At 39.9% G+C, this 133353-nt stretch overlaps 5 protein-coding genes across 8 annotated transcripts; 3 read left to right on the top strand and 2 right to left on the bottom strand.

Annotated features, from left to right (window-relative positions):
• Window positions 1-25403: 25403 nt before the first annotated feature.
• On the bottom strand, window positions 25404-45277 carry copz2 (COPI coat complex subunit zeta 2). Of its 3 annotated transcripts, none has more exons than XR_008830107.1 (10): window positions 45132-45277; window positions 38636-38704; window positions 36901-36985; window positions 35760-35851; window positions 34412-34467; window positions 32761-32838; window positions 31913-31964; window positions 31564-31668; window positions 30928-30966; window positions 25404-26607 (listed from the first exon to the last, which is right to left on the bottom strand). XR_008830107.1 is itself a non-coding variant. In XM_056401477.1 (10 exons), the coding sequence occupies exons 1-10, from the start codon at window positions 45147-45149 to the stop codon at window positions 26560-26562; spliced, it is 570 nt and encodes a 189-aa protein (XP_056257452.1). In that variant the 5' UTR covers window positions 45150-45275; the 3' UTR covers window positions 25404-26559. The 3 variants fall into 3 exon arrangements, 2 of the variants coding, with proteins under 2 accessions (XP_056257452.1, XP_056257453.1); XM_056401477.1 differs by lacking the exon at window positions 31564-31668 and adding an exon at window positions 29567-29599 and having other exon boundaries at window positions 45132-45275; XM_056401478.1 differs by lacking the exon at window positions 31564-31668 and having other exon boundaries at window positions 45132-45275.
• Window positions 45278-49073: 3796 nt separating this feature from the next.
• On the top strand, window positions 49074-57847 carry praf2 (PRA1 domain family, member 2). The gene is made up of 3 exons (XM_056401900.1): window positions 49074-49393; window positions 51215-51432; window positions 54069-57847. The coding sequence occupies exons 1-3, from the start codon at window positions 49089-49091 to the stop codon at window positions 54206-54208; spliced, it is 663 nt and encodes a 220-aa protein (XP_056257875.1). The 5' UTR covers window positions 49074-49088; the 3' UTR covers window positions 54209-57847.
• An 829-nt stretch (window positions 57848-58676) lies between these two features.
• On the top strand, window positions 58677-80755 carry nfe2l1a (nfe2 like bZIP transcription factor 1a). Of its 2 annotated transcripts, XM_056400798.1 has the most exons (9): window positions 58677-58765; window positions 61325-61988; window positions 65069-65230; window positions 72936-73106; window positions 76048-76116; window positions 76200-76346; window positions 76462-76639; window positions 77182-77862; window positions 78017-80755. In XM_056400798.1, exons 2-9 carry the CDS (start codon window positions 61683-61685, stop codon window positions 79021-79023), a joined length of 2721 nt encoding a protein of 906 aa, XP_056256773.1. In that variant the 5' UTR covers window positions 58677-58765; window positions 61325-61682; the 3' UTR covers window positions 79024-80755. The 2 variants fall into 2 exon arrangements, with proteins under 2 accessions (XP_056256773.1, XP_056256774.1); XM_056400799.1 differs by lacking the exon at window positions 76048-76116.
• On the top strand, window positions 62792-65001 carry LOC130184776 (piggyBac transposable element-derived protein 4-like). The gene is made up of 2 exons (XM_056400800.1): window positions 62792-63496; window positions 63605-65001. Exon 2 carries the CDS (start codon window positions 63757-63759, stop codon window positions 64390-64392), a length of 636 nt encoding a protein of 211 aa, XP_056256775.1. The 5' UTR covers window positions 62792-63496; window positions 63605-63756; the 3' UTR covers window positions 64393-65001.
• A 388-nt stretch (window positions 80756-81143) lies between the features above and the next one.
• cbx1a (chromobox homolog 1a (HP1 beta homolog Drosophila)) lies at window positions 81144-88540 on the bottom strand. The gene is made up of 4 exons (XM_056400744.1): window positions 88170-88540; window positions 87892-88063; window positions 87612-87706; window positions 81144-85069 (listed from the first exon to the last, which is right to left on the bottom strand). Exons 1-4 carry the CDS (start codon window positions 88538-88540, stop codon window positions 84919-84921), a joined length of 789 nt encoding a protein of 262 aa, XP_056256719.1. The 3' UTR covers window positions 81144-84918.
• Window positions 88541-133353: the final 44813 nt, after the last annotated feature.

Genomic DNA, 133353 nt, shown 5'->3' with positions numbered 1-133353 from the left:
ATACAGAAAGACACACAAACATTACATGCTCTGATACATATGCTACATACATATGCGTTCACAATATAGACAAGTATAAACACACACCATATACACACACACACACACACACACACAAACACTAATATGAACAGTATGTGCAGACACACGCAGACTCAGCATGGAGTGTGTGTTTGTGTGTGTGTGCGTGTGTGCAAAGCTGGCACAGCTGTAGCTCTGGGTGGGGGTGCTGATGGGTGCAGAATCTGACCCTGTACTGCCTCAGGGTAAAGACTCTGGTGCTGTGTGCGTGTGCGTGTGTGTGTGTGTGTGTGTGTGCATGTGTGTGTATTGTATTGTCTCTGTGTATGTTTTAAATGCTTAACACAGTATTGTGAGTGCACAACTGTGTGTGTGTGTGTGTGTGTGTGTCAGAGTTTGTGTATATGTGGGTCTTGACCCCCATCAGTCTCACTCAGGACTCACTTAACAGCACATAGGGGGCCTCCAGCAGCACCAGCTTCAGGGGTGATGTGTGTGTGTGTGTGTGTGTGTGTGTGTGCGTGTGTGTGTGTCTGTGTGTGTGTGCGTGTGATGGGGCGTTGCTGAGCAACAGATGAAGTGACTACCTTTTGCATCACAAAAGGACTGTGTCGAGCAATCAACGGACACAAACAAAACAAAACACACAACTCACTACTGCTGCTGCTGCTTTAGACCTTATATTAAAAATCAAAAATGATCTATACTCAGTTTCAGTGAGTGAACACACACACACATGGTCATCATGATGACCATCATGGCCAGATACTGCAGCTTGCAAGCCAATAGTCTCAGGCTACATCAACACTACTACGTTTAGATTTAAAGTGTATCTCTTTTGCTATGTTTTTGCCTGGCATCCACACTACTCCAGTTTTTGAGTGTCTAAAACAGATTTTTGGAAAAGTTTTTTTCTTCTTTTTTTTATTGTGATAGAGGAACAGTTAGGGAAGAGAGAGAGGGGATGAGATGCAGCAAAGGGCCTGAGTTGGATTCTAGGCTGAGGCTGCTGTGGTAAGGACTGAGCCTAAACGTATACAGTCTACCAGGAGAGCCACCTTGGCGCCCCAACTGAACCTGTTTTAGTTTGAAAACTCTAGGGGTGTGTTGTAGTCTGGACAAGCTATCACTGCATTGGTTGTTCGTGGTTCTTAGTATTTTCTGCAACTAATCAACTGCAGAGAAGACAATCTACTTCCTGTTTACACCGGCTCGCACATGCTCATTGGACGTGAATGGTTACGTATGTATGCGTTTTCAGGTGTGTTAGTACGAACAGATATTGTTTTCATGTTAAAACACCATTCATAAAATTAAAATGTATTAGTGTGGATGTAGCCTCACACACATATTAAACAGTTTGTGCACAATGCACAAGCAAATTCATTAAAAAGGGTCTGTACTCCCATGATGTGCTGCTGACCCTCTCTCTCACAGAGGTGCCGTTGAAGGCCAGTGGTGTGTGGTCAACAGAACCTTCTTTGTTTTCCCTATCTTTTAGGGAAAGATTGTTGGTTTTAAAACAGCGTTTTAAAATGAAAATGATCTCTGTCCAGGCGACCATCTTAGCTCCGTATCAGAAATAATCTCCGTCCTTACTAACACACCTGATAACACATACCACATAACCATTTATTTACACTGGGCATGTGCGGATTGTCTCCACTGCAGTTGATTAGCTGCAGAAAATGCTACAAACGAGGAACAGCAAAGACAGTTAAATTAAATTAGAATGCAGAATTTAACAGAACAACAGCTGCTAGCAAAGACAACAAGGTCAGTAACACTTGTTTTTCATTATCATGTCGTATTCACCACTGCTAGTCGAAGCAGATAAGACCCAATCTGGGGGCGACTGTGGGCGTCTACATCATTGTTTCCAAAAGTCTCTGTTTTTGTCTATCCAGATTACAAGGCAAGGTTTTCAAAATAAAACAGCAGTCTCAATTTAAGGTGCTCAAAAACTCCAGAGCAGTGTGGACGCCAGGCAAAAATGTAGCAAGAGACAGGTTTTAAAACTAAAACATTAGTAGTAGTGTGGATGAAGTCTTAATGATACAGTTGGAGTTGAATAATGCAGCAGCGTGAACAGGGGTGGGCCCAGTACACAGCCCTGTGGAGTGTCGGTGCTGGAGGCATAGTTTCCAATCTGAAGAAGTCCATGACCCATGTGCAGAGGCGGATGTTCAGGCCGAGCTGGCTCAACTTCATAATCAGGGGTTGTGGGAGGATTGTGTTGAAGGCTGAGCTAAACATTGAACAGCATCCTGACATAAGTGTTCTCTCTATGCAGTTGGGACAGGGCTGGGTGGAGGGCAGATGTTACAGCATCTTCAGTGGAGTGGTAAGCAAACTGCAGGGGGTCAAGTATGACAGGGAGGCTCAAAGCACTTCATGATGATCGGTGTCAGAGCTGTGGGGTGGTTCGTTCAGGCAGCACTCTGGAGACTTCTTTGTCACTGGGATGATGGTGGTTAACTTGAAGCATGTGGGCATAACATCTCTCTGTTGAAGATGTCTGTTAGGACATTCGCCAGCTGTCCAGTGCAGGCTTTTGATGGCAGAACCTGGGATTTTGTCTGGTCCTGCTGCTTTGTGAGGTTGAACCCCGGAGAGGCTCTTCTTCACACTGTCTGCAGTCAAATGCAGAATCTGGTCATCTGGAGGAGAGATGTTCTTCGTCACCTGCATATTAATTAACCTGTTAAATTGTGCATAGAAGTTCTACTACGACAGGATGTGCTCAGAAATTCCACGCTATATCGCAACTTTTTTTGGCTTATGTAGGAATGATGGACACTACTCATGTTGCAGTTCTGTTGGACTGACCCCGTAGTGTGTATTGTTGTTTATTTATAATTTCTTTAGCTTATTTTTATTCATTTAAAAATGAATACTTTTTTCTATGGACTGTGTTGTTTATTGAGTTTAATTGAGTTTTTTTTTTTTTTTTTTGCATTTGTTTGAGGTTTGTCCGTTTTGTTTCGTCTCACCTACATTTGTTGTCACTGACATTATTTATCTCAATATATATGTGATTAGTTAGGAGACTGACTGATGCAACCATCATGCAGTGGATCTATAGAGGGACGGGACTCTGTCAGAGCAGTACAAAGGGGGGAAGGGATACATTGTCTTTATTTGACTCCAAATGCCAACAAAAAAAAAAAAAATTGTGCCGAAAAGTTGTTTAGCACATCTTGCTGAACAACTTCTGCAGCTTGCATGCCCTCCCATGAATGCTGTGTGTCTCTGCTGTCAGCAAAGTGGCTGCTGATTCTCTGATGCCACATGACTGGTTGACTCTTTTCCCTCCAGCTCTGCAGGATCATGGATTCTCAGCAACGTCCAAACCTCTGCTGTCAGCCGTGGCTTCTTGTTTGCCCTTGAGGTAATTGTTTTGGTGACTGTGACATCATCAATACACTTACTAATGTAAGCTGTCGCAGTCTCTGTGTATTTCCCCCCTGTCAACGTGGTTCCCATAGGAAGCTGCCTCTTTGAACATGTTCCAATCAGTATCTGAAGCAGTCCTGCAGGGACGGCCCCCAATCTAGCAAGACCTTAATCTGTCTCTGGATTGGTCTGGAGAGTTTCAGGATCAACGTTGTTGAGTTGTGTTCTGACATTATCCCAAATGTTTTCAGCAGTTTTCAAAACTAGAGATATCTGTGGTTTTAATCATGGTAACAGTCCATGTCATTTGGTCTGACACTTGGTTGTTGGACCAGGACGCCCCCTCCTCACCCAAATCACATTAAGTGAAAAATATCAAGTATATTTTCCTCTGTTTGAGTGTGTCCCCCAGTTTGTAACATGCTGTCTCTGTGTTGGAGGGAACAGGTCTGTGTTACATTTGTGTGTTACTGTTTCTGCGTGTTTGTTTGTGTGTTTGAACATCTTCATATAAGCAAGAAAGAGCATTGTGTGTGTGTGTGTGTGTGTGTGTGTGTGTGTGTGTGTGTGTGTGAGAGAGTGTGTGAGAGAGAGAGGCAGAGATGAATACAGATTCTGTGCGGAGAGAAACCTGCACTAATCTTAGCTGCAAAATATGTACTATATAATACTCTTGACATAGCCTAGTTTGCATATATGGAATATATATACACGCACACAAACACACACACAGGCACACAAAATATGTGTTACACTGGGCATGTACTTTTTTTTCTAAAAAAACATTTTATTGTCCCTTTTATCTAATTATCTAATTGATTTTATTTAAAGAAATATATAGTTTTTTTATTGAATTGTATTATCCTTTCATTCATGCTAATAAAGAAAGCATACAGAATTGGAATTTTAAAATTGAGAGAGAGAGAGAGAATTGATCAGGGAAGCATCACCTCTGTAAATGTGTGTACAGGGTTGTAATATGTCACCATTTGTGTCCATAAGGACAGACATACGTTATGTTTTACAATTCTGAAATATACAATTATTAAAAAAAAATAATTATTATAATTAAATAATCAAATAAAGCAACTGTTATTTTACTATGTTATTTAGAGTTTACATATTATTTGCCTTAGGATAACCTTAGTTACACATATCCCATATTTTACTGTAAATTGTAAAGTCCATTCAGTTTTAGTCAAACAAGGGTGTATTTTTTTACTTTTATATACTTCTATAAATTATATATTTAATTTGATAATAAAAAAATAATTAAACAAAGAAAGTAAATCTGCCACTTACATTCTTTTTTATAGAACTTTCAGCTGCCTTATTGTTTAATAAAATAAGCTCCATGAGTTAATATATATATATGTGTGTGTGTGTGTATATGTGTGTGTATATATGTGTATATATATATATATATATATATACATATATTTTTTTTTATGTATGTATTTTTTTACTGTTTCTAAAACCTACATTTTCACATACACATACACAATTAATTAATGTAAACACTAAACTCATTTTACTTAATTCTTGGATCATAAAAAAAAAATCTACATATGATCAAGTTACCTTAATAAGTAATAATGATACCACATACTGAAATGATGCTATATTACAATATTCTTTTTTTTTTTTTTATAATTGTTTTGTAATTCACTGTCTGTTCTTGTAGTTAATTAACCATTTACTGTTTGTAAGTCAGTATAATCAGCATTGATTGCTTTTGCTTCCATATTTATGAATCACTATCAATTTACTCAGCGCTATATCAGTATTTACTTTCATACATATTTTAAATATTAATAATTCAAATTTTATTTATAATGAGTGGTATTAATTTAAGTGTTCCAATTAATTCTGTTTATTGCATCATAATGATTTAATAAGTAACACTGTTACTATCAATTATAATTCACTTTAAATTTCAAAGTAATTAACTATTCATTTCTTGGGGGGAATCAAACCTGTGGTATTTTCTGTTACAGGACAGCTTTGTAACTACAACAGAAGTATGTGCGCACACACACACACGGACACACAAAGACACAAAATCACAATACAGTCAGAGATTTACTGATGCCGGACTGACAAGCTCACTAACAAAAAACGAAAACTCCACCTCTCTCTCTCTCCCTCACTCGGTTTCTCTCTCTCTCCCTCTCTCTCATTGTGCATTGGGCATGATCAAACTCTGCCTGCCTTCTTGCTCGACCATTCTCCTCCCTGCCATTGGTGAATTGACCCCTTTTCTCAAACTTGATTGGCTCTCTCTCTCTCTCTCTCCCCTTTTCTCTTCCTTTTTGTCTCCACCCACTTCTCCTCTCTCTCTCTCTCTCTCTCTCTCTCTCTCTCTCGCTCTCTCTCTGTCCACCCCTTTCCTATATTTCTGTCCAATCATTGTCTTGGCCATCAATCAGCTCTTACTGAATGTGGGGTGCCCACGTGAAAAGAAGAGAGAGAGAGAGGGAGAGAAGGGGGTGGTCTCTCTCTTGCTCGTTCTCTGTCAGTCTGTGTTTTGTTTTGTTTTGTTTTTTTGTTCTGGCGAGAGAGAAAGTGGAGTGACGATGGGATGGGCATTAATCAAACTAACCCCCTTAGAACACACACACACACACACACACGCACACACGCACACACACACATGTGTGTGTAAGTGTGTGTGTGGTTACCTTTATGTGGAGGAGTGTACTTGTGTACTCCTTTGTGCATGTGCCTGTGTGTGTGTGTTTGTTGTGTACGGAACCATTGCTGTGTGTACATATTGAGGGTTAAGACTTTGTTTTTGGGTTGGAATTTGTGTTCCCACAACTATCGAAAGACCATCTGTGTGTGAGTGTGTGTAAATGTGCACATATAACAGACAGTGAGTTCGCCTGTTCAAGGACAGATGCGCTCTCTCTCTCTGTCTCCTCTCTCTCTCTCTCTCTCTCTCTCTCTCTCTGAGCTCAGCTGGTGGTAGAAGTGTATTCAATTCCCCATAGAAGAGGAGAGCAGCTGGCAGAGCTCAGTGTTTGAGTGTGTGTGTGTGTCAGGGGACATGGACCCATTGGAGTCTGGTCTGACTAGGTAACACCTGACACACACACGCAGATAAATGTGACAATAAAATGACGCGTGGAGCCATGAAAGTGACGCACCGCGGGTGTTGTGCTTTCCTGCTATGCCCAGTATTGTGGGAAGCAGACGACATGAGGGGGGGGGGGATGTTTGAAAGAAAGAAGGAGAGAATAAAGGAAGCTGAGGAAAGAGAGAAGTGAAATAAAGCAATCTGACTGACTGGACACAGTGAAGGACATTATAACAGGACTAAGACAAAACCAAGTATATGGCTGGACTGCATATGGTCAGTGTGTGAAATTGAGGATGTAGTTGAAAACTGTTGTGGAATCACTGTAAACAACTGACATCATCATGTGCTTATTAGTGTGCTGCAGTAAGAGTATTGTCTCACTTCCGGTGCCGGTGTTTCTGTTGTTTACATGTTATTCAGATCTGCTAGTTTCTTTAGCAGTTACCGAAGACTACTCTCTCTCCCTCCCTCTCTCCTGCTCTCTCTGCTCAGTGTGTCTTATGTTTAGTTATTCCTCTGCCTCCTTTAGTAATAATGATAAATGTAATGAAAGTAGTTTATTTGCAGGAAACTTCCCTGCAGTTTCCAAGCAGCTGGGTGACTGCCTGTAACCAGAGGTGTAGCCCTAAGCTCCTGGTTGGCACCCATACAATAGGGAAACTCCAACTCACTCAGGAGGCATTCGGCTGACCAATGGTGGAAATATGATCAGTCAGTCAGTCAGTCAGTCAGTCAGTCAGTCAGGGACATTCGGCCAGCCATAAATGTCTTCTTCTGACTGTAGCAGGCTTTAAGGTGACATTACACCCTCTGGCTGCCATTTTGGAAGTCTGATTGTTGCTAATCACTTGACAACAAAAATATTCTCTGTAAAGATGTGATCAGACTTAGTGCTTAATGCAGGTTCTCCAGCTTGAACGACCATGTAAGCCATTTGTCCCGACCCTCTGATATGACCCTTGAATTATTTCCTGAATTAGAGCCAAGAGTTAAAAATCCATGCTGAGAAATAATCAATGATGTGACAATGCTATGGGGAAGGTTTGGTTAGGTTTAGGCACAAAGAAACCATAGTCGGGTTTAGGGAAAGGTTAAGGTTAGAGGACCTTTGTCGTCATGGTTACAGTGATAAATAATCATGGTCACGTTTGACTGTTGGTTGGAAACAGGAAATCAACAGCTCCCATGTTTAAGTCCAAAGCTTTGTTGATCCATGCTGATCTCCTCTCTATGTGGCCTGAAGCATCACCTGACTTCTTCCTTTGCTCACATCATAATAACTATGACCACTACACAGCTATGTCACCTCAATGTAAACAGTCATCATTTTTGTGAATCTGCTGAAAAGGCCGACGCTGTCTCACACGACCGCTACATGATGCTTTCAGACCTATGGAGGCCGATTTTTATGGCACAGACAGTCCTCAGATTTGACCACCAGAGGGTTAATGTTGAGTCTTTTTATGTGCCAACTGTACAGACGCAGACTGTAGCTAGTTAGCAACATACTGACAGACTGCGTGCGTAGAGAATAGCTGCAGCCCTGAGGATGTGGTTTTCGGCCGAACTGAAATGAGACGGTGTCGCCCACGGAGAATTTTTGCGTCACCAGCTGTGCCATCCCTAACCGTTGCATCGCGAAGCGCGGCTCCTGTCACCTAGCAACCTTCACAACACGTAGCTTTTTTTCACAAACATTTGAGGTTTAAGGGCCCTTGGTTTTAATAGTTGTACCGTTAGCTGTTGAACTCAGCTGAAACCCAATACTTACATTTAAAAGGGTAATCCTCTGACTCTCTGTCTGTGATGTTCGTTGCCATAGTATTTTCATTACTAGTGGGGCAATGAATCTTGGGATAGGTTAGGATAGGAAAAGGATGGATTTGAAATGGTACGGTCTAGTCACGCCACGTCTTCAAACACAGACTCTGAAGGATGCGGCCTTTGAATTGAGACACAGCCAATGTGTGTGTGTGTGTGTGTGTGTGTTTAGACTTAATACTATGATCTCAAAACTCAGCAGGAAGTCAAGTTATTTGCTCCAGATCCTATTCTTTTTCTTGTTGTTGTATATTTGGACGATGTGGACTGGACAGATTGTCACTTACCTCTGGGTTGTATTTGGGTTCAGGCTATTCTGTGTTTATTTCTCTGATCACTGATCCGTGTTATTAATACATCACTCTTCACACAGTACAACCAGAATCTCTAAACACTCTCAATCAACTAAACACTCTCCAAAGAAGAAGAGAAAGGAAATAAACAGGAGCCCCATCAGGTCGCAGGATGTGAGGAGATATTGCCAATCTGGACGTCTGACACACACACACACACACACACACACACACAGTACACAAACTTATCAGCCCTGATAGTGGCATGCTAATGGATTAGCCTCATGTAACAGCGGCAGTTCTCGGGTGGCGTGGGTGTGTGTTTATGTGTGATAAGCAGATTCAAAGGATGTATTGATTCTGTAACACTATGCAACTACCACAACATCCATTTGAGCCTTGTGTTCCTATGTGTGTGTTCTTCAAATTAATAAATGGATCTGTTATATAAAGGAGCATGTTCATCTTTTTAATTTAACAATTCTTTTTAAGCTTCTGCATAACAATAATTTATTTATATAACACATTTTGAAACAATGTTACACAGTGTTTTACAGAGGAAAGCAAATAAAGGAATTAACACCACCTTAAAAAAGAATCATGAAAATAAAATAAAATTAAAAAAAAACAGTATGAAAGTTGGTATAAGGCCCCGAATATGATTAGAACAACAACAAAATAAACAAATGAAAAAAATATGAGAAAGCACAGTTAATGGCATAAAATAAAGTGCAGCAAGGAAACTGAAACTATAAGACAAAAAGTAGGAGCCAAACAATGAAACACTTTAAAAGTGATGTGAAAATCTGAAATCAACTCTAAAACTGACAGGTAACCAGTAACTAGAGTTATGTGATCTTTTGTTGTGGTTTTGTGGTGTCACATCATATATAGTGGGACACAGTTCCTCATCTAGTTTTTGGGAACTTCAGGGTCTCTGATATTAAAAGGAGGAGTCAGGACAATTTCTCTCTGTCACTATTGTTTTTTTATTCTATTGTTATTTGTAATTCATTCACAATACGAACAGACGGAGAAGATGAATGTGATGAATAATCAAATTAGGATATTGACAATGGCCAATAGTAGGACAATAGTCTAATAATAACAGATGAAATAAATGACCTAATGATACTGGTTTCTGAAGTCAAGACACTCAAAGACCAATCACCACTAATCAAAGATGGCAGGATCAATGACTGAAGTTACTATGAATATGAGAGTTTTATTCACATAAAATAATACATTTGAATAATCAGAACGCATGATAAAGCAATAGGGTACAAATGGTTTAGGGGCGCTTTACTTGAAGGGCTGAGTTAGATTAATTCTGGTGCTTTGGAACGCCCAATGACATAATATAATGCACGGACAGTACCTATGGCAGCATGTGGGGAAGGATGACAGCATGATGACTGTGGTCCATAGACAGTCCCTCGTACCACAGGCTGTTTGAAGCTCGGAAGACATCTGAGCTTTAGTCAGACACAGCACGTGCAGTGGTGAGCTAAAGTTGATCTCAGAGAGAGAGTTTTTCTAAAACCATGGCTTATGCTGTTAAAGGTCCATATAGTCTAAAGGTAGATGTCCATGTGTTGTTTGATTATAAAGCAGGTCTAGGTTCTATATTAATACTGTGAAAGTATCAAAGTCCACAGAGAAATGCACACAGCCTGTATTCAGAAACTGAGCCTTAAAACCAGCCGTCAGGACTTCTGGAACTTTGTGATGTCACAACAAAGCTGTCACTGCTCTCAGCCAGGCCCTAAGCCCCGCCCACCTGGAGTGTTTTATCTGAAATCTGCTATATATGTTAACAGTCAGCCAATCAAAAGAGACGCTCAGAGCTTCCTCTCTTCTAATTGGCTTACTGATCTGTTGTTACTAAAGCTCCACAGAGAAGCCTGAGAGAGAAGATGTAAAACTACACTGAGATGTTTTTTGATTCATAAACTACAAAGATATCTTCGTATGGATCAACTTCAAATAAAATACTGGAGAAGAGGAAAATATGGAGCTTTAAATTACACAATATATGACAGCTCTAGCACAGTGAGAATTCAGTTTATTCTAACATTAATTACTACAGCTATTATAAATGAGATATAATTCAAACACAAAACCATACTAATAGTAACATGAACAAAACATTCCCAAAATTATACATAAAAACTGAACAAGAATGAACACCACCACTGTAAAAGTACAACAAATAGGAGAGTTAAATGTGGAGTCTTATTCATTTACTTTGTCTTACTGAAACCTGGCTGTGTCATGAAGAATATGTCAGCCTAAATGAATCCACTGCCCTGCAGTAATCTTCAACTAATCAAAACTAAACCTAAACTTAATTATAACTCATTTAAAAGCCTTAGTGTCAGTGTTTCACACCCAAGCTGAAAAATCTTACAACCAATTTTGTGTTAGTGTACCATGCTGCTGGCCCATAATATATTATAGCAATTATAGTAGTGATGTTCATATGGATGTTGACAATGATTTTATCTCATTACTGGCTTTTTGTAAATCAAATCACTCACTGTTTTAACTCCACCTTGTTTTGGTAAATGGCATCAAAATTGAACATTTAATAGTCTTTCCACAAAATCCTCTTTTATCGGATCATTGTTTTTCAATTACTATTAGTGGACTACACACCATTAGGCAAAAGTCCCCACACTAAATGTGTATGTGATGGCGCTGTAGCTAAATCTGTGGAAGTGATTACATAAGCATTTAATTCAATGCCATGTCTCAATATAGCAGAGGACTCCTATACGAACTTTAGTCCCTCCCAAATTGACCATCTGGTTGATAGAGCTGCAGGCTCAATACAAATGACACTCAACTCTATTGCCCCTGTAAAAAAAAGAAGATAATTAAAACAAAGCATGTTAGCTCCATGGTATAATTCCCAAGTAAAAAAAACCATTGCAAACACTTTAAAGGATATGACTAATCTGGGCAGCTCGGTGGCTCACCTGGTAGAGCGCGTATGGACTCGATCAGTGCTTGGGTTCAAATCTGACCCACAGCCCTTTGCTGCATGTCATCCCCTCTCTCCCAACCTAACTCTCTCTCACTGCTACTATAATAAAGGCACACCCCCCCCCCCCAAAAAAAAAGGATAAGGATAATTTTAAAACATGTAGGATTACACTCTGTAATCACAGCTGCATATTACTCATCATTAACAGAGGAAAATTAAAAAAAAAAACTTTCTTTTCAGCAGTGTAGCCAGGCTTACAGAGAGTCATAGCTCTACTGATCCATGTATTCCTATCAAGCATCAACCTCTGGGGCTGAAACATTAAGCCAAAAGTGAAGGACCAAAAAATTGCGTTTGTCTAATGACCATTAGAGTCTGGCTCCAACAGTGAGTCAATCCCCAAAGACTCCCATGTTAATATGTCTAACTTTACAGCAGAAATAAACATGTTTACAGCCTGGTACAGGAAACAGTTTTGGTCTCTATAGCTAATTTCTTCCTTCATGACAACTGTTTATATAACTCACCGGTTTACATTTTATTAAGGCTTAAAGTTATGTGTAATTGAGGGCGTGGCCACTTTGAGTGACCAACCAATATAACTCCTCAGAATGAAAAAGTGTGACTGCTTCCTGAGTCATGGAGTTGTGAAGAGACAGTTACAAAAGAAAGTGTGTGGGTAGTCTAGGTTCGTATTTTGGGTCTATTTTTTTGTTATTGGCAGTTTTACAAACAGAAAGTAGTATAGAAGCATTTAGACAAGACTCATGCTTGTTTCTCCCTGCATTAAACAAGCCAAGGCATATTCACACAGGCATTAAGAAACACACACACAAACACACACACACACACACACACACACACACACACATGCACACACAGAGTGACTTTTAATAATGGTGTCCACAGAAGCCTCCGTGACAGTGATGGATGGGGTTGGGACCTTCGGAGGCCAAAGGAATGACCTTTCCACCAATGAGAAGCCAGCTGTATGACCTTTGGACCAATCACAGCACTTCCAGGTCAAATGTGACCAGAGGGCGAGTACCAGGACAATCTGTCCATCTGGGAATGAATGGATGGAGGAGAAAATAGAGAGAGACCACCAGAGAGAGTAGGGACAGGGAGAGAGAGAGAGAGAGAGAGAGAGAGAGAGAGAGATCTCCTCCTCCTTCACTTCTTAATCAGTAATGTAGTACTTAAGCATCTTTATCATTATTTATATCTTTATTCATAAACCATCTCCAAAGTTTAACTTTCCACTACATCAGTAGTAACTGGTACCAAACATCTACTTCAATTACACCAAGCTTATATATATACTTTAAATTTAGGTGTTCAGGATTAAAAAATGGTCAAATTAACATAACTGTAACAGACCAAATTTAACCTGTGTCAGTAATTGCTCTTAAAAAAAAAGTACCATTAATTCTACTACTGCTGAAACTTTGATTCTGTCAAAAGACCATTCTTAGCTAACTGTCCTCAACAAACAGTAGTACTGGGACTTTAAAGAAGAATATCCTCTTTAGAAACTATTTAAAAAATTAAGCCTTTAAAACATGAACAGTGATAAGTGCCTTATTAAACCCGGGAACTAAAGAGTTCTTGCATTAGTGTTTCTGTTTCCATCACATCTAGAACCTCAGAGATTAGGAGGAAGTAGGCCAATAAATAGACCAGATACAACACTTGTGGTTTTGTTTAAGACAAAGGTTGTTTAATGAAATAGTAGCTATTTGGCTAAACTGTTAGCAATTTTGCTATCCTTGATGATCTCAACTACTATGCCATTATAAAAACAATACAACAACAACATTAGCAACAGATATAAAACCAAAATTGTGATAAGTCATTGCTTTCAAGTTCAAGCTCAGCTTTATTGTCACTTCCACACGTCATACCAGTGCTAGAAGTATTCCAGCAGTATCTACTCCATGACATAAAAATGCTCCTTTGCATGGAACTCCATTACATAGAAAGTCCTGCATGAAGTACATTAGTGAAGGCACCAAAATGTTGTGAAAGTATCAAAGTTAAAGTTTGTACATATGAAATTCACTGCCAGTAAATGTTGCACTAGATCTCAAACCAAAACAAATGCTTCGGTGGCCACACCTCCATTCATGTTCACAGCAAAGTACTACAAATCACAATAACAAGCACAACTGAATGAAGTTACCCTGTGTACACAAGAGCCAACAAAAAACAATCTAGACACAACCATTAGCTAAAGCTAGAATTACTGTGATATGCTCCATGGATTAGCCAGATAGCAATAGCAACATTTACTCAACACATTCATAATATCAGTAACAGCAGGTTAGCTAACATTATCATGTCTTTTGTCACTAATGAAAATAGACATGTAACATTATGTAGCCATCAACTTACTGAAACATGGAGGAGAAGAAAAGCCAGTTCTGAGTCAAGCTGGACCCTTTAGCAGATCAAAAGTCTCTCCATCTCTGTAAAGCCAGACCAGTATTAGCTCTGGTCCACAGTTGGACTGGGAAAGAAATTCAACCTTGGACTGATCCACTGGGATTGGCCGCACGAATGACACTGATGGAGCAGATACAAACTTTATCTCTTTCTTTGTCAGAGGCCTTTTTAGGCTCAGGTGTAAATTAAGTGCAACAAGATGTTTGTTGCAAATATTACTGTCAACAAATGACTGGTATAAAATTAATGAGATTATCGCTCGATATGTCCTTGATATGTTAAAGATCTTTTGGTAAATGTTGCCATACCAACTTTAAAGAGGAATAATGTTGTCTCGCAGCTGTGTTGCGTGATTTAGATATTCGGCGTCCCACCTAGTTTCCTAGTTTTCACCTGTGATGCACATGTCCCGCAGCAAAAATGGACAGGGAAAAGACCATAGTCATATAGACATCATACCAGTAACATTACATGAAACTGACACCTTCCACTATAGCTTCTATGTCTAGGCTGAATTTGAGTACAGACATGAAAAAATATATTTTATATATATATTATTTTATATATTTTTTTTAACCATTTTAGCAGCTGCATTTGCAGATGGTGAAATTTTAGTGACATTTTCTGTCAAAAATAAATACAAAATTACTTTATAATATAAAGAAATCCAACATTGCACTAACCTGCAGACTCTATGTCATTGCGTTGCTGCAGAGACGCAGCCGGTTTGAACACACACACTTGCTTCTCCACAGCAGATCAGCGACAGTGTAAGACTTGTGTTTCACCATTCGGCTACAGACTGTAGCTTCTAGGCCATCAGAGGTTCTTATCTCAGGAGTCGGGACTGGTGGGCTAGGACCAATTTGTCAGGTATTATAACACATAATAGCGTTGATGGTCAAAACGCAGGTATCTTCATCAAAAAAAAGTGTCTGGCATCAAAAACAACTTTACACAACTTTAACAATTTTACATAATTTCAAATGGAATTCTGTATGTGTAAGAAAGATAGTGATTTAGCATTTTGTGCTATAAAGCTATAAAGTGATTTACTGTAAAATAGTATGTTAAAATCCTCACTCCACTTTTGACAGTCAGTGGGTCTTGCTAACTGTCATGATTCCCCCTGAGGAGGCAGCTCAGCTCTGGACTGCTCAACAGTGACCAGCTGTGGTTATACCAAGACATGTTGTAATGTGAGTCTGAGCAGAGCTTAACAAAGTGAGCTCCACCACGACAGACATGTGTTAAACATTACAACACACACACACACACACACACACACACACACACACACACACTCAAACACACAAACACACATCCAGATTGAGTAGGCAAATCACAGCACATGGATTGTAGCATGGTCAAAGTGATGGATAGATGCCGGGATTGCTTTCCTGCTTCTCATTCCACACCAGCCATATGGAAATCACACACACACACACACACACACACACACACACACACACACACACACATGCACAGGTCTGTTTATTTACAGCCAGTGTCAAGCATCTGAGATTGATTATAAATGAACACTGGCTCATGATTAGCTTGAACATGATGGTGTGCGTGTGTTTATGTGTGGGTGTGTGTGTGATATATGAGTCTCAAAGAGTTGTAGGTTAATGACTGGCTCTACGTTTATCCTACGAATAATGACTTTCTGTGGAGAGACAGTGTGTGTGTGTGTGTGTGTGTGTGTGTGTGTGTGTGTAATATGACATAAGAAGAGATACAGACCTCAGACCTTAACAAGTGGTTGCAATTAGCTGTATTTTATTCAGAAATTACACACACACACACACACACACACACACACACCCACACACACATATAAGAAGTCAGAGAGTTAATCTCACACACATGTACAGTGAGAGCTACCATCATCACTACCATCATCATCATGATCATCATCGTCATCATGATGATCATCATCATCATCATCATGATCATCATCATCAGGATTTGGACCTGTTCAAGTTACTGTTATATTTCTGTGTAGTTACTTAATACATAGCTTCATACAATTAATACTCTACATAAATAAAGTAAAAATTATTATCTTTATTGCTCATCATCATCATCATCATCATAAACCGTTCACTGTGACAAGATTACATGCAGAGTGCTGAATATAGATTGATGCTGATTGATGCAACTGAACTGTTGTTGACATTGTGTAAAGTCAGAGTGTATAGCATGTAGCTTAGCAACACTGTCTCCTAACGCTGAAATGTAATGCTGACTGATCTACTTTTTCTGTTAATCAAGACATGTTGTTAATTCATGTATTTGGAAAGTTGTAAAATGTTGATTCTAAACATCTCAGTTAAATTTTATTTACTCTGTATTTACTCAGGCAGTCTCATTGAGATGAAAATCTCTTTTTTCAGAGAGACCTGAGAACAAGAGACAATCGACAACAAAGACAACAGAACTATACAATACAAGAAGCTGAGAAACAAGGAATTAACAAAAACATTACAATACATCAAATAATAAACGCTTTAAAGTCTCCTCTGGGAATGTAAGACTCCAGTTTGAGGGCAGTTTGTAGTTCATTTTATTTAAATGGTGCAAAGTACCTGAAAGCAGTTCTGCTAATATTAGTGTGAACATGAGGGATGTCGAGGGTTAAATAGTTACTGGATGGTGTTCTGTGGATTTAAATGAGAAAGATGTGAAGAGGTTTGGAAGCTTTAACAGCAGAGATTTATAAATATAACGTGAGATGTCTGTTTCTTATTGACTGTAAGGATGTGTGTGTGAGACAAAGAAGGAAGAAGACAAATATCTTTTAATTTTATATGATTTTTAATTTCTGAATCAAGTCTTGAATATGAACCTTGAATGATAGTCTTTATGATAGTCTCTTTTCTGTATAAAACAATAAGAGTAATATGAGTGCTGTTCAAGATTTTAATGGTCAGAGTCACTGCTGGAGGTGGAGAAACCCACATACTTGTTTGTTTCTGCATTTAAGATAATAATTAGTGATTAAGGAGAGACCATTGGAAGTAAAAAAAAAAAGCAGACTGAAGACGAGTCAGGGCTTGGGCTGGGGTGGATCTGGCGTTATATAAAATTGTGTAATCAGCAAAAAAGTGAACATTGAAGTATTGATTAGGAACAATTATGTTATTTATGTGTAATGTAAACAACAATGGACCAAGTATCCCTGTGGCAACCAATTTCTGATGGTAAGATGGCTCGCTTGAAAACCATCAGCAACATGTTCACTAACAACATATTTCATTTGTTTTCCACCAAAATATAAAATGTTGAAATACTAAATCCACTTGTACTGAGTCCAGCATTATTTCACTTTTTATTGTTATATTTATGCACTGGCAGCACTTAGTTAAGGATAGAGAAATATTGTGATCTGATTTAATATAGAAAAAGTTCACAGTGACGAGCGACACAATATGTTTATTAATATTTAACCAAAACCAAAATCTTCCAAACCTTAACCAAAGTGATAAACCAAGCCGCAGAAGGGAGTCAGGATGTGAACCCTGCACTCCAACCCCCTACCAGTGACCCTGGTGCAGTTCAGAAATTCAGAAAATCGTTGTCTCTGAACATGACCCATTGATTATGTTTGGGAAAACCCCTAAGTAGTTTTGGGCTGGGAGGATTTACAGAAGGATTAGTAACAAATGAGATTTATGATCATGCATAATAATGAGAAACAGTGAAAACCTGTGTTAATTAGCTGCTATTATTGTAAAAGGAGTAATTAAAAATTTTTGGGAACATAATTATTTGCTTTCTTTCCTAGAGCGGGATGAGAAGGTTGATATTAAGCTCGTATCGGTAAATTAAAGGTTCACCTCACTGTATTGACGAGACTCTGGGAAGCTACACACAGTCACTGAGCCTGCACTTTAGGCCACATTCAGACCCACACAAACACAACACAGCCCTCTCATTCATTTGAATAGAGTCAGTCCACTGATGCCATGGGGGTGTCAGTGCAGTGGGCTCTGAGAAAACGTACTGAAAGTTCAGCCTGGTACAGCTTTAGCTACAGGATAACACATTGTCAGCTTGCAAGTCGCTGCATTGGCCAATCAGATGCAAGCACACATTCCTGGTAGATGACTTTGAAAACTGAATAGATTTAGATGGAAGAGTCAGTTGAGAAAGAAATCATAGCCAGTGGAAGTGCATAAACTTAAGGATGCTATCAGTTAAAAAAAAACAGTGTAAACAATGAAAGCAGTTGATGTAAATTGTGTTTAAAGGGATCTGAAAGAGCTAAATGTGTTTTTGTTGCCTGTAGCTCTGAGATCTGAATGCGTGAGAAGTTTCATGAGCACTGAAAGGAGTTGAAAAGTAATTTGAAGTGGCGTTGATGTGTCAGCAGTCGAAGTGTCAGGTGACATTTAAGAACTTAATATAGTCGAACTGTCAGTTAAAGAATTAAAACTTACTTTATTCACATCATCTTAAAGCACCTTAAGTTTAAATAACATCAGTCTGCAGTTGTTGTACGTTGAAGCTTCTGTCTGACTGTGGTAGAAAGTCTTCACAGTTTCTTTGTTACACTGTCTAGTCTGTGCTGGTCAGCAACAACAGCTCAACACACAAACACAAACACACAGCTGTGAGGCAGCGCGGCTCCCACACACACACCCCACCCAGCTGCCATCACATGTCACTCAAAGTCTGCCATGACCAATCAGAAAGGCCTGTCACTCCCCCTTTGTCCTGAACACCCTTTGGCCATTTTAGACAAGCGGAACAGACAGCCATTCAGACCACTGTGTGTGTGTCTGTGTGTGTGTGTGTGTGTGTGTGTGTGTGTGTGTATGCCTATGACGGTCAGTGAGAAACATTTGAAAGCCTGTGTGTCTGTGTGCGTGTGAAAATAAAAATGTGTGTGAATGACACTGTGACAGTTATTGACAACAAGCCTGTGCGTGTGTGTGTGTGTGTGTGTGTGTGTGTGTGTGTGTGTGTGTGTGTGTGTGTTACAGAGTGGTCACAATTTGATCAAAGCAGATCAAGGCGCCATGGTTGTCTCAACAACACATAACCATAAAGAGCATAGCATAGCCATGGTAACAACGATGCAATGATGAATTTTACCAATTTTCCATAAACCACTCGTTAACCCGTTAACACATGCACTTACCCACGTTATTATATTATTATTATTATTATTATTATTATTATTATTATTGTTATCATACACCATAATAACTGAAACTGACCAAGATGAATGTAACAATGTCAGCATCTCTCATTTCTCATTTGACTGGACAGTCACAGGCCTCTGTTTAGAGAGCCTACTCACACACACACACACACACACACACACACACACACACACTAGGAATAGTGACTCCTCTGTAAACTTGTGTTTGCACCACCTAGTGACCCAAAGGCAAAAGTGCATAAATTGCAAAATAGACGTTTCTGAAGTCCCTTATTAATAGTTCAAAACATTAAAAAATTAAACTAATTAATTTGTTCCCAACAAGTTAATTAGGAGATCTGCAGAAAACTCAACTATTAACACTGAATCTGTAGCTACACCAGGTGAAGTGGCCTAGCAGAAATAACTGAAAATAACAGAAATATGATTTTAATGAAACATTACTTTAATTGAATAATCAACAAACAAAAATATTAAAATATAATTAATTATTAATTGTGTTGCCTTTTATCTCTGGAGAAAAGAACCTCACAGCACAGCAAAAGAAACTGTGGGACGAATAAAGGACTATCATATCTTCTTTACTTTTTTGTTAATGTTGAAGCTAGTTATTGAACAAAACCTTTGAATTTACAGTCATTTGGTTTTGTACAGCGTTACTGTAGGTAGATTTAAAAAGTCACAGAGTTAGTCCAAAGCACTCTCCTGCTTTCTGGCTTTATCAGCCCCACCCCACCATCCCTCCCTCCCCTCTAATTTCATTAACTTGTCTCTACATGTTTACCTTTGTACTGGGATAAATGGTTTTTCTGTTGCTAATTGTGGCTGCGTGTTTTTTCTGTTGGCTGGTTTTGTGTTTCTCCAATCAGAGCTCTAAGATTCAGCGACGAGCTCGTTTGTTTTTTCAAGCACAGCAGCATCATTTATAACCTGTGTGTGTTTGTATGTGTGTGTGTGTGACCCATTTTTACTGTCTCATGGGTCTGAAATGTCCCACAAAGTACAGCAGATCAAATTATAAATTACCTCATAGGTACATTTTAAAGTTAGAATTATATTTAAGGTAGAGGTTGAAGTTTAAGGGATGAGATGTTTAAACTTAAACTTAACCCTGATTTTACCCCAAACTTCATCATAAAGTTAAGGTAAAAAAAAACAACTTTACACTGTATTCTTACGTACCATATGGTGTAGCTGTATAAGGCTGAGGAGGGATGTGTGTGTGTTTCATGGGAAGGTGAGATGGCTTTTTAATATTGAGTGATTCATCTTGTAGCACGCTGATGATCTTTGGCCAGATGGTGACATGAGGCCCCTCAGTTTGCTCCAGCCAAGACCTGGGTTATATTTATTTAGTTTCTATTTAGCTGAAAAGGAGCCATGCGGCTGAGCAGTGTAAAGGCCATGTGTTGTGTTTCTCTTTTCACTGCTGAATGAGGAATGATTGAGTTCGGCAATGGGCCCCAATTTTAGGCCGCTTGGGCACACTGACGGAGCTGGACTGAGTCTGTGCAGACCATGTTTTTAGTCCTTTGTGGTGCTGATAGAACCTCAGCATGTAGGGCTGTAAGGGTGAACACACCAGCTAGAGATGGCTTTAACTAGACGAACCAGACAGATCTGATCTGATACCACTAACCCATCTATGGAGTCATCATACAGTTGGACCCAGAGATCTCGAGAGCTCTGTGGAGGCGTACTGAGGTTTCTAAAGGTTTCAAGATCTGTCAGACCTTTGTGAAAGTCATTGGAGTTGAAAGTTAAGGTTTCTTAAGGTTTAAAAGGTTTCTGGACTGAAGTTTCTGATCTTTATGGTAGCCATTGGGGTTCAAAATTTTGCTGGATTCTGGGTTTTCAATAAGGTCTCTAGATTTACAGAGGTTTTAAGACATTTCTGAAGGTCTCTAATGTATGTCAGAGCTTTAATTGAAGGAAAGGTTAGATATTTTGGGAGACACAGTTTCAGTTTAAGGAGGTTTTTTTATTGGGTCCTTCTGGTGGTCTCTAGGGGTTTTCAGATTTTTCTGGGGTCCCTCGGTCTCTCTGGAGATCTCTGGAGGTTTCTGGAGGCCGCAGTGTCTGGCTGCTGCTGTCGGCTCCTTATGGTGTCAGAAGCTTGGCGTTTTGAAGGTGCTAATTAGTTTTTACAGCACGGCTTCCAGCTGGAGCCTGCTGCAGAAAAATAACATAATTACATTTCCACACCAGATTAAAGGTGATGGTTTGCAGGCAGAACATTTGGCAGTGCTGAGACAAGCCCAATAGAAAGCTGAAACATTACCCAAACTTAGAGAGAGGCCAAATGGAAAGTTTAAATGTTACCTCAGTGTAGGGACAGAGTGGAACTATATGAACACTTATGTTTTTATGCAGGTTTTCAAGTCTCATAAATTAGGACCGATAGACCAAACTCTCTCTCTCTCTCTCTCTCTCTCTCACACACACACAATGCCCCTCCCATGGTTTTTATCCCTCCTACTGTCTCTCTCTTTCACACTCATTGTATGTCTCTCTCCCTTTCATATTCCGTCCCCCTCGCTCTCTCTCTCTCTCTCCTCTTGGTCTCTCTCTGTCTCTCTCCCCTTCTCTTTCCCAACCCACATTCTCTGACATCACATCATAATTACCCAATCAGAGGCAGGCCAATCCGTCACTGTCAAAATGCTGGCCAATGGCCACTGTGTGGTAATTGTCTGCAGCCAGTGGCAGTGTGAGAGGCTCTGTGAGTGTGGTATATATACCAGGAGCAGCAGTGCGTCAGGCACATACACACATCAGGACAGTGAAGAGGAATTTCTGATAGGAGAAGTTACTGTCAACAGAAACTCTGGATGGATGATGTCAGAGTCCCACCTGAGATGACTGACATGGGGAAGGCAAGGTGAGACGAAGATGATGTAGAGGAACAAAAAGAGAGAAAGTTCATCAAACCAGTTCCCTCTCTGTGCTGTGGTAATGACTCCTTAATGAGACATCTTCACCACATGATCCCCCAATCCCCCAAACTCTGTCTCTGACTCTCTCTCACACACACACACACACACACACACACACACGTCCGTAATCAACTGCCAAATCAAACAGGGTGAGTCATTTCAAACATGACACATCAGCTGACCTAAAAATAAAAAGCAGAGTCTGTAACAGGCACCTGCTCTGCTGAAGACCAAACCATCTGATGATGATGATGATTTCTGTTGAATTCAGCACCAACTCAAAAGCCAATCATTACTTACTTAATTACATATTTTCCAACTTTCTGTGTTTCTGCAGGACTCTGTCGTTCATCTCAGTCTTAGACTGTAACAAAACCTGCTCTGTAGAAGAGGACAGCTTAATTAGACCTGACAAAACCACATGGAGAAACATCATATTTCCAGACCACTGTACAGTCTGCCATAATATTTTATCACTTGACAATATTGAATCGCAGTTAATGTGGCTTCTCTGACAAAGATCAACAGAAAGAGACTTCAGTGTCGTCATCACAGGTGCTGCTAATTGGTTTTAGAAGACACACAATTAGTTAAATGGAAATCACCTGTGTGTAGCCGAGACATTTCAGGTGACTGTAGAATAAATACAACGGTATCTGGAGTATAAATGCAGCTGTTTCTGTAGTATCAGTACACCTGTTTCTGGAGTGTAAGTACACCTGTACCTGGAGTATAAATACACCTGTGTCTGTAGTATCAGTACACCCTTTATCTGTAGAATAAATCCAGCTGAAACCGTTTGTGAGAACACTGTGAGACTTGTGACCTGAGTTGGAGTTCAGAACTTCAGGCTCAGATTCAAGAGACAACAGCAGCCCGCCAGATGTTTCAGCAGCCACAGCTTTATGGGAGGGTGACAAAGAATGAGAGACTTTAAAAAATCTCACATGACATTTCAGCTGCAGTTTACCAGAAGACATGTGGAACTCATGTCTGAAGTCAGCTGGAAGAAGCTTCTGGTCTGCATCAGACACTAAACATCTTGTGATGCTGCACATCACAAACAAAAGCAGCAAGCCACCAGCATGATGCCTGAAGGCTGATGAGGGTAGAGAGTTAAAAAACATTTCCTGAGCGAACTGGTGAACACTTCAAAGCCACCCAGTCCAGAAGACATATTATCTTAACTATTTTATACAGTATAAATGTCAAATAGACTTCAAAGGTACATTTTGATTGTGCTGTGGTACAGCCTGCTGTGACCAGCGATCAGTATTCACACAATAAGCTGACTATTGCTCATTTCCTGTTTGAAACCAATAGTTATCCTTGTCACTTTTAAGCATGACCCTAACCAGCTGTGTGTTTATCATTGTAACCGTGACGACAAAGGTCATAACCTTAAGGACGTACTTATTCTAAATCAATATTACAATAGTGTCCCAACCTGACCAAACAGTGACCATTCCAGGAGCTTAACTGCATGTTTATTATTGTAACCATGACGACAAATTATGCCTGCTGCTGTAAGGGCACTTCAGGAGATACTCGTATGGGTCGTATCAGAGGACAGGGACAAACAACCCGTATTTCCTACTTACTGCTGAATACAACTGTTGCTACAATTACTAGGTGCCTTTATAAATATGAATATACATGTAAAGACTCACCCTCACCCCACAGGACACATACATGGCCAGTGTCCAGTATATTTTTGTTTTGTCACAACAGCTGTCGACAAATATGACTGTGTTTTATCTATTAAAATGTTTTAATATTAAATCATTGGGGTCAAAAGATTATAGACTAAGCTTTTCATGCTGTTCAGCATCAGAGGCCCGGAGTGTAGTTTCTACTCTCAAAGTATCCTTCTGCCCTTCACTGGAACTCTGATTAGTCCGAAGGTGTAATTATTTGACATTTTGTAAATTATTATTGAACCATCCAAAACTAACACAAATGCTAAAGAGCCACAACAGGATGGGCACACACAGCCAGGAGGAGAAGTGTGGAGTGAAACTAAAGTTTATGCATTAATAACTGCTATATTTCATTACAATAATTAGTAGCCATCAGTGATATTATTAGTTCCATGTGTGCTTTTCACAATGTTTGTTTTGTAAAAAAGGACCAAGAAGAATGTATAGACAGCAGTGATATAAAACATTAGTCAAAACAAAAGTCAAAATGGTTATTTTTAAATTGAGGTTTAACAAAAACTGTAAGCTTTAATTGGCTTGTAAAAAAAAGTTATTATGGGTTTTTAGTTTGACTGGAACATGTTAGTCATATAATTATTATTATTTTATAATCCAAAAATTAAAATATGAAACTGCTAAAGATTCCTTTTTACAACAAAGATTGAAGTCACAGCAGGGAGATAAGAGGTGAAATTCATGTGTCCATTAGCTCATTGTTGATGTTAATAATAATAATAAAAACAGTTAATAATAAATAAACAATAATAATTAGATTAGTCCACTTCCTTTGGCTGAGGTGTTGTATAGCCTGATGGCAGTGGTAACAAAGGATCTCCTGAACCTCTCTGTTCTGCAGCGCAGTGAGATGAGACGTTTGCTGCAGCTGTAGCTGCTTCTCTGTCCTGCCAGAATGTTGTGGAGAGGATGGTTGGTGTTTTCCAAGATGGCCTCCATCTTACATTGCATGCGTCTCTCCACAACAGTCCTGAGTGTGTTCATGTCTGACATGAAACTGCCCCAGCAGACTGCAGCATGAAAGAGTGCACCGGCCACCACTGACTCCTAAAACATGTGCAGCATTTCACTGCAGACGTCAAAGGACCTGAGCTAATAACAATAGTATGTATTACTATGATTTGAATTTTATGATAATAAATAAACAAACCTTGCGTGTAGCCTGTTTTCTCTGTTCTCTGATGTTAAAAAAAAAAACACTTAAACACTTAAAAACACTCTTCATGTTTAATCTGATTTCATGTTGAATTGTTCAGGGATCAGTTGTAGAAGAATGAAGCAGCAATGACTGGGAAATAAAACCAGAATGACATGAAAACATGTTTTCTGATAGTCCGTCTTGACCACACCCACAGGTCTGAGTTTTCTTTTATCTTTTATCTTTAGAGTTGAGAATTTTCCAACAAACAAATTATACTTTTGAGATTGTGACTCAGTTTTTTCACATTTTTCCAGTACACTTCGCGTTTTGCGTAATATTTAATTAAAAACAAACAAACATAAAAATAAATAAAAGAGTCTTTGATACAAGGACAAATATACAGTTTTATTTTCAGTCTCACCAATGGTGGACAGACAAAATGACAGCTTGTCTCAATACCATCCAATGTAAACAAAATAATTAGTTTGTCTTTGGCTTCTCTTCTTTTTTCTTTACAAGTAAAATATTTAATATTTATTAACTCACAAAATACCAATAAAATAGACATTATTCTTTGTAATTCTGGCCACAAAATCCTGCAGAACATTTAATATTCTTTAAGGTCCCTTTCATTATAAAATCAATTGTATGTACAAATATTAATTTACTTTCGTGAGGGCATTTTTAATAAAAGTCCTGACAGTGCAACAGTAACATATTGCCTCTTCCACACACTGCTAATATTTGTTTTTTGTCATAAAGTATCATTACATTCATTTACAGTCTTTAAATAAGCTTTACAAAACACATTAATGTCATTAAAGGAGCCTACAAACGGAACAACACCAACTTTATTAAACTGAGCAGTTCAGTGCACAAATGAGTTTCTTATTTCCCAGATTATCCTTGTTGATTTAAATGTTTAAGTAAAATATATACTCACAAATTGTAACAATTTACAGGACACAGCCGTGTATATTTTTTGTAAATGTTGGCAACTTTGTTGTTGTTCCAAAATAATTTGGAAATGTAACGTTTGTGGAAAAATAAAACTTCAGGTAATGTGTATAAAACTGTAATTTCCAAATTTCCGAATACAAAACAGCTAAAATAAATCCCGTTTTGAGTGAATAAGCCTGGTAGATCCTGCTCCACCAAAATATAAAGCAATAAAACACTGGTCACTACTATTTTAGTGTTTGACAACCGTCCAGTTTCATAGAGAAGTACAGGCGGACTCTAGAGTCTTTACTTTTCATTTCTGAGACACTTTTGAATAAAGCGCCTGGTGTCATTTGGCCTGGTGACATCTCTAGTATGGACTAAAATCACTCTCGAACCAGCTAAATTAATCACGTCACACACAATGTAACAAAATGCCATTGCACAGAGAAACGAAACCCTATTTCTGACTGATTCATTGCTATACAAAAGCAGGTTACTGTCCGCCTCACTCGTAATAATCTTCCCTTTAGTCTGTTACTATAAAAATAGCTTTGGGACTAGAAATATTCTTTCTTGAGAATCCTAAATTTGTCTGGTCTGCGTCATTTCAGTATGGACCATTTGATCTGCTCCTTGGCCGACTGCAGAACCTGGAAACACAAAGAGAGAAAAAATATAAACTTTGAAATATGATATAGCAAAACAGTAAAATACATAAGAACATTATAGAAATGCATAAAACCCAATAAAACGTATATATAATATAGTAAAATATAAACTGTTGAAGCACTTCCTGAAGAAAATGTGTGTGATTATGTGTGTTTATGCTGATTGGCAACATTTGTAGATGAATTATCAGATAAAAACTCAGTGATCTTAATGTATTAGCTTAGATGCAATAGGCGTGAATGGTGCTTTAAATCACTTCACCATTATGCATAAACTGTACATGTAAATGTCTTTTATATCATTATATTATAATGAGTTTATTCATAGGTGACCAATATTTGAATTTTGTCCTGCAGGTGCTGTATTATAATTATGTGTAATACAATGGGACTGTCAGGTTTTAATGCAATATATAATTTATAATAACTCATTAAATGTACTTATTTCCATAATGAACTCATGTACAATTAATTACAGTGATAAAACCTAATTTGTGGTTTTAAATTATTTAATGCTCAAATCAAGTGAAAGAAAAAATGATATACTGCTACATGTTTGTTTACTTGCTGTTGGTTTTCCTGCCATATTCATGCAGAAGATAAAACATATGTTTGGAGTCAGTGCAGGGATTTCTGTGAGGTAAACCCAGAGTAGCACAGACTTGTAAAGTATTGCAGTACCACGGTTCAACCACTAGATGTCAGAGCAAGACTATGCTCAATGCCATCATGTTGGAGGAGCTCAACATAGATGTGAAGTGTAACATTTTCCACCTGTTGTTACATTACAAACAAAGAAAATGTTTTGATTCCATCACACAATAAAATTGATAAAATTATAGAATATATCAATTACCTAAAACACAGGCTTAAATATGCTGTAATGAATTATTATTTAAATGCAGCCAGTTTACAACAGCAGAGTGTTATTATTATTACTTTATTATTATTACTGCAATACTGGAATCAATGAACTTTACTATTAAGGGTGAATTCTCTGTCAGCAGTCAACTTAGTGTATTTGTATTTATATGAAATGTATATGAAACTGACAGTTACAGTAAACATGGACCATACTGAGATGTAATGTACCGAAATTTACATTTCTTAGACAATTTTCAGTACTGTCCAGTGACATCTTTGTGCATTGACCAACATTATAATAATATAATGATTACATTTAATTATATTTCATGTACATTTGCAGGAAGGAATACATTTTGTTTGTAAGAGTGTATTAGGGTTAGGGTAAACTTTTAACAGAGAGACAGATAGATAGATAGATGGATAGATGGTTAGATGGATAGATAGATAGATAGATAGATAGATAGATAGATAGATAGATAGATAGATAGATAGATAGATAGATAGATAGATAGGTACTTTATTTATCCGCTAGGGTAAATTCAGTTTAACAGCTAGCTAGTCTTAAATTCTTCACAGGTTTCAATAAAGTTTGATCTCATTTTTGGGTAGTTCTCAATCCTTCAATTTAAACCCAGACTTCATTTCAGCTGTAAGGTTGTTGTTCCTCAGTCTGACAGCAGGGGGCACTTGGAGCTCAGGTAATATTCACTGCAGGATGGAATCCTGGGAAATGCAGTCACATAAGGCCTACACTTAATGTGCTGCTCTTGGCTGATTAGTGCCTTTAATTTTTATAACAGAGTTATACAGAGTTGTAGTTTTCAGTATTGCTCGTTAGTTTTGGGGACTAGTTTGTTAATCTGATTTTTACAGTACACACTGTCCAGCATGCAGAACCCTCCCTTTAACTCTGTGATCTTCATATGTAATTTGAAAGTAAATTATTGCTGTTTTCACATATGAGAACACAGAGAAGGATAGTTCTACTCCACAACACTTCAACCTGAAATATTGTTCTATCTGCACTATCTGACAGCTTTAAAGTTACATTACTTTAGATTTAGATTACATACAAAGATACAAAACATATGAAATATGATGCACTGGTAAAATTAGCACTAAAATGAACTCCAACTACAACAGTACAATGATACATTAATGTTAAAATTCAATATTATATTCAAATAATATTCAAAATCCAATATATATATATATATAAAGTATCATAGGGGCCATTCTTCTGCATTATGAGTACTTTTACTTTTGATACTTTAGGTACATTTTCCCAATATATACTTGGGATAAAATGATATTTTCAGTGGAGGACTTGTAATAGAATATTAAAGGTAAATATTAACTAAAATATGTGAATACTTTCTCCACCACTAATTAAAACAACATCACTGTAGTGCTGCAGTTGCCAATCATTAACACCTGCCTCTGCACCCTGTTGTGTTCACTTCATATTTGCAGTTGTGTGTGTTGAACAATTTGTTCCTCTGTACTGTCTGTGGCCGAGAGCAGGCACCACCTTAAAGACTAAAGAAGGCAAGAAAAAAATTCACCATGAAAGACTGCAACCTTGCTCTGCTAAATGTTTGCTGATACATATCTGTGGCTATCTTTAGGTGGTTATAAGGTCAACCCTCTGCCTATAGGTGAGTATACAGCAGAAAAGTGTATATACAAAACACTTCGCATCTGAGACTCTAGCATAATATGATACAATAGAATTGATAGACTGCATTGGCCATGTGTGATGTTTATTCTATAGGTTTAGTTTCTCAAACTTTCACAACCTCCTCTCAAGCTTGGGGTCCTGACCTGCTAACCCATTGTAAATACCATAAACCCTGTACAGTACAGTACAGAAAGGGTTGCTGCATATAGGCGAACACTTTCTATGATTTTTAGCTCTTATTTGTAGTTTTATGTCATTAGATACAGATACATATTAGATATGGAAGAAATGCAGTTCTGAAAAAATTACCCCCACCCCCAAAAACAGTCCAGCTACAGCAGACTGAGATTTGTTGTACAGTGTAGGGTTGCAGTGAAGTTAGTACAGACTTACGTTAGTGGTGAGGGCCAGTTTCTCTGTTATGTGCTGTGAGGGTTAAAGCAACAGATAGAGAAGCTTAGAGCATGAGTACACACACACACACACACACACACACACACACACACACGCACAAACACGCACACACGCAGGCCCATGCACATGTTCATTCCTGCACACAAGCAGGAAGACATCAGCAGCAGCTAAGAAAGACATCAGAAAAACATTCAGGTAAATAAATGTACAAGGCAGAAGAGGTCAGAGTGGTCAGTGAAGCAGGTCTGTATCTGTCCAGTACTTAAGAAAGCTTCTGTGCTTTAGAGGATGTTAATCCAACAGCAATCTGTTTGTTGACCCGTCAATCCCATTCATTCACAGTTGAGCCTCTTAGTGCTGTACGATGCTTTGGAAATGAAGCCAGGCTAGCTGCTACCTGAACATGCATGGTCAGCTAAAGCGTTAGCATGCAGCCTTGTGAATTAGCAAACAGGTGTTAAACTGCTACTAATTATTCTGCTATACAGTTAGTGTGTTTCTGTAACTCATTAGGATGTGTGAGAGATAAAAATTAAGTATTAATGTTAATAACAGTATAGAAATGAGGTAAACATGCAGCTACAGTGTGAGTATAGGTGTGTATCTGCTACAGGATTTATGTGTAGGTGTTGTCATACAACCCGCCCATTTTAATCATTCCATTTCTGCTTTTGTCTCTGAACTTCTGGTCTACTTTACCAGCGACAGCAAACGCAGGTCTTGATTCTTGATTCTGAGCTCCTCATGAATGCTGAGGTCATTTTGCCTGACACTCGCACATTGTATTAAAAGACGATCTGTTCAAATAGCCCCAAGTTAGCAGTCTTGGTGCTTATGAGACAAGTGATAATCAGACCTTTATAGTGGTGGTGTGGATACAAAGTAGCCAACTCAACAGTTCACTAATTGGTGACTTGTGTAGCTGAGTCTTGATTTCCAAATCCAAATGTAATTTTTCAAGTTGGTACCTTTAACTGACCGTCTCATTTGTGGTGTGCCACAAGGCTAGGTTTCGGTCCTTTACTTATTTCTGTTAAAATACTTCCTCTTGGGGGCATTATTTTCAAATGTGATATTTATTTAATAATGGCAGTCTTCTCATTAATGTTTTAAGAGCTGGATGTCATGCATGTGGTATCCAAAGGTTCTCAAGCTGCTTGGACCACTTGCAGCAATATTAATTCTTAGCCTATTTAATGACTGTATATAATGCATGCATTATATAAATATTATATAACTGCAATCAATAAACAATAAGGTGTGCCAAAAGTGAAGGGGTCTGAATACTATCTGAAGCTACTGTAAATGTATGTATGTGTGTGTGTGTGTGTGTTTGTTACCTGGGCCACACTTTGTTCAGATAATGGGTTCTCATCCGCCTGTAAGACAAAATAACATCATTGAGTATACAAGACAAAAATGCTAAAGCGATGCAAAACACACACACACACACACACACACACACACACACACACACACACACACACACACACGCAGAGCAGTGCAAACACCATCAGATTTGTAGCAAAACACCAGTACATACTGTGAATTATAAGCGTGTTTGTTAACAGCTCAACCAATCACAACTCGTATTAGAATTGAAACCATGCTAGTGGTTCTAGGGTCGACACTGTCAGTTTGTTTGTTCACGGATTCAAATATCTCAACAACTGTTACATATATTTCCTTTAAATTTCATCATTCGTGGTCCCCAGAGGATAAAACCCAATGACTCTGTTGTCCCCCTGACTTTCCCTCTAGCACCACCAGGTGGTTAACGTTTTAGCAGCAGCCAGCCCAGTTCTTTACACTCTGTTAGTTACGTTCTCTCACCATGCATTTACCTCATCTGTCTCACCCGTCCCTCCTTGGTCCCTCCACTTTCTCTACCACACTCTCATTCATTCATTCACTCTTTCGCTCTACCTCGTCTCTGACTCTCTCTCTCTCTCTCTCTCTCTCGCTCTCTCTCTCACCCTCTGTCTGTCTGTCTACAGCAGCTGGCTCTTGTCTGTCTGTCCCTCTAGGTTACCAGTGATGTAATCAAACAGGACGAAGCCATAGGCTGGCTCTGACATTAGCTGACACCGATCAGATGAAGAGACACAAGGAGAAGGAGAGAGAGAAAGGTAAAGCAGGTAAGAGGAGGCAGGAAGCCATTGAGAAAAGCTGTGGGAAGCTACAATATGAGTCTTAATGTAAATGTAGACAGTTTGAACAGGCCACACAGCTGATCTGATGCTTTAGAACATAATACAGTTTTTTGTTTTTGTTTTTTTATTTGATTTTGCAATGACTGAAGTAAATAAATGACAGTCGTCTTACCCTGTAGCTGACCTTCTGTAGGACCTGCTGTGGGTCACTCTCCAGAATCACCCTGGCAACAGGATTAGGCAACCAATCAGAGTACAGCACAAGCAGGACAAGGGTTATTTTATAGACCATCATGATCACGGTCCACTTGAAAATGTTGGTGGCCCACATCTCATCCCGTGACAATACAGAGGCCAAATAATACATTCTTTCTTTTTATTTCAATAATAACGACTGAACATTCAGAACTGAACTGGAAGCAGTTGAAAGTTGTTTGATGATGATTCACCGGTTGTCTCCTGACTCATGATTCTTCCTGTTACTAACCAGCTACCAAATTTGGAACTCCAGTTGTTGCCAGGGATGTAATCTTTTAGCGCACAATCAGACTGAGATAGCTAACAAGTATAAGAAGTGGAAAGTTTCTTCACAGTAACAGGCCTTAATACAAGAAAAAAAACAATGAAAGAAGTTTTTCAACATTTTTAATGTTTTCAGACATGTTTAATCATTTCATTTTAAAACATTTAAAACATTATTATAAGTCGTTTTTTTTTCTTTTCTTTTCTTACATAATTACATCTTTTCACCAAAATTGTACTGTTTTGCAAATGATTTGTCGGCCCACTTGTAATACCTTCACGGTCCACAGGTTGGGAACAACTGGACTAAGCAATTCATAAAATAATTATTAACACATGCCCGATGCTGGAAATACTTCCAAGTTGCAGCCGTAGCTTACATGTTGGCTCGTTTGAACACAGTAAATTGTGTTTGTGTTGCAGTTGATATTATAAATAAAAATTGCACATATTGTTCTATACATCTAATCAGCTGTAAACATTATTTTTTTCTCTTACCCTCCATCAATGATTTCATCCACTACCAGGAACACTCCTTCCATATTATCCAGTAAACACCTCCGCTCCACATTTTTCCTGCAAAAAAACCCCAAACAAAGCACAACACAACAATTAATCACCTCCGGCCCATAATCCTCTCAGTCCTATCGTTACATTTTCACAGTTAGTTTATTATTCTTCAAAAAATTGCAGTTTCACATGTGTTTATCTTTACTTAAAGGAGCAGTTTTGAGATTTTGGGCAATGTGGATATTCACTCTGCTGAGTTAAGAAGATCGACGATCTCATCATGTCTGAGCTATAGTATAGACCTGGAGTTAGGAGTTAGCCTAGCTTAGCATAAAGACTATGAGTCTGTGGATGGTTGTCTAGTTCTCAGAGGACAATAGTTTATCCTGCCACTTCTGTGCAATGTCTCTGCTGGCAACCTCACCATGATGACAAGCAGTGACTAGAGGTCACCAAGAAACCCCTCCAGCACGGAGCTTCCCATAAAACCACAAATCATCGTTCCTAAATTTCTTTGCATATGTTACTCTAAATAAATGCTAATGGTGAACGTCCCCTATGTGAACTAATTCATTTTAATCAGTATGAACTTTGCGCTAGCTCTTGTGAAGTGTGAACTTACACAGCACACACCGATCGTCCAACTGAAGGTACTCATATCTGTAACATTTGCCGAGGAGACACAAAATCTAAATAAGACAACAACAAAATTACCTGGAGTCACATTTCTCCTGTGTTGGTAGAAGCTACTGCCTGTCCAGACCGATCTGCCCACTGTCGTCAGTGGTCACAAACCAATATCAATCCTCCAATCAAACGCCAATCAAACGCCCCACATGTCAAAGTAATGGAGCATTACTGGGATGAGTAACTGTGATGTAATTACTGAATTTCAAATTGTAATCCCTCAAACAACTAGTTACTGAGAAAAAAAATCAGAGATTAGATTAGATTCGATTGAAATTTCAGGTCTATTTTGCAGGACACGACATGATGTGTTTCCTAAGGGTTTTTAAAGAATACTTTGTGGTTACTCAGGGGCAAACGTTTACTATTCCAGATTAAGATAAAACGAGGAGACTGTTCAGCAGCTTCCCTGAATTTATTCTGTCACACTAACATCTGGACATTTCCATACCGCACATGGCAACTTAGAACAGTCTGTAATCTTTCATACTGAATAATAATATAATCTCTCAGTGTCTCTATCGCTCACACTCTGCATTACTGCTGCATCGGTTTCCATGGCAACCACATCAGCCGCTGTTTGGCCGTTAATGTTGCAGTCAACAGCGAGGGATCCTGGTGTTGAATTTTACATCAGTTTCAACATGGAGACTCATTATCTCTCTGAGAGGCTCCGGAAGAGGAGCGTTAGTGTGGAGGAGTGTGTGGATTACCATTAGCACTGATGGTGCTGAGGCTGAACGACAAAGGCTCTAACATCACAATGACGTGCGTGCATGGAGGGGTACTGTTTCTGTTTCAGTGCTATTTATTCAAAAGCATTGTTCCTGTCTGTCCTGTTTTTTTGTTTTTTTTCCCTGTATTTTTAGATGCATCATATCATTAATGTATCATTTAATTCATTCATGCTTTCACCCATGTAACGTTTTTAAGGTTTGGTGAGTGAACGTACCTGAGGATCTGACTGAGGGAGTCAAATAGGCAATTCAGTACCGACATCAGCATCAGCTGGAGAGAGAAAAAAATAAAACAAAAAAAAACACATATAAAATACCTACAGTAAAAATTCTACATGTACATATATTTAAAATATTTTATTAAAAGTTTATTGTAGTTTGTAAAGAATGTCCATATTACTCTATAACTACATGTTAGTACAGATAGAGAGATTAAACTCCGGGGCAGTTCTCCTGGGGGAAGGACCAGCAGCTCTTCTGGCAGCTAAATATGTCTCTGTTGTTCATTAAACTGTATAATTGTTTTCTATTTGATTGAATTATATGGAAATCAAACAATGGACTGCATCAGTATAAGGCACATATTTAATAATGAATGTGTTTTAATCATCTGTAAACTGCTTTGGCAGCAACAATGTTTTTGCTCATGCCAGTAAACCTATTTCACTGCATCTTTGTATAATAGATTTCTGTGGATCTGTGCTCATTAGCATATTTGAATTTCTGATGAAACCAGAGCAGAAAATGAAGCTATACAACATTATCCTGCTGAATAAACTCAGACGAGCTTCCTGTTGTCTTCTGCCTGCTGCTTACTGGGCTTACTGGGAGCTGTACTGGAAATCCTGCTGCTCTGCGCCTCCTCTCTGAGGTCTGCAGAGTTACTGCTGCTAGATGCACAACTATTTGAGGCAATTTGGATTTGCTATATTTTCACTACTTTTCTCTGAGCTTTTCAGCCAGAACATTTTTGTTTTTTACCGAGTGATTCATATAAAACGAGTCATCAACAGTCGACTGCTGCTTCAGTCTTTAAACCGTGATAAAGATACAAACACATCGACAGTAAGCGTGTGGGCGGAGCTGTGCAACCAAACAGAACGTAGTTAGCTGGAGAGGAGGAGGAGGCAGACATGAGGGAGATGGTGGACACATAGAACCAGAGTGGGCCGCACAGTCTGCACCTCCCTACACTGTGATCAGTGATCTGTGATCATAACTGCACATAAAGAACAATCACACTTAATGGATGGTGAAAAGGCAACAGGATGAACAGATGAAAGACGCACAAGGCCTAACATCTGCCATCACCATATTTTCATGTGTATATTATTAACAGGATATCAATATTTAACTTTTTAATATCATGGTTGTCATTAATACCAGTGTACACCTGGACACCCCTAATCTCCTCCTTGCCAAAGGTTTACTGAACAAACCTCTGACAGCTCTAGAGGGCGCTACTCTGTAGATGAATATGAAATACAACCTCCCTGCAAGATGTGAGAGAGTGGATGGAAAAAAAAACACATTGTTCTGTCAGGGGAGATAAATTCAACTTACCTCGTTCTCCTGAGCGCTTCCCACCACATAGAAGAAGAGGTCTATACTGCCCTTATAGACGATAGTCATCCCCTCCAGGAAAGCTATCTCATCTGGAGAGAGAGGGGGAGAGGGCCAGGTTAGGGATGAAAGGTAAAGTCAGTGTCATACATTCAACATTCCGCGTCATGGGAGGGTGTGTGCGAGGCTCCATGTACATCCGTGTACCAACCATTGTTATGTTAGCTCACTAAATTACAAGGGTACCAACTGGGCATGAGCTGGAAGAACACAAAGACAACCGAGTGTGTTGTGATTCATGGAGGGGAATTTCACAGATTTTGGGAAAAGAGTATACATGAAGTATCTATGCATGTGCAGACTACGTAAACGATGATCTGCTGCACATGTATGTAACGCATCCTCCAAGTGGAGTATAGTAGTGGGTACGACCGAGGACGAAGACAGACAAACTTCTGTTTTATTAAAGATATAAGCGAGAAGAAAGAAAAGTGAAAATGAGATGAAAGAAAATAAGTTTTAGAGTAATGAAGGAGAGGGAGGGACACAGGGAAGGGTGCTAGAAACAGGGAGTGAAGAAATGCATTAAGTCACAGAAAAGCAGGACAAAGGGAGAATGAGGTGGGAGGAGGGGGGGGGTCTAGCATGACAAGTGCAGAAGAAAGAGGAGAAAAGGAGGAATGAAGGAGGAGTTTTGGACAAAGGGAGGAATACACTGAGTGGGTGATAAAGAGGCCGGGGGTAGGGGCTCAGGTGACAGCTGTGTGACTCTCCCACTTCCCCTGAAAATGAAACTTATTCTGCAGCACCACAAAAAAACATCAGAGGGTGTTCGGTTTCTCTGAGCAGCCCAATCAATGTACTTTTGGTTTAAAAGATACATTAATAAAAGTTGTAAAGTTATGAATCCAAAAGTCACTATTTCTATGGATTTTAAAGAGTCACACTAACAATCCCCATCATGAACATTAAGGGTTCGGCTCTTTAGTGGAAAACAGGCTCATGTGAAAACTGCTTCAGGCTAGTATCATGTACAAGATAGTTGAATGTGTAACAGACGACATTGGAGATGTGTGTGAGTGCAAGTGTTAAGTACAATACACAGGGAAAGAATAAGAGAGCCACATGGAGTGGAGCTTACTGTCTGCTTTGTGTGTCTTGTTGAAAACGTTCCTCTCAAAATTCTTCTGCTCCTTCATGGAGGGGTAAAGCTCAGGGTCGTAGTACTGAAACGGAAACATTCATGAAAGAGTGACTTAACTGCTCGTTTCATTCCCTTTGGGGCTGTTTCTGTTAAACATGTCAGAACAGATGACCCTGTGAGGAGGTGTGAATAAGTATCGTCTAAATGTGCTAGGAGACCATACCAGTGGTTTTTATAGTTTTAGCCCATTAAAGTTTAAGATTTTCATAAAATGAAACCCTGCTTTTATACTATTCATGGTCATTTTATCAGTAATACCCACTCAGTGTATTCACATTCAGTAATTACCTCTCTATTGTATTTATCAGATTTCATTGTTAGTTGAGGAGTCTAGCATTCCCACACTGGATTCAACTTGCCTTCACATGCACAAGGGATTCACATGAGCCGATGCAGTGTGTAATCCAATGTTACTGTTTGTAATTTGATCTAACTGATATCAGCCTCACTGTTTACTGTTCACTCTCCCGCAGCCAGATCAGAGCTGTGTTAAAAGAGAGAAGTTGTACGAGGTCTTGTGTGCCTCCAGAAGGAACTAGGTGCAGTCTGACGTCAAGTGACATAGCTTGAGTCAGCATCGGTTGAAGCACCTCCAAGCACACTAGCCTGCAGTTCCTCTAATGACCACTAGATTCTGTCTTCAACAGTGAGTCAATCCCCATAGACTGGATTAGCTTGGATTTAGGGGCGGAGTCTGGCACTGCCAAGATGGCGACGGTAGGACAGCTTGCTCTGAGCTTCAAAACCGCTCTTCAGAAACCTGATGGTGAGGTCATGGAGGCTACATCCATCTTTATTTACGTCTATGGTTAAGATTGAAGAAAAACTGCGGGGTGGGGTTACCAGGCCTCTGTGGCCTGCTCCTCTTCTCTGCTTGCGGTTACAGGCTCCAGACTAAATTAGCCACTACTAGCACAGTACACCCTTGTCACATTGCACTGGGGTAATGTGCTGTAAGTGCCAGGTTTTGACAAGGGGAAAAAAAGCATGGAATAAAGACAATATTTTTGTTTCTGCTGCTTTTTTTAGACTGTCCATCATGAATGACAGCGCGACAGGAGTCCACTCTTTTAGGTTACTGCTAATACTAACCCCACATTTCGTACTGCTGCTGCTTCATATTAAAAGAATTCAACTGTTGAAACACAGGGTGGCTTTTATTGTGAAGGAGTCACAGACAACTCATATTTTGTTACCTTTGGTTGCTGTTTTGTTTTGTCTCCCCTGTTGATAGAGATTTTACATTACACATTTGAAATCCCTGTGGGAAAAAACCTTCGAAGTCTGACAAGGGAATCCACATATTGAGCATTTTGGGGTTTTAGGTAGATAAACAAATGCAAATAAATTCAACAATGTGTTCACTGTGATGGACTACATAACACAGACGTCAGTACTTTAATTTTAACTATGAAAAGAAACTTGGGTTTTGTATCTAAATATGGAAAAATACCCAACAGGTTTTACATTAGAGCTGAGAACCATTACTGAATGTAATCAGTCTAAATGTTGTTAATACTGGCACATTAATTTACAATGGCAAAGAAACACCAATGTCATAGATGCTAAAAGTAAATAAACTCCAGAATTTTTATTGGCCATGGTATAAGAGGTAATTAACAGTTAATGAGCTATAGCATGTTAGATCACCTTTATAGTGCTTGAACCTTACCTTTGACAGAAGTCTGTTGCCATCATTATCAAGGATGAAAACAGCTTTCACTGTGTAGAGGGAAGGTTCCTGCAACAATAAGCAGAAAGAACATCTTAAATATTTCAGCTTTGCTGAGTCACCTCAGAGAGACATCTAGGACATACTGCTACAGCTCCAGTCAGCCATTCCTCCCTCACCTGACCACTGTGTTGTATCAACCTTTATTATCCAGATAAATCCTGATTTTCCAGCAACACCCTGTTTGCATTCACATTAAAACACACAAGGTGCCCAGCCCAACCAGTTGCTACACTAAACACCAGGCTGCACACACCGTTTCTTCCATATTCACATGCTTCAGTTCTGGTTTTTCATTTATCATTTCCAGATGTGGAAATGACCGAAGATATTTTCCATTCTCCTGCACACACTTCACTTATCCTTCCTTCCATTCATCTGTCCGATCTGTGAAGAGTTTTCAGACCCGGGACAAAGTTCTGTTATGCACTGACTAGCATAGATTCACAGTCAGAGTGTATCACAGAACTTAGACCAGGAGCTTACAGCATCCACTGTCCAATATTACCTTGGTATACAGTAAAATGCTACCTGCTGCCAGAGGAAATGGATCAACACAAGCATTAGGATTCATCCTATGGAAAACTTTCATTGCAATCCATCCAATATTTTTCAAGACATTTTGTCGTGGACCGCTTGATGACTATGAAGTCTCTCGGGAGCATTTGTTCAACAGTCAGAATCCACTATTGATGAAACTCGTGTTACTGACTAGTCTGTCAGTTGTCTTCAGACTGGAGCGTTGCTGATGTATCAGGAGTCTGATACACCTATAATTACTCTAGTCAAAGCTGTCATGTATAATAAATGCACAGATCTTGTTGGTTGTCATTCCTGCTGGCAGACCAGCTGTGCACAGTGATGAAGACCTACATTTGGCTGCATAGTTGTAAATCCATCACAAACAAGTTCTACAAACACTAACTAGTAGTAACTTACTTCCATGACAACAGGGCAAACTGGATCTGGTGATGAAGCTCATGATATTGAAATCACCAGAAAAGCTGCTAAATGGACCATTTGGTGAGATCATTTTGTTAACAACTAGTTAGTTTTAGTCATTTTCTGAATCAGGTTGTACCATAAAAACTTGTGTTGTTAGGAAACATATGTAGCACTGTCCAATTAAAAGCCACCAACAATGTGAACAGAAAGTTTTAGCAGGTCAAGTTTCGGAGTTAGTAGCATAAATGTAGTTTAGAATATGAGGGAAAATATCCAACCAAGCTACCAACCTTTTTTTTTTTGGCAATTTGGTTAAGATAATAGCATAACATTTTGTAATTTGAGATATTTTGTGTTATTATGTGAAATATACTGTATGTTAATGGTACCAAAACTAACATTTCAGGCAGATATGTGTTTTCTGTTGGTTAATTAAAGGTGCCCTGGAGTTCTTGAGCACTAGTGGTGCTGTGTGTTTTTACATAAGTCCCTGTTTTGTTTGTATTGTGGAAGCACATGAATGCTAACATTTAATATAAGTGACGTAATACACACTGCTTCACACTTTTTCTGCTGATCCACAGTTGATAGTGGCAATGCCATGCGCAAACATGGACGTGAACAATGAATTTAAAATTGGCTTTTGCAGAAGTTTGATGAGGAAATCAGGCCTTATCGATGTACACAAGGGATTTTGGTGAGACAGACTGAATGCACATTTGTTTGCTTACAAGAAAACGCTACAAAGCACCTTTACTATTTACACTTGTCCTAGTTAGAGGTGGAGCCTGCATACCGTAACTTTTCAACTACAACATCATTACAGATATTTTACATTCTACTTTAAATGGCATCGTAATGTAAATGTAAGAGGAAATGGCTTATTTGACTCTGGATCAACATGACAGCTTAAAATCTAACAATTGTCTGGTTTAAACATAATGACAGATTTTCTGTAATATGTGTGTTTAGAAGTAGGTCATAGATTCAGACGAAACCGGAGACCAATTTAAATGTCTGGAGACTGTTCCACTAACTAAAAAAGTAACATAAAAGATTGCAGCCTCCTGCAGCTTAGACTTGGCTGTTTTTCTAAACTGCTATTTGCATTTATTTTTACATTTTTACCACATTATGGACATGATATACAAACAGGACATTCTAGGCTTTAAGCAGATGCTATAATACAATTTTCTCTAACAGTGACCTGACCTCTATAAGGTATATTACATGATGCAAAAAAAGAGACCTTTGTTTTGCTTCCATCATGCTTTGCTACACAGAACCAGATCACTAACAGCTGTATTTAATGGAACCTACTTTAATGGATTTACTAGAGAAAACCCTTAATTTTCAAAATTAGCAGGTTTTCAGAGCTCTTCAAAACAAATGAAAGTCTATATTTGACATTTTGGCACAAAGGCACTGGTGAATTTAGTAACACTGAGATAGAGCCAAGCTAACTGCTTCCTCCTTTGTTCAGTCTTTCTGCTAAGCTAAGCTAAGCTAACTAGCTGCTAGGCAAATATGAGAGTTGTGTTATTCTCCTAAGTCCATGCATGAAAGTGAATAAGTGTATTTTCCAAAATGTCACACTAATGCTTTAAATTTGGTAAACACTAACTAATACTAAACTACACTAACCTAACCTAACCTAATACATAATACATATACAGTACATAATACAATGTTTTATTTGTGAGTTTAACAATAGTGCTGCCTCTGTGGCTTTTATATGTACAACGATGTCACTACATTTCAATAAAAATAAGCATGAACAATGAACAGAGACAGTGTGGGCTATATTAAATTTCACTTTATTTTTTTTAACATATATTATAGATTGGATAACAAGTGTATCCTTTATTACACACACAGTCAATTAGATTTTTCTCCCTAAAAAGGTATATGGACATTTTGAATAAAGATTATTTTGTCAAAGTGTGTAAACTCCAGTGTTGAAGCTGAGCTGAGCTGTGGAGTCCAAACTCTTAAGGATGAGACGACTATTCTTACGGACATCTACAGCTATTAAACACACTTTTTTGGTGGGAAAAAAGTTGACAGTGAGTGTAGTAAAGGATGCAATTGTTATCCAATCTGTGATACATCTTAGAAAATAAAACACAAATGGTAATTGAGAACCAGACATGGAGTAAATTTTCTGATGCACATTATTTCAAAATCTAGGTTAGGTTAGGTTAGGTTAGGTTAGGTTAGGTAAGGTAAGACGCCTGATGGACAAGTAAAAGTATCTGTAATGCCCATCACTCCCCTCAGCGTCCCAGAGCACTTAATGTTAACGTTTGTGTTTTTCTCTCTTGAATGTATGTATTCATATTTGGAGCCGTTTTGTGTTTGAAGCCTGTTTCCTGTGAAAAACGAGCAGACAGGTCGTTAGCTTACTATGACATATAGTTACTTTTTTTTTTTGTTGTTCGGCAACATCTAGTGGTCGTAGTAATTATGACAGGAGCAAAGGGAAAAGTGTGTTGACGACAAAGTGAGGACGAGGTTGTGGTGGCTGGATGAATATGAAACAGGAGATTGGTGTTCGACTCCCATGTGAAACCAGTAGTTTATATTGTTTCTATTATCCATGACCGTTCGTTGTTATTATTGTAACCATGACAACAAAGATCGTCTGATTTTGAGGAAGTACTTATTTTTACCCAAATCATGATCTTTTCTTAACCCTAACCAAGTAGTTTTTGTGGCTAAACCTAACCAAGCCATTACAGTTATTATAGTATCCACGGAAACATTCGGTACACCGCTCGTGGTACAGTCATGCGTTTATTATGGTAACCATGCCACCGAAGGCGCGCTATTTCAGGAGACACTTCCATGGGTCGTATCAGAGGGTTGCTCCTGCCGCCAGTAGGGGCGCTATAATAGGAAACACTCCTCTGGGTTGTAAAGGAGGGTAGGAACAAACGACCGACATGCTGGTATGGATTGGAGGACTTGTTGGGTTGTGCCAGACGATCTATGAACACACTGATCTGCTTCCCTTTCTTTCAATTTCACTGAGTTTTTATTTATGACCACCATTAGTAACATCACAGTTTTATCTTGGACTGGGAAGCTACAAATACAAAACATAAAGCTTCTTACAAACTGGGAGTGGAGTTTGTCTTTTCCTTATGAATTCTCCTTCACGTTTCAACGACCTCATAATGGTTGCCATTCAGGTCAAGAAAAAGTGGTCAGGAAAGTACCTGCCTGGGCATTTGCCGGGTAGGTAGGGTCTAACAAAAGGTGCTCCAGAGTTGCACTATGGGAAATGTATGATCATGTGTTTTTTGAGGTTTTCTCATAGGAGCTCAGGATATCTCAGTCTCTGCTGCTTTAAACATTTGACTATTCTTTGTCAAATCGGTTCCTTGAGTGCGAGTGGAGAACCAGGTGTTTTACTTGTAATGGAGAAGCGCCACACTGCAGTATCACTATAAGGAAAAGATCCAAATACCTGAAACACAGAACTGAGTGCCAACACAAAGTGATCAAACACTATCGCTACATATACACATACTTATGCTAAATTATACCTGTAGACAGAGACGCAGACACAGAAAGGGAAAGACGGTGGGGGTGAGAGAGGGAGGGAGGACAAAGACAGAGGCAGGCAGAGAGAGAGAGAGAGAGAGAGAGAGAGAGAGAGTAGTAAAGGAAGAAGAGAAAAAGGAAGAAGGAATCTAAGAAGATACATGTGACAGAACAAGCAAAATACTGAATATTCAAATTAATTAACCTACTTCAGTAAAAGTAAAATTCAAACACTCAAAATTACACTTTAGTAAATGAAACATTTATGTATAAGTAGCCCAATGAAATTAAAGAATCAAAAGTAAAAGTACTCATTATGCAGACTGGCTCCTTTAAAGGTGATGATGACTAGATCCTTATTTTTCATATACATAACATGTAACCAGCATTTTAATCAATTGTAACAACTTTGTAGTTTTAGGTTGATCATATGTTTCATATGTAAAGTGTTGGAAGAGGAGGAGGTACATTTACTCAAGTACCATACTGAAATACAATTTGAAGGTACTGGTACTTTAATTTATTTTTATATTGGAATTTGTATTTCATTTAATTCTACTTTATACTTCCACTCTACTACATTCCTGAGGGAAATGAACTTTTTACTTAACTAAATGTATTTTTCAGCTTATTATCATGCAGAATTTTCATTCAAACCAGTATGAAGCACTGTTAACAGAATAATCCTGCAACAGAAAATAAAGTATGTAAAATCAATGCCTCTCAACCACCTATTAATGCTGCTCACATGTTGATGCATCAGTGTTGATGACCTAACTTTTACCTTTGACAGATTAAGTTCATTTTCTGATAATACTGTGCTTTTTAATGCAGAGCAATTACTTGTAATAAAGTATTTTTATACCGAGGTAGTGTAACTTTTACTTAAGTAAATGAATAGTTCCTGCACCACTGATTGCACTGAAGTAAAAGAGTTTCCCACTAAAATGTTGTGAAGTACAAGTAAAGTAGCCTACATCAAAAACGTATTTAAGTGCAGTATTAGAGAAAATATACTTTTACAGTTACTTTACAACACTGAGAAACTGTGAAAAAGAAAGAATGAAACAGAAACATTTGAACAGGAAACTGACAGATATGAGAAAAGAAAGAGGTTAAAGAGTGAGGGGGTGAGAGACAGACTGGATAAATGGTGCGCGAGGCAAATGAAAAGGAGAGAGAGAGAGAGAGAGAGAGAGAGAGAGAGAACAGTGGACGTGGCACGTACTCTGCTCTACACGTCAACCGATCTGTGCACATATGGTCCACACAAGCAGACATTTAAACACCCAGAGCTGCTTTAATTACAACCACACACTCCCACACTGCTTCTCTTCATGTGTCATATCAACAGGATCGCGTCTCTACAAGTGATCCCTGCAGGAACTGAAGCTTTGCTTTACCTACTGTCCTGTTGAGCTCTGCACTGGACTGTGTGAGGATAAGTGGATAACAGCTGTGGCTCAACCAGCTCCATTGTAATGGAGTTAACTTAACACCCTAATAAGTTGTCGCATTGTAACCAGCACTGACCATCTGCACTATTTTTACACTGACAGACAGAGAAAAGTGTTGGCATTTAAACGCTCTGGCTGCTGCTGCATGTGAGACAGTGATCAGATCGGGCCTGGGCGTCTACAGTCAAATAATATGACGGCCACAGTCAGGATCACACTCACATGAACGCATCAGAGGAGAAATAAAACCTGTTTATGTTTAATGAACAGGCTGCAGCCGAACCCCCCTCCCTCCCTCCCCTCCCCTCCCTTCATTTTCTCCAGTATTGCCCACCACCGAAACTGCCATAATGCAACAAATGTCCCGCACGTTTAGAAAAACACACACACAAAAAAATACTACATTAACTGTCGACATTACAACCCTCTACCTAGCAACCAAAGGTGTCGCTTCCCGTGCTGGGTGAAACGGTGGAGAGGCTCACCAGAGACGTGGAGTCCATCGCTGCCGCCGTGCTCGCTCGGTGTGTTGACGTGGACAGCTCTGAGCTGTCACACCGAGATCACTGCTTTTTTTTTTTTTTAACAGAGCCGCGCTCCCGCGCCAACAGCAGCCAACCGGAGAGAACCACAGGAGTCGGTAGCCGAGCGCGCCCCCGATAGTCTTCGAGCTCTTTGGCCTTTCATAATAAAAGTCACTGCTCCGTCAGAGCCTATGTTTGTGTTGAATTGTACATTTAGATTGTATTTACTGTTGGATATGTTTATGATGTTAAAGTGATATTCAGCATTTTTCATATATTCAATTCATATATTAATCCCGTAATTTTTTTTATTAGCCCATTATCAGACAGATCAGTGAGCCATCACTGCATTGAGTGAAATTTCTTTTCATTACAATGAACATGGAATGAACATTGAATTCAATCTATCTGTTCAAACCTGCTGTAGGCTACAGAGACCGTCCATAGTCCTCTGTATGAGCAGCTTATTACGACCCAAAGCTCCGTTTTATTGTTACACGCCCTCTAGCGGCCATTGTGATTATGAGAGGAGCAAAGGAGGAAGTCAGGTGACGAACTATACAGATGAGAACCACAAAGTCTGCATCAGGAAGAGGTTGGGATGGATGGATGGATGGGTTGACAAAAAACCGGTTGATTTCTTGTCTGAAATTGTTCCACAACTTTGTCATTGTAACCATGACAACAAAGGTCCTATAACCTTAAGAGAGGATGCACTCAAACCCAAACCACAATCTTTTTCACAAACTAACGTGCCAGGTTGTTGGCTGTAAATGTTCACTGGAAATAGTCCCCAACAAATGCACTCATTTTTCATGTTTGCTGAAAACTACAGTGTCCAGCTTTTTAGGAAATTACTGAACATTTGTTTTCTAAATGAGACTATTGAAAGACTCACATCCTCAGAAGGAACCAGTTGGCTTGGGGCTGACTGTCAAAATAGGATCATGGGAGAGATCGACTGACACATTGTCGGTTGCTGTCTTTTCATGGAATTAGTTGACAGTGAGCCAGCTAATCTTAAATGAAATAAAATAAGATAATAAATAAAAGAGAGGCATATCGGTGTTGATGTGCTTAGACTCCAAGGACTTGGGGCATGTATAGTATTCAGCTTGGGTTTTGTTAAGGTTTACCCAAGTGCTTGAACTTCAGCAGCCTGCAGTGCATGCATTCGCACCTTTTGGTGGCATCAGCCATATGCAAAAAATATTCATTTGAGGGCACAAATGACAAAGATTCCTAGTACATAACACTCATGTGAACCCATGAACTCATGTTTGTGCAGGAAACAAAGTCACCCAGTCAGTGCATTCATTAGAACATGGATGTTCAGGCAAGAGAAACACAGAGCTGTTTTATTTATTTGCTATTATTATTATTATTATTATTATTATTATTATTGTTTTTATCTATATTTTGTATTTTTATCAGCAGCTTTCTGTACTTTTATAGCTTGTACCTGAATCTTTGCTCCTTGGAGTTTGCCTCTTCTGTTCCTTCTCTTACTTTCATCCAACAGATTTTAGCATCACTGTTTACACACCCCTCCAAAGGAAACTAAACTCACCAAGCATTTTTTTAGGAGCACATGAACATCTGCTTATTCATGCAATTATCCAATCAGCCAATCATGCGGCAGGAGTGCAATTCATAAAACAAGCAGATGCAGGTCAGGAGCTTCAGTTAATGTTCACATCAAACATCAGTCTTAGTAACTTTGACTGTGACATGGATGTTGGTGCCAGATGGGCTGGTTTGAGCATTTCTGAAACCGGCTGGGATTTTCTTTCTGAGTTACTCAGAATGGTGCCAACAACAAAAGTTCTGCAGCTCTGTGGACAGATCTCATCCAGCACAACATTGAAATGGGAGCAACCTGTTAGGATGAGACCCCAATGCTTTTCCCTGGCCAGGCAGGTGGCAGCAGACAAAGCCCTGTGAAAGATGCAACAGGTTGGACTCGTAGAACCCTGCAACAGATCCTCGGCCTCACCAGTTGTCATTGTTCCCAAAAAGGTGAAGGATGATTGGAGGTTCTGTGTGGATTTCAGACCCCTCAACAAAGTGACCAAAAAGGATCCTTATCCCCTCCCACACATTGATGAGGCCCTGGACACAGTTGTGGGGTCGTCTTGGTTCTCCTCTCTGGACCTGCGCAGTGGATACTGGCAGATCCCCCTCGCTCCAGAGGCCAGACCCAAGAGTGCCTTTATCACGAGAAGGGGCCTGTGGCAGTTTAAGGTCCTCCTGTTTGGTCCCTGCAACACCCCTGCCACATTTGAGAGACTGATGGACAAGGTGCTGGCAGACATTCTCCGGCAAGAGTGTGTTGTTTACCTGGATGATATCCTCGTTCATGGTGAGTCCTTAGAGTCAGCTCTCAGGGCCCTCAGGGTGGCGGCAGCAGGACTAAAACTACACCCTCAGAAGTGCTGCTTTTTGAGGCATGAAGTAACATTCCTAGGCCACCGATGATGATGTCAGCATCATGGGTGAGAAGGTGCAAACAGTGAGGGAATGGCCAACCCCCAGCTCTGTGCAGGACCTGAAAAGTTTTCTGGGCCTTGCCTCCTAGTACAGAAAGTTTGTGAGGGGGTTCTCCTGCAACCCATCTGCCATCCACCATTTCAAATGTTACCTGGGGGGCCTCCACTTCATAGTTAGGACCAACCACGCTGCCTTACAGTGGGTCATGTCGTTCAGAGTGCCAGAAGGTCAGCTGGCAAGCTGGATCAGAGAGCGACAGGCATATGACTGTGGTCCACACCGCTCACCATGGAAATGCTGACACACTCTCCGGTTGCCCCTGCAACGATGGTGGCTTACACAACTGTGAGAGGAAAGAGGCACAGGAGTGAGAGCGGGTGCAACTAGATGTGAAATGTGCAGTTGTGGGCCCAGATGGGCTTCCAACCAGCCATGGACTGGCAGTGGTGGATGCTGCAGAGTGGGGGCACAAACAGGACGAGGACGTTGACATCAGACGAGTGCTCACGTGGGTGGTGACACAGCAACCTACTCCACGGGAGGGGATTGCCATGTTTTCTCGAGCCACAAAGGGACTCTGGTCGGGGAGGCATGGTGGCAGGTAGTGGTGCCCAGGACCTTGCGTAAAACGGTGCTCCAGGCAGTACATGGAGCTCCAGGGGCTCGTCATTTTGGGGTTTCCAAGACACTGCGCCGTCTCCGACAGGGGTTCTACTGTGGCCAACATAGGTGTGATGTGGAAAACTATTGCTGCTGCTGTAACAGTGGCACAGCACACAAGGGTCCCAGAGACAGATCTCATGCCCAGCTCCAACAGTTCCCAGCAGGGTGCCCCCTGGAGAGAATGGGGATTGACGTTCTCGGGCTGTTTCCCTGCATGGAGAGGGGAAACCGCTACATCCTCATCGCCATTGACTATTTCACTAAGTGGACCGAGGCATACAGTCTGCCAGACCAGGAAGCAGAGACCATAGTGAATGCATTGGAGGGGATGTTTAGTAGATGTGGGGTACCCAAAGTCACCCACACTGACCAGGGCAGGAACTTTGAGTCCTGTGTGTCCGCAGCTATGTGTGAAAAACTGGGGTCCCATGAGACTATGGGCTTGCCGAGAGATTTAACCCCAGACTGACGCTACATTATGTTATAACAAAATTCTAAAAATGTTTGATTCAAAAATACAAAAATTTAGTATTTATTTATATTATATATAATATTATTTATTAATATTGCAACTAGAGCTTAAGACTAAAATGTGACTGTATAAAATAACATTTGAGTCAGGGTAAGATAAACTTCTTCATATTGTGAGTTAAATCTAAGTCAGAATATAAAATATCTATATTGATTTAAATTGATGCGACCTAAACCCGCTATAAATGAGTGATAATGAGACACTGGTATTATTCCCCTCGTTACTGCGGGACCATGCTGGATCACTCGGGCACGCGCATCGGCAGACATCGCTCGCACGACTTGCCCACCGTTTTGCGTCCTCCCCCCTTTTCCCCGCGTTGCATTCTGGGAAGCCAAGTTCACGATCGTTCAGGAAAAATGGCAGACGTAAGGCCGCCACCCCTCCGGAGCCTGGATGATTTTCTCCTGAGCTCGGCCCGGTTCGCCGTGCCCGATGTCCGCGACCTGGACCGCTGGAACAACCGCATCATCAATAACCTGCTGTACTACCAGAGCAACTATTTCCTGTCTGCGCTAGGCTTCCTCTTCATAGTGGGGTAAGTTTCATTCTGCTGACGTGACACCCCCTCATCCATAACGAACATACTGGAAGTATCTGCAGGAAACACTGTGGAGTTACCGTATGTGAATTTTACTGCGACACTTTACATGATGTCTGCATCAAACTCCTGCAGCCTGCACACACAGATGAGAGAGGAGAAGAAGAAGATCATCTGTTTTCATTTGCCCCTCCTGCTGATCCCCATCAGCCGTTGACATGTGAGGAAAGGGACAGACTGTCAGTCAGTTAAAGAGATTGTCACCCGTTTAATTATTCCTATTTCTGCTGTATGCTTCAACTCAAACATGAGGTTGTGTAGCCGTAACTTCCATCATCCAACATCTAAATCAGACTCTCCAGATGTAAGGGAACATGCTTGTTTGGCACAGACCCAACAAAAATCACACCATCATCATTTTCATATTTTTTTTTCAGTGAAAGTGAACTATTCCACTATTCACCCTTATTTAATTGTACTTTTAATTTTTTTTTATTGTAAAGCACTTTGCTACATTCTCTTGTATGAAAAGTGCTCTATAAATAACGTTGATTATTGTGGACAGTGAACTTATGATGCATGTACACAGGAAATGAGCAGCGCCCCTTGAAGATAAGGTTAGCTTTATTATGTATTACATAGAAAGACCAGACCTGTGTCTGAAATCACTCCTTATTTACTACATTGTGTACTATCTTTACTGCCATTTTATTTCAGTGTCTGAATTCTGACGTTTATGTACTTTGTGCTCTCAAAGATTTCTGCAATGCCATGAAAACAGTATTGTCCACAACATATACTTTCTACCAACAATCCAACGGTGCAATGTGTCACATTTTATAGATGCAAAACTTAAAGTGGTGTGACATTAACACCTGACAGTTATGTAACTACATGATGATTCTTAATAGTCATATACAGAATGGGAATGATTTTAAATGTGACCAAAACCAGCAATGTGTTAGTCTGGCTCTCAGTACTTTATGACTTCTCTGTTATGTGACACATTGGTTCCTGCGGAACATACATCTTATAAAAAAACTCTCAAATGTATAGTTTCACTGTTAATGGCTCAGTAACTGTAGTTTTTATTAAACATTATTCAGACAGAAGCAGTGGATTAATCCATACTTGATGATGTGGTGACAGGCAGCAGGACAGTGTGTGTGAGACTGAGTCAATATAAAGCTACAGTGCGTTTGTGTTCATGGTAATGATGGAACACGTGCAACAGTGTGGCCCATTGATGTCTTTTAATAGCTTTTGGCCAACAATGAGCTCTATGGTACAGAGGAATAAGATGTCAGGCTTTGATATACACACACAATACTTGTCAGTAGTATACATTCAGTGTTTGTTGCAGTATTTCAACAATAAGAAAAACATAGAATAATTAAAGCCTTTGGGTTTAGTTCCCACATATGCAGTCTTTTTTATCAGATAGAAACCATCAAAATAATATACTGTTATGTCTCTTTTATGTACAGTAGACCTTTGTGCTTCTACATAACTCCATCTAATTTTTTACTGTCGTCTGGTTGTAACTGTAAAACTGTTCCAACAAATCATCTGAGCTCAGTTGCACCAACTACAGTATTTGTATTTGCAGGAGTGACAGAACGTCTTTTTTAAACATGAGTGATCATCAGTGAGCTCTGATAAATGCTGGCATTCTTAATAATTAATCACTAAGGCACTAATCAGGAAATACCTTTTACTGGTATCCACTTGTCAACCTGCTCATGTTGTTAGTGTGGGTATGGGGGCGACCATCACTTCACTTCCTGTGTGTTGGTGAATCTCTCTCTCTGCTCTCAGGTATTTCCAGCCGTTCCAGCTGTTTGTTGGGGCAGTGGTGGTCACCTTGTTGTTCCTGGGCTTCGTCTGGACGGCCGAGAACCAAGCCCCCGTTCGCCGTTTCCGTAGAAACCACCCATCTATCTGTGTGTTGGTCATTCTTCTGGCGAGTTACCTCTTCATATCGGTGCTGGGAGGCGTTTGTGTGTTCCTGTTTGGAATAGCCTTCCCTGTACTGAGTAAGACACACACACACACACGCACACACACACACACACACACACACACACGCACAAATATCAGCATGTTCCATCGGAGCATGAAATTAGCTCACACTCTTGCCTGGGGACACTGGTTTTGGGAACCAGCCCAGTTAGCAGAATAAGACTGAGCTTCATATTGTCGTTTCCAAACATGACCTGTAAGAGCAGTTAACAAAACATCGTAAGGAGAGCTGACAAACCCATGTTTTAATCATTTAAAAGCACAAAAATGTAAAGATGTGGTTGACTGAGGAACTGCTCGAATCATGTTCAGAGCAAAAAATCAGCAAGTATCTTCAACAGTGTCCAAAGGTTGTTTCCAATGAGAGAATATATATATATATATATATGTTCAAAAAACAATTAGTAAGAACGAATGCAAAATGCCATTGTGTTGCAATCAAATGAGTTAAATTATGGAACACCTGGAGTGAAGAAATGAAAACATGTGGAGCACGAATCAAATTTAAAAGGCTGTATTGAACAGATAAACACTGGACGTGTGACTTGTGATGTTTTGATTGTCTCCTTGTGTCTGAATGTGTGGATTGAAGTATGATGGAGACTGGTGGAGGATAGCTGAGTTCTCATATTAATCACAAAGCTTATTGTTAAAGCAATAACAACTTCTTCCTACTCCCTGTCGAGCATGGATGACCTGATCAGAATTATTTACTGGGATTCTGATGTCTGCTGATATTTTTGTTGGTACACTCTGTATTTGTTGCTTTTAAACAATATATTGTATATTTTTACACTCTGTAGTCAGTTGACCAGTTGACCTGTATTTTCACTTCCCTCTAGTGGTTTTTAGTCCTGCAGATAGTTTTAGTTTTATTTGCTTATCTCAAAAAATTTCTTCTTACCCTCCAACACCATGGAGGTGAATGAAAAGTGAAAAGTGCTGTATTGATCTTGTGAAATAAACTGACCCAAATGGCAGCTGAAAAGCTGAGAGCACTGACCAATAGGACTTTAACTGGTGGCTCAGGCGACCTCTGTCAGTGCCAGCCATGGACCTCAATAACAATGACAGTTTTGTTGTGTGTGTGAATCACTTTTCATCCTGAGTTATAAAGTGTCAAAGTTTAGGAAACTTTTCCAGCTGGTTTGTCAGTGCAGCTGAAGGTTAATGTGTCATGACACACGTTACAATCTGAATGTGAATATGAAATGTTTTTCAAATGGTGGAAAAGGTTTGTTGTCTTTCCCGTCCTTGTACAAAATAAGTTCATGATAAAAACCTACTTAGCATCCAGCGTAGATAATGTAATCATTTAGCAGCTATTAACACACAGTATTGTAACTGACTTTGCCTGGGTGTCAGCATGACTTGATGATCGTGCTTGCAAGCGACCAGATGTGTGTTTGATTTGACTGCTCAGATCCAGCAGCAGCAGGTGGAGGTGTGTTCCAGCGTTTCCCTGCTCGTCAGCTGGGTCAGGCCTTCGTCTCTGTCTGGGTCTAACGTGTGCGTGAAGTGATGGAATTGACCACCTTCTATTTCTTTCTTGAAATGGCTTGCAGTAAAAAATAGTCAATTACAATACCTAATTAGCAGATGAACAAAACTGGGTTATCTTGCAATAAAAGTGGGGCCAGCGGTGATGTAAGAAAGGTTGGTCCTTTTTTCTTTGTTCTTTGTTCTGCAGAAAAGGCCTTTCTCTTTTACCACTGTGCACAACAGACAGAGTGTGACAACAGCTTTTATTGATAAGATTACATCTTGAATCACGAGGTTACCAGTGGCATAGTGTACATGCTGAGTGGGTGGAGTTCAGGCTGGAAGTGGAGGCGTGTGAAGCCCCTACAGTGGGCTATGAACCAAAATGCTTTCACCTTGCTTACTATAGCACTCCCTTAAGGTTGACATAGGTCATTGTTTTTCTGGAAAACACTTGCACGCTCTACTATCTTCCCTTTAAAGTTCACCTTTGCACCTTTTACATTTGAATCTGCACAACTGCTTTTACATACAGAGGCGGAATAAGAATAATACAAATCGCAACAATGGTTGTGGCTTGGACCCCTAATAATGAATCATTGAATCACTTGTAGTATAATGGACTTACATGTTAAATTCATCATTATGTACATTTCCACAGATGCTAATTCACACAACCACAACAGTACAGTTTTCATTCACAAATTATTTCCATCCATCACTTTTAAGTTAATATCAATGAAGCAACAACAGCCCAGAGAAATTTCACATTAAAAGCCTACCAGGTATGGGAGGGATTATGCCTATTGAGTTGAAAGACTTTTATTATGAAACATCTATTAAATTTAATTTATCAATTCAACACAAGTCAACAGAGTAAACATGGAGGAATTGTTGTGTTTGTAGCAACAGCAAATTAATATTGGAGGAAATTTCTGATCAGACTTTGCATTAAAGGCCTGTGTGCAAAACAGACATGTTGCCAATACAGACCTAGTTCACTCTGCAGCTGCTAAATAAAAGAGGCCACAGACAGTATTTGAGAATGTTTGGTAATTTGAGTTAACTATGTTATCACAACTCAGAAGGGCCAGCTCAGTTAACCTTAACTAGCTAACTAGAGAGCATTTCCTCCCTTCATCCCTCTGTCTGTGTCTCACCTTCACAGTGGTTCTGGTCCATGCGTCGGTGAGACTACGCAGCCTGAAGAACAAGCTGGAGAACAAGCTGGAGAGCATCGGTTTGAAGAGGACACCCATGGGACTCCTGTTAGAGGCCTTGGGACAGGAACAGGAAGCTGGATCCTAGAGAGGAAGAGGAGGAGGAGGAGAGGTTGTGCAGGGGTGGAGGAGAGGTTGGGTCCAATCACAGAAAATGAAGGTGAAGCAGTGGATGGGAAATAGGAAGAGGAGAGGAGAAACATAGAGAACAAAGGGTGGTTTGGTTTGTTAAAAACAAGTCATGACATGTCAGTGAAGGAAGAGACTGTCGTCCAAATTACAGAACAGAAATCATCATGAATAGTTTAAATCATCCCTGCTTGTATCTTGCCAAACGTTGCACTTTAATCAAACATTGTTTGGTTTCTCTTGCTCTTTAATTTTTGACATGACACCTTTTTGTGTGTTTGCACTTCATGTGTAGTATTGTAGGCTAGTCTGGAGTGTGCTCTGCTTTCTGTTGAGCATTTTCATATGACAGATTAGTAGTTTCCAGCGTTTTTGACTGGTGACACTTTAAAATGAAGGAATGTTTTCTTGTGGCTGCTCGTCACACGCTGTATTTGCTGACCAGTGTTTCATCTGGATAATGTTTAGAGAAGAGGTAAAATGATCAAGTCATTCATAAAAAAAAAGTTACAAGAAAAAGTCTTAAAAACATTCACAATTATATTAAGCAGATATATTTTCTTTCTGATAATAAAAACGTCTTCACCTTGGATTTCTAACATGAGAGAGAAAAGTGCGACATTTCAAAAATAGTCATTTAAATGTTACAAGAATAAAGCCATAAGTCGACTAGTAACGCGCCAGCAGCTCATTACTGCAGCACTCTGGCTCAGACAGTCATGGAGTCCTGGTCTCTGGTCTCTGGTCTCTGGTCTCTGGTCTCCTCGGCTCAGCTCCGGCAGGAAAACAAACTCCGCTTTAGAACATGTTTGGTTATAAACGTATGTTACGCAACTGGTTTTATTTCAAAATCTATAAGAATAACACACTTATTGGTAAAACAAAACTACACAAGTTAAGGCCATAAACATCAGAGTGATGGTTAAAAGTGACTGGATTGTTTATAGCAATGGATCAAGATCCTGTTCTTTTACAACTTCATTCTTCAAACGTTACAACTTTATTGAAATATTCTGACTCTAAAATTACAACTTTTTTTTTAAGTTACAGCTGTATTTTAAATATTATTCCTCTCTAGCTTTAGTCTTGAGATATTATGACTTTTTCTTTTAAAATTATGACTCTTCTTGATTTCACAAAAATTCTGACTCTTCTCAAACCATTTGGACTTCCCTCTTGAAATCTCAGATTTGTTCCTCCCAGTGGCCACAATACTTCCACACTTCATATGCACAACAATGGAAAACCAAAGTGCTGTAATACCAACAGACTTTATATTATACAAAAGGAACAGAGCGACATGCAAGTAAATATGTCCATAGTGGAAATACAGAATACAAGGACAGCAAAGTATCCAACAGGTCCGTTACAGCTACAGAAATGTATAACACACATACTGTAAGATTTAAGCTTGTGTGTGTTACTACTTACCTGCAGTGTCTTCATTTGAAAAGGATCAGATGGAGATTACACATTTTATTGGTAAAACTACACCTGCATTAACTGACCTCAAATGAATTTCTCTTTCATTTAGTGTTTCCATTAGTTTGTGACTTAAATGCTTACACGAGCTTAAGGTTGAGGTTTTATATGAAGAGCAAGTTCAGAACAGATGTCTGAGTCTCAGGCGCTTTGAGCTTCACAGAGTCGATTCAGGACTTGTGGGAGAAGAAGGGAAAAACGAACCCTTTTAGTTTAGTAAGTGTGTATTCATCCAGGAGAAAAGGCTTCACTCAGACAGCTGCCTCTTCCACTCCCTCACTGCTGGTCAGTGGGATCTGCCCAGTGCTAACAACTGGGAGAAGCTTTAACTCTAGCTATTGAATCACTTTGAATTTGCCCTTAATTCCTTTATAACATAAATCCTTGTTACAACAAACCAATAGAATTTGTTGGTAGTTGTGCCAACACTTGTGGTAACTGCAGTTTGTAATTCTCCCCTTGTAATTTAGCTGTTTTTAGCCGCATTCCTTATAATTTACTCTTGTTTTTAGCCACACCGGCGGCGTGGCTGTTGGACTGGCAGCTTCGGTAGATCAGTCCATTATTCTGGTCCGGCAGATGAATCCTGCTGACTGTTTATCCCCTGACTTTTCATCTAGCTCCACCAACAGGTCACAGTTTTTATTTACAGAGAAAATATCTCTGAAAGTCCGAGTAGAGAGCCGATCACGTCATCACGTCTGGCCCTGTGCTCCACTAGCTTCTGTAGCCAAATGAATCCTGTTCTAGAGACTTTACTGGGGTTCATATTCCAAGATAAACTGGTATCTACTACAGAACTCACCAGTCAGGATTCATTCACAATTAATTGTTAAGCATATAAAAACACTACAGCTTCCATAGTATCCACCAGTGCTCTCTTCTAATGTAGTTTTTCATTACACATTGTCTAAACTAACTGAGACTCGATTCACCACGGATGGTGTCGTGTCAGGCTGGTGATGTTTAACCTGTGATGGCCTAAGCATTATGGGAAATGGTGTTCTTTAAAGCTGAGTGAAACAGAAATATTACTGTTATGTCATTAAAATCGCCATCCTTATGTAGATGGACTGAACCACGTGACATTACTGCTGTTGTAGGGCTTTTTATCATAAATGTTAGTATGATTTTTTCATAGTTTTCTTATTTCCAGAACTACAACTGAACCCTGAAGTTCTGGTTTCAATGACATTCCTATGATCCGATTGAAACCCTCCCTAAACTTTAACACATTGGACCGCTTCAGCGTTTGCAGACTGTCGTTCAGTGTAATGTATAGATGGTTCCCGCTTTGTGGAACCTGATGACGGATGTTTTTTGAAGAAAGATAAATAAAAGCCACTCCTGTGTTGTTCTTATGAAAGAAGGAAAATGTTGAAAACACTTTTTATGCTCATGTCAGCAGTGATACAGGAAACAGTTTTGTACTACAGACTGACTGCTCTCATTGAAGGTGTTTGACTGAATGAGAGCTGTTGTATTGAATGTCAGCTGCCTCTAAACATCTGTAAGTGTTAAATCTATTGCCTCTGCAGTAATACATGTTTGTAAGAGGGGCTCCTACTCTAAAACAGTTTAAGATGGTGACAAGCTGTTGTTTTTATGTATGTGGTTTTGATTATTAATCATGTTTACTATGAAAGAGTCTGTTAGCATCAGCGCCCTGAAGAAACAAATGACGCTCTAAGAAGATTATTTATATTGTGCACTTTTGATATTTGCCTTGTATAGTTATGTTTTAGACATTTAGTTGACATGCCTGTCTGTGTTTAATGCTCTGCAGGCAGGGGACATGGCTGTTAGGGGCCCTGAACATGTGACCCCTCAGTCTGTCCTCTTAGTGGTTTGTCTTACATTACAACACAAAGTCAGGAAAAATACAGATCAGAGAGAAATGTCTTTGGTCTGAATACCAGAATGTAAAGTGAGAGGAAACTTTTCTGCATGACTGTGCACATTTAACTTATTTTACAGTTTTACAGTGTCGCCTTCCATTCAGCACAGTGTTTGAGTTTCCATTTACCAACATGTGTCTTTGACCATTCGCCAAGAGCTGGTAATTAAATTTGTTTAAAACATTTTTCTAAATAAAATAAAAGATTACTGGACTGCAGTGCGTCTGTCTGTCTGTCTATCTATCTATCTATCTATCTATCTATCTATCTATCTATCTATCTATCTATCTATCTATCTATCTATCTATACATGATTTCCATTTAACTGCATGAAGCTGAACTTCTATTTGTAATAATATCTTTACACTGTTGTATTGGTTCTTTAAGTAACACATTAAGTATAGGCTTTATATGATATAAGTATGTGCTGTATATACACTGTTTAGTGTTGAGTAGGAAGAAAATGAAAAGGACCATGGGGTTTTGTTCTGGAAAACACGGAGAGGAAACGGCCATGACACATCAACCTCTGACAAAGGTTTATTCTCAAGTCTCATAAAACTATTTTTAAACAAGGGGAAGAACACATGGGCTGCTGCTTCTGAAATAAACAAATAGAGATTAGAGAGAGAAAGATTGAACTAAGACAATAAATCATGTAGACTCAGATGTCCTTAAGGAAATGAGGATAAATAAAGTTCTCAGAGACTGACACGGACAAAGTATAAGAAATAAAGAGGCACATGAAGAGCTGCCACCTCATGCAGAAGGTGAAAAGGGATGAATGGATGAGAGTGAAGTCTTTAAACAACCTTGTAATGCTCAGGTGAACTCAATCAGGTAAATGAGGGGTAGTAAGGGCGAAAACGAGCCAATCAGTGATGAGGAAAGGGAAGGAAGTGAGGTGGGCGACGAAGGAAAAGGAAAGTTAATTTATATTTTGTTATATAGCCCGCCTTCCCTTCACACTTCCCTTTTTTTGCTGCCTTGGGGGAGGAGTCTACGTCAAGCTTCTATAAAAGCGTCCCACCCTCCCGTCCAGCTCAGCCCAGAAGACAAACTGACGTCGGGACGCGTCGCTGTGTTAAATCCACTGCAACTCTGACCCACCGCTGCACACTGAACAGTCACGCCTGGTAAGACTCACACCTATATTCTTATAATATTCTTCTAAACTCAAGGGGTGAATTAATAATGAACCTAAAAGCGCTTTGTTATTTATCATAACATAAAATCAGTTCCTGTGACCCTGTTGTTTTCAGGAGCGGTTGCTCAACAGTGATTTTGGAGTCTGTTATCGTCACTGGAGTCTCTATAATGTCCTGTAATGTTCCTGTTATTGTCTGTCTTGGTTTTTCTTTAGAGTTTACACTGATCATTTTCTTTGAGTATTTTTTGTAAGTGTCGTACAGCGGTATTTTCTCTGCTTCCAGTCGTTGTGTAATATATTTTTTGTCGCTTCCCTGTAGAAGTGTGTTACAGCTCAACTATCTGTTCAGTATCAGATGATGTAAACATTGTGTAACTTATTGCTCCAGCTGATGCAGATTTCCTGTAAAGTCACACACACACAGAGCGCGAGGGCAACAACAGGAAACATGACAACTATAAGAGAAGATCCACACAGAGCGATAGTTATATAGACAGGTTAGGTGGACTGGACAAATATACTAGTAATTGCATAAACTTCAGACATAGAGCATTATACAGTGCTGGACCACGTGTGGTGGATTGTACAGAATATGGGAATATACATTTGAAGTATGTTACTTGTACTTGTACTATTCAGTGGATAACCATTTTACATTTTGAAATACATACATTTGCTTACATAATATATGATAAGCTTGTATATGATGCATTGTTATAGACTGACCAGATGATATATAAATAGTTCAATGAGCTCCTCTTCCACCTACAACAGGAAGATGCTATCAGTTATAATAATCTATAAAAGTACAGTTAATTTTCTGCACTATCATTACTACTACTTAGTACTTTTCATACTTTTTACTTTTATACATTTTGTTACTTCAGTACTTTGAATAACATTTTCAAAATAAGACTTTTACTTGCATTGACCCACTGTGGTGGTGCTCCTACTTAAAGTAAAGGATCTGAACACATCATGCGCCACTGTTGACCACATATAGTACACATTTGCCCATCTGAGAGATAATTAAAACATACACTACAAACAGTACACAACAATTTACATGAATAAAGCCAGTTTTCTTTGGGATAAATGACTCATATGTTCTCTGTAGCATCCACCTGCACTGATGTTACCATTTAGCAGTGCTCATTTCCTCACTACCACACAGTATAAGATAACACTTGACCAGATCAGATGAACTGTAGAAATATGAATATTCTGTACAGTTTGTCTTATGTAATGTGTGGTGTTGAAAAGTTTCAAACTTCCACCGTTTTTGCAGTTTCTTTTACCACAGTAAACCCAGTGACTGTTAGGAGGGAGGAGACAGGGAGAGGTTTTTATTTCCAGGCAAACACTGGCAATTACATCATGTGGCTGCAGTGAGTAATGCAGGCAGAGCGGGGCAGGCAGGTGGTTACCAAACCCTTTCTAGAAGTAGGTCGAAGTTTCTGAGAGTGGTGCCCTGTGTGTGTGTGTGTGTGTGTGTGTGTGTATGTGTGTATATCTGCCTTATCTCCTCACACAAACTGTCAAACCTCTTAACTGCTGCCTTTCTGCAGGTCAGGCCACTCTGACAATAGAAGATTAGAGCTGATAACTGAAATGCTGTTATTATTATCATTAGCACAGTGGTGGCAGTGTCATTATACTGTCATATTAGCGATAACTGTGGGCTAACAGCTGTAGTTACACAGCTGCAGGAAAGTAGTATAGTTGTAGTAGCAGCAGCAGTAGCTGAAGAAATAGCAGGAGCAATGGGAGCAAGGATGCACATCCTTAAATAAAAGTAGCAGAGCCACAGTGTAAAAATACAAGTTTGCTTATTCATGTTCTTGTGATCTTTCTAAACTTCAATTTAAACTTCTCAAACAAGAAGAGTTGTTGCTTTCCTGTTTTCTGTGATAGACACTGAATATCTTTAGACTGCTGGTCAAACATGTGAAACTAATGATCAGATTAAGAGAAAACCATACTTAGTGCAAAACATTAAAGATGCTATTTGTAAGTTTTGCTTTTGCTACATAGCTAACATTAGTGTTAGCAGCTGTTTACTTACCAGTCTAGCAGACACGCGAGTTCAGCAAACTTCATTCCTTTACTTACGAACAGCTGTCTCCCTATCATGTCTTTTCTTTTTCTAAAGTTAGAAATCTAACCAACAAGCTCACTTTCCGATAGAGACTCACTCTGGCCTCCAGTCTGCCCTGAAGATGTAGCACTGCTCAGAGGACATATTATAACCTCCTGTCCTCTTTCCTGTGAACGCAACCATGACCAAAGCTCATGTCAGACGACAATCACCTCCACATGGCAAGAAACCATGTTTGGCAGCAGAGAAAACTTACAAATAGCTTGTTTAAACCATGTTAACATTCTGAGTTAGATGTTTTATTCTATAGATATTTATTTTCTGCTGTGGTAAATGAATTTCCCAGTTGTGGGATAAATAAAGTTAATCTAATCTAATCTAATAACCCTTTTGTGTAATATTTGGCCTGTGTAGTCAGTTCTCTGCTCTGAATGTCTTTATCCACAGGAAGAAACGTTTGTGGAGTCTCCATGAAGACCGACGTGTTTTGGATGAGCCTGTGAGAACGGGAAACCTTCACATCCAGACATTGTTTCACATTTTTTCCATCACAATCAGCTCCAATAAGAAAAGAGCGCCTTCAAAACTACCATTGAACACTAAGCGACTTTAACAGAGTGGAGCCGTGTAGTGCCTTGTTCAGGGGTACATTATTAATTCTTCCCTAACTGAGCAATTTTACAGTAGAATTTAATATAAAAAATTAAAATTAAGAATTTCCCAACTGGGACCACTCATCGCGGTGGTAACCGAACTGAACCCTAGACCCTTTGGGTTTCAGGGATCCACCTCGTGACCTCTTTGTATGTCTTCTGACATACTTAAGACCATGCTGTACCTAAAGAAATACTTCACAGAGGGCCTCATCCAGATGGCCATCCTGCTGAGCCTCTGTGGAGTGAAGGTCGACGTGGGACTGGAGCCCTACCTGCCTCCCTCTTGGCATGAGATGATCCTGGGTCCGGCCTCGGCTGTGACCCAGACACAATTTCACAACCTCCGCAACCGCCTGGAGGACGGCCATGGCCTGCACCCCAAGAATGTGGACCCGGATGGGTATTTCACGGCACGAAGGCTGCTAGGCTGGGTCCGCTCTCTGGACAGAGTACAGGTAGGAGAACATGCAAATCTTTATCTCAACACTCCCAATCAAAGGTAATTTTAGGTGTTTCACTGTTGCTATGTAAAGCTTTTATTTAACGTAGGCTTCACAAGTCTCTCACAAATTTAGAAATGCGGTGTTTTCTGTCTTTCCTCCTCCAGAGTCTCAGGATGAAAGGAATAATTTGATATTTTGGATACTCGTCTTCTTGAGAACATTTTCATATCTGTCTGTTTAATATGAAGCTACAGCCAGCACCTGGTTAGCTTGGCTTAGCATTCCGCCTGGAAACAAGGAAACAAAATCTGCCTACCAGCACCTCTAAAGCTAATTTTTACCCTGCAGCTTTTGTATGAATTAAACAAATAAGATATGACATATTAGTTTGTGATCGTTAGACAAACTTGAACGGGAATTTTGTTACCTTTGGACAGAACCATGCTAGCTGTTTCTAGTCTTTGTGCTAAGCTAAACTAACAGGCTACTGGCTGTGGCTTCATAAGTAACATACAGACAGCAAAAAAGAGTTGAAATCAAGGTCACAGAGTTATTTACACACCACAGAATGTTACAATGTTTTAGATGTGTCTCAGATCAATCAGTAGCAGAATTTAACAAGACAAATCAGGTGGTCTTCTCGCGGACTGCTGTGCCTATGAACAGTCTCAGATCAATTAGTAGTAAACGTGAACAAGACAGTAGCAGACGTAAACAACACAAAGGCGTTCTCACAGACTGCAGAGCTCTTTTTCTGTGGATTTCCAGAGGTTATAAAGGTGCTGCAGATGACAGGACCCCGAATTCTGTCTAGAGCAGATTCTTTCAGATGTCCAGCAAGACAACTCTGATTCAGAAGAGGAAGTGGAGGATGTATCAGAAGAAGAAGATGGGGAGGAATACAACCCAGAGCATGATAAATCATCTTCAGAAGAAGAAGAAAACCCTGAAGCTGAAAGAGAGACTTTCCTTTCAAAAAATGACAAAATAACATGGTCCTCAGCAGCATATGACCAACACGGCAGGCATGCAGAACAAAACGTCATAAAGATGACCCCAGGACCCACAAGGTATGCCGTTTCTCATGCCCATGACATTGTCTCTACATTCTTCCTGTTTATCACACCAGCAATAGAAAAAATAATCCTGGAGATGACAAATCTGGAGGGTTTTCGCAAATATGGAGACAGCTGGAAAAAGATGGATGAGACTGACCTGCAGGCCTACTTAGGGCTGCTAATCTTAGCCGGTGTGTACAGGTCCCGAGGTGTGGCTGCAGCTAGTCTATGGGATGCAGAGAGTGGAAAGCCAATTTTTCCGAGCCACAATGCCACTCAAACTCTTTCACACCTACTCAAGACTGCTACGATTTGATGACCGTGAGTCAAGACCAGCAAGACGTGTGACAGACAAACTTGCAGCCATAAGAGAGGTCTGGGACAAGTGGGTGGAGCGGCTGCCCTACCTCTACAATCCAGGGCCTGACGTAACAGTGGATGAGCAACTGGTTCCATTTAGAGGTAATCTATTTTCATATTTGTAATAAAAGTGATTTTCACTATTGATTTGTTTGACTGTTTTCTGTGACACTGATACTAATCACTGATGCTAATGTCTTCTGTCCAAAGGTCGTTGTCCTTTCCGGCAGTATATGCCCAGCAAGCCAGCAAAATATGGGATCAAGTCATGGGTGGCTTGCGATGCCAAATCAAGCTATGCTTGGAAAATGTAAGTCTATACCGGGAAGCCGACCAGTGGATGCCCAGAGAAGAACAAGGGGATGCGAGTTGTGCTTGATGTGACAGAGGGACCGAGGGGTCACAATGTGACATGTGACAATTTCTTCACCTCTTATGAACTCGGACAGCAGCTCCTGAAGAGGAAGATCACCATGGTTGGTACAGTTCGAAAGAACAAGCCTGAGCTCCCACCTGCACTGCTTGCATCAAAGGAGAGAGAGGTCTTCTCATCAAAGTTTGCCTTCATGCCCACCACCACTCTAGTTTCTTACCTCCCAAAGAAAAACAAGAATGTAGTTCTTCTGAGCACACTGCACACAGACGGTGACATTAGCGATCGTGAGGACAGGAAGCCAGTCATCATCCTAGACTACAACCGCAACAAAGGAGGTGTGGAGAACCTAGATAAGGTGATTGGAACATACAGCTGCAGAAGGATGACTGCCCGCTGGCCCCTGGTCATCTTCCACAACATCATTGATGTTTCCTCCTACCATGCCTTTGTGATTTGGAGAGAGATCAACCCGACCTGGATGTCTCGTAAGCAGAACAAGAGGAGGGTGTTCCTGGAGCAGCTAGGAAAGGCACTTGTAATTCCACTCATTGAAAGAAGGAAGGCCCCGCACAGAAGCCTCAGCAGCAGTTGTGAAAGCTATTCAGAGTGCAGGAGCTCCTGATCAACCTGAGGATCCAGCTACCACAGCCACTTCCCCAGCTAGGGCAAGTAAGAGGAAGAGATGTCAGTTCTGCCCTCAAAAGAAGGACTGTAAAACACATACTGTGTGCTGCAGGTGTAAGAAATATATCTGCAAAGGCTGTGCACTTGCATACTGCCCTACATGTGCTAATTAGTTGAATGGGTTATGTTATTTTTCATATATTTGTATTGTACATTGTCTTAAATTGTTCACTGGAGAAAGAAAAGAAAGAAACTGAGTCATTGGGATTAATAAAAATGCATTCAACACTCCTTTTTGCACATTTTTTTTTTCTTTTCTTAAGCTATATAAATACAAGTGAAGAGGGAAAACTCAGGTATTCACACATTTTGTGGTGAATGACAAGTTGTTTCTTCAAGCAAGATGAAATTTGGTGTTTAAATTCAATTAAGCTGCTTATATTGGGGGTTTAGTGAAGACGGGTCATTTTGACCCGGAGGACACAGGGTGTATACAGAAAATGAGGACAACAGGAGGGTTAAGCTACCTGTCTGTGTTTCTAAATAGTTTTCCCTCCTAGCCTTAAAGAAATGAAGCATGTGAGCTATTATAGGGACAATGAATGTAATAAGCATTTTTTTCTCAATGAGAATAACGTGCCAAATTTGAAAATGCTTCATACCTTTCTCCACAGGTTCCTCACGCAGAGCTGGAGACTTGGCTGGTCCAGAGAGAGCCAGATCCTCTCCCCATGGAGTGTCCAGACCAGCCCTCCCTGCTGGAGAGAGCTCCTGCTGCGGTAGAGAGAGAGCGACGTGATCCATCTGTGGAGCCCAGAGCTTTACGTGATAATGAGGTACAGCTGTTTCATTCACACATTGTGGTTCATAACTTTTAAGGATTCGTGCTCGCCAATGTTCTTGTGCAACATCAGAGCGGGAGCGAATGATTGAGGATCTTTTATCATGTTAAATAGTCTTTTAGCCAAGACTAAATTGCTACAACTACTAGCTCTAAGCAACATCAGTGTACATTTTCCCTCAAATCCCACTTGTCTTTAATTTCTAGGAATTGTAAATTTTATGACTGAAACAAAAACATAGGATTATTATTATTATTAAGGTCTGCCATATTTCCCCTTTTCAACCTGAAAGTCTGGTGCCTGAGGAACTGAGTTCAGAAACTAAACTAGGAACTAAATGCCAGGGAAGTAGCATGTTGACTGTTTCATACAAGTTGTCCGACCACAAACGTTGTCAGACCAAGTTCATAGCTGTTCCGACTGACCACACTGCATAGGCTGCAAAGAGGAGGGGGGAGTAGCAATAGCTCAAATCCTGCCCACTTTCTCATCACCCAACACGGGGCTGATCACTGTGTGAAGTGGGCATGGACGTCAGATTGTTGGTTTTGGAAAGTTACGTCTGGAAAGTGCAGGGGGCGATGGTTCCAAACTATTATTGACAAACCAAGTTAAGTTATTGATTCTGCGGGGTCTTGAACTGAAGAACTTCTGTGTAGAAACCGACACATTGAAGGGATGTGTTGAAAGGTCCAATGTCCAATATTTTTATTTCTAATTGAATGTGCTGGAGCTCAGAGCCTGAAGAAGAAAAAATGTGTAACTGTCCATACACTTGCAGTCTGGACTGTAAATGAATGAGATGATAAAACTACAGCTATTCTAGTGGCTCTGAGAGGCTGCACTGAGGCACAGCAGGGATGTGAGCTAAATGCTAATTCTTGCATGCTAACACGCTCACAGTGACAAACATAGACTGTAAATAAAGATGGATGTAGCCTCCGTGGCGTCACCCACAGGTTTCTGAAGAGCAGTTTTTTTTTTTTTTTTTAAAGTATATTTTTTTGGGCTTTTTATGCCTTTAATGGACAGCACAGTGGAGAGTGACAGGAAACGGGGAGGCAGAGAGAGGGGGAATGACATGCAGTGAAAGGCCGTCCGATGCGGGATTCGAACCGGGGCCGACTGCAGCGAGGACTGTAGCCTCTACACATGGGGCGCCTGCTTAAACCACTACGCTACACGACGCCCCTGAAGAGCAGTTTTGATACTCAGTGAACTGCCTCACTGTTGCCATCTTGGCAGTGCCAGACTCCGCCTAACTCCAAAAATGGTCCAAGAGGAGGGGTGTATGTGGAGCCCAAACATCGGTCAGTGCCGGTTTGTGGCAAGCATACGCTCACCCACCTGTCAGTTGAAGCGACACACCCTCAATTCTACATATCTTTAAGTCTTAATAAAATGTAAACGGGTGAGTTATAGTTGTCATGAAGGAGGGAATTAACTGTAGAGACCAAAACCGTTTTTGCACCAGGCTGTAAACATGTTTATTTTGGCTGTAAAGTTGGACATTTTAACATGGGAGTCTGTGGGGATTGATTCACTGTTGGAGCCAGATTCTAGTGGTCGTTAGAGGAACTGCAGCTTTTGGCACTTTGACATTTAACTTGAAACCACGTGTGTAGGGTGGAGTGAGGAATGAAAAGTCAGGGGATCTCCAAAGTCATCAGACTTCAGCATGGCACTAAAATAAGTAGTTGCTTCTAGTTGAAATTAGTTTCCAAAGCCACACAACAGTCTGTTTGTCATACACTAAAATACACACACACACACAAGATGCCACAGAGGTATAAAGGTTTATGAATAAAATGAAGATTTTACTAATTATTCATTTGTAAAATGTAAATGTAACAATTAGCATTGTGGAGAAGTGTGCTGTTTTTGACAAGAGTGTAATGTCATGTGAGATGATGAGTCAGAGTCAGATGAGTCAACAGAAAACCTGACCTCACCACTGATGACCTCATCAAGGAAATAAAGCATTAGAGACAGTACAGCTGAACAAGCTGAACTACCTGCTGTAGAGAACACACCTTTTAAATAAACACACAGCAGCCGGCGAGTCCCGGACCTTTAAAATCATTCATTGTGCCTGTACTTCAGTAACTTAGTTATTGGTGGTTGTCAGTAGCAACCGCATTTGTTAAGCATTATGTGAACAGGAAAGAACAAGAAGAGTTTCACACATACTCTTATTGTGCGTAAGTCCAAATGGAGTTAGTACAAATGATCTTTTTAAAGCTGCACCAATTAACATTTTCATATTAATAATGGGACTAATAACTGTGTGATATGTGGACATATATATATATATATATATATATATATTATATATATATATATATATATATATATATATATATATAAAACAATAGAATAATCATCCAACTTTGCACTTACTATATGAATTTAGCACGACAGTGGATTATTCTCTGCTTTATGATGCCTCTGCTGCCCGGAAACTCCTGTTGGACGAGTCAGCATGACGTCCTGTTTTACACACACTTCACTCACATGTTGGGGATGTCTCAGGCCCAGGTACACCAGAGGACTGTGGTGAACTGAGGCTCACAAGACAGTGAAAGAGAAGAAACAAACATGCCTGGAGAGGAGGCATGGGGGAACGGCTCCAAAGACATGGCTGCAGATTCCCTTTACCTGTCAACACGCTATCCAGTGTGTGCTCAGAAAGCAAAAATAAACCTGATGAACACATGAACACATTCAGGCAGAGCAGTCTGATCTGTCTTACAGAGACTTGGCTCAAAGATCACACACAGCTACAAAGAGGCTACAGAACAATCAGATAGACGGAGATGAACATAGATCGGCAAAAATCAATAGGACAAAACAGTTCTGCTTACACAAGCAAGTGAGCACCCTGAACTGTCTCTTTTACACCTTTCTATCATCTGTGAGAGTTTGGACAAATCCCTCTTATTCTCACTAATGATGCTGCAGCAGAGAGACTGATCCCCTCTCTTGTTCTGCAGTTCAACCTGTTTTTATTCTCCTACAATTTAATATGTATAACTTATATGGATTTTTACCAACCCTTCAGCAAAATGTGGACTGTCCAACTCACCTTACCCGCACTCTTGATCGTTGCTTCAGATCGTTGTTTATACCTCTAAGGCTGTTTGCAGAACGGCCCCCTGGGAGATCAGACCCTTTGCCTAAGTACAAGGCACCAGTGAAATGAGTGAGGCCTGTCACCAAAGTAGTAAGTGTTTTTTGAGGAATGAACTTTGAGAATCTTCCCAACCAACAGGACACGGGAGTTAAAAGAACTGAGAGGATGTCTTAATGAACGTTACTTATTGCAGTGGTGACACTGAATTATTCCCTGAGGAAAGGAGACAAGACTAAAGAAATGATTGATTGAGCCAAGCAGATTTTAAAACGGAGCTTGTTGTAGCTAATGGCGTGGTCCAGTCTTGGTCTGCAATTGAACTTCTCTGAAAATACAAATTATTATATTTTTAAGAACTGCACACAATGGCTTCATCTTCTTAGTACTCAACAGTTTTCTGGGTGAGTCAGTCATTCGGTGCAGATCCCTGAGAGCGCTTTAACGTCCCACTTGACTTCACGGTTTGGTCATTTGAATCGCAGGCTGAGGAATAAGCTTTCTAGAATAGTTAGCGTTGCTAGCTACATAATTTGAAGGCCCCAGATGAAGCTGAATGAGCTGTGTACTGCCAGGACAAGAGATAAAGCTCAAAACCCTGATATCTTGTTCTGCTGTTTTTTATGTTATTGTGAGACAAAGACAATTTTCCAGAAATTCTGTTCTACTCTACTCTGCCACAAATCCCCCCTTTTAAATAACATATGGGCGACAGTAGGTAATGTAAGTGATCTGGATGGCATCGCTGACTTCATGTTTCTGCTTGCATGAACTATGAGCTCCATTTATTAATGTCCACACCTCAGACATGTCTGGTCAAGCTTTGACCTATAAAACAGATTCAAGCACATACATTCACATATGTTTACATGACTGCTGATCTAGTTATAAAAGACTGTCAGAACTTTCAGTTCAGATACTGACATGTTGAAAATAAACTGTAGAACTCATCATGTACGCAGGGACTGTAAGACTCAGGCAGGAAGCAGGAATTATACTTTGGTGTCGAGGATTTAAGCAGGAATTATTATTCCAAGAAGATCCATGCAAATATTCCTGCAGGTCTGTTGTTAATTCCAGAGGCAACAATGATCCATCATCTTTAACAACAGCCAAATAAACACGTTCCATCACTTCATGTAGAATCACACACACTAAACTGTGACTGCATAACATGCACGCAGACACAACACAGGTTTGGACCATATATAAATAACCCAGATACTGCCCTACGTGTTGAGTCTGGACACACACACACACACACACACACACACACAGTCATGTATCATGCAGGCAGTGTCAAGCAGAGCAACAGGCGGCAATTTACTGTCTGTGTTTACAGAAGAGTCACTATTCTTAGTTAAGACAGAGTTGGTGAAAGTTTTTGGTTCATGCCAGCAACAATATATATATATATATATATTATATATATATATATATATATATATATATATATATCGGCATTAATAAAGCAGATGTGGGGGGGAATTCATCTACATATTTTTTTAGATCATTTTGTGTTTTAGTTTCTTCAGGTCTAAACATGTTAAAGGAATTATTTTCCATCTTGGTAAATACACTTTTATTCTGTGTGGTGGAGTTAGATGTTGACATTGCCAACACTCTTATGTCTGTATGTTAAATATGAAGCTACAGCCAGCAGCTGGTTAGCTTAAAGACTAACGATTCATTACTTTTAGCTGTTTATTTTGCTTGCTACGCTCGCTTGCTAATTACTTTTCATAGCTCTCAGTTGCAGCTGATGGTGTTCAGGTGTTGTAACTGGCTCTGGTTGGTGAGAGCTGTGTCCTGTGCAGTCACTTCATCACAGCTTGGGCTGATTATTGTGACAATAACTACACCAAAGATTAGACTTAGACCAACTTGTTATCCTATTTGTGTGTTCATTTTCCTTACAAACACAACATTTTTTAGTTTTATTTTTTTTACCAAATTATAATTTCTGATTTTCAGAATTAGTCGAGCTTCTCCAAAGTTTTCATGTACCCCCCCCTGTGGTACATGCACCCCTGCTTTTTTTTGTCTTCTGTGCTAGGAAACTGAATATTTTCGACTTTTCCAGACAAAAGCAGGTTGATGATGTCATCTTCGGCCCTTGGGAGTTGTGCAGCTCTTTCCACTGTTATGTCACATTTTAGAGACAATAAGAGCTTAAAGCTTAGAACAGTATTTTTCTAATATTTGTATATTTGAAAAATGGAAGATATGTCCTAAAGTGCTGAAAGGAGGAAAAGCATATTCTGTGATGGTGAGCAGAGAAGAAACATATGATCTTAATGGGAATGAACACACACACACACACACACTCACAGGACATTGCAGACTTGACAGAGCACATAGAGATCTAAGTACATGGCAGACTACCACAGTCTCTCACCCTCCAACTGAAAGTGAATATAACAGTGTTTTTGAATTCCCCTCATGTATCAAATGGCACTCATACACACAAACACACATACAGTCACACACATGCACAAAACACCGAACTAGCTTCCTCCTGGCCTTGTGACCAACTGGCTTGTTTTGAAACCTGATCACTGGCCCACTGCGTCCTAACACACATCTACATTCTTCAGTTTTGCAATCCCCTCCTGTTTACTGCATCGACACACACACAGACACAGACACACACACACACACACACACACTCAGATGCAAAGAGGCAGAAAGCATGCATGTAAACAAATGTGCACAAATGCATGAGGTGCAAACGTGCGCTTCCATATCCAGCAGAGGTACAGGAAAGATAAACGGGAAATCATGCTTGTGCCAAGAGGTATCAGCTTCATACAGTGGCAGTAAAATAAATCTGATCTTCATCTACGTCACAAGTTTATATAAACACAGTGTCTCTGAGCTTATATCACACAAACAGTTATAATAGTTTGTGTCTTTGTTGCACAGTGCTGGTGGAAAAAGTAAGCGAACCCTTGGATTTAATAACTGATCGAACCTCCTTTGCCACCAATAGAGCTGAAACAAGCTCTTAGGATGTCTGTTGTGAGCGGCTCCCTTCAGCTCACTCCACAGCCTCTCTCCTGGATGAAGGTCTGACTGGGCCACTCCAGATGGTGGATTTTCATTGTCTAGTAGATTTACTTCTCCTGAGCTTCAGGAGGTGGACAGACACCCAGACATTATTCTGTAGAGACCTTGATAAACTTGAGAATAAATTTTCCCCTCCATGATGTGGAGCTGCAAGTAACTCTCACACACTCTTTTAATCAGTGTTGGTTTAATTGAGCCGCCAGTGATCGGCTACGACCTCTTTTGCTCACCTGAAAATGATTCAGGTAATTTAATGAAATTAGTATTCTAATAAATAATATATTATATTATAGGTCAGTTGGTGTTCATCATTTCATAAACTTCAGAGTTCAAGTTGTATATGAAGTTTGAGTTTGGGTCATTAGTCAGTAGCAACACTTTCATGTGTCGAGATCGATCAGTGTCAAGAAACTGGGTCAATACTATTTGTGATTTTTTCCCCATATTATTCATGTTGTACACTGCAGTCTGTACTTGTATAGTTTGGTTTCTTTTGGCTAATTTGCTGCCCTCATGTGATTTGCACGGCACCTTTTAGCCCGTATGACGGTTTCTTCCACTTGTGCTGTTTTTAGGAGGTAGTGTACACCTGCTCAAGGGGCGTGTCTCTGTTTTTACAAAATCAAGAATCAGTGATGGTAAATGTCAAAGTCAGTAAAGACTTCTCAACGGCTCATCATCCAATCCTTGTCAAGTTGCGTAAGGTGGCGCCTGAGAGTCAACTGTCCTGAGCTTCCACAGTTTCATGACTTGACTTCATGACTAATGTGTCATTTCTCTACATTTAAGTACTTTTTGGACTCTTGCAGATAAAGGTAAAATGCTATAATGATTTTTTTTTTGTGGGATTATTAAGGATTATTAGTCTGATGATTTTGGCATTCAGTTGCACTCTTAATATGTGTATTGGGAGAGTGGCATAGACTCTGTACTGTATGTTACATACAGCTACATACTACATACGTGTCCTTACTTGCCAGCTGCTGCGGGTCCCTGGGTTTGTCTGTAAGCCCCCAGCCATGTCAGAAGAAGGTTAAAGCTATTCTAAGCCTGGCTGTCTGTCTCTGGGTAAAATTGGAGCCTTTACGTTCTTTACATAAAGACTGGTGATACCGAAGACATAACTACAGTGTTGTACACTCTAGTAGTTAGTGTGGTGGTGTGTTACTCTTTCATAATTTTTTATGTTAGATCTCGGTGTCATTCCTTTGGTTGCCTTGAAGGCTGAATGGAATCACAATAAGACTAAAAGGTACCTGACCAAAACCAATCATACAAAAAAACAATTAATGCGCCTCTAAATGAGGTTCCATATTGTAGTGGTTATTATTTCTGCTTTACATGCAGAATGTCCTGGATTTAGGACCCAGTGGAATCAATGCTTTAGGAGCTGGCCTGTCTCCAGAGCTTGTGCAGTAGTGAACATAATATGTTAACCCACTGTTAAGGCGCAGTGGTGTCTCTTACCTGATCATTTGTCATTTTTGTCTCTGCAACCAGGAAGGAACACCAGGACGCGGTGCTCTGGATGAGAGGGGAGAAGAAGAGGAGGATGAAGAGGACAACCTGGCCAGGATGCAGCAGTTTTACAGTAGGACAGAGGGAGGACGACGACCAGGAGGTTCCTACGGCCGTACTAACAGAGAGCTGACTCGGAATGAAGAAGACCCGGTAAGTAACATTTATTTTAACGGCACAGTGACAATTAAATTACACATTATTTATTTTTGTGCTTTCTACTTTGAAGATAATAAAATTTTGGAGCTAGCAGCTGGTTACTGTAGATTTACATTAAAAACTGGAAACAGAACTGGCTCTGTCAGAAAGTACTGAAAATCAACAAAACACCATCTCGCAAACTCACTAATTCTACTAATAAATGTGATATCTTATTTGTTTAATCTCTACAAATGCAAAAGTGTAAAAATGACAATTGGCTGTTTTATGGGGAATTACAGTACCAGTCAAAAGTTTGGACACACTTTCCCATTCAAATGAAATGACTGGTACTGTGTGTGCCCCAAAACCTTCTGGCAGGGATCAGTTGCCAGACACACACTAATTTGTCACTAATTTGACATATCAGGTTAAAGGTCTCAGTTTGCTTGAAATGAACCAGGTCATCATCGCCGCTCTCTAGCTGCATCTCACCTGCTCCTCAAGCTCTGTCCAAAAGTGTAACAGCACACGATGCAGTGTGTGAAGACTTCAAAGAGAGCTTGAGAGAAGTTCAAGCCCTGACTACTTGTACATCAATTCAGACTTCGGAAAGGGGGTTTCAGATGCTGTTAGACAATCTGACGAGCACTATGGTTTAAGCACACCGAGGCCTTAAGTGTTGTAGACAGAAGTGTTGTTACTGTTTGTCCTTCATGAGCAAGAATGCAAAGTAGTCACCTGGTTATATTATATGAAAACATTAGCTAATGGTTGCGAGGAATGGCAACAGGAAGAAGTTAGTGAACATCACTTTAACTGAATGGGCATATCAGCCTAAGCCGTTTGTAGTAGACCATTAGCAATGCAAAGTTGTAGAGTCTGAACTGCTGACCGGACTATTAACCAAAGTTTTTCACTACCAGTAGGCTATCTACTTTTTTTTGACATACTGCATATATGTTTAAAGTTGTGTGTGCGTTAGCTTAGGTGATCAGAGCGTCTTTCATGCTTGAAATCAGAGCCTGATGCTTCATCCTTAAACGCTGGACCAGAGCCAGCTCAGCAGAATAAGAAATCATGAATGACACACTATAGCAGCTGCACCCCAGGGTGCATGTTACACCAAGAGTGTGCTTTCTAACACGTATAGCTATGCATGTGTGCGTAACAAATGAAGATGAAATAACTGCGGGCCATTAGCTTATTTCAGTTCACCTTCTGACATATTTCATAGCGGCATTAAAAATGATCAAACGTGGGTCACATAAGTCGCATCACTGTCTCTTGTTTTTAGGGCAGATCTGCTACCCAGGATCCACTTTTCCCACATTCCCTTGAGAGAGAGAGCGAGAGCGAGAGCGAGAGCGAGAGCGAGAGCGAGAGACAGACAGACAGACAGACAGACAGACAGACAGACAGACAGACAGACAGACAGACAGACAGACAGACAGACAGACAGACAGACAGACTTTTTTTTTAGAGGCCATCCTGCTCATGCCACCACATGTGGGTCACACTGAAACTACTTCTTGGTAAAGGGACATTCCCTAGAGGAAGCTTCTGGATAACAGCCAAACACTGACCAATAATGTTCACAGCTGGTCTTAATCTGATTGCGATGGTAAAGTGTTTTGGCATCATTAAATGTTAAACAATTAAACAGAAATGACTCCTCTAGGGATCCAGCATTTGTATCAGAATTTAACTTTTATACTCTCAGGAACAAGAAGAAGACCAGGTTTCAAAGTAGCCCCATTCCCATTCTAGCAGCAGGACTCGAGAGATGGCAATAGATAGATAGATAGATAGAAATTCATGTCCATTAGCTCATATTTGGTAATAATAATAATAATAACAACATTAATAATAATAATAATAAAAAACAGTTGATAATAAATAAACAATAATAATAAGATTAGTCCACTTCCTTTGGCTGAGGTGTTGTATAGCCTGATGGGAGTGGGAACAAAGGATCTCCTGAACCTCTCTGTTCTGCAATGAGATGAGACATTTACTGCAGCTGTAGCTGCTTCTCTGTCCTGCCAGAATGTTGTGGAGAGGATGGTTGATATTGTCCAAGATGGCCTCCATCTTACATTGCATGCGTCTCTCCACAACAGTCCTGAGTGAGTCCAGACTCCTGCCAAGCACAGACCCAGCCTTTTTAACCAGCTTGTCCAGTCTCCTTGTGTTCATGTGGGACATGCTGCTGCCCCAGCAGACTGCAGCATAAAAGAGTACACTGGTCAACAATGTCACAATGGCAGTAAGTTTATGTGGGCCACTATTTTGGACCCGACTAAAATATCTCTTCAACTATTGAATGGATTGCAATGAAATTTGATACATACAGTATATTCAAGATCCCCAGAGAATGGATCTTTATAACTGTAGTTATCCCCCAACTCTCCCTGTAGCACCTTCATCAGGTTGACATTTGTGGTTTTGAATGAAATGTCTCATTAACTACTGGATGGATTGCCATTAATTTGATAACCGACATCATGCTCCCCAAAGGATGAATAGGGACAAGATTAACAGCATACAGCCATACTGTAAACCTCACTAAAGGAAAGGGATCACCACCATCATTAGGATTCATCCTCTATGCTAAATATCATGGTTATCCATTTAATAGTTCTTGAGATATTTCACAAAAAGCCAAAATTATCAACCTGCTAGTGGCACTAGAGGGAAAGTCAGGGGATCACCAAGTTCAGTAGGATTGACCCTCTGGACTTTACATTTCTGTTCAGAATTCCAATCTATTCATAGTAGTTGAGCTATTTTAGTCTGGAGTGATGGACTGCCCAACCGATAAACAGACCAATAGTGCCATCCTCTGAGCCATGCTGCTAGCATGCCAAATAAAAACTGAAACCAGTGTCTTTATTGTAGCCTTTTCTCTCTAAACCTCCCTGTCTGTTTCTTTCTCTTCTTTCCCTATTTTCAGACTTCTTTCTACTTCCAGGAGTGTTTGAGGCTGTTGGATGAAACCTTTCCCCACACAGAGGAACAAGAGGTATTACCATAGCCTTAAGTTCTCTTGTGTCCTCCTTTGAACTTTAACAGTACTTAAAACGGTCGTTCTTTCTTGTCGCTCAGTTAAGTGATGTTGGCAGTAGAAGTGGAGACCTGGAACGTCACCCACCAGGCAGAAATCCCCTGCTGTCCCCCATCATCCCCTCTAATAACCCCTCTTTGGACCTGGAGCTCTGCTGGCAGGACCTACTCGCCATCATGGAACCTGAGGTAACTGGGAGGATGAAAGTAGATGAAATCCCATTTAGCAAAAAAGAATAAGATGCTGAGATGAATAAGCCAAGATGCAATGAATTTAGATCAGTTTTGTATCTTTCCTCTCCAGAACACAGATGTTGATGATGACATGATGACATCATTTGACCACGCCCCAGATTCAAGACCATCTGGGACCCCTTGGGGTGTTGGGTCTGCAGCTCTGCACCAAAACTGTAACAACCTTGACAACGGCATAACAGACGTTGATCAGGAGGTCCCTCTAATGGAGACTCCAGTGCAGCATGGTAATTCAATTCAAAAGTCTAAGTTTGGTGTAAGAATTCATAGCCAGTATTCTTACACTTCAAAAACTCAACAATTGAGCTTAATGATTGATTCATGACAACAAAATTGTCAAACTGACTTGTTTCTGAAGCTGTTGACCACACTCATAGCCTTCCTCAATGGATGGAGTTGATCATTTGTCATTTGAAGCTGGCTTAGTCATCATCACTTCACCACCAAAATTCTGTACATTGGCCATGTGATAAGATCGAAACTATTTTAATAACAAATGAGACTCCATTTACTGAACAACCACAATGTGTGGTTGAAAACTTATAATAATGATAATATAATAATATAATGTAATATATCTTTAAGAGTAAGCTAAACCTTGTGTTGAGATTTTTTTTATCAACGTCTTCAAAAATTATCCCAAGTGAAAATAGACAGTAAACAATCTTGTTTTTCTTATTTTCTGAATTTTCCATTAATGAATGGAAAAGTGCTGTTGCATTTCCAAAATTCTTCATTCTTTTCAACAGTGCCCTTCCTTTCTCTCCAGGTTTGTTGCAGTCTCCAAGCCAGTCAGTGCTAGAGCCAGCCCTGCTTCCCCTCATCCCCAGTGCAGAGTTGGATGACCACAGTTCAGCCTTAAACACAAGGGACATTTTGAAAAACACAAACATGAATACCTTGCACAGCCCTCCAGATCACATGGATCTCTTGGGAGAGGATCCTTCAGATTTCTACATGGGACAAAATGCTGAAGATAACTCAAGTACCCTAAACATAAACCTGCTGGCACAAGATATTGTAGATAACATGGAAGCCAGTCCGGGTTTACAGTATGATCTCTACCCTGAAGACACGGCTAGCTTTAATGTTAATTTTCATTTGCATGACTTAACACCTTCTAGTTCTGCCGCATCTCTGGGGGGTAATAATATGGCCCAAGACCTTCTGACATCTCCCTCCAGTGTCTTTTTGGTTGACGAGGAGGATATTGGGGATGACGATGGTCTCCCTAGCCCACTTAGTGACCTCCTAGTGGATGCTGCCATCTTAGACGAGAGGAGATTGTTGGACATAGCTCTGGAGGAAGGATTCAGTCCGGAGATGGATGCCAGGCTGGAAGAGGAGGGCTACCTGGACTGTGAAGTAGCCAAACAGGACACTGGCAGAGATGATGACCACTCAGTCGCAGTCACAGAAGATCCACGTGAACCAAGAAGGCATCAACAAGGTAATTAAACACGTATTTTTAATATAAGTATATATATATATAAGTATTTTTCTGCATCTGTGTACCTTTTTTCAAGAGCACACTAATGCTAAATTCAAGTCCTTACTATAAAACTGTAGAACTTACCTTGACTTTTCATCTTCCCTCCTCCTAGACGGTGAGGAGGAGGCAGATTCCGACTCTGGTCTTTCCCTGGACTTCAGCCACAGCCCTGCTTCTCCAAGTGCCTCGGAGACCTCCTATTACTCCTCTTCTTCCTCCTCTTCATCAACCACCTCTTCATCCTGTGTGTCAGCTGTGGAAAGTCCATACTACGAAGATGAAGATGAAGATGAAGATGCTGAGGCTGAGGAAGGGTTAGTTAGTTCGGACATGGAAGTGGAGGTGACAATAAAACAGGAGGAGCTCGAAGAGGAGGAGATGGGAGCAGTAGGAGGAGGGTTTCCTGAAGATGTTAAACTCTTTCCTGCCAACTATGGTGATCGCAAGCTGTTGAATGGCTTTCCGTGGCTGGAGCATATCGGCCATGATCACACGTACAACCAGCCCTGGTCCTCCACCTCCCCTCCATCCCTTGGAAAGATGCCCACCAAACACACCAAATCCTCCCAGCGACATCACAACCGCAGGCATTACCACTACTCCTCCTCTGAGACCAAAATGTGGAGCAGAGATGAACGGCGTGCACGCGCCTTGAAGATCCCTTTTTCCAATGAGCTGATTGTAAATCTGCCAGTGGACGAGTTTAATGACTTACTGACCAGTTATCAGCTAGGCAAGGATCAGCTTGCCCTCATCAGGGACATACGACGCCGTGGTAAGAACAAGATAGCTGCCCAGAACTGCAGGAAGAAGAAGATGGGCGTACTGCTGGGACTGGAGGATGAAGTGTCTGGTTTGAGGCGCCACCGTGTGCGGCTGCTTCGAGAGAAACAAGACGCCCTGAGGAATCTGCAGGAAATGAAACGTCGACTGAACACCTTGTACCAGGAAGTCTTTTCCCGGCTAACGGATGAGGACGGAAGGCCACTGGATGCTACAGAGAACATGCTTCATTTCGGTGACGATGATAGTGTTGTGGTGGCTTCGCGCGAACAAGAGGCATGGCTGCCACAGACTGGAGAAAAAACAAGCAAGAAACAGAGAAATAAAAAGAAGTGAGGAGGTGGACAAGCCATGAATATTCTCACAGGAGTTTTGGGCATTATAAAATGCAAGGAGAGTAAAGTGATTCCTTAAGAGGAATGATGCAGTTGTCGATGAAGGAACACAGGAATTCTTTATCTGGTGTCAAAGGAAGATGATAAAAAATACCATTAAATCCTTTAACACCCAAACAGATATCCCTGATGGTTATGTTGATGATAGGACAACCTTTACTCCAGGATGTGTTGCTCTCCATTCTTCACTATAAACATTTTCTACACTGGGAAAGCACTTGAATCCAACTCTTATGTTTACATAACACTGAGGTAAATCTAGGCCGCTAAAAAAAGTCAATAGAGGACTTTGGACCAGAATATAATGAAGTCTTCTATGCAAAATCCTGCTCTCAGTTGCCAAAGAGACTTGAAAATATTAAAGAAGCCATCAGGCTGGTCCCTGACTGTCGGCTAATTTAGACAATCGTGTGACACTGAAAGTGATCGGAGATGGGAGAAAGAATATGAAGAATTCGGTGGACAAGGAGCCTGGAGCTTCACCAGTTTTCACACCTGTGCATACCTGATCACTCATTAAAGAAAGTGGGCTGTTGGATTGTTGAAGCCAGCCCGTCCCAACACCACAGACTGAACAGACTGAAACAAACTATTTGTTATACACTGATGAACTGACTGAGGAATTACTTTTTCGCCCGTGTACTAAAAGGATGCATGATAGCATGTGGATTTCAACTGTGCCTTTTGATTATGTTTTTATGTTTTACAACACACCTATTTGTCTGTGAGGCTATATCCTATTGTCTTGTTCAAACAAGATGGTGGTAATCTGTGTTTCAACCATAGCTGAAGTTGAAGCTGACATTCAAAACAGGACTAAAGCCTGCTGTCACTCTTGGCAGGTCTGAAACACATGGGATAAATATAGACAACAGTGGAGTTAAGTCGTTAAGCTATTAATGTTCAAAGATTGATGGGGATGGAAGTGTAAGTCAGATTCCACAAATACACATTGAACTGACTCAGTAAAAATGTCAGATTTGAACAGACTGATAAATTCAAATTCTAACATTTCTCAAAAGTGAAGGCTAGTTTGTGTTTGAGTTGTTTTAAGTTAGCATGTCACCCTCTGGTGGTCGTGCACAAAGAGAACGGCATAGAGATTCTGATGAAATTATTACTGCAAGGGAAATGGCAACAAAGTTTACCTAATGTACAGTGTTCTATATTGTGGTTGGGAAAGACGTCTATTCAAAGGTAGTAGGGGAAGTCATGTGACTAATAATAGTAAATTTAGAGTTTCTCAGGGATTAGCATAGTCAGAAGAACATGCTAATAAATACTTTTACTCCATGTGTAGTCACAACACATTCAGTTTTCAATACAGTAACTCAGTGTTTGTTTGTTTGTTGTTGGGTTTTTTTTTTAAGCAGGAGTAGTAGTAGTAGGTGAACAGTACTTGTACTAAAAAAAAAAAAAAAAAAAAACTACTGTACTACCTGTGCCCCTTGCATAGCAAAGACATGCACTGGAATTAAATGGGTTGCACCAAAATCCCATTTTATATCCTGCAGACATGTCTGTCACTACCACTGATGGAACAAGCCTCTGTTTGTTGTTGTGGTTGTTGTTGTTAAGTGTTTACTTTTTATGAATGCCCATTTGTGCTTGTTGGTATTCAAAAACTTCTCAAACCTCATCTTTGGTATTATTAAAAACATCTTTGGGTGTTAGTTGAGTTGCGTCTCTGGTATTTAATAGCAGAAATCACGGCTATCAGATGTGGCTATTTGTTCATTTTAACTGGGTCTGTCTGTATAAACTGAACCTTAGCCATTATGGGTATTGTAGGGACAGATGGCACAGGTTTTGGCTGTACTCAGAAAAATTGTAAACATTCAGGTTATGTTCGAGACTTATACCATGTTGATGCCAACTATAAAAGGTGGTTTTTAATAATGTGAAACTTGAAATGAAAACTCATTTTGTCAACACAGAAACGGACCCACTGGCAACACAAAATAAAGGCCAACATTGGTGTTGACTATCTCACAAAGCTCTCATAGCTGTGGAGATTATATCTTCCCCACTGTGTACCATTCAAAACCACAGTACAAACAGTTATGAAAACGAAAAACCTTTATTGTCCAAAACAGACAATCAAAGGAAGATCAGCAATGACAGTGACATTCCAAGGAAAACCAATATACAAGCAACAAGACAACACAAGCTAATACGCTAAATACAGAGAAAAGTTTCTGAGACAAGATAGAAAATCTAACCAGGAGACCCGGGTACAGCTAATTCAATCCCTTCCTGCCAATGGTGAAGTGTGACGAAGGGCAGTTGAGGTTTCAGTCATAATACTGACGTACACAGTGAAGAAACTCGAGCGTCCCACAGGCCAGAAAAAACAGACAAGAAGAAAGGGTAGGATTAGACCTGGGATAGAGATGCTTAACAACAGCGTAGGCAATTATCACAGCTAGCTTAGCGTCAGATGTTTGACTGCAAATGCTAAAAACTGTATTTACAGCTGAGCCAAAAAGCAAAAATGATTCCCACGTACTGACCTGTAATTCAGCCTCAGAGGTACTGTGAGAATTTTGATATGCTTACACACTCTGTGGTCGCTTGTTGGGGCTGTGAACACGTCTTCCATCACGTATTACCAAGGGTTAGAGCTCATTAAAATATTAATCAAATTCTGTGGAAAAAGGGTAAATATTTAAAAATAGCTGTCGAGGGGTGGTGACATGAGGCGGGCGAAGCAGAAAAGACCACAAATGTCCACTGGGAATAGAAAAATATAATTAAGGAAAAATATTTTCAGAGTGAAATTCTCTCTTCAAGATCGGTTCTCAAAGCAGCAGCAGGCCACCCGAAGCAAACAGTTCAGAGACAGGGGATTTGAACTAGCTAACCCGGGTCCGCTAACAGAGGAAGCTACAATATTAGCTTTAATACAGTATACCTGGAAATAAGCACAGCCGGGCTACATTCAACACATAGAACGCTGGAAAACGTTAGGATACGCAGGAAAACACCAGAGAAAAGACCTCTCATATAAAGTGATTATGTTAATCATGCTGAAGTTACAGTACTAATCTATTTTATTTTTTTGCAAATATCAAAATGTGTGTTGAACACAGGACGGTCTGCAAGCAAGAGGAACCATATGGACTACTAAAAAAAAATGTGCTGAACTATCATGTCTTGAGTGTTGCCCGGCCGGTGCAAGCTAAAATAATACAGCCTAGAAAACACACGTGCCTATGTGTGTGTGAAGGTTAAAAACAAGGATTTGGAAATGAATTTTATTTAACATACTTTCAATCATCTCCGGTAGCAGTTAAACCCAGTTGTGTCTGTCATGGAGCACATGTCTACTACGTGATGCAGAGGAAACCTCCAGCCACCAGCCAATGCGGTAGGAGAATTTAACGAACCGCTCTAACCTGTTCATCGGCCAAACGAGCTCATTGGCTGGTTTTGTGCTGAATGCACCAACTACAGACAACAATCTACCAGCAAATGGCCGGTCAATCCCCACACTGACAGTTACACAGCAGTCCTGACTTCTCAGACCCAGTCCTGACCAACACTGTCACTACAGGTACAGGAGGTGTGAAAACATGATGATCACCTGCCAGAAAAGCTTGTTACAGCAGCTCAATGATAGTTGTACCTTGTGTATAAAATGGAGGAGCTACCTCCCGTCATTCAAACCAACCCAGCACTCTGATTACAGCCCGACCAATTCGGGAAGTTCTGAGGCCGTCGTCTGCTGATGTTCATTTCTTTGCACAAAACAGAATGATGACACTTTTTTGAAACTTATCTCTACTTCAGTTCTTGTCATTTAAAAAGGACAGCATATCGCAAGGTTATCACAAGGATAACAAAACGTATTTTGCTTTCCTAAATGCCCCCCCGCTTCAGATTTCCAAAAGAAATCCATTAACACAATCGTTTAACAGGACAGTGGTGCTCCAACAGTTAAAATCAGGCATCTATTCTAGCTGTATGACGAGTTGAGTCTGAATGATCAGTTGGTTCTTGACTCTTCTCCCCTCTAATCTACAGGTCAAAGGGCATCTGACCTTCTTGGTTTGACATGAGCCTTTGGACTGCCGTTCGTCACTTCTTGCACCAGTGCAACACTAACTGTTCACCTGAAGTAAAACAGTGTGTTGTGCCGATCACTGAGGGGAAATTAAAACCAGCCAGGTGCTGATCTTGCTGGAGCCGTTCGGTGTGCGACAAGTAACCAACCAGCCTCGGATCCAGTAAAAGAAACATTTTAAGAAAATGGCTGAACTAGCATAGAGAGTTTGGGAATCAAAACTACGCCACAGCGACCTGAAAATGAAACTGAAGTCTGCACTCACTACCTCTGTGTGTAGACCTTTCTCACAGCTGACAGGTAGGAAAAGCACAGGTGTAGCTAATTACATTAATGTCTCTGTTCTGTTCAGCTGTCCCAGGTGAGCCAGCAAGCACAGCAACAGGACCTTGAAGCTAAAGCAGCGGAGTGGAATTCAGCCCTCCTTAATCTTATTATTTACACTTGTGTTTTTCCTCCTGAGACATGTGAAGACATCCTCTGTGAAAAAGGCTATTTAAAAAATACTGTGTTAAAACGCTCCGTGTGTCCTTAAATGTTCAAGAAGATTCCACGATCAACTTAACTTCCCAATTTACACCATAACATATGCTTGTGTCACAGGAAATATGGCATATCGACAGTTTTACATTCACAGAAAATCAGATTTGCCTCTGAATGAACACAAACATCTTAACTCGTAGTTTGTTAAAAGTCAACAAGTCTATTTTTTATCAAAGAAAACTAACAAACAGGCAGCAAAGTACAAGCTGCAGCATCATCCACAGCTGGAATGAAGGAACACCGGCTGGTTGGCTGCCAAGTCGGCTGGTAGGACGTACAGTATAAAAGGTCAAAGCCGACAACTGTTGGTCTTTTCATGTAGACTGTAACCCCCCCTCCTCCTCCTCATCAATCTGTCCACGTCAGTGAAATGTACAGTTGTCATTTGGTGCTTGATAGTTTCAAATGCAGAACAGCATTACGTCAGCGATAATGAGAACCCAGGTGGCACAAAGAGAACAGATACTGAAAGAGACAAATCTCTCACTCCTCCATAAAACACCTCACATCACACTTCTTTCCCCTTCAAAAGAGGTTCCCCTCCAGTGTATCCTGACAAAACAGGGAGGGAAGTTTGTCCTCTACAAACCCGCCACAACTCACCACCCAACTTATGATCAGCTAATACATGTTTAAAACGGGATGTCTAAATGAAGACCCGTGACTGGGAGCAGAGACAAACTTGCCAGCCGTAGCCAAAACACTCACATGAATGCACGTGTTTAAGAGGTAGCTTGACAGCTCACGTTGTATTCCTGTTATTTCCAAAACCAAGAACTTGTCACCAAATGCAGAAGACAAACACTTTATGGTCATTTCACTGTATTCAGTTCAATATTCATGGAGGAATACTAGCAGAACAAAGGCACCAACTCCCATCCAGTGACATGGTCTTGGTGAGGGGAAAAAAAAAAAATACAAATCAGAGAGACTAAGTGTCAAAATACCTCTTTAAAAAAAGATTTACATTTTCAGTCAAGACACAAGTGGGAGCATCTTTTGAGGAAAGCACGCCCACCAGGGCAGGAAAACAGACTTCTTTCCCCCTCTGTCAGCTACATTGGCAGTCCACTCCCAATCATTTGGGGATATTTCTAAATCACTTTCTCTGCCAAAGTGGCTGCTAGAGTCGACTCACTTAGACAACAGTTCACCAGCATGTCATTGATTTCCCGCCCTACACCTCCGCATTCCACCGCTCCCACCGCCGCCGCCTCCTCCACCCGCCTAGTCTTTTTTCTCCTCGTCTTTCTTCTCCTCCTCCTCCGTGGGGTATGAGTGCCAGGTGAGGCGCTCCTCGTAGAAAGAGATGACCACCTGGGGACATTTGACGTTGGCCTCCTTGGCTGGGACGAGGTCAGCTTCATCCGAGTTCTTCCTGTTAATTTTGATTCAAGATGGGAAGAATAAAGGCGAGAGAAAGAGAGAAACAACATGGCAGAGAGAGGAGAGAGGGGGAAAAGAAGGAGAGATCAAGATGGAAAAACAATAGACAAAGTTGAAATGAGTAAGGTAAAAGGGCTCTTCTGATTGGCTGATTGTTTTCTGAGTGTTCTAATAAAAAAATATCAGATTTCACGTTAATACTCAGAGAAACCAAATCCTGCAAGGTTGGATGGTGGGTCCAGGTGGGCGGGGCTTGGGGCATGGCTGAGAGCGGTGACTGCTTTGTTGTGACATCACAAAGTTACAGAAGTCCTGACGGCTGGTTTTAAGGCTCAGTTTCTGAATACAGGCTGGGTGCATTTCTCTGTGGAGTGAGGCTTTGATACTTTCACAGTATTAATATAGAAGCTAGACCTGCTTTATAATCAAACAAAACAAGGACATCGATCTTTATACTATATGAGACCTTTAATGAAGAGTGCTTTTATTTTGAAATACTGTTTTCCTGGGTAGGGTTGCTACAAGGTGCAACTTCACAATGCAAATGACCTTTGCCCTGAACATTAGTCGACTGTAGTGGCCTCACCAGAGTCTCTGCTGCTTGTAGCAGAGACACTCCTGCAGTCTAATGCAACATTTCCTGACATGAAGCCTACAATTTTATATATTATATACTTGTAAAATAACAATTCGATGTACATATTTTACCACTGAGGTCATAGACAGTGGTATTGTTCTACTGGTGTTTCTAATAACGACCCCATATGTAAATGAGAGGGACAATAAAACACCTGGACTACGCAGACGTATCCAGAAGAATAAATATGATTTAATTGATACATCTCTGATGATGTCACCAAAGACCGTACGTTATAGACTTTGTAAAGGTGGAATTTATGGCAGAGGTATTGTACTGAACTGCAACAGATTGTACACATGTACCTAATGAAATGGCCGCTGTGTGGAAACTTAGCTTGAAATAATCTTTTCTTCTGTTATGTTCAGCACAGCAGCTGTTTTACTGTTTGCTGTTGGAAGCTTAAATTAGCCTGAATGCAATGTTTTAATGTGTTTTAAAGCTGTAATCACTGACTAGTTGACTGACTTGTTAGCACTCTTTTCACAACAAATCCTAAAATGGATTTAAAACAGAAACTATAACAAAACCCCCTATGTCTTTGTTGATGAAAAAAGAGGAGATTAATTTACATTGACTGTTTTTCAATCAGTGACAAATATCCTCCTCTCACTGGATGGCTGCTCTGCAGAGCTTCTCTTATGGTGACTTTCCATAGCAGCAGTGCATGCAAGAACACACCGCTAACAGTGTTACCTTGATTGTAGCTATTGTTTGCACTAGGGTTGGGCAATAATAAGGAATGTACTGTTCAAAGGTAGAAATGTTTCCGCAGGTAGAGACCTGACAATACCACTTCCACTGCGCTACCTCTCCCCTGGTGTTATATATATATATTGAGAGCAGGCAGTGATCTTGTGAGTCCAGCTGCCTCGCAGGGTAACATGATTGTGATGTTCTCAGGGGACATGAGGGTGACAGTTGGTTGTGGTAATGCACCTCCGAGCTGGTCTGCCAACCGCTGTAGAAGACTAGAGTGACCAGGTGTGTTGGGACGGGCTGGCTGGTGTGCGACGGGGTGGGTAAACAATCATTTTATAAATAGATCATGTGGGCTGTTTGGTTTTTTTTAAATACTCTGAAGACTACTGCGAATATGTTCGTGACTTTCATTCAACATCACCTTCACACGAAAGCCTTTAGGAGGAGGCTCCTGGTTCGGCGGCTCAATGTAAAAACAATCCAGAGAGGGGGAGAAAGATGGAGATCAGGCCAGTCGATCTAACTGCGCTGCACACTGTGGTTGTATGCGGTGAGACCAGTAGGGAATCACTGCTCCACGAGCTCTAAAAGCTGTAACGTAGTCTGTTATTGCACTAAGATTATCTCTCCGTGCTCATTTTTTAATCAAGATGTGTACAGTCGGTTTGTCGGTTATTTATGTGTACAGTTATTTATTTGCAGCAATGTTAGTCTCGCATATTGTCAATTTTCTTTTTGTCTTTAACGTGTAGTTTGTCTTGCATTGGCTGAGAGGAATGTCTATAAACTTCCCCCTGAGGACAAATAAAGTTTCTTGAATTGAATTTGTCCAGGATATAAACCTTGTACATCTACATTTTTAAAAAGTTTGTATTCTACGGTGGGTTTCAAAAAAAGGGATTTTGCACTTTGAGATTTTTGAGATGGGATGACCTTTCACCTACATTTGATTTGTTTCAGTATTACCTGGCAGGTGCACATCCACGTCTGACTCAATTGTAAGCCATGTATAGATGGGGGTGTGTCGTGCATAGCTTTGCACATGAGCTTCCCCTCATTACTGCCTGGCTAATTACAGGCTCCGACAGACACTTCTCATTTCCAGAGACCAGACGGGTGTAAATTGTGTGAGCAAGAGTAACTCAATCCCAAAGCAATCTGACTGGATCTTTATACATTGAGAGTGAGGACCCACCACTTCATGAGGAACATCAGCTCTCCACTGGAGTCCGTCGCTCCAATAATCCTCTCCGGCTGCAGACCTCTACCAAAACCTCTGGCCTTCTCACTCTGGAGAATGGAAGTAGAAGAACAGGAGAATAAATGACTAAAGAAATAGAAAGAGACTGACGGGATATCATGTTTCTACACTCAACATTAAAGCGCTTGTGTGTAGATGTTGTGTAAGTGGTGGTCTGTGGACTGGCTGGCTGCTGGGATTCTTTAGTCTGAAGCAATCCCTCTCATTTGTTCACCTCCTCCTTCTTCTTCTTGCTCCCTCGCTCTTCAGAGTCTCCGGAGGCCTCGCTGGCAGCTTTCCTCTTGGTCTCCTTCTTTTTCTCCTCCTTCTCTTTGTGTTTCTGCATATACTCTGCAATGAGGTCAGGGCAGTCCAGGTTCTCCTCTGGCTCCCATGTATTATCCTCACTGGAACATAAACCTTGGATGTTTCAGTTAAACAAAAAAAAAATATCAAGCAGGTTTGGGATCAAACCCTAATGAGTAAAAGTGAACATTACAGACTTGTACTCACTCTGAGAAGCCCTTCCATTTCAACAGAAACTCCACTTTGCCCTTCACCACTCTGCGGTCCAAAACCTTCTCGACCACATACTCCTCCTCTTCCTCCTCCTCCGCTGCTGCTGCTCCTGCTCCTGCTGCTGCTGCTGCTGCTGCTGGTGTTGCTGTTGCTGCTGCTGCTCCTGCTGCTGCTGCTGCTGCTGGTGGTGCTGGAGGTGCTGGTGCTGCTGCTGCTGCTGCTGCTGCTGCTGCTGCTGCTGCTGGTGGTGCTGCTGGAGGTGCAGCAGGCTGCTCCTCCTCCTCAGCCTTCTTGCCTTTCTTTCCTGCTACGGTCGCCAGCTTGACGTCTGCTAAGGGCGCCTCTGGTGGACCAAGAGGAAACATGCAGAGATGATGATAAAATGGTTAGAATAACTAGGTGTGTTGGAAAAATGGATGGACTGCTGCAAGAAAAGTAGGGCTGTCGACAAATAATCAAAATCTTATAAATCCTTTTTCTCATTTCAAGGATAATAAGGGCAGTAATAGGCTGTGATAAGTAACAACTTAAATAAATGAGAACTTTTTGAAAATTCATCTTAAGATAAAGTGCTTCATTTGAGAAAAAGTAGCTTAAATTTCCAACAATTTTTGTAACAAACACTTACTCCCCGTTTTCTCTTTCCTTCCCTCTTATATCTCACTCCCCAACTTTCCCCAATTAATGTCTCTCTCATATGTGTGTGTATCTCACTCACTGACTCAAGTCACGATGATCAGCTGAGTGACATCACATAAGATGATTCACAACACGTGCAATTGGTCTGTGAGTTCCCCTGGTCTCTAAACCAGTGACCAAAGCTGTGTCAGGTAAAATAGAAATGCTGTCAAGATCTACAGGCTATAGGTCCAGGCCCGGAGAGAACGCCGTCCAGGTTCAGACCCAGACTGTAGACCATCTGTTAGTGAGTTACGCTGCTTTGCATGTGTGGCCCCCGGCCCACTCGGGGTCGGACCCCTTATAATCTCTACAAAAACTGTTCCAGGCTGTTCCTCTGTGCTCGGGCCACAATAATAAAGCTGAATACAAATAAAGTAACAACTCTAAGTCAGGTTTGGCTCTCTGTTCAAAGCATGTTTTAAGAAGGAATATAAAAGATGTCACTGATTCGTCCAGCCTCACGTTCAGGCGGGTCCTTCTTAGTCAGTCTTATGGCCCTGACTGCAAACGCTCTGCCCCCTTCAGCTTTCAGCCTTGGAGAAAAGTCGTGCAGACCCGTAACAGTTATCAGTAACATAATAAAAACTATCCTAAAAAAAATACTGGGAGTCAGTTTAAAAGAAGCTAAAACGGGAGTGATGTGGTCCTGCCTCTTGGTTGTGACAGCTGAGTTCTGTTCAGTCTGGGGTCGATCAGTAGATTCTCAGTGTAGTCAAGTAAAAAGGTTGTTGCAGTAAACAAGGTGTAAAGAAATAAAATCACAGACCTGCCTCTTTGGGAAAATATTTTGAGTACTACAATCATGAATTGCTTAGTTCACATGTGTCCACACCACCATATTATCAAGTTATTCAACTTTTACCTTTTACCTATGTTCAACTCAACTTTTGGAACTTTGACTGTGTTTTGTTATATCACTTGTACCACACTGTTATTATCATATACAGTGGAAGTCAAGTGTCAGAGCACCTGCTTAAAACCTTTTCTTTTCATTAATATTTTATTGTATGATATGTGTGCTCATAGGCAAATTTCATTCAATTATTGAACAAAATAATAATGTATTTTTCTATAGTGTAACATGTTTTAATTTTCAATTACATCTGAGTGTTATCTGCATAACAATGAAAAGAAACACCATAACTATGAATGATGTATCCCAGAGGCAGCATGTATGACCTACAGCTGACCTCTGAGGAACACTGTACTTTGAGTGTTCAAATGAAGAGACTCAGCACATCCTCTTTGAAAGATAAGAGGCAAACTACTTTGAAGCGTCAACCAGTGTGTCCTGTTTCACTAACATTTACTAAAAACTACAGTGACCAGGTGTTTTAGGAAACTACTGAGCCTTCTTCAGTCTTCAGCTGAGCCACTGGTCTTAGAGATGAGAGCCACAGGCAGCGTGGAGAAGTCAAAGTTTTGAAGAGAAGGACAAACACGTGTTGTTTTCATGCAATTTTTTGAGACAATATAACACCAGCCTTACACCGACTGTTTCAATGCTATTACTGAATACACGCAACTTTGATTTGAGCTGAACTACACACATGGTTGTTATGGTTGTGTTTTAGTGCCAAAGCAGTGGCAGTTATTTACTTTGTTTCTGTGAACAGGGAAGGGGCTGCTGAGGAGTAACACTGTAAAATCTGTACAACTGTGTGTGCAGATTGTCTAATAACATTTTATTATATTTGACATGAACTCAAATATTGATTTTTTTTTTTTTAAATTATTAAAACATGCGTGTGGGCATCCTAAATGGTTTCCTCCGCTAATCTGACACACCAGAGTCACTACTTCATGACTCCTCGTGGTGGAAAGATGGTTAACTTATGGTGAAGAAGAACAAACTCACAATGGGGTGAAAAAGAATCAGAGAGGTACTGTCATCTTTCAAGTCACAAGTCTTCAGCTTTCACAGTCATGTTCTGGCCTTTTTCCAGTTTATAGCTTTTACATTGGGGTGATGGCACATGGATAAATGGCAGTCAGTCAGTCTGTGTGTGTTTATTACTCAGGCACTAAGCCTAAGACTGTGCACTTTGTTGTACATTGTTTAATCTCAGTTGTGGTATTCTGTGAGACTGACACCACAATGCAGTGAATTAATACATGATTCCTGCTTTTTGCCTTTTTAGGGTTATTCTTCTTCTGCAACATATCATTATGTACGGTAATACATATCATAGATGATTGTCTTGCGATGGATCAAGTATTGAAGAATCGCTGTATTGTGATGCCAACATTATTATCATAATACTTATAGTATGTTGAGTGACTTTGATTCTTCCCTGACCCAAAAGTCAAAATAAAATATTTTCAAACATTCGATTTCTTGTAGATTTGACTTCATTAAAGTCTGGGCAACTTTTTAACCAGCCTGCACTTTTGGCGAGCTTAAGTAGTGCCACATGTATCAGTTCTCCACCGGACCAGAACAAGAATCACCGTCACCAGCTGCAGTTCATGGGACTGGATGAGCCGGGCCAGCAAGTGAACTTTCAAATTAAAACACTTACAGCCCCTCATAAATAAATAAGTAAATAAATAAATAACAGGGCTGTTACATGAACTCAAGATAAACTAAGCAAAAAATTAGATTTTTAACATAATTTGTAAAAAGAGGACAATTGTGTGGGCAACCGATAGCAGCAAGCACACAAGCATCTGAAAGAAGCGAGGAATCACAACTTCCAGTGGGTTTTCACAATAAAATCAGGGCAGATAGCGGGGCGATTCTACCTAAAGGGATATATACATGATCTTCTGGCCAGATCCTCCAGCCCTACATCCAATTTCCCATGTCACTTGAACTTAACCTCTGGGCTTACTTGCAACCCGTGCAAACACCTTAATCAAACTGTTGTTTTAATCTTGGTATGTAATGTAGTGATCTGTGCACATTAACGGGGTGACTTTACTGCAACAGCTACAACTGAAGTGCCTCCACCACAGAGGGCCGTGGTTAGCACCGGGTCGGTAGGGCAACTAACAACCTTTATGTATCTTAGCATCAGTGAAAAGACCGTGTCCGCGTGGGGAGCTTTAACAAGTTCATCTTGAGATCCAGCGGTGCATTTCATTGGCTTAAACAACGAGCGCGGTTACCCTGCTAACAAAGAGTCTAACTAATGGACAGCAGTCATCTTAAAGCCCATCCAGCTTCAAGCCACTGCCTGAGCCGAGGCGGTAAAACCGCGCCGGCTAAACATGCTTAATTTAATGAGTTGAACCAATAACATCCCACTAGTTTCCCGTGTTCATTCATTGACACTAACTCATAACTATAGCAATCTGGATTTTATTTTTCATTTAAATGTTGATATAACTCATGTTTGATGGTTTGGCGTGTAGGAAGTAATACGCCCCCCTTCCATGTCTGCTGTATGTGAGCGCAATTTACAGACAGCAACCACCGACAAACGCACACTGCGGCAGCCGCAATTTTACACACACGTCTGCACAGTGTAAAATCACAACTCCAGCATTAAAGCGCTGCTTTGTTTGAACCGCAAAAAAAAAGCAAGCAAAGGCTGTATGTCCCGTGCACCGTTTCATAAGAGGAGCGTCAAATCCAGCGTGCTGCACATTGTTTTTACATCATGCCCGCGCACGCTGTAGCCTTGCGCGCTGAATGCCAAAATAAACTCGGGACTATTTCGTTTTGCCGGCTGCAGGATATTATAAATCACCAGAGCAAGGAGCCGAGTCAGGCGGCCTGCTCCTGCAAGCGGAGGGCAACATGACTGGCATGTTTTCTCCCAGCAGCAGCAGCAGAAGCGGCTAGCAGCGAGCTCTTACCTCTGCACTGAATGCTTCGGGTCGGTTGTATGGGCTCGCTGCAGGCCCGAGTGCAGAAACGGACTGGATCTGCTGTTGTACAGGCCGAAGACGCGCCAGCTGCAACGCAGAACTACCCCGTGGCCTAGCGGCGCTCTTTGGATGACTTTTCCTCAATGTGCTTTGCTGCTGAATCACACAAAAGCCTCGGCGTCGCTAACAACCAGCACCAATCCAGTTCTGCCCGCCAACAGCACTACCGGACGTGACGTCAGTGGACGGAGCGGTGACGGCATTGTGGGAGGTGAAGTCTCGAAGTACAAAGGGCCAGAGTACAATACATTAGGTCTGTCCATTGATGTATTATAATCCATGAATCTGTCCTTCGATGTTATACATATATTTATATATAATTATATGTATTACATCCCAGTGGAGAAGCGGATACTGATACCACGTTACAGGATGTAAAAAGGATGAAGATTTGAATCAAAGAGGAGCTGTTCCCATTCTCCCAAATCTTGGCAAGATGTCAGATTTTATTACTTAACACATTGACAAAGAGTTTTTCCTTTTTTGTGCATGTACTGCTTCGCAGATGTGGACAAAGTACACAACTTCTGGTACCACTGTACAATAAAACTACCCTTATAATGGTTTATAATTATGTTATTAATTTGGTTGTTAACACTTTATAAATTTCAAATAAACAATAATAAACAAGTTATAACAGTTTTCATACAGTGATGCAGGCTCGCTATTTGACAAGATCAAGTTAATGCTTACTCATTATTCTTACTAATCAGTTATAACTAATAAAAGGAGCCTTACAGTAACTCATTAATAAACCATTATGTGTTTTACACTTTACATAAGGCTCCTTTTACCAGTAATAAATGTTTGCAGCTGATAAATAAATGTTTGTAAAAATGAGATGAAGAATCCTGATGATGGAGGGAGAATCAGATCAGTGAATAACAGACTGCAGATATGTGAACAGTGGCACAAAGAATGGGTGAGCAGCTCACCAAGTACAGGAAGGTGACCACCTGTGTTCTACCTGAATGATAAAGTCCTAAATAAAAAAACAATCACCAAAAAGCATCTCAATTTTAATTTTAATTCCACTTTTTTTTTTATCTAATGTGTCATAACAGCATATAAATGATTTATAAAGTGTTAACAGGCCAATTAACAAACTGGTTATAAACCATTCATAAATCTTTTATAAGGGTAGTCTTATGGTAAAGTGGTACCCAACTTGATTACTTGAGTCAAAGTTCATTCAAATCTTTACTTATACAGGGAGCAAGCTCTCTTTTTCAAGGACACCCTAAAACAAAATGTACAATATGAGAGAAAATAATCCATCAATGTAAAATCAATTTTGATTGGATAAGCAATATACAGTGCAATGTTTAAGCGCACACATACATGAGTCAGCTAACAGACATTAAAAGAGATTAACTCATCTAATTTAAATCTTTTTAGCATGTTCTTCCACTTGTGTGGGACGTAAAATTTAAAAGCCAATTTGCCACACATTTAAATGTGACATAAACCCTTCATCATCCACTGACATGCATGAAAACACACACACACCACACACACATGCACACACACGTTACTCTGCTGACTGACCCCTGACCTCCTAACTTTCTTTCAAATCAGATTCTGGGATCCACTCTTCTTTACTCTCCTTAAGCTCATTGTCCTCCCTGTCAGAGGGAATGACCTGAACTGCTTCATCAAGCTCCTCCCACTGATAAAATGTTCAGTCCATTTCCTGTAAGTCTCACTAGATAGTGAAAACATTGAGTATGGTCATAATTATGCATCTGAACACATCACCGCACTTCATCATGATGTTGCCTGAGCTAAAGTGGTCTGACTACACGATGTTGCCCTGAGGCAGTGAACAAAAAAAAAAAAAACAGGATAACAACAGCAGCAGAATAAAGCAAAGGAAAATGCAGAGATCAACGCCACACTGGCTGCAGCTGACAAACAGACAAAACTACTGCATTGCCTAGCAACGCAGTAGTTCTGTTGTTGATGCTCTCCTCTGTACAGTGAGTTACAACAATCAGTCAGACAAGCCGCACATTCTGTTCTGTGGAGTATTGTCCACAGGGAACGGTTAGTGTCTGCGTTGTGTGCGTTGTGTTTGGTTGGAGAGGACACCAGGACATCGTTGGAGGCGATCTCGTTTATTCTAACAAAAAGAGTTCAATAACGAAATCCTCCAGACGATCGTGATCATCTTGCTTAGGCTGTACACAAATGAAACAACACAATATATCAGCTTACCACACAGCAAATTCAAGGCAACTGAGCTCAAAACAGCAGCCCAACACAACAATGTCGTCACTTACCTCTCCTGTGGATCGCTACAAATAAAGGGGAGTGGTAAAGGCCCCCGTGGAAGTGCACGTATAGGTGCAGGAACTTTCAAACGTTCCACATACTGACACTGGAGGCTAACATGTCAGGTTATAACTATTCATACAGGTCTTGTGTAATTATAACTCTATATATTACTGCTGTATATTTGACTCTGTTGCACATGCGAGGAGTGTGACTGAGACAACTACTGACCCCGGTCAGTCCAGGGGATTGATTTGCAACAATCAATCTCACAGACACTTACTTTCACGTAGTGATACAGCAGGAACACAGGAGGTTTCTCGGGATTGCATTTGAGGTCAGAGCCTATGAATACCTGGTGCTGCAGTTCGGCCTGTGACTTGGCCCCGGCACCTTCACCAAATGTGTGGAGGTTGTGTTAGCACCCTCCGGGAGAGCGGCATCCATGCTTTTTGGGCTCTGATGGCGAGCTCCAGGGAGCATGCAGCAGAGGAGCTGAGGCTAGCTCTGTCAGATATTCAAGCAAAGGTCTTCTCTGGCTAAAGTGTGAGTACAGGGTGGCTGCTTCTCACTGCTTTTCACTGCTGCCTTGCTCGTTTCCTGACGGTTGTACAGATATCAGACATAATGGCTTCTGTGATCGCTGTAGTACCTCTTGGGCTGTTACAGATCCCAGCCTTTCAACGCTGGACTCCTCCCTTGGAGAGTCGCAGTTTACTACGTCAGGGATCTTCTACCGGGAGAGTGTCTCTTTGCAAAGTGGTGTCCACAGGCCCTCCCTGATGGAGTGGGGGGGGGGGGGGGGCTCTGCGCAATGACGAGGTGGTGAGAGGTGTCTGCACTTTGGTTCAATGCCAATTTCACATCAACCACCTGGAGCTGGTAGTGGTTTTCTTAGCTCTGAAGCACTTTCATCTGGTTCTGACAGGCCAGCATGTTCTGGTTAGGACAGACAATACAGGGAGGGAGGGACCCGCTCATTCCCCCTGTTTAAACCTTCTCTCCATGGGGGCCCTCTTGTGAAAGAGTTGAGGCTGCACCCACTGGTGGTGGCTCGAATGTGGAATAGTTTTGACAGGACAGAAGTGGATCTCTTTGCCTTCGGGGCAAATAACCATTTCCCTCTGTTCTTTTCCATAATGCATCACAAAGAGCCTCTGGGAATGAATGCACCGGCACACCCATGGCCCAACAAGCGTCTGTATGCATCTCTTCCAGTGGAGATGATACTTCCTGTTCAGGAGAAAGGTATGCCAGCAGGGTCTGTCATGGATCCTGGTGGCTCCCTGGTGGCTGGCGAAGTCGTGGTATGCTGAGATAATCAGGCCGCTGGCAGTGAGGCGTTGGCAGCGAGGTGCTGGCAGCGAGGCGCTGGCAGCGTTCACAAGAATCTCCTCTCTCAAACAGGAGAGGAGGCGATTCATTCACACCCTGATGCCGAGGCCCATGGTTAAATCCAGCGTGAGCAGCAGAGGCTTGCCGTTGTCTAAAGGAGTGACTGAAAGACTGACGGTGTATAGTCTATATGTGCAGGCCTCACATACACCTTCACAGGTCATCTGCCTTCATGCGCTGTACCTCCCTCAGGAAAGAGAAGTTATAACATTTCGGCATGTGTCCAATGTCAAGTGCTGCAATTCAAGCACACAGCTGCTGGTACTGCTGAAGCCAGTTCGTACTGAAGGTCTTTTCTGAACAAATCAGTGCAAATCTCACATTTTGATCCAGACTGTGTTGGTTCTGAAAAGACAGGTCAGATGGTCAGCCACATCGGCAACAAATTTGAAGTTACACATCCAGTTGAAGCATCCGACCAGTCTTTTGAAATTTCTGAATGATGATCACGAGAAATTATTAAGAACGGGTAAGACCATGAACCAACAGCTCATAAAGAAAACAAAAACGTGAAGTAGTAGATCTTTGAACTGTATGAACTGAACGTTGGCTGTATTTCTGCATGTACAGGAAATGTCAAGGGCAGCGTGTCTGTACAAGAGCTGGTATTAGCAGCAGCTGAGTCCAGTTTTATATGGGGTTTGTACTCCTGAACAGCAGCAAGTGCATTCAGCTATGATAAGCCCTAAGCGGAAAATGTGTCAGTCAGTCACTACCTGCACTGCTTTAAGCAAGCTAAAGTGTGTCACACAGTACTCAAGTGACTTTTTATTTATGGTGTTAAATCTATCACTTATACCACAGCTGGCAGTTAGTTTGAAAAAGTGAGGTTTATCAGGAGAGGATCGCACCACACAGAAACTGAGGTAACACTTCCTGTACAACAACACAACCACTAACGCCTACAAAATTACAGAATAATTGCTGCATTCTTTACCATATAACCTGCCATTATGTGGCTTATTTTCATTTTAAATTTTCTTAGCCTAAAATCACTTGGATGAAATCTCATTTGAACATTGGTGCTGAGGTTTGACAAATTCTTTTTTGTCAACTTATCTTCTGATGACTGAGAAAAAAAATGATTAAAAAGTGAAATGTTTTCATCAACTAAAACTCAAAAAATGGGGGCGGCCTGGTGCCTCACCTGGTACAGCGCACACCACTTAGGCTCAGTCCTTGCTGCAGCGGCCTGGGTTCGAAGCCTGCCCTTTTTTTGCACATCATCCCTTCTATCTTTGCCCGAATCCTCCTGCCACTCTCTCACTGGCCCTATCCCATTTAAGGCACAGAGGTTGACTAAACAGCTCTAAAACTCACATGGACCTTTGAACACAGGACTAAGACTAAATTTTAAAGTAGCTGACAAAATGAACACTAGGTGACCTCCTATAGTTCTCAGTTATGTGAACATGGAAATGATGAACATATTTTTTAAATTGAATAACATATAAACATTTTAAGATTACTATAGTGGTAATCTTTCAATCATATCTACATGTTGAAGCACAATATGATGTTCAACATAATGAGTAACGTCTAGTCTCTAGATTTTTTACTCATGAGTAAAAACAGAATCTTTGCAAAGAGTAGGAGTTGGGAACTGTACGAGCTGGAGTCTTTTTTGGTAAGTCTGATTCTTCAGTGCTGACTGAAATGACTCCTCAGTGTTGTCAGTCTACAATCATGTCTAACGCCAAGCACTCAATCAAGCCAATAGCAGGCCTCCAACAGTGTCTTGTAAGAGCTACATCACATCACAAATCACAGCTTCATGCACACCTTGTCATGATTAAGACTATCAAGCATCCATTGTGTCCAACATCAGGCTTCGAATATTGAAATGCTATCCAAAGTTTATAAGAGATATGTTCCCATGATAAATAGTTATGTTGACAATATTAGACCTTCTAATTGGGATATTATTCAGGCGATTTCTTCAGGAAAGTTCAGGAAGGATATCTGTGGAGGCCATATAAAATGTTTGTTAGAATCTTGACTTGAGCGTGTGTCTCCTATCTCTGTTAATGTTACACTGCCATCTGCTGGTGAAATCTTGAAAACACATTTAGAAGCTGAGATGAAATGATAATTCTTTCATGGACCATTTATGCACACCATTACATCATTCTTAATTGTGTTCTCATCCCTGGAAATAAGAAGTAATGCATTACATTTCTGAGTGTTATTATTGGATGATCTGATGATTGATGATTCGAGAGAGCAGCTGAGATCTCTTCAGTCAGTTATGTTTATATATATATATATACACACATATGTTTGTATGTATATGTATATGTATATATATATATATATATATATATATATATATATACACATATGTTTATATGTATATATATATATTTTACATACATATACAATGTTGCTCATAAAGTTGGAATAAAATATTTTTTTCCTTTTTCCATGAAATGATTGTGACAATGTGATTTATTTCATTTCACCTGGGTAACTGGGACACATGATGTAATCATCATTGCACCTGGTCAAAAGTGATTACTGATGAATTTAAATAGGGATAAACAGAGGATTGTGTCTGAAAACAAAATTATTCCAACTTTATGGGTGACAGTGTATATACATGTATATCATGATGTACACACACACACACACACACACACATGGACACACACACACACACACACACACACACACACCTACCTTTACACATCTTACACACAAATACATAGAAAAGGTAGAACTGAGCAAAAAACAGATTACACAATTTGAAACAATTTTGAAATGAATCAACTGATTTCTAAACATATAAAATTACAAATGATTTAAATGTGTTAATGTGCTCATTAAACTTTTCCTGCACATGCACCTGATGTAAAAACACGTACACTTTACATTTGAGGATACATAACCAGGACAAAGCAGGAGAGCATGAAGTCTGCATCTTCTATTTAACTCTTTAGTATATTTAAAAATATTCACTATTCTCCAACAGTTTTTCCTCATATCATTTATACTGACATGACAACAAACTGTGATTCAGGTTGTTACAGAGAGTCACAGCAGGGTGGTGTAATGTCATTTTCAAGCAGCAGGTGGTGCAGTGATTTAGAGCTCCAGCCTGTTGTCTGTGTTTGCACAAACACTCTGGGTACTCTCCATAAACTTCACAGTGCTGCCATCAGATCAAAGAAGCAATACTTTGTAGTAATGGAAAAATACTCCATTATAAGTAAAAGTCACCCATTCAAAATCGTAGTAAATACAGAAGTGTTATCAAGTATCATTATGTAATTAAAGCATTAAAAAATATAAAGTATGCAAAGAATTTTCTTTTCAGAATAGGCCTATTTCATTATTATATTATTACTTATTCAGTACTGATGTGTAAGCAGCATTTTAAGGGTTTGAATGGTCAATGAATAGCCGTTTTACCTAATGCCTGTAGAGGCAAAAAATACAAGAAACACAAAGTGAGTCTCTATAATCAATACACATAGTGGAATCGTGGAATTTTTGACTTGACCCATGACCCTGCAGCTGTAAGAATTATGGGGGATTTGTGGTTAATATAGCAGGTTTCAGAGGTGGAAATAACAAGTTACATTTATTCTGTGGTTACTTTTCTGTGTACTTGTTTTCAAATCAGTCATTTTATATTGTTGTTGTTTTATATATTTTTTTATATTTACTAAATACATACATGTCAGCACTGAACAATGTCAACCTATATTCTTTGGCATAAATAATATATAAAAGTTGTAATTTCTTATCCACTTAAATTAAAGAAGTAGTTTATTGTCCCAGAAGGACTTTCACAGTTATTAGATATTCCACACAGCTACATCTGAAATCCACAAAACTTTGATATACACTTGGTCATATTTACACATTTACATTAATTACCCCCACCTGAACGCAGTCTTTGAATTTTACTCTGTAATTCATTATAAAGCAAGAATATCCCTTAATTTGTGATCTGTAGGTGGTCCTTTGCACTTTTTAAAACCTTATAAACTGCATTAGATAAAAGTTTCCTTTATAATTAAGTCTGTCATTGGATAAGTTTGTCAGTTTCAAGTTTAAATTGTTTAATTATCACTTTTGAGAACTAATCATAACTTCAACTGACCAAATGTCCAGTGGATACGTTCGATCAGACCTCCAGTTTTTGTCTCTGTCAGATCAATCTGTCAGAGCCGTGGGGAGATAATGGGCAGAGTTATGTGCAGAGATTTTGAAACGAAGATTACAGGATTTATAAGTGACACCAGGGGGCACGGTGGTACAGTGGTTAGCACTGTCACATCACAGCAGGAAGTTTCTGGGCCAGCTGAGGCCTTTCTGTGGGGACTGTGCATTTTCTCCTTGTGCCAGTGTGGGGTTTTTCTCTGGATACTTCAGCTTCCTCTCACAGTCCAAAGACATGCAGGTGAGATCATTTGGTAACTCAAAATTGCCTGTAGGTGTGAATGCGGGCGTGAATGGTTGTTGGTCCCCAATAGATCTTTTCCACTACATGGTACCGGCTCAACTCGACTTGACTCTACTCCCCTTTTTTTGGTTTTCTATCAGGCAGTTGGGGATAGCACCTGCTACTTTTTTGTTATCACCTATGGCGAGGTTCCAAGGGAGCTGAGCCATACCAAAAGGTGATGTACAACACTGCAGACTACTGATTGGTCAGAAAGAATCATCACTACTGCGTCATCATTGTGTGAGACAGGTTGTTCTGAACAGTGGCGATTCATCAGGGGCCCCACTTAAGGGGGGTTTGTGGCAACAGAAGTGCACTGCATAGTGTTTTTATGGAAGGTTTAAGGGGTTTATAGTTGTCAGTGTAAAGTGTGCCAATATAAGGCGCCATTAGGGGTCCCAAACATTTGCCTGTTTTGCCCCTCCTGATTATGCACCTCTGGTTCTGAACTGTTTGGTATCCCTCTGATATCCTCCATTGTTCATGTTGTTGTTCATGTTGTTGTTCTTTCATCATTCATTGCAGCATTAGAAATACTGATAGTTACTTATTTGTTTTAGAGAGCCACCAAACTTTGTGCTTATGGTTCAAATTCTCTAGAAATCTTTCTTTTTTCTTTTGTCTGAAAATCTTTAACACGATGGAGGCCTGTATGTGTCTTTGTATAGATGACGTGCCTCAGAGGAGTTAGATGATCTTCTCTCTGATCAAAATTAAAACAGTGCAGACCATAAAGAAGACACGTCCTGCAGTCTTATTGTGTGAGGCACTTGAGCCACAGGAGTCATATTAAGGAACATTGCCTCCAGGTTTATTGTTGCTGCTAGAAGTACAGCAGTCCTGACAGTCAGAGTTTATAGTGTTCAGTTTAAACTGTTCATACGTCTTCTCGTGCTGTCTGCCTCAGTGATGCTTTATTCTGCTGTTAATTTTATAACTTTTCAGTGGGTGTTGACAGCTAAAACACTAGGATTGCTAAACGCATTTGCACATTCTGATGTGGTCAGACAACACGTCGTAGAAACTAGTTATTTTCAAGTGCACCCACACTGTGCTTCCACCTTTACTTCTGACAGACAACAGTCATAATCCACACTGCCACAAGTGGACCCAGGTAAATGTCAACACAGGTCATTTTGTGGCATTTGAACAGATGACTGATGCTGGCATTTTTATTGAGAGAAGAAACTTAAGATCCCAAATTACTGATCTGTAATTGATTTGACACACCGCAGAGTTCTAGTTCAGTGCAGTTTGTACCTGTACTATTCAACTTTCACTTTTTATTTGAATTTGAAGTGAAATGACCTGATTGAATTCAAACTTCTTGCCTCTAAATGCAACAGACTGTTTGAAGTAGTTTGCCTTCTGATCCAGCAGAGGGTGCTCTGCAACTTAAGCTTGACCTATGGCTCGCTCTGTTGACCTATCAGTAAACTTAGCTACTAGTAATGTTATGTTGTTTGCTGCAAAAATAGAGGAAACTGGCAAAAACTATCCTGAGCAAACAATCACAACAACAAATCATGTTTTGGGTTCTACACCAAAGAAGGAACTAACTAAAGAAAAGGTTGTTTGTTATGGTGGCCTACACACACACACACAACACACACACACACACACACACACACACACACACAACACACAACACAATGCAGAAGCCACAACATGAATGCAAATTAAACCAAATGAAGCCACAACGGAAGTTAAGCCATCTTAATTTGCATTTGTGTTGTTGCTTTTATTGCAATCTTTTTGAACTTGAGAAGCCCATGAAAGTTGAGCTGGCTTTTTTTGGGTAGAGTATGATTTATTTTAGACTAAATTCATCATGTTTTTATTAAGTTAAGTATCGTTTTTTAATGTGTTTCATCGCTGGTGAAAATCCCTCCTGATAGCTAGCTAACGTTAGGAGAGGAGGAGGCGGGGGAGGCGGGGGGGGGGGGGGGGGGGACACAGGAGACACACTGAAATGAGAACAGAGAGAGTGATGGAGGGATGAGAAAAAGAGAGAGATTTTCATCAGTGGCAGAGCGGCGCCTCATTTTTCCTCCCGACCTCACAATGACCTGACAATGGAGAGAGAGAGAGAGAGAGATAATGGAAGAGGATGGATAGGTAGAGAGGGACAGACAGTGTAGACAGTGAAGGGACAGAGATATCGAGAGTGAACACACACACACACACACAAACACACACACACACACACACACACACACACACACACACACATACACACACACACACACACAGCTAGTTATTGTTAGTCCTTTTTTTTCTCCCCAATTTTCAATCTAATGAAGACACTCATCGGGGCAAGAATGTTGAAGAAAGAGGGGGAGAGAAAGAGAGCTTGGGGGCGTTATAGTCTTTCTCAAGTTACCATGACAACACACATATATGTCACGTGTTTAGCCTTGGGGAGAGGGTAGCTGTGTGTTTGAGTAACCGTAAGTTCCTACGGCGCAGGTCTGAACATTTAAAGCACGACACTGTGCATGGATCATTTTCTTCAGTTTCTATGTTAAATTCAAATATTTTGTAATTTTTCCTCTGTCACTCTCATCCTACTCTCATCTTCTCCTGCACTATTTAAGTCTTTTTTATTCTTTCTTCTCTTGAATCTGTGTCTTCCTTCAGTCTTGTCTTGTTCTCTCTATTCTTACAAACTTTTTGAAAAACTAGTAATAGTTGAAAAGTGTAATAAAATCTCTCTTTCTCTCTCTCTCTATATATATTTGTTTGTGTGTGTATGTGTGTGTGTATTGTATATGCACAATATGCTTTATTGTGTTGCAGATTTGATGGATAAGATTGATAAAATTGCCATCAATCTTTGCTCAATAACCCGTAATGTCAAAGTCACAAAGTTTAACACTTAACACTTTTTGCAAATGTATTAAAAATCAAAAGCGGAATTCTGTCATTTATAAAAAGAGAGATGTGTTTAAAAACTGACTGGAGTCCACCTGTGGCACCAGGTGTATATAGGGTCTCACAACTCACCCTGCATGTCAGGACAAAAACCAAGTCATGAAGTGCGAGGAAGGAGTGGAACCACCAGGACTCCAGGTGTTGGCCATCCAGCCAAACTGAATAACCAGGTAAGAAGGGCCTTGGTCAGGAAGGTGACCAACAACCCAACAGTCACTCTAACAGCGCTTCAGGAGTCCTGTGCAGAGATGGAAAAAGCTGCCAGAGCGACGACCACCTCAGCATCACTTCATTAATCAGGCCTTTGTGGTCGAGTGGATAGACAGAAGCCACTCGGAGTAAAATGCACATTGCAGCCTGCATGGAGAAAAAGATTCTTTGGTCTGATGGGTCAAAAAAGAACTCCATGCACTATTTGTGGTGAAAAGCAAGCACTGCTCATCACCTGGCTAATACCATCCCCACGGTGAAGCATGGGGCTGGCAGCGTCAGGCTATGTAAGGAAGGATGAATGCAGCCCAATACATGGAGGTGCTCGACTAAAACACGCTCCAGAGTGCAGGTGACCTGAGACTGGGCGACAGCGACGACAATGACCCTGAAGCATGAAGCCAAAACAACAACGAGTGGCTTCAGGACAAGTCACTCACTGTCCTTGGTCGGCCCAGCCAAGGCTCAGATTTAAACTCCATAGAACGTTTGTAGAGAGACCTGAAGATGGCAGCTCACAGACACTTCCCAGCCCATCTGATGGAACTTGAGAGGATTAGTCAGGACGAATGAGATAAACTGTCCAAAGCCAGGTGTGCAAAGCTTGTAGAGACTCAGCCAAGAAGACTTAAAGCAAAACTGCTGCCAAAGGGGTCTTCAACAAAATATAGTATTAAAGGTATGAATACATTTGTAAATGACAGATATCAGTTTTATCTTTGGTAAATTTTGCTAGAAATTGGTAAATTGTGTGTGTATATACACTGTTGCCCATAAAGTTGGAATAATTTTGTTTTCAGACACAATCCTCTGTTTATTCCTATTTAAATGCATCAGTAATCACTTTTGACCAGGTGCAGTGATTACATCATGTGTCCCAGTTACCTGGGTGAAATGAAATAAATCACATTGTCACAATCATTTCATGGAAAGAGGTAAAAAATATTTTATTCCAACTTTATGAGCAACAGTGTATATATGGGATAACAGTGACAATGTCAATGGGGCATGAGGGGTGCGGGTATTAGTCAGTCCCTTAATTTACTCGTCCTTAAGCGCATGTTTCAACCTCTCTTTCTGCTATTTCACCCTGAGCGTGACTCTTATGATGTGTCTTTTACAAGCAGTCCAGGTCAGGTTGGTTGCACTGGAATTTTCTTAAGGTCTTAACAGTCTATTGAGAATGTGGATTCTAATGTATTGTAATAAACAATATATATATATATATATATATATATATAAAATCATCTTTTATTTTTCATCACTAAACATTTCTGTTATCTGTGCAGCGTGTCTATTGTGTTGCTATAACATACAAATTTCCCCTGGGAATCAGTAAAGTCTCATATTATCCTTTCTCATCATAACAAATTTAGTTGGTTCATCTTCTTTATCCTCGCACTCCTCCTTCTGTTTTCCTCTGTTCCTTCTTGTGTCCTCTGATTTTTACCTTCTCCACTGTTCTTCCTCCTCTTCCTCTCTTTGCAGTGCTTAATATGAAAGCTTTGCTAAAGTAATGTATTATAGGAGTGTATTGTGAAGGGGAGGGACCAAGGATGCTTTATTATTGTGAGGTGTGTAATTTTATATATTTCCATAGATCAACATGTTTTTTTCTCTTCAATCTTCTCTATTGTTTTTTTTTTTCCTCCACTCTCTTGTTTTTTCTCGTTTGCTTCTCTCCCTCCATGTCTGGTTTCCTTTTTGAAACACAGCATCCAGAAGGTGCTCATTTGGTATATCTGCACACACACACACACACACACACACACACACACACACACACACACACACACACACACACACACACACACACACACACACACACTCACACACACACACACACACACACACACATACACAAACGCCTTAATGCATGACAGCATGCTGTGCTGCGTGCCCCCTGGGTGTGTGCCTGTGTGTGTGTGTGTGTGTGTGTGTGTGTGTGTGTGATGGAGTATAAGAAGAGAGTCGTTGCCCTGCTGTTGAACCCTCTACGTTTCTGTCTTCCTCTTCCATCTCTCTCTCATGTCTGATGTATGCAGCAGCGCAGTGATCACAGCCCTGAAACCTTCTCTGCACCTCTTCATTTCTAAAACATCCAAACAAAATAAAGGAATTTATGGAATAAACGTAAAGATAAGCCCTGTGGGTGTGTTGTGTGTTTGCCTCTTGCTCTCTGTCTTTCTCTTTATAACAATGCGAAGCTGTCCTTTTACATTTGGAAATGTTAATATATAGCCTCTTCTGCGGCGGAGTATCATAAAACACACAAACAAGCACATTTACTGCCCTTGGAGCTTCTCTCCGTACAGTCTGCTCCTGAGAGATGGTGATCGGCTCGTCGTCGGGCACCTGCTCTGGGTGACACTGACAGTAAAGTCTGTTCAGAGCGTGGACGCGGTGCTCATCATGTTAATCCCAGTATGTGAATGGATGTTCAGTCATCCAGGTGATCACTGTTATCAGTTATTGCTGAAGTACTGTACATAAATAGTCGCGGTAGTCGAGGTACAGGCTTCTATTTAGCTGCTCCGGTTTCAGGGCATGCTGACTCACTGACTCACTGACTAGAATGCAGCCATTTTCAATGATATTAGTAACACCTGTGCTTTTCCTACAATGACAATTTAATCAAAAAGGCCTGCTGTAGAAAAAAGCCCACTGAGCTTCAGAAAGGTGCCCAAATAATTTGATATCAACACAAGTCGAACATGAGTATTGTGAAAGTTGCCGCTCATAGTAACAACCCAAAGAATTATCGCCAACTCTGCAGCTTCAGCTCATTGCTTTGGTTTTTGTTTTGGTTCACACTTCACTGCTCTCATCAGTCTTTTCCAGCAGCAACAGGAAGTTGTTTTTTAATGAGGAAGCTCAGAGAAACCCACGCCCAACAGCAAGACAGACATAGTTAGGAACTAGCTTATTGAAAACAGTGGAAGAATTAGCAGTTAAAGAGATCTTTCTCTCGGTAGTGACCAAAACGGAGCTAAAAGGAGAGTCAATATTTGACTTACATTTCCCAAGTTGCCAGAAACATGACTCCAATTAAATGCTAATGATGCATAAAAGGGAAAAACGTCTTAATTATAGCTTGCTGCGTTGCGCCCAAGTGGCCAAGAAATCTATTAATGCACCTTTAAAACAACGTTGTATACAGTGTCAGCTATGAAGTTGGTATGACAAATGTGTCAGTCAATGTTATTTACACAATTTTCATATTCATTTGGAGTCATGTTTCTGGCCACCTGATAATGATTCAGTTCATATTTCAAGTCCTACATTCACTCTTCGCACGTGCGTCAATATTTAAAGTGGAGCACAGAATCTAAACGCAGTCTTTCCAAGTTCTGAGCTGATCTGAGGAACATGCAGTGTGATCCAGTCCTGATACGTTGAGGTCTATTAGTGAAGTGAGGTCATTTGGTAATGTATTAAAGAATTTCGTGAATATACCAATGTTTGTCTCTTCTAGGACCAGCCTACCTTTTTTATAAAGAGTGCACGTACGTATCCCCAGCAATACATCTATATACTACATCACCATAATCCAGGACAGAATTTCTGTGTTCGCCAGCTACTGTGATGCTGGGAGGGAAGTGTCAAGTTGTTTTCTTTACATTCTGAAAATAACAAGCAAGGTTGACAGAAGCCTGTAAAACTGAAACAATGAGCTATTGTTTTTCTCTGGGTTTGTCAGCAGAGGCAACAACCTTTTTTATATTGCATATAGTCATTTGATCTATTGCTAACATAAAAATATTGGCAGTTCAGCTTTAATCTAATCTAATCTAATCTAACCTAATCTAATTCCATAATGTTGATAATGACCACATCAAAACAATCGGATGTTCATTTGAAGTCGGCTCATCAGAGTGTCAGGTTTATTATGCTTGATAAAGTGTACGAAGCAGCTGAATCATTGTAGGGACCCTCAGCCGTACCAGCCCACTGACCCCTGTCTGAACCTGTGGGTGTGTGAGAGCCAACCCCAGGCTGAACCCAGCTGGGGTCAAAGGTCAGGGTTGAAGGCCAGGTCGCTGTGCCTAAGCCAGAGGCCTAAGTAACACAAGCAAGTTCAACATACCCAGGATAACTTTTAGTTATCTGGGTTAACTAAACCTAATATTGGCCGTCCTGGATAACCTGTACTAGGAAGCAGGTTATCAACTGGCTCAGTTAACCCTGGATTCACCTATCCGGCTACGGGCGCGTTCATGTGAAAGAGGAAGAGTTGTTGAGCAACATCATATGAACCATGAATGAAGTTCTTAATGATATGACACGTTGATACCTGCCGGTGAGTTCGGTTATAACCACGTCCACAAGTGACATTCAACAAGGTGAAATGTAAACAATATGATCACATGACTGGAGTAAAAAGGATATATGGCAAATAAGTGCATGAATTATCATTGTTTCTTACTCAGTATTTTCTCTTCAGTCAGTGAACAATGTTATGAACATGTGAATCAGATAAAACAGTTAAAGTTCATGTCAGACTGTTTCTGCTGCAGAGAGGAGAGAAAGAAAAGAGAAGTAGCTGATGTCTGATGAGTCAGTCTGACTAAAATGTATAAAAATTATAAATCAAATTTATAATCATGAAAATATTCAACAGTGTGTGGAGAATTTTTTACTAAAAACACATCTGAGGTTTAGTTTTATTTCCAGTGATCATCACAGAGTCTGATAGAGTGTTATTCTGAGCTGCCGTGATGAAGAAGAGAGTAAAAATCATCATCACTGTCAGGAATCCTGTCAGATTAAAGAGTCTTTGTTCAATTAAAATGAAGCTATAATAGTTATGAAATATTTATTTAGTGTGATAAACTCTCCATGCAAGCTCTGTGTCTACTGATCATCGTTATTGATCACTTTATTGTAAACTCTTGTTCCTGTGAGGAACCTGTAGGAATGATGACTTTGGTTTGATTTGATTGGTCAGTAGTTTGGCTGTTGACAGGTTTTTGATCCGATCCTCTTAAGTTAACCTACGCAGGAGCAGGTTAGGAGTTCAGCATCAGTTACCATGGTGATTTACTCACAGGTGAACCACCGTCGTAGGATGGAAATCCCAGAGTTAAACCTGCAGTTACCTCGATAACCTCAGACCCTGCTTCGTAGTGAAGGCCTCTGATCACTGTCCTGTGGAAGAAAGCAGTCTCTATGAGGGCAGAGCCACCTCCGGGACAAACTGGGTCACTGCAACCATGAGAGTGCACTGTCGCTTAAATCTGTCGATCAAACCAAAACAAGATTGAAGATCAATGCTTCTGTTGTTATTTCTAACACTATTACACATATACAAGTACCACTATTATTATTACCATTATAACAACCAGTCTGATAATGCTTGAATACAAGAGTTTATAAAGCTGTTCCTGGTCTCTCTCCTCTCAAACAGATGGCGGCCCACCAGTCCAGTTCTGTTCGAGGGTTCTTCCTGTTAAAAGGGGTGGGGGTGGGGGGGGTGGGTGGGTCCTGACATCTGTAAAATGCCTTGAGATAATGTACGTTATAATTTGGCGTTATATAAATAAAATTGAATTGAACTGAATTTATAACTGCTCCTAAAATGAAAATACTTGCTAAAATACTAGGCCTTTTAAACTGTTCATAAATACAGTACTTCATTAAATGTATTTAATTACCTTTTACACCATAGTATAAACACATAGGAACCATTCTTGGACTCAGGCCTGAGCTGGATCCTTATGTTAGAACAATAAAATCTTATGAAAACTGAATAAGAATTATAAAGAAAATAGACAAATGAAAAGAATTGTAAAGTGTGATAAAACAATTATAGGTCCATATGAATATTATGAACAGCTTTTTATCACTATCACTATCATGGATATATCACCGAAGTACAGCTGCTGCTATCTCATAAAATTGCTTAAAAAACGTCTTCTTGCTTTTATTTCAAACAGATTATTGCACAGTGGTTTTTTTTACTGGTCTTCTGAAGCAGCCAACTGCAAAACTTTAATTTATATAGAACTGTGCTGCAATACTTTTAAATATAACAAGGAAGATGGAACCTTTTTTTCCCCCGGTTTTAACTCCACTGGCTCCCAGTTTCTTGATTTCACCAGCGCTCAGATGTTTTACTGCAAGGCTTTTAAATAGGTCTATACGAAATTTTACATATGAAAAAACAGGCAGCACAGCTTTTATTTATTTAATTTTTAAAAAACATACTAACGAACCCTAAAACTACAGAATACTCTGCTAAAAGCTACAAAAGATGTGGGCTCTGTCAACCTTTTTAAGCAGCTGAAAACGTATTTATTTGATTTGGCTTTGGCTAATCAATTTATTCAAATTTTTATTAATTATTGCTTTATTAGTCTTACTGTTTTTTAAATATATATACAGTATATATATATATATATATATATATATATATATATGCCCTTGCTTTAATGTGCAAATTTCACTTTTATTTTTATAGTAAAGCACTTTGAGCTACACACACACACACACACACACACACACACACACACACACACACACACACAACACACACACACACACACACACACACACACACATACTTCTATATATTATATATATATATATATATATATATATATATATATATATTTTTTTTTTATATATATATATTTATACATTTCAGAATATAAGTGCATTAGTGGAAAAATTCCATTCACACACCACCAGCATCATGGTTAATAATTAGTGGAAAATTACTGGAAAAAGTGGGAAGTGTATGTTTGTGTGTGTGTGTTTGCATATGTTTTCATGTGTCCACACACCAGAAGAATGTAACAGAAGTGTGTAACGTGTGCATGAGTGTGTTTGCATATACAGTATAAAGATTTGATACTGCACGTGTGTGTGTGGATAGTCTGCATTTGACCGTTCATTGTCCTTGGCGAAGACTTGCCTCTGTTGCCATGGTAATGTAACGGCCCCAGACTGACCTTTGCACTGGTCACTGTGGCCAATCTGGACTCTCAGCCTATCTCAGCCTTCTTTCCTCATCATACTGTAATTTCTCTGTGAAGCTTTCAGCCTTTATGCTAAGCTAAGGTAATCAGCTGTGCAGACATGGGATCAACCTCCCATGCTAGCTCAAACAAACAAAACAAAACAAAATAAACAAACAAAAAACACATTTCCCAAAATGTCCATTCATACCTTTAAGAACGGAGCTGGAGTCAGTTTGTCCAGGTAAAAACTAAAACCTAAAATCCTTTTCTACTAGAAATAGATCAGGTTTGTCCAAAAAAGTCACTTGATTTGTCGCCTGCGGATTTAAAAAAAAAAAAAAAAGCCCAAAAACCATCATCATGTGACAGTGAAACCTCCTGGTTTCAATCTACTTCTTTCCACAATGTACTTGTAACTGCAGTGATGTAACTGTGATGATGGGTCTATTAGATTACCATCACGGACTGCACCTTTAAGTCAGCATGTTACATTGGACTATACAGGAAATACACAGGAAAGTGTTTTCATCACTGATTTATTGAAGTATTGAAGTATTATTGACTTTTTAAAATGTGTTAGTAAAGTTCTATGTTTAACTTATACAGGGTCAAAGATATAAAACACAACCACGCCAAGACAAAATGGAAAAACTGAGAGAATACAGACGAAGGACGAAGGAAGTACCAAGAATACTTTAGAAAATAAAATAAAACTAATAGGGATTCTGAAACATTGTAATTTCTTTCTTTCTTTTTTTTTTAATTTTAGCTCTTCTCAAGGCCAATAGCTCTTCAGTGAGGTGTAATCTGAAATGCAAGTACTGTTGTTTTATTTTCAGAAATCTACTGTCAGATGTGTCAGTATGTGCTGACTGCAGCATATACAGTATGTTCAGCATTTATGATTTATTAGTTATTTTCATAAACATAAAATGCTGACAGTCTGATGCTGGCAAACTTCACGACCAAAACGTGGGATATTTTGTAATGACTAATAATGAATTCTGAATTTTGAAATCTGTATGATTAACTGTATGCCCTTTCCGAAAAGGATCGCATAAATTACACATTAAATTACATTAAAAAAAGAAATTGTTGATTTTCCTGTGAAAGCATTTTAATAAAATTAGTAAAAATATATTTACAAGGTAGATCGATAGATTTTTTACTGTGTGTGTGTGTGTGTGTGTGTGTGTGTGTGTGTGTGTGTGTGTGTGTGTGTGTGTGATCTAACACCCGTGACCTATGGATTGTTGATCCTGTGTGCTGATGGTATTATTGTTTTCTTCCACCAGGTGGCATCAGGGAGCAGCGCAGGTACGCTGTCTTCTCTAGGCTTTGTAGGAAATGAATCATGAAGCTTCAGGCTTCCCATCCAGTCTAATGACCAGATCAGATAGACAATATTATTTATTCATATTTTGTTGCTGTGGAAAGCTACAGGTCACTGCAGACATTTGACATATTAAAGCAGAAAAGCACTGGTCCAATAAAATGAATGATGGCTCAGTCCTGGTGAGTAGAGTGCATTCTGGCTCACTGTCACACTACCACGGCTCATAAAGTGTGTTTCCATCCATCCATTGTTGTGAGCATTTCCAATCATAACATTTTAAAGTTTGTATTTTTAAGAGCATTTCTAAATTCTACAAAAAAAAAAAAAAAAATCATATCACACCATATCCTCAAATATAATGTATAATCATGGTTTTCATTCCTCCTGAGGTTTGCCCAGAGCCATTTTAATTTACATCATCTCGTTGTTTCCTTCTTCTTCTGCAAAGGTTTAATGGTTGCTCTCAACTCTTTACATTCACAGAACAGTAGTGTTTGCTATATTGAATGGAAAGTTGCAGTGGAGTTTAAACTGTCTGTCTCAACTGGGCCTGCTGCAGCCACTACAACCTGTCCCCCCCTTTGTTGGGTTTGTTGCACCTTACACCACACATTACACCATATTTTCACTCATCCACACAACTCTGACATGACTGACGGCTCTCTTACTCACACACCCCATCTGTTAGTTACCTTGTTTGTTCATTTGAGTTAAATAAATCACTTTTGATTGAAGTATCTGTGTGTGGCCTCCTTCTTTGTTGCCGGCCTTGAGCCATTTGGTAACAAGGTGCACGAGTTGAAAGAGTTGTATTTAATCTCTTAATTATTCATGTAAGTGTTTTGGGTGTAACATCCCATAAACCAATCAGAGTCTACATCTCCATCTCCCATTCCCTTTAAAAGCGAACAACAACAATGCTCCCACCTTCCTTTGAGTAGATGTGTAGATATTGTGTTCACAAGGCCAAAATCATGTTTTTTGAGGTCACCTTGACCTTGACCTTTGACCTTTAGCCACCAAAATCTAATCAGTTCATTCTTGAGTCCAGGTGAACGTCTTTTCCAAATTTGATGAAATTCCTTCAAGGCATTATGGAGAAAATGCGTTCACAAATCCAAAACTGTATTTTGTAGATCTCCATGACCTTGACATTTGACCTTTGACCACCAAAATCTAGTCAGGTCATCCACGAGTCCTAGTGAATGTTTATGCCAATTTTGAAGAAGTTCCATCAAGGCGTTACTAAGATATCATGTCCATGAGTCTGTATTTGGCGACAGCCAGAGCCGGAGGAATATTGTTTTCGGGTTGTCCCTCCATCCGTCCATCAGTCCCTACGTCCCATTCTCATGGACACAATAACTCAGTAACATGCCTCCACACCACAACTTCATGCTGAACTAATAGGGATTTCTTAACATTTGTATGAGGTTGAATTACCTTTGAACATCATTCAGTGAATGATTTTTAAATAAGTCATTTTGTTGTGGGAAAAGGGGGCGACAGGGATAGTTTGGATTGAGTATGAGTTAACAACCAGTGCGGTGCTCTGGACGTAGAGTCCTTTAAATAGACTGGGACAACTAATGAAGAACATTTTGAACCACAAAGAACATGCTGAAAACATGTTAAATAATCTTCAACAGAATATGTATTAACTGAATATTAAGTGATTTTTTTGGACCTGCTTTATAGAGCTCTCAGACCAATTTTGTTTGTATTTGTATTATCCTGCGCAACCTGATGGGCTCTGCTCTCTTGTAGAGCAGCTGCAGATGTTTTTTCATATGATGTTTCATTGGCATCAACCAGTGGCTGGTCAGCCAAAGAAGTCTCCTCAGGCGATTAATGGACTTGTGAATGGAAACTGTTCCTTATGTTTTACCAGTATTTACACCTTTTGCTATACACTGAAAAAGGGAGTTGTTTATACAGGTCTAAAGTTAAAATAAAAATTTAATTATTCTCACACTGTCACCTTATTTCTAGGCCTACCTCAGATCCTGATGTCAGATCGGCCTTAAAGCCTATATGGTCAGTTTTAATAACACTTGTTTTGTTTCACCTCTGTTCTGAACAGAATTCTATCTCAAGACTTTCTTCAGAAAAAAGAAAGTAACCTGAGGAAAGCTTTGTAAACTTTGATTAAGTTTTAATAAAAGTTTATTTGATGCAGTTCTGCGCCTGGTTTTATTTAAAAGGTGAAGAGAATCCAACACAATGTTGTTGAATTTTGGATTAACAGGCCTCAAAACACTTCACAATCATTTTAAAAGCTAATGTAAAAAAAAAAAAAAATTCTACAACAACTTATTGTTTTGTGAAGTATTAACATCTTATTACTGGCAACTCAAAACAAACAAAAAAAATTTATATAATTTATATACAACAACTTGTAAATTGTATTCTGTAATATACTGTAATTCTTTTTGCAGTAATTAACAGAAATTTTAAAATAATTTACAGGCAACTTTTTTGCCAGATATTTTCCGTAAATCCATCTTGAGAACTGGTTACTCTACTTTGTTATTCATTTCATTTACCATTTATTGCTGATTGTGTATCTTGCCTATTCAATTCATGTTTGGACTGAATGGACATGTGTTTTGTTTAAGGTATTAAGTATTTTGTAGCTAAAATTGTATTTGTACATGCAGTGACAGGGCCCCTATTCAGAAGCCTCTGAAGCTTCTTGGGGTGTTCCATTTTCACCCATTGCTATTATCATGTTTGTGCTTTTACCTGTATTTTGTTCTGATTTGTGTGAAATAAATGAAATGAAATGAACGTGGCATTATGCTGACTACAGATGACTTGTAGGAACAGCAGGGAACCTACTCACAACACAAAATAAATCAAGCTCAAGCTCAACATCTTAACATTTTACCGTCTTCATTATTCTCATCACTTACAGGTAAACACAAGTTTAAAAAAACAAACAAGCAGTTACACTTTTACTTACAGTTTTCTTTGTGTTAAAAGGCTGAAGTGTCTTTGTTGCTGTTTTTAAGTCGACATTGAAACGTTTTTTACTTTCATTTTAATGTACAGGGGAAACGGGCATGGATAGTGTATCTATGATTGTATGAAGAAAAAAATGACTGAAAGAAATGTAAAATAAGTGTCAAATATATTTATAAGTATATTAATATAGTTTAATATTTTCCGTCAGAACGTTTCTGCTGTGTAACATCTGATAACTTGATCATTTAAAGTGTTTATTGTCACTGTAAGCTCTGCATACAACAGCATTAGGAGCGCGGCTCCTTCATAATGAAACGGTTGTGTGGAGGGAGGGTCCTGCAGAAACATGTACTGCCCACTGCTGTTTTAATCTTCCCTCCATGACCTTTACAAGGACACTGCCTAAAAGCCTGACAGCCAGAGCTTCCCACTCTCCTCTTACCGTGTTATTCCATGGTAAGAATTGCTTATGAAATTGAAATATTGAAATGACCTCTTTTGTATTTGTGTTGTGACTTTTCCAGTAGTGATGTGGCTTAATTTGCATTCGTGCTGTAGCTATCTACGTTTTGGCTTTTGTATTGTGTTGACCCGTCTGAGTTATTTACTGATTTGAATAGTTATGAATACGATGTTGTGTGGAATTATCACAACATTTATTTATTTTTTGAAGAATTTAACATGGCAGCGGGATTTTTATATTCACACAAACTCAGTTTTTCATGTGGATGTGACTTATTTCCTTAAACAAGCCTTTAATCAAAAAGCAGCATCATGGCATATGAGCATTAGCACTTCACTATACATGAATATAAATGACCATTTAAAGAGGTAGTGGTGATGATGTTTGCATACGTCAGGGTAGATTTCTTTGTAAGAAGCACCTTTGAATAAAAAACAGGACTGAAATCAGTGAAGTGGAAACAGCCTGAGCTGGCATGTCCCGGCTAAGATGGCTGCCGAGACATTTGTTTCACCAACTCTGAGATGGCTGCAATGGAAAATCATTGGTGTTAATGGTGATTTAACATGCTCTCTGTATTAATGTACACTTTTTATAATAAGCCTTTTTCTTTTTCATTGAAGACTCTTGGAGAAAAATGGGTACAAATAACAAAGAGAGTTAAGGCTGAATTCTATTTAACTGCTCCGGTTTCAGGGAACTAGTATTGAGCATGATGGATCACTGAATAGAATGCAGCCATCTTCAATGGTATTAATCCTGTGCTTTTCCTACTATGACAATTGATTTGAAAGGCCTGTTATAGACAATACAAATACTTTTATATTTACACTATCGCTATCAAAACATGGGCATTGTGAAAGATGTTGCTCATCTCAACCCTGCAGTTTCCTGCAGCTGTAAGGAGCGTTTAGATTCTTTCAGCTCATTGTTTTGGTTTTCTGGCCTGTAATTTTACAGGCACAAGGGAACCCACTGTTGATTACATGCTGATCACTAAACAGCTGACAGACAAAAGGAACTAGCTATTGAACATTGTCGAGCAATTAGCAGTTAAAGATTTATTTCCCTTAGGAATAGGGACCAAAACAGAGCTAAAAGGACTCCAAGTAAATGCTAATCATTCTGTTGGATGTGTAAATGGGTGTCCTATTGATAAGTCATTCACTGTATTCATTTTACAGGGGAAACATTTTAAAGGTCAATATAGTCTAAAGGTCTCTGTCCATGTGTAGTTTGATTACAAAGCAGGTCTAGGTTCTATATTAATACTGTGAAAGTATCAAAGTGCTCAATCCACAGAGAAATGCACACAGCCTGTATTCAGAAACTGAGCCTTAAAACCGTCAGGACTTCTGGAACTTTGTGATGTCACAATGAAGCAGGGATCGCCCTTAGCCATGCCCCAAGCCCCGCCCACCTGGACCCACCGTCCAACCTTGAAGGATTTGGTTTCTCTGAGTGTTTACAAGAAATCTGCTATATTTCTATTGGATCACACAGAAATAAGTCAGCCAATCAGAAGAGATGCTCAGATTGGCCTTGTCTTCTGATTGGCTCACCAACCTGTTGTTACTAGAGCTCCAGAGAGAAGCCTGAGAGAGGAGATGTAAAACTACATTGAGATGGTTTTTATGAACATATCTTATTATGGATCAACACTTCAAATAAAACACAGAAAGAAAAATAAAATATGGGGCCGTTAATATCAATGCAACTTTAAAGCAGTAAACTGAAGATGAAGTTCGTATGTAAATGTAAATATAGTTCAAGTCCTATATTTTCTTAACGTACCAAAAACAGCAAACAATGTTGATAAAGTTGCTGTAAAACCAAAACAATTAGCTAAAAACCTTGTATTGCTGAAGAAACCTGCAGAACTGGGCAATAATTGGGAGTCTGTGGATTTATATTGGCAGTGCATCTTTAATCTAATCTAATCTAATCTAATCTAATCTAATCTAATCTAATCTAATCTTATTCCATTAACGTTGACCACATCAAAACAATCGGATGTTCATTTGAAGTCGGCTCATCAGAGTGTCAGGTTTATTATGCTTGATAAAGTGTACGAAGCAGCTGAATCATTGTAGGGACCCTCAGCCGTACCAGCCCACTGACCCCTGTCTGAACCTGTGGGTGTGTGAGAGCCAACCCCAGGCTGAACCCAGCTGGGGTCAAAGGTCAGGGTTGAAGGCCAGGTCGCTGTGCCTAAGCAAGAGCTGCAGTGTTACAGGCCAGGTCACTGTCCTGTGGAAGAATGCAGTCTCTATGAGGGCAGAGCCACCTGCGGGACAAACTGGGTCACTGCAACCATGTCAGTGCACTGTCGCTTAAATCCAGTCTCAGGAATCCCAAAAAGATTTTTTTCTGATGTCTTGAAAAAATTCAGTGTAAAATCTAAATCTGACTCTCCTAATGCATTTATATCACACTACTGTATGTCACTTATTTTGTGTCTCCCCATAGTTTGTCCTCCCTCTTCCTGACTTGGTCCTGCAATCATTGCTGCTGCTATTATTAATAAATTAACAATAATGGTAAAGTGTCACTATTATCATTACCATTATAACCACCAGTCTGACAGCGCTTGAACACAAAAGTATATGAAACTGTTCCTGGTCTCTCTCTCTTCTCTCCTCCCTCTTTTTCCTCTCTCTCGCATTTTTCTCCTCTCAAACCAACCGATGGAGGCAGACGGCTGCCCACCCTGAGCCCGGCTCTGTTGGAGGGTTCTTCCTGCACGTTGTAGGAACTGTTGGGTTTTTCTCCATAATATTGTCTTGACCTGTGTAAAATGGCTTGAGATAATGTAGCTTATGACTTTGTGCTATACAATTACAATACAATTGAACTTAATGTATGATGTAGCTGATAAATAAATGAAAATATTTGGTAAAATCCTAGCTCCTTTAAACTGTGCATAAATACAGTATTTAATAAAATGAATTTAATGATCTTTTATGTGATAATAAACACCATAATATGACCATAAACACATAGGAAATCATCATCATTATTATTATTATTATTATTATTATTATTATCATATGTGTAATATATTTGTATATACTATTAAGAAACAAATGTTACAAATAAATGAATCATTTAAATGTGTTAATGTATGTATTATTTATAAATGTATGTGTGTATATGGTTTGGGGAAATTTATTTCAATCACTGGGAGCAGCCTCATATGTTGTCTTTGTGCTACAAAATATGCTACAATGGCTGCATCTGTAAAGTCTGCAAATAAAGATTTCAGTCTTTAAACTGTGAAAATGTAAAAGGAAGCTAACCTGTCTGTAATGACCCATGTGACTATAGAGTTAATTCAACTTAATATCTAAGGTTTATAAGTTGTTTTGTTAGGCTCAGTTTTAATATTTATATTTATAATATAATATATTATACATATATTATACAATATATTATATAATATATCATATTTTCAAAATTCATAAAACAAGAATGTACATATTAACGTACATTGATTTAGCTGTAGGTTTTAGTAAAAGGTTTTTCATCATGAAGACAAGAAGCAAATCAACTATAGCTTTTCCAGCAAATAATTCCCTCTGAAGCCACAGACGGCCACGTTTACGTTTCTGTTCTTGTACATTTTAATCAGTGAACTTTAAATGTTGTTACGTTACCCATGGGGCTCTCAGAATTATTTTTTTAAAAAGATGAAAAGAGAAATGATCCATATGAATAAATGAGCTGACAGAAAAACAAGAGAAGAGAGGGTCAGGCAGCAATAATGAGTCAAATGAGGAGTCAGCAGGTCAGAGGTCAGAGAGGAACCTCTGTGTGTATGTGTACTTATGTTGTGGGGACCTAAGTCTGTTTACACACTCATGTTATAGGGATTGTTTTCCTTATGGGAACAAACAGCAAGTCCTAATAATGCAAATCATTAAATTTTAAGGTGAAGACATGTTTTAAGGTCAGAGTAAGGTTTGGGTTTGGGTTAGGTTAAGGTAAAAACATTAAATAAAATATTTTCCATTTTTTTGTGTTTGGGAGAGAAGAGGAAATGTGTGTGTGTGTGTGTGTGTGTGTGTGTGTGTGATCTAACACCCGTGACCTATGGATTGTTGATACTGTGTGCTGATGGTATTATTGTTTTCTTCCACCAGGTGGCATCAGGGAGCAGCGCAGGTACGCTGTCTTCTCTAGGGTTTGTAGGAAATGAATCATGAAGCTTCAGGCTTCTCTTCCAGTCTAATGACCAGATCACATAGACAGTATTATTTATTTATATTTTGTTGCTGTGAAAAGATGATTGAAGTCAAGATTCTTTAGTGTGCTGTGGTGGTGCTACAGGTCACTGCAGACATTTGACATATCGCAGTAGAAAAGCACTGGTCAAATAAAATCCTAGTCCATTCTGACTCACATAAAGTGTGTTTTATGTTCAATTCTTACATTTAAAAAGCAGAAATGTCAAAATATGATATCATAAGTTGGGCTGAGGTTGAAAAATTGGAGCACATGAGTCGATAAAAGCAAAATGCAACTAAGTGCAACAGAAAAAGGATTTGCAAAGAAATCAAGATGTACATGAGGCATTTCAACGTTTTGCAAACTGTTTTGCACAGACAAAAAATGTGGCAGATGAAAAACATCACATCCGTGAGGTTTGATGAGCCTTCTTCAAATCAACATAATATTATAATCATTTTTTTCCACAGGGTTTTCATCCCTCCTTTGACTGCAGATATTTTATTTATGTCATCTCATTGTTTCGTCTTCCTCTGCAAACGTTTAATGGTTGCTCTCAACTCTTTATAGTCACATAACAGTAGTGGATGGAAACTCACATTAATTAGCATTTTCTTTTTGCTGTATGGAAACTTAACTATATAAACACAGAATACACACATAAGTACCCTATGCAGCTTGTTAAAAGTCTATGCCGTCACCATGTTGCAGTGAGGAAATGTCTGGGTTTTGTACTGTTTTGTTGCAGTAAGAGAAATACAGATAAGATAGAAAAAGCAACTTCCTAATTTCTTTCAAAGGAAAAAAAAACATTATTTTATGTTCATCTAATAATTTGAAATTAAATTTACAGTGAATTTCCTACACAAGCATAATGTTTATAACTCATTTTCCTAGAGCTTCTCTGCTTAGTTGTACAAAACGATGAATGATTGATTAACCAGAATGTGTAACTGTTACACTGCACAACCCTGATGATATGTTAAACCGCATTGTACATAATTTATGAATATAATGTTTCAGAACAGATACCTCTCCAGTAGGTCCACTCTGTTTCAATATAGCAGTTGTGTTGACACATTGCTGCAGTGACTAGCTACTAGCCAACTTGGTATGTACATGTATCTTTGGTCATACCCCAGTGGGAATATAATGGAGCTATGTTTTATTAGTAACATCTCTTTGACATCGCTGACATCTGCTTTTCCTACTATGAAAGGTCAGTGTGCTGTGAGAATGGCCTACAGGAGTTGAACTGCGGTGGTGCTGCCCACCAGGGGGCGTTCAGAGGATGTCGGGGGACGCTGGACGCAATATTTGTTTTTTTACACAAAAGACTCACAGTGACACGAGTTGAGACTGGAATTAATGCAATGAAGAATGTGGTCTGCAATATTCAGACCTGCCAGTTTACACCAATGCAGCTACACGACACGGTGTGTTGTTTCCATAGCAACGCTTCTTTACTTCAGCGTTTCTGTCAGCTCGACCGGCTTCACGGGGGCAGGATGTCAGATTATCATCTTTAAAATTTCACCAACATGACGTTTACTGTGTCAGATCAGGAAAATGGACGCTCTCTCCCTTGGTATTCCTGGTGGAAGATTTTCCTGTGCCTCATTTCTCCTGAGGATACACTGTGAACACTGTGTTATCGCTGTGGTCCCAAATTTATGAGAGGAATAGTTTGCTGTTGGATTTCCCATGAAAGCAACGTTTGGTATCTAGACACACACCATAACACTAATAAGTTCAAGTGGCTTTATTTGTATGACAGCATACAATACAACTTTGCCAAAGCATATTACACAAAATATACAATACATAAATGAACAATTTTCTAAAACATTTGTCTAGTCGTGAACTTTAAAATCTTCACATCACTTCAATAAATCTAAGCTAAACGGAAGCGTGAAATGTGAAATCCCAAAACACGGCACATTTATCAGATTGAATTTGCCGTGAAAAGCACACAACGTCAGACCAAACTCCTTTCCAAAATCCGCTGAATTATGTCAGTCCTATTCAAAATATAAAGCCGATCAAGTTTTATGTAGCGTTAAAAAGCTAAACTACAACAACTAAATCTGTCTTCAGCCAGTAAACTGTCAAGGAGGCTATTTTATAACTGATATGTCTAAGTATACTGTATATACACGTATACAGTGTGCATTTATGCTAATTATTTGAGGTGTGAGCTCCTATGTATTTTAGCAGCTGTGACCAGTAACTCTGTCACCTTGTATTATTATTACATTTGTGTTCTCTTCCCATCTGATTTTCATTATTTAGAAAATCAGGTCCATTTGCAGTTTCAACTAACAATCCTCAGTATCAGTTATTTGTGTGGAGGCTCTTTATGGACACACCAGGTTCAGTAAAATGGGGTAAAGTGGGAACATGTAGCACTGATGGGGATGCAGGATGACAGTTGTTCACATTGCTTTTATTACTTCGACTCACCAGCTAAGTAGCAACACCTAAGGTGAAATGAGCAGTCTGTTGTTATGGAAACAAGGTGTATGATAGACTTAGTTGGAAAAAAAAAACAGAGAGAAGGGAAAGCCAACAGTCTCAACAGATTCTCTTCTCCTGTATCACATAGAAATGTGATTTACTGTACGTTTACAGGAAGATGAGGAAAAAGAATAGAAGAAGGGAGGGAGAGGGAGACATGGGAGAGGACTGGGAGAGAGGAACGGTGATCAGAGGAAGAGGGAGGAGGAGCTGAAAGAGTAATGATGGAGAAGATGGAGGGATGGAGAGAGAGAGAGGAAGAGGGAGGTGTAAGGAAAGCAGATGAATGATGCTATTGGACAGTATTTCATGTCCGACTGTGCTGCCTGCCACTGAGCTCGCAGCAGGGTGTGTGTGTGCGTGTATATGTGTTTGTACGTGTGTGTGTGTGCGTGTGTGTGTGTGTGTGTGTGTGTTTTTGCTCATTCACATGGTTGCCTTTGTGTTTCATATGGAAAATGGTGCATGTGTGTGGATATGAGAGAGCGAGCACATGTTATCTGTGGGTTACAAAACCAGAAATGTGTGTGTGCGTGTGTGTGTGTGTGTGTGCATGTGTGCATGTGCCCACTGTGAGATTAATTCAGCTCAATTAATTGGGTTGAGATTAGAAATGAGATGAGGACACAGCTGAGCTCATCCCTCCTTCCTTCTTTCCCTGATTATCTCCCTCTTTCTCTTGATTCCTGCCTCCTTTCCCTCTTTCCTTCCCTCCTTTCCTCATTCCTTCTTGAGCTCATTTTCTCCTGCTCATTTGAATTCATCACTTTTAGATTCTCCATGGTTCCAAGTGTTTTGCACAACACACACATCTGGAACATTGCAGTTCCACACTCACACACAGAAAAGAAAAGCCTTGAGAGGATGACATGATGACATGCAGAGAGAGGCGGAAAGTGAAGACATAATAGATTTGTGTGTGTGTTAATGTGAGATGGAGAGATGAAGTGTTTACCAATGACCTTTTCAGAGAGAGGAGATGGACCAGTTTAACCCTGCTGTATCAGCTGAGTGTGTGTGTGACTGTGATGTGTGTGTGTGTGTGTGTGTGTATTAATACGCTTGTTGTTTGAGGTGTCATGGTGTTACTGGTATTAACGGGAATAATTGAGTTGCTCAACAGACCGAGGACCAATCAACGCTCTGTGTGACACCCTGCAGAGAGAGAGAGGGAGAGAAAACCCTCCACACACACACACACACACACACACACACACACACACACACACACACACACACACAGACTTGTTTCTGTATCGCTGTGGGGATCATTCATTGACATAATGCATTCCTTATTCTCTAACCTTAGCCATAACAACTAAATACCTAACCGTAACCCTAAAAACAAGTCACAAGTCCCCACCAGGATATGAACACGGACACATACACACACACACACACACACACACACACACACACACACACACACACACACACACACTACTTGCGTAACCCTAACCTTAAAGCTACATATTTTCTTCTTCTCTGTGTTTTATTTGAAGTGTTGATCCATAATAAGATATATTTATAAAAAACATCTCAGTGTAGTTTTACATCTCCTCTCTCAGGCTTCTCTCTGGAGCTCTAGTAACTACAGGTCAGTGAGCCAATCAGAGGAGAGGAGGCTGCAACCAAATCCTGCAAGGTTGGATGGAGCATCCAGGTGGGCGGGGCTTGGGGCATAGCTGAGAGCGGTGACTGCTTTGTTGTGACATCACAAAGTTCCAGAAGTCCTGACGGCTGGTTTTAAGGCTCAGTTTCTGAATACAGGCTGTGTGCATTTCTCTGTGGACTGAGGCTTTGATACTTTCACAGTATTAATATAGAAGCTAGACCTGATCTATAATCAAACTACACATGGACAGAGACCTTTAGACTATATGGACCTTTAACTACTGACTCAAAAACTTTTTCTCAATTTTACATTTGCACCGTAAAAGACGGATAGAAAGATGCATGTAGAGGCTGTACTGAAGTGTTACACCTGTGGACAGCCCATGGTCTTCCTCTATATGGAGTAATGTTTCACAGACAGTTCACTCTGCAACTTCCTGGCGAGTGCAATAAATTTGTATCTATGAACAAAAGAACTAAAATGAAATTTAAAGTCAAAGGAATTCAGCAGGTATTAAAAAACATTTTTTTTTTTTACAAATACCTTATTAGCAAAGCAATGCTGTTAGCAAAATGCACATGTCAACTACCATGCTCACATGATGATGTTAACATGCCAGTATCGAGAAGATAGCATTTCCAACATGTTCCATGTTCACCATCTTAGTTTTACATACAAATATTTTCAAAATAACATCAAACACAGTGCTGTATTAATTTGTCATACACCAAAACAGTAGAAAATATACAATTTTGACCTGATGATGTCACCATATAAGAAATTCAGGGATCACCATAGTTACACCAATTCATCCTGTGGTGGACATGTGTAATGTTAAACAAAATTCTATGGCAATCCATCCAATATCTGTCGAGATATTTCGCTCAAAACCACAGGTGCGAACATCATGGTGGCAACAGAAGAAAATTGAAGGGATCACCAAAGTCAGTAGGATTTACTGTCTGGGAACCATGGAGAAAGTTTTCTTGAAATCCATCAAGTAGATGTTGATATCTCCATCTGGTGCACCAACTTGCTAGACGTAGAGCCGCACACTACAATGACGTATTATCACTAAAAGGCGTTTTTAAAATTTCCAGAAACATGGAGCAAGTATAGAATTTATTTGGTGGCATGTTTTAGGTCCAATATTCACTCTCTTTTAGCTCTAGAGAAGAGAGAAAAAATTGAGCTGCTGGTAGAAACAGAGTAAAAGATGTGGCCATTACTAAAACCCTTCAAATAGTTAAGTTGTCGAAGAGAATCCTGTGCTTCTCTTTTGAGGAATATAGGGGACATCATTGAAAGAAAACCTTGCCCCCTTGAGGACAGGACAAGCCAGTGGACATTTAAGTCGAGATAACTTTGACAATTCAGACAGTTTATTAAAGATTTTCTTCTATTTTCAAATGGAATTTCTGGTGTTTCCTGGTCAGGTACAACATATCGTGTATTCTTTTTGTAATAAAACTAGCAAAATATTCATCTGTAATTCATGGAAGCATAACAAGAAGAGAAGGGTGACTCAGATATGTGAGTTACTCAGCGAATACATATGTCCCTATATCAAGAGTGATGTTGCCATATGTGTCACCTCATATCACATATATACATCCTATGAAGATATCATTTTATAACATAAATGAAATACCCATAGTAACATTTGCATATGTACATATATTAAAAAATATCTATGTGATGAATTTTGTATATGGTATAACATTTTGTGACCATATATGTTAACAATATAAATGTAACTTACATGCAGGATATATTTAGGTAATGTATGTCTAAAATGTAAGCATACATACATAAACACATATATTTGCATGGGCTTGAAATATATGTCAATATATGAAATTTTTCCAATTTCTAATAGGTTTCATGTATAATTTTTTACATATGTGCTTATATGTACATATCTGGAAATTCAATATATATACATATAGTACATTTGCATATGGAGAAAGTTGGCGGTTAGCAACAAACTCCTGTGAGTAAAGAATTGTGCAGTAGTGTGTTTTATTGTTTATGAATTCAACTTTTCAATGACTGACTCACTGAAGATGTTTCTGTTCTTTCAGAAGTGACAAAGTTTCAGTAAAAATCTCATTGTGTTTCTTCCTGTTTCAAGCTCTCTGTTTCTCTTTGGAGTCTACATCCTGACATACAGTCTATACATCATGTTCGAACTAAACCGTTGTAAAATAATAAAACAATACAGTCGAGATCAGATAACACATACAAAACTTGGGAAGAAAACAAGCTACTGTTGGTCAGTCTTGGGTTGAGACTGAGTTTAATAATCAGAATATCAGTCTGCTTCTGCTACATAAATGTTTGTCTGTTTGGTTGAGGTCAGAGATCAGACGGAGGGAAAGAGAGGAAGACGAGGGGGGAGGAGGAGGAGGAGGGATCCCTGCGGAGGAGGACAGGATGGATGGATGGCTGGATCACACGCCACGGAGAGGAGGGAGTGTGGGAGAAAAAATGGAAAAAGGTGAAGGAATGCAAGACGGTGACAAGAAATGAATGGAAGGCTGTGTGCGTGTGTGTGTGTGCGTGCGTGCGTGCGTGTGTGTGTGTGTGTGTGCGAATGGCAACATCCTCTACGAGTTTATGGCTCAGTAACTGGACCGTGCCCTCCACCACACCCGCTTACACACACGCACACACACTTTAGCATAAAAGGCAGACAGAATATAAGAGCCCCTTATATTTTTATAGTAAGTAATTGTCTGTCTGTGTGTGTGTGTGTGTATTTGTTCCAAATGGATTATGCATCCCCAAGTATTTTCCTAAATGTCTCTATGTAATATAAAACCATTAAAAAACCAAGTGTGCAGTTCCTTTTACAATGTAATCATTTGTAGAACAATTAGCAGGTCAGACTGATAATGTACATGGTCAGAGGGTAGTTTATGTCTCTATTATTTACTGTATGGAAACCCCTGTACACTATAATTACTATAATTACAATGAAAAGGAGGGGAATAAGGTACTGCTTTGTTTTTCATTTTTATAAACTATTCTATAAACACTATTATTTATACTCTTTATACTATAATTTGTCCAATAAACCTTAATTAAGTTTTTTTTTTTGTGCATCTCAGGATATACAAACCTGCCCAGGTTCTAAAATCACATTTAATACTGTTACTACAGCTATAGCGGTATATTGGTTTTTCCCAGCAGTAATGTGCATTATATCAATAATCACAAGTAATCCATATTTAAAAATCTTAACAATGTAAATTCCTAAAGTCAAATATTATAATTGTAAGTATTTCATATTTTTAGAAGCTAGTAAATGAGCTAATAAATAATTTCCTTAAAACTACCCCACTTTTCCATTTTTTCTTTCCTATTACCCAGTGACATTATTACTGTACCCAGTAATGATATTATTTAAACAAGACTAAATTCAAACGAGACTGAAGGCCAGTTCATACCTTCCACATCAGCATGGCCGTCCGCTTTTTGTTTTCATAAATTTCATCAACTGCTCATGTCCATAAGGGTCCACATGGATCCATATGTGGACATCTGCGTGCAGCCCAAAATTTGTGACCATGAGGATTGTACGTATAGCAAGTGTGCCAACCGGGCATGCTTCAGTGGCAAGATCTGGCATGTTCACATTTATATAATTCTTATTGGAAACAATACAAACAGCCAAGTTGCTTTACACTCCTGGCCCTATTCTGCAATTCTTGTTACATGGTCACACCTTATATTTTCCCTGTTTGCCTTCCTTCTTGTTCTTTTCTTCTACCTCTTGATTTTTATAGTGGTTGGCAAACAACATTGTGGAGCATTACTGCCACCATCTGGAGTGTGGATAGGAAACTGGAGCATGTGTGGAAAGCCAAACTTACGTGGTTCATCATTTGTGGTATGAATGGTACCGTGTGCACGTCTGCACAACTGGAGAAAAGTCTGCAGCTGCCTGCTAACACGTAGAGTCTACAGCTATGCCAGCAGCTCTGTGAGGCTGACTTTGGCACAGTGGTGCTTTGAGTTAAATGCAAAATGACAGCATACAAACATGTTCACAATGACTTTAACGTAATACTAACATGTTGATGTTAAGCAGGTATCATTATTATAGTCATCATCTTAGTTCAGCTAACATTTGCTAATTAGCACTAAGAGGGTAAAGCTGGGGGCTGATGGGAATGTGAGTAGTTTTGCAGGTATTTAGTCAAAAACCACAGTGTTGAATAAATAAAAATTTTTACCTCATGATAACCCTATAAAAAGAAAGTAGACGATGAAAGTAAAAACATTATTTAAATTTCCTACAATTCAAGTACTTACTTCAATGACACATTACACACAAGACTACAATGTAGTTTTTGCAACAATGTTGATACATGGTTTTCTGCCAATTTATCCAGCAGATGCTCACATATTTAATTGAATTAGTCAAAACTTTAACTTGCTGGTTATCATGAAGTTAACTTACTCATGCTGTTCAACTTAGCTGTTTATTCAGCTTCAGTCATTCATAAGACTAGCACTCATCACTTTAGCTGTTGTAAATCTGGCATAAACACAGCTCTATCTAACTCACATCTCATCACACTGGTTGCAACAGAGTAAAAGTTAAAGAACCTTTAAAGTCTTTAGGTTCATCCTCTAAGTATTCTGGATATCTGTCTAAAGCAGATTTCATGTCAATTCAATAATAATCCAATCATTTTCTTGATATTTAGGTCCCACCACTAAAAGTCCAGCTATGGCACACAACATTGCTTAACATTGTATCAGTGGGTGACTCCATATGACATAAAAAGGACCTTATTTATTAGAGAGATGTTGTTCCTATTTTCAACAAGACCTTTGCAGGTTAAATGTTTTTTACATTATAGCTAAAAATTGATGACATTAGCAGATAGTGTTGATGGATATCACGGATGAAGATAAAAACTAAAAACCAAGTTACATTGACATGTATTGAATGCAACAGTGCTGTATGATAACAAATGAATTGTTTAGTTTTTTAGAAAGAACTGAAGAAAGAAAAGAGATTGCAGAAGTTACAGAATTACAGAAGCTAGTGAAAGAGCAGCTAACCAGGAGGTGATGTCAGAACTTTGACTCTCTAAGTTAGCTCCTATATAAAAATGTGCTAATGGTGATGTAGCTGTTGGCAGAGATGTGAACTGACATGGCTGTCCATTGTATCACCTGAATGCCCTCTTTTTTCTCTCTTCCTTGTCATGACATGCTGATTTTCACTCTCAGTGTCAAACTTTCAATTTTACTTTACAGAATGATAATGTGATACGTTAATGACACCCAAAGGAGAACATGTCTTTCCTTCTGTGAACAAAAAGTGACTGAGAAAAAAAAGAGAGGAAGAGCGAGAAGCTGGAAGACAGATCAAATAGAGTGAGAAAGTATGCAGCAGAGACAGATAGATGTGTGTGCTAGCTCCCCCCCATGCTGCGTGGAATCGCTGGTGTGTGATTGTATGATTCTCACAGTGCGAAAAATGTCCCTGGTGTCTGAGCAGGAGGAGAATTATCATCATGGACATGACCTTCCTGACACCTCAACTCTGACCTCTGCTGTGACCCCTGAGAGGAACTGGGGGCTTCAGAGGATATGCCTGTTTCTCAGAGAGACAGTTACAACACAGCAGGAGCTAAGAATACTCGCTGACACACACACAAAAACACACAAAGAAAATATCATGAAATAGCTATGCAAGCACAAATACACATACATAGACCATACAAAAACACATATATACACAAGTTAAACAACACACCACACACCCTGGGAAAGGCTGGTAGAACATATGAGGTATGTTGAACTCATTTCCCTTAGCTGTCTTACTGCGTGTGTGTGTGTGTGTGTGTGTGTGTGTGTTTTCACTACCTTTTGAGATTAAAATACCCTCAGAGTTACTCTAAATAAACTTTTTTTTTGTTTTGTTTTTTTACTTTAGTTGAAGGATTATTTTAAAGGAGCTATTTTTTAAGTTTTGCTATGACTACATAGCCAACGTTAGCATTTACAGCTGTTTACTTACCAGAGGAAACGATGAGCATCTAACTGCATTCCTTTACTCACTAAGAGCTGTTGAGGTGGAAAGCAACCCTCTTGCTAACCAGCTAGCCCTGGCCCAGTTGGCCAATCTTAATGCTTTTCGGATACCGAGTCTCTTTAGCGTCCAGGCTGCCCTTAACAAGTAGTGCTGCTCAGAAGACGTATTATAATCTCTTGTATTGTAAACACAAAGATGGTTGAAGCTGTCGTAGGACTGGTAAGTAACCAGCTGTTAATGCTATGTAGCAATGACAAGACTTACAAATAGCTATTTTAAGTGTTAAAATTGGGTAAAGTAGTCACAATGGAAAGAGAGTTACATTGTATAGGGCCCTGCTATGAAAGGTGGTAAACTGGATGAGGGAGCCATGCAGGCATAAGGAAAACGTTATGATTGAAAAGTTCTGAAGGATAACTCGAGATCTGAGATCTGCTGGTCTTCAGAATCAGAGGTGGTAGATTGTTTCCATCAGCCGCGATCCACAATTTCCCAACAAACAGGAGAAGCTGCCCATTTAATGGCACACATTAATAAACTGTGATTAAACATGTCTGTCCATACTTATCCTGTGCAAGGATGGCAACCTCAGTCTGTTGGTCACCTGCTTTATCACTTAATATTTCAACACCTCAGATGGACGCCATGACATTTTGTACAGAAATCATGGTCCCCAGAGGATGAATCTGAACAACTCTGTCTTGAGAACTACTCAATGAATTGCTGTAAAATTTGCAATGCTATTTTTTGCTTTTCATTTAGTGCCATCTTCAGAGTTTTTGCTTTATACTGTGGTTTATGACATTTACCTGCAAAACTAGTGACCTTCCTATACCTGACTGTATGTTGAGAGCTAATTAGCAAATGTTAGCATGCTAACAGGCTAAACTGAGATTGTGAACATGGTAAATAAAACATGGTAATCATCAGAGCATGTGAGCAAAAGTAATCTAGCCCATTCTTGGGCCTCATGCTTGTGCTTCCTCTGGCCCAGTGTATGCCCGGTTCCATGGCCCGAGTTTGGCCCACATACAGCATGACGGTCAGATGCTACTTCTGCATCTGGACGAATTCTGGTGCACACGCAGAACATCTGGGGACTGTCGACCAACACCAGAGGATAACAGCCAGAATCTGCCCAGATGTGGAAGTATAAGGGCCAGATTCGGTCGGAGGACACAGGCGTATGCTGCTCCAGAGGTTTAATTTTGCCATATCTCCGACCTTGTTAATTCAATTGGTCAATCACTTTCTGCTACCTCAAGATAATGATGCACCAACAATGTGCCTGAACACACCTCATTTTAAGACCAACACGCCCATGGGTGTTCAGATGGGCTCAAGTTTATTCGATATTTAAACAATGGGTGGTGGACGGGAAAATGAAAACTGTGTCAGTTGGATACGTGTAACATTGAGTCCTAATCTTTTTATTCCTGGGCAAACAGTTTTAGTATACAGTAGAAAGAAAGAAAGAAAGAAAGAAAGAAAGAAAGAAAGAAAGAAAGAAAGAAAGAAAGAAAGAAAGAAAGAATCTGGACATGATACATGATCCAGGGGAGGAGAAAGTGGGTTAGTAGATGAAGAGAGGGATGAGGGGATGAAAGGAGGAGGAAGAAGAGATGGAGAAGGAGAAGGTGAAGTGAGAGAGTAGAGGAGGAGAACAGACTGTTTGAAAGACACAATTTGATTCAATTTTCCACTCAATAAATTCAACCATCAGCTCTGCATACATACACACACTCACACACACAGTGTCTGTCTCCAGAGTGGTGTTTTAATTGAAGCAGGTTACGGTCGTGTCTCGATGAAATTGGAAAAATTAATCAGCTGGAAAACGGTGTGTTTCCTTCCCTCCGGCCTTTCAAGCATCACTCTCTCTCTGCCTCTCTCTCTCCATCGGTCTGATATGATATGGCTGGCAAATTAATTTGTGTGAGCCAACTTTGTGTGTGAGATAGTTTGTTTGGATAAAGTGTGTATGAATAAATTTCAATTTTTTTTAAATCAGTGTGTGTGTGTGTGTGTGTGTGTGTGTTTTGAATGTACCAAATGTATCAAGATGTGAGCAAGTGTGTTGACATCAAACCTTAGATCCCTAAAAGCTGCTCTTTACAGACAGTTACACATTACTAGTCTAGTGATGATGACTGACAAGTTCATTAATCAGCTTATTAGAGAGTGATGTGACAGTGGTAGAATACAACTGAATGATCCAAGCAGAGCATTATGTAGTTGTACTGGTTACCAGCATGTTAGCAGTCAGGGCTATAGCCAGGACTTTGGAAATACTGAGGTCATGAGTCCAAGTCAGGTTACTGTGGGTAGATGATGAATATTTGATTATTTATTTGCTATCTTAAAACTAGAATTACCACCACACAGATGTTTCCTCCACCACCCAGCCAAGTTACAGGAAATATGGTCACAGTCTCTCCTTCATCAGTTACAACATTGAACAATGACCAGAAGTGTTTTTGCAGGATTATGATGTCACAGTGAAGTTGACCTTTGACCTTTTGGATAAAGAATATTATCACTTAATTTTAGCCTTATAGACATTTGAGTTAAGTTGTGTCACAATTAGTGTATGAATTTATTAGTTATGGCCAAAAATGTGTTTTGTGAGGTGACAGTGACCTTTGACCTTTGACCACCAAAATCTAATCCGTTCATATTTGAGTCCAAATGAATGCAAGTACCAAATCTAAACAAAGGTGGTCTTGAGACATCACAACATTCAAGAGGCCAAAACCGTGTTTTGTGAGATCACCGTGACCTTGACCTTTGACCTTTGACCACCAAAATCTAATCCATTCATCCTTGAGTCTTAGGTTGTGTCTGAAACCACTCATTCATTCACTACTCCTTACTATCCAGGGAATTCAATATAAATGACTCTACAGTGAGCTCATCTGTAAATTGAGAAAACACTTTCAGACACTACTAGCACAAGGCATGATGGTATATATTGTTTGGTTAGTGACCATTGGTTGTACACTACTTTCCATGATGCATTGTCGGATACTATGAGTCTACTGTATAGGTTATGATAATTCTCATTATACATCCGGACAGCACTACAAAATGGCAAAATCACTACATAGTGGACTGTGTAGGGATTAGTTCACAAGAATGGGACAGATGGACAACGGACAACCCAAAGCAATATGCCATATATAGGCATACATTTAAAAAAAAAAAAAAAGT

Source organism: Seriola aureovittata, chromosome 17 (assembly GCF_021018895.1).
Source record: "Seriola aureovittata isolate HTS-2021-v1 ecotype China chromosome 17, ASM2101889v1, whole genome shotgun sequence".
Classification (NCBI taxonomy): Eukaryota; Metazoa; Chordata; class Actinopteri; order Carangiformes; family Carangidae; genus Seriola; species Seriola aureovittata.
Note: the sequence above shows the minus strand (reverse complement) of the source record. Positions and strands in the feature narration are given on the sequence as shown.

Excerpts from the sequence above, each read along its gene's own strand:
- copz2 (XM_056401477.1), bottom strand. Across the intron at positions 36,986-38,635 it reads GCAACAGACTTCTGTCAAAG|TACTACGACCCTGAGCTTTA; the intron begins GTAAGGTTCAAG and ends TTTCCGTTTCAG. Across the intron at positions 30,967-31,912 it reads TACAGAAGGTCAGCTACAGG|GCGGATGAGAACCCATTATC; the intron begins GTAAGACGACTG and ends TTTGTCTTACAG.
- nfe2l1a (XM_056400798.1), top strand. The coding sequence starts at position 61,683 with ATGTCTTCTGACATACTTAAGACCATGCTGTACCTAAAGAAATACTTC. Across the intron at positions 61,989-65,068 it reads GCTCTCTGGACAGAGTACAG|GTTCCTCACGCAGAGCTGGA; the intron begins GTAGGAGAACAT and ends CTTTCTCCACAG. Across the intron at positions 76,117-76,199 it reads CCCACACAGAGGAACAAGAG|TTAAGTGATGTTGGCAGTAG; the intron begins GTATTACCATAG and ends CTTGTCGCTCAG.
- praf2 (XM_056401900.1), top strand. The coding sequence starts at position 49,089 with ATGCTGGATCACTCGGGCACGCGCATCGGCAGACATCGCTCGCACGAC. Across the intron at positions 49,394-51,214 it reads GGCTTCCTCTTCATAGTGGG|GTATTTCCAGCCGTTCCAGC; the intron begins GTAAGTTTCATT and ends CTCTGCTCTCAG. Across the intron at positions 51,433-54,068 it reads AATAGCCTTCCCTGTACTGA|TGGTTCTGGTCCATGCGTCG; the intron begins GTAAGACACACA and ends TCACCTTCACAG.
- LOC130184776 (XM_056400800.1), top strand. The coding sequence starts at position 63,757 with ATGCGAGTTGTGCTTGATGTGACAGAGGGACCGAGGGGTCACAATGTG.
- cbx1a (XM_056400744.1), bottom strand. The coding sequence starts at position 88,540 with ATGTTTCCTCTTGGTCCACCAGAGGCGCCCTTAGCAGACGTCAAGCTG. Across the intron at positions 87,707-87,891 it reads GCAAGAAGAAGAAGGAGGAG|AGTGAGAAGGCCAGAGGTTT; the intron begins GTGAACAAATGA and ends TCCATTCTCCAG. Across the intron at positions 85,070-87,611 it reads CTGATGTTCCTCATGAAGTG|GAAGAACTCGGATGAAGCTG; the intron begins GTGGGTCCTCAC and ends CAAAATTAACAG.